Below are 121896 nucleotides of genomic sequence, written 5' to 3'. Positions count from 1 at the left end.
CTGAGAGAGTCGGGGCTGTTGAACCTGGAGAAGAGAAGGCTCCGGGGAGACCTTCCAGCAGCCTTCCAGTACCCAAAGGGGCTACAAGAAAGCTGGAGAGGGGCTTTGGACAAGGACCAGGTTGCCCAGAGAAGTTGTGGCTGCCCCATCCCTGGAGGTGTTCAAGGCCACGTTGGATGAGGCTTTGAGCAACCTCAGGTATAGTGGAAGGTGTCCCTGCCCATGGCAGGGGGGTTGGAACTGGATGATCTTTGAGGTCCCTTTCAACCCAAACCATTCTGTGATTTCTGTGGGGCTGGTTTTTGTGTTACCCCATATCCAATCCCATTGTGCACATGACACCATAAGTCCCTTCCCTCCTTTCTTTTGGCAGGACTGAGCTGAGCACAAGCCCCTTCTTGACTGCGTGGTGCTGCTGTGCTGCAAGCAGGATTGCAGGTGAGACCGTGGTGGCCTGGCGCTGAGCCACAGCGAGGAAGGGAGCAGCGATGGGGGAGGAAACTCTTTACTCCGCAGCACCAAGAGCCTGCCAGTTGCCTGTATCGTGGTTTTTGTTGATGTTTTTTCTGATCTGGAGCCAGCACTGCCAGCTATACCCGTCGCAGCTGTGCCTGTCGTTAGGTGGCTGGTTTATCAGCGAGTGTCTCTTTGTACAGATGCCGCACGACATGGTGAGCAGCCGGGCTGCCAGCTTGTGCCCAACACGAGGGCATGAACCTCCCAAATTGACCAAGGCTGTACCTCCCCTCGAGCTGCATCCCCTGCCCCTGCTACACAACCATGGTCAGCTGCTGTGAGTGACGCCCTCCTGGCAGGTGCCGGGGCTGGTGTGCTCGTCTGGCAGCGTACAGCCAGGCTGGCTGAACGTGTTGGCTTGGGATGGGCAGGAGCCTCACTGGAGTGGAGCAAACCTCAGCCCAAGTGAATGCCTTGGGGATTCAGCCAGCAGGTTTTGTGAGCTGTGCTGGTCGCATGTGGTTCTACTTCATCACCCGCTCGTCCCCCAGATGCTTGTGTTCATCCTAAGTCGGTGTCTGTGCTCTCTTGCAATGAGTTCTGCTATAGCTGCTCCAAAGAAGGAGGGTATGGATACAGTGCACAGGGGCCTGACCGTTCATGAATACTGGGCAGTGCTGGGAGGTCAGGAATAGGCCAGAACTGAACTGTAGCTCTTTCTCTGATAGTTTTATCATCTGCTAATTGCAAGTGATGGAGGTGGCCAGCTACAGAGCCCGTGCAAAGTCCAGGAGTGATGCTTGCAGGGATGCCCCACTGGGCAGGAAAGTGCTTGTCTGATCCAGCAAACGAAGAGAAAATCGGGCAGTACTCTGAGAGGAGGAGGACTTGAGCGCTCGTGTGTTGGGCAGCAGGATGGCTGGTTTTCTTCATGGCTGGGGACTTGGGTGAGTTGCTCCATCTCATTTCTCCTCTTGACGTTTGCCTCCTCTGACGTTTCTCCTCTCTGTCTCTCTGTGGGGCATCTTGCTGCCTATCATCACTTAACACAATCATGAGCACAGCAAAAGGAAAAGAAAATGACTAATCGTTCAAAATGCTGAATAGATATCGTCAGAGTGCTCCTGCTATCCCGCTTCCCAGAGCAGTGCTGGCTGGGCTCCTCCGTTCTCCCTCTGCGCAGCAAGAGCCACGTGCTGTGACCCAGCCCACAGCTCTCAAGCTGGACCTGCCAAGGGAATGTTGTCCTCCTGGCACAAAGTTTGGAGTCCCCCACCCCTGTTCAGGTGCAGCCAGGTCCTGGTGCTGAAGGGTGGGTGTGCAACTCTGGAGGGAAAGCTGTTTGCAGAGTGAGGGGCTTTGCAGCTTGGCCCTTTCCTGGGTGCTGTGTCCCAACACCCGAGGCACCGCTTGGGGAACGGACAGTTTTGGGCTGTGCAATGAGCGGTGAAGCAGCAGGGCAGGCTGCTGTAACGCCGGAAGGTACCTGGGCACTCACCCAGGGCTAGGACTTGCTGCTGTGCATTTAATTAGAGTCCAAGGAAATTAACTTATTTTTAAAAATTGTGTGCAACGCGTGGGCTGTTCCTGTTTGGAAGCCCTCTGCTGATGCCAAGGAACAGCTTGGCAGGGATGCATTTGCACGCCCTGCCTGCATCCCTGCCGGCTTTGCCTGGAGATGTGTGGATAAGGGCAGCTTGGCTCCGGTTCAGATCCGGTCCTGCATCTGACCAGGAAACGCCTGTGTCGTGTAGGAGCTGCGAGTGTCACCAGCTCAGGTCTCCAACAATGGCTGAAGAGCAAGTCAAGAGGAGAGAAAAAAGGCAAGGTAAGCATGAAATGTCCTCCATGGTGAAGGACTTGTGTCCCAGTCTACCCATCCCATTCCCATGCACCCACCTACATCCGTCCTTGAGGACTGGCCTCCTCCCTATGGAGACCTTTCCTTTCTATCACCTGTCTCTAATGCATCGTGGTGAGATGTCTGACGTGTCCGCCACATGTCTTTAGTGATCTTCCTGCCAACCCCTGTTTAGGGTCAGTTTCTCAGCCTTTTGCTACAAGCTGTGTCCTTCATCAGGCTCACACAGACATGCCTCCCTGGCCATACCTGTCCCAGTCTGAGATCCATTGGCCCTTGGAGATACCTGTTTCTCTGCATGCATTTTGGAGTCTTGGCTGTCCAGCTTATGGTTCAAACATGGGTTCACACATCTATAGCTTCAGGGGAAGCCACCCTGCTGCCTGAGACTCCCAAAGCACTTCAAAAATGCTGCCCCATGTCCTTTTACAGAGATGGCTTCCTCCAGACAGAGGAAGAGTCCAATCCTTCAGGTTTCCTGGGCCCTTTCACACCACCCATGCCAAATGTGCCGACATCTGCATCCCACCGGCAGCAGGAGCTGAACAGGAACGGGGCTGGAGTGACGGCTGCACGCCACGGCATCTCGGCCTCGGCACGGTGCAGGGGGGAACGACAGAAGGGTTTAATGAGGGTTTGAAAGAAACATCTTGTAAACTTTGGAGCAAAGAAGCTGCAGTTTGATTTGAACATGTTTGCTTGGCAGGGGCTGCCTGGGCCCCTGCTGCTGCTTTTACTGGCGCTAATTAGGCAGATTTCCATCCTGCCAGTCGCAGGCACTTCTCCTGGAGACAGCTCCACCGGTGAGCCCCGGCTGGGCCAGCATCCCACTGTGGGGAGTGGAAGGGGTCACTGTGTCCCCCCCACCAGTCCTGGCTGGAGATGCCTCCTAGGATGGTGACATGGCCCCAGGCCAGCACAGGGACCGTGTGTCCTGGCTGGATGCCCATCTTAGAGCAACGCACTGACGATGCTGATGGAAGATGCTCCCAAATCCCTGGGACCCTTTGCTGGCCCCAATGGCTGGGCAGACACCAGCACCTGGCTTTGCACAGAGCACCCAGATTAGTACGGAGCACCCTGGGATGTTGGCAGTGATGTGGTGGCCTGGAGCAGGGAGCACTTAAAAACCTTTACAAGATCGGGACTAATCCTGCTCCCACTGGCATCCTCCTGCGTGCGCTTTCCCTTCCATTGCAACCATCTGTTTCTTTTGAAGCTTGATAAATATTTCCTTTCCCCCGCTGTCTCTCCCCTTCGCTCCTCCTCCCAGGCGATATCTTGCAATAACTAAAACATCTGCAAAAACATCTCCTCCCACCCCAAAAGCACTTTCTGTTTTCTTTTTATTTTCTGGCGTGGCTTCACTTCCGCGGTGGCTGTTTGGAGAGGAGAAGGGGCAGTGAAGGAAGCCTGTGCTGACCTGCCTGTGCCACATCTGTGCCGAAGCTGCTGCAGATGTTTTCCCGGTGTCTCCGCGCACAAGCTGTGCACGGGAGATCAACTCGCTCCGGTCGCCAGGGTAATCCATCTCCTTTGCTTAATGTTTGCTGGGAGACAGGTCCCTCTTAATGTATTATGGTGTCATTAAAAGGGAAAATGTTTGTTCCATAGGGCCTCAAATGGCCTTTTTAAACTACAGTAAAAATGTAATTATCCTTATTAAGGAGTTTAACCCTTTCTTGATGCTAGCATGCACAGCTTTGCTGCCATGAAAATGGCACAGAACTATAGAGATGGGCCTGATTCAGAAACTGAGTAGGAATAAGTAAAATTTAAATGCTGGGTAGGTCTTCCGATGTCTCTATGACTGTTAGAGCTGTGCTACTGCTGTGATGGAGCAGGTGAGTGTTTTACAAGGTGCTTTGGGATTTGCAAGTGAAAATCATAGAATCACAGAATGGTTTGGGTTGGAAGGGACCTCAAAGATCATCTAGTTCCAACCCCCTTGCCATGGGCAGGGACACCTTCCTCTACACCAGGTCGCTCAAAGCCTCATCCAACCTGGCCTTGGACACTTCCAGGGACAGGGCAGCCACAACGTCTCTGGCCAACCTAGTCCGGTGTTTCAGCACCCTCATTGCAAAAAATTTCTTCCTTATATCTCATCAGAATCTCCCCTCTTCCAGCTTAAAGTCATTGCCCCTTGTCCTATTACTCCATGCCCTTGTCCAAAGCCCCTCTCCAGCTTTCTTGTCGTCCCTTTAGGTACTGGAAGGCTGCTAGAAGGTCTCCCTGGAGCCTTCTCTTCTCCAGGCTGAACATCCCCCGCTCTCTCAGCCTGTCTCCAGAGCAGAGGTGCTCCAGCCCTCGTGTCATCTCTGTGGTCTCCTCTGGACCCACTCCAACAGCTCCATGTCCTTCTTACGTTGGGGACCCCAGAGCTGAACGCAGCACTGCAGGGGGGGTCTCACGAGAGCAGAGCAGAGGGGCAGAATCCCCTCCCTCGCCCTGCTGCCCATGCTGCTTTGGATGCAGCCCAGGACACGGTTGGCGTTTAAGACAACGATCATCTTGTCTAAACCTTAGAGATGTTGTGGCTTCCTGAATTTGGATTCCACTCCCTTTGAGATGCTTAAGCTTTCCAGGTATCATCCAGACTGGAAATCATCTCCCGTTGTGTCAGCCCTGTGTGGAAGTGCTCAGCCCACATTAGCAGATGGGATTTGGAGACGGCCTCCATCCAAGCAGCCCTTATACCTCGCGGGTGCCAGCAGCTCCTGCCATATGGAGCCTCCCAGAGCTATATGGGTGCATGGAGACAGGCCTGAGGATGCATCAGTCTTACCCAGCCCAGGGATCCCCGGGGCACTGTTGTCACTGCCATTGTGCTTCCATTTGTCACCATGGTATGGGGTGGGCAACAGTAGGGCCAGCTCAGGGGAGTGTTTATTCCCATGGGTACGTCAAACATGCTCCAAAAACAGAGGCAGCATAAGGACATCATCCAAGTAATTCTCTATTTTCACATCAACTAATGCTTCTAAAGGCAGATTGCTCTGCTGTGGTTGTTTTCTTGTCTATTCAGAGTATGAACTCTGCAGAACAAGGGCTGCATCTTCCTCTGTGTTCATCCAGTGGGTGCCATGAAGGGTGCACCACCTCCCTGGGGTCCTGCCATAGAAAGAATGGCCCAAACTTCAGAGTTGAGCAGGCTTAGCTCGCCATGGCGATGCGAAAAAGGGCAGAAGAAACACACTGAACTGGTAAAAGCCAATTATTTTTATTAGGGGAGCAAAAAACCCCACCAAACCCCTTTATTCATTCTGCGCGTGTGCTTTAAATTGTAGCAGTCGCACCAGTCAGTGGAACTTAATTATCTTACTGGGAAGCCGGGATTACTTAGTGCGTCTCACAAAGGGAAGCACTTCACACCGTGGGCTGAATACGGCCGGGGTGAGCGCGTTTCCATTAAAACCAGCATGACCTCATCTGCCTGCAGCTGTCTCGGGGAGCAGCCCGGCCAACCAGGGCAATTGGTGCCCGGCTTCAATAGCGGCTCTGCAGCCTGGAGAAAGGCTTCTGCCTCTGATGCTTTTAAAGGAGTTTTCATGTTCCTTGTCAATGAGTTTTTCACCCTTTGTTAAGGTAGCAGGGAAGAGGCTCTCAAAGTGCTGCCTTAAAAAAGCCTTGAAGGAGAGGAGATGCTTGAAGGTCCCGGTGGCCCAGCCATGTGGAGGAGAGGTCGATTTGCTTGCTTATAGGTGAAGCGTCTTGGTGATGCCCTAGCTCTGGTGAGGAGCTTAAACCTTTGTGTAATTTTAAATTTAATGAATTTCATTAAAGAATCTTCCCATGGGAGAATTTACCCAGAGGAAAAGTTTGGCCCCTGGACCCAAATCCTCAATGGTGGGTGCAGGTGCCTTCATCCTCCTTGCGACTTTGGGCTTGCTGGGCACCTCGGAGGAGTCTGGTGTGAGCAGAGAAAGCTTGAACTCTTCATCCCAGCTGGGCCTTGGCAAATGTCCCCAGCCCAAGACAGGGTGACCTGGAACGGGGGGCTTCAGGCATGCTTGTCCTGGTTGAAGCAAACTCTTGTCCCTCTCAAGTTATGACTTGCTGCTCTGCTTTCAGAGCAGATGAGAAACCGTTATCAGTCAACTGAATCAAACTGGTTGGTTTGCAACTCTTTTTTCTTTGTTTTTTTTTCCTCTGCGTGGCCCAGCGCAATTAAAAATCATCTTCACAGCAATGGCTCAGGCCTGCCTGAACGCAGGCTGGGATGTTTGAGACCCTGCTCTATGTCCTGGCAACGAGCTGAAGGATCCGGTTTTGGGTGTCATTTTGACCACTTTATGATGAAGTGTTGAAGAGAGCCTAGTTTTGTAGCATGGACCAAAGCCTCAAAGGACCAGCACATGTGCAGAAGCCAGAAGCTGCTCTTGAAGTGGGGACGGGGGGTTGTGGGTCCTAAGGACACTGCTCTTCCCTGCTTCGCCCCGAGCCATCCCTCCATAGGATGCCTTTAGCTTTCAGAGTTAGATGCGTGGGATCATCTTATGTTGTCTCAGGCTTCTTCCAAGAATTTCTAGCTTGCGTTTGCATCCATGAAGCAGAAAGATATCGTTTAATGATGGGTAACTTCTTGCTCTCACCATTGCTCGCAGGAGCACGGGAGGCTCAGGCAGGGTCCCGGGTTTGGCTGTGCCTTTCAGAGCCACTTTGCAGTTAAATCAATGGCAATCACCCAGGGAAAGCAAACCCTTCTCTGTTTTTCTGCCAGCCCCATGAGATGGTCCATGGTGACGTTTGGAGTCCTGTGACATTGGAGAAGCTGATGGTCTCCCCGCAGAGAAGCAGCAGCACCGAGGAGGAGAGGAGGAAGGTACGCTACTACCTTTGCCATTTCTTGGGCTTCTCCATGATGTTTGTTTCTTCAGGGTTTGTTTCCTTGCCTGTACTTCTGGCTCTTTGTCCAGTGCAATTGAGATGTCCTCTTTAACCTGTGCTAAACGTTTCCGCCGTTGTTGCTGTGAGTCAGCCCAGAGGTGGTTGTGTTTCATGGATGGGAGAAGCGCTTTGTGCACAGATGGCCTTTTGCAGGTGACTTTGGCCCACCCTTCCCTCTTTCTGCCTTGGGGGTGGAGGGGAAGGGCTGTGTCTGGGTGGTATGGGAAACACCATGGCAGAGACCTTCTCCCCTCCTGCGCATGGTCAGGTAGTCATAAGAGTTGCTGTAGGAGCAACCAGGAGGTTGCAAGAAGTGGAGAAATGGCCCCTACAACCCTCCTTGGTTTGGCCCAGCTCAGAAAATGTTGGTGCAGAAATGGTGAGAGGGTCTGGAGGGACAGCAGAATGAAGGTCTGTGCCCAGCTGATAACTGATGCCTGCAAGAACACGGGCCTGTGTCCTCCTCCCACTCCTTTGGCAACTGCTTCCTTCAGCTTCTGAAGGAGCAGGAGAGGGCTGGAATTCCCTCCTGCTTTCAGCTATGGTGTTTGTGCTACGCAGTTCCTTATGGCAAGAGATGTGCCAGGGAAACCTGTTTTAGCCCTGTCTGCTCCTGGAGTTTGCTCTGACCTGGGACTGAAGCAGGGGAAAGCATCCTGAATGCCCCCGCACCCTGGGACTGCTGAGACCATCCCCTTCGCTCCTCCTTCCCACACAAGATTGTTTTTCTTCACTTCAGAGAAGCTAAAAACTTCTCTCTCCATCCCAAGGGAAAGCAGGAGAGACAGTTTGGATTTATGCTAAACAGCCAATTAACCGTCACCAAGGTTTGAGCAAAAATAGCGCAGTAGTTGTGCCTGGTTGAGGCTCCAAAGATAATTTGGGTGGGTGAGGAGTGGCACCACTGTGCTCAGAAGGACTAGCCTGGCTCCTGTCATGGCCCAAAGCGGCTTGGCCAGCACCTTCCTGCTGCACAGATGCTGCAATGTCACGTTGCACGTGCTCAGCATCCCTTCAGCTGGCTCTCGTTCGATGGGAAACGGGGAGAACATGTTGGGACAGGGACTATATTAGGCATGGTGGGTCCTTCCTGTCCCACCTTGCCAAAGCTATGGGGATTTTTGTGCTGCTGGAAATATTGTTCTTCTCAGCTCTCCCTCCATCGTCCAGGGTTGTCTTCACTCCTTAGCCATTTACTTGATCTAGTTCTGGGTGTGAAGGTCTGGTTGAATGAAGCATTCCCTGGTAACATCTATACAGGCAGTGTAATCCATCCCAAAGACCCCAAAATGCCTTGGTGCAGGTTGTGCACCTCTAGTTTTGATTTTAGACTGGAATTACACAGCTGGAGGTCTGGCCTTCCTGGAACAACTGGCCAACATCCAAGTCTGGAGTCCTGGGTCAGCAGCATTGGCTGCGTGAACACAACCAGGCACAAAATCTGTAGTAATCCATGATTTCATCACGTCATGTTAATGCAAAAGTCCTTCCTAAAGCAAAAGTCCTTCCCACGTAAGGTATTCCGACAGTCGGGCTCTGTCCACTGCGAGCTTGGAGGATGGCTGTGCTCAGGCTGGTCTTGAAGAGGGTCAGCTGGGGCATGTCCCACGCCACCGTTGCCGTCGCTCCAGCTGCAGATCCAGCTTTAGCACATCGCTTTGCTCCGGTTCTTGCCAGCTGACAGTCGTTCTGGCTCCACCTATTGTTACACAGTCGGATGTGGTTGGAATTCCTGTAAAACTGCAAGTGGATATCTGTGAAACTTCTTGCATATCTAACCAGGAACGCTCCATAAATCCATAGTCATCAGCCTTTCCCGATAACCTGGGGAAGATCAACGCTGCTGGAGAGTGACTGCTGACTTTTCGGGAAAGCTTTTGTTCTCCAGGCCGAACTCTCATTTGCAGCCAGTGGTTTTCCAGTCCCACCAGTCTATTCCTCTCCTAGATCCTGGTTGTGCCTGCTCAGCTGTCACAGGTGGCTTGGTCTCCTGCCATTGTGTTTTGGGGACAGTGCTCTTAGTCGAGCTACAAGCTTCTCCCCAGACCCTTGCTGTCCCCTGCCCTAGCCCAGTCCTTGCTAAGCTCCTTCAGAAACCTCTCCCTGCCTTCTACAGCAGGAATGATGTCCCCCATGGGCAAACCAAAGACCTGAGCCTGTCCTGCCTCGAGGGCTGGCTCCCGTGCGGTTTGCGGGAGCCCCGAATCCCTGGTGCAGAGTTGGGGGTGCGTTTCCCACACCCCCTCCCCATCTCATCACCTTCCCAGAGGGCAGACACGCGGCGCAGGCAGGCAGCTCTGCCTGTCAGCTAGCTACATCCCATAAGCATCTCGCTCCCCACTGAGAGCATTTAATTACCTTTAATTACCCCTGACTTGTTTTTAATTGTTCTCCAATAACACATCCTGATTAGGGGAGGAGGAGCGTATTCTGTTACAGCTGTGATGCCCTGAACTTTTCTCCCTCGAGTTCAGAAGAGATTAATTTTTCATGCAAAATTATGTGGGTTTCTGTCTATCCTACCCAGCTGGCGGTTGCTGGGAGCATCTCTGGAATAACTGGTTGTTATCCAGTTCATGGGCAAAACACAACCTGGGGAAAAGATAGAGCTGGACTATCTGACATGCTACACCAGTTTTGGGGCAATACTGGAATTATAATAGGATCTGTCACCCTTTAGCCCCATCCTGCCCAGATCCTTCTGGATCCTCGCTCTAGGTCCTTCTTCCCTGTCAGGCACTCTTCTCTACAGTTGTGATTTTTCTCATTTCTTTCCATAGCTTGACATAACAGGATGAAATTAAACTACATCAAATTTCAGCTGTCAGGAAGGAGAAAAAAAAAAAAATAATAGCAAAGGCTGTTAGACCATGGAATAATCTTGCAGGGGAAATGGTGGGAGCTTTATTACTTCAGTCATTTACATCTGGGCTGGACAGAAATTCTAGGAAAAAGAAATACTGGGAGAAACACTGTAAATACGAGAGCACCTGGGGCATGTGGGGGCTCTTGCACTGGGAGATGTCTGACCTTGACTCGCTTCTTCTATACCCTGAGATATAAGGGCACGCTTACAAGTGGGAAATCACTTCCAACGAGGGTCTATTCTGCAACAAGGAGGTAACAGCTCTTAGATGTTCACATACCACGGTGTTTAAAGCAAACCAAGCTGATTGGGTCTGTCAGGTTGCCTGCAAGTTAACTAGGCTTGGTAGGATTCAGCCTTTATTTTTATTGAAAATCAACGGTTGGAAATTGAAGCCTGTTCTCAGTGGCTGACGTTTATTGCTGGTGTAATGTATAGAGGCTCTCAGCCTCTCTTCTCTCCAAGCCATGCCAGCACGGCTTTTGCATTGCTGCCTACGGAGCCTGTCCTTTGGAAGGCAGAGGTGGATTTAGCAGAGGCTGGAGGAATGCCAGCCTGGTACAGGGTGCATCCCACTTCAACCTCCTCTGTTTTCCCTGACGTGCTTTTTCCTGAGTGTCCCTGTGCATGATGTGACTAGTGAGACCAACCCGAGGACACAGCTCCTCTATGGAGGGGGAAGAGTGTGTTGTGTGTCAGCCTGGGGTCCGCAGTCTGACCCCAGGAACTGAGCTGGAGCCACTCCAGTGAGCTGAACATCACTGCCTTTGCTCTCCTTTCTCAACAGGTTGTCTTCTCTTTGAAGGTGCATGGTGGTATGTGGATGAAGGTCTCTTGCCCGGCTTGTGCCTCTCTGCAGTCGTTGAGTTTTGTATCTCCTGGGAAGGGAACTCGTGGGGTGTCCCTCTACGGCATGCTGGTGTGCTCCTATCTCCTCATGCCTTACAGCCAGAATCTTGGAGGTGTCAGGAGCATTGCAACCAGGCTAGTGAGATGTTCTGCAAAGCCTAGGTAGCTACTTCTGCTTAGGACACTGCTCTCCACAGTGTAGATATGCTCAGAAAGACCTAGACTCATACCTGTGTGTACGTGGACACTGCATGCTACTCTTACACCAGGTATTACTCTTCTACTGTATTTTTTTTTTCTCTTTGTGACAATTTGGTGACTCTAAGTCCGTTGCTAACAAGAGAGAAATGGCTTCCCAAGCTTTGGACCAGCTGCGTCCCAGCCACGCTGGACCCATTTCTGGGCTGGGTGCTTGACCCCATGGAATGTGGCTGTGAGCTGAAAGTGGAGGCTCATTTCTGGTGCAGCACCTTGTAGTTAAGGATTTTCATGTGAAAAAGGCCAGAAGCAGGCCACGTGTAGGCTCACATCTTGTATGGGAGAAACATTTGGTATGTAAAGGAGTGTCCTGCTTGGCTCTGAGACAGCTGCTAGCAAGGAAATGGGTGCTGTGCAGAGAGGGGGTTTCCTCCTCGCTGAGACCAGGCACAGAGTCCACACAGGCAGGAGGGATCCTCCAAGGGGTGGAAGTGTTTGTGGCTTTTGAAGAAAAGCAAAGTCCACTCCTTTGGGCTATAGATGCCCAGTAAAGAGTGGGAAGAGGATGCTCACGTGCACAGGGTAGAAAAGGGCTTGTGCACAGGCAAACTCCCTGGTTGCAGCAGCTCTTGTTTCAATCCATGCTGGGCACGCTTCAGACCCAACCAAACACGTTGTGGAACAGGCTGACAAATTGTGCTACAGTTAAGCTCCCTACTGCACTAATAATCCTATTATTTTCCTAGGTTTAGTGTTTTGCATCTGGGTATTTATCAGGATTTAATGGCTATTGACTCGTTAATATTTAAACATCAGCACATGTTGCCATTCTGGCAGTGTGCTCTCTCGAATGGAGATGTCCTGGGACTTGCTGTTGTTTTGACCTTAAAATACCAGAGTGGTTCCTGACACATCCAAGCAGCCAGACATAGGGGTCTGTGCATAGCTGTTGGGTGTAATCCTGGCTCTGATCCCTGGGATAGAGATGGATATGGGGGTCTCCATGTTCATTCTGCCCCTCTAAGCACCTCCACAGCTGTTCTTGGCCTGCCCCCAGCCCAGGCCATGGCATTTGGAAGAAGACCCCCTTTGATCTCCAGGTTTCCTATTGCTCTCCCTCTCTCCTCCAGACACATCTCCTCGGTGCCGCTGTCGCTGTCGCAGGGCTGCAGAGCAGAGGATTTCAGGCTTCAGTGCCTGTCGAGCTGGGATGCTCCAGGGATGAGAAAGCAGGAAGAAATCCCTTCTTGCAAGATCGTGCTGTTTCCGGATCCAAGAAAGTTAGAGCAAAGCAAACTCTGGGTGTTTATCGGAGGCGCAGGACTCGCTCTCCTCCCCTGCACCTCCATCTCCTGCCGTGCAGCGTTACTCCCGGTTTACACCAGCGCTGAGCCGATGCTCGGACCTACAGCACTTCCAGCATCGATCCTCAACGCAAAGCTGCTCAAACCCACAGACACACACACACACTGATGGGAGAGACCCCCCCACCCCCTCCCAGCCCGCAGCGGGTCAGCGCGGAGGAGGGGAACGGGGAATTCAGCAGAAGCAGCGTGAAATCCACTCGCAGGAAGAGCGATCGGAGTTAATGGCACCCGAAATCGATCGGTGCACCAGCAGCTCCATTTTTAACGAGCTTCCCAGAGGAGGTGAATGCAACGCCCTGAGATTAATAAAGCAGGTAAGGGTGCTCTTCAGAGAGGGGACAGTGGAAGCTGCATTAACAAAAAAGCCGGTACAAGGCAAATTTGGGCAGGGGAGAGGGCTTCACAGCTGAAAAAAGGTGGTCAAGCAGAGGTCAACAAACTTTCCAGAGATACTTAGGCTTAGGATTGGAAAAACCCCATCAATATTCTTAGGTAAAAGCTTGTGGGCACTTGAGAGCTGTGAGAAATGTCTAAAACTTTTAGCAACTTAAAGGTGATGGGAATTATGAGAGTATGTCTTATACCAGGGGTGAGTAATGCGGCTTTGTTCGGCTGGAGGATGGATGCTGGGACATCTGCTGATGCCTGTCCAGCAAGAACATCATCTGATATGTGTCAGTGTCCCCAAGGCAGGCACCTCATCCCTAGATTTTAGGATGTTTTGGAGCTACATCATTGCAACCAGACTCCTGCTCCTCTGGACCAGCCTGACAGCGAAGGATCTCAGTGTGTGGGAGATGATGTAGATGAAGGCAGAACATGGAGACAAAAGCCAGGAGGCTCAAACCTCTCTGAATAAATGGCTCTTGATTGGAGAGATTTGAAGACAGCAAGGAAATTCTGCTGTCAGCTCCATGCCCTTGGGAGCCCTCTGTTATATCCCTGGGTTGTGTGTTGGTGTCATCAGGCTTGTAGGAGAGACAGAGCTGATTTGATTAAGAGGCAGCTCATATCTTCGCCTGCTCTTGGCAGGCTTTGAACAAATCATGAGCTCAAATCAGGTTTATCTGGCAGCGCGGGCACAGAAAATGTTCTCCATCGTAGGAGACTTCATTTGGTCTTCTTGCTTTTCCTCTTCCTTTCTCCTATTTCTTTTCCTCTTTTAGTACTGAGTAACTTTTCTTGGGACTGATTTTTAACGTATCACTTACCCCCACCAAGAGAGAGGCAATTTTCCTTCCAACTCCATTAAAAATCTTGTAATAAAAACTAAAAAGGATGGACAATAAAACTAGTTAGTAGCACACAAATTAACTAGATATGGGAAGATGAGTCTAGGGGGATTCTTAATGCGGTTCAATTTTATGGATTGTTGTTGGCGGGCTCTTCTGATCGATCAGAAGAGATGTCCTTCAAGGTGTGCTCCAGAGGGACTGACGCACTGGTCAGTGCACCACACTGAAGACGGGATGCTCATGATGGGTGGTGTTTTCTGGCACTGCCTAATAAATACATGAAGGAGCAAAGCTAGTGGATCTATGAATGTTAAACAATTTCATTACATCTCCTGTTGTGTCTGAAGATGGTGAGTGATTAAAATGAAATTCCTGGTACTGGAGACCAAAACAGATATATTTGTGAGTGTGAGAGCCAGGCTTGGGAGAAAGCAAGACAGCAGAAGAGAGGAGGTAGCAAATCGTAGCATCTTACACGGACCCTAAACCCATGAGTAAGATGATAATATGTCCTGGAAAGCTCCCAGGAATTAGTTAAGCAAAAGAACAGCACAAAGAAGACGTGGCTTCAAGAGAGCTTCGCCTGATCTTTCCTCAGCTGAGAGTGTGATCCAGCAGTGCTGCCAGCACTACAGCCGTTTCCACGGAGTGTGGGTGGATCCGGCCCGGCGACACCCGCTGCGTGGGCCAGTGGCTTTGGTGGCTGCTTGAGCAACAGTCCATCTTCCTGGGAAAAAGCCAACCTGCTGCATTGCATGTAATCAGAAATCCTTGGATGTGGATAATAAGGACAAAATTGCTTCTAGGCAGGTTCTACTGCTCTGACATTGAGCAGTGCCTCACTCCTCCAGTCGCTCCACGTGCTGCTTCTGATCCATGCACTGAGGGAATCTGATGCCCGTTTCCAGGACCTTCTGGGCACCTTCCCTTGAGCTGATCCACTCCCCACTCCCAGAGACCTGTTGCAGGCAACAGCAATGGACAGAGAGGCGAGGCAGAGCAGCTGTGCCCCAGTGCCAAGGCAGGAACTGGGATACCTGTCCTTTTCTTGGATAGAGACAGAACCTTTTGTTCTGCGCCGTTGTTACGGGAGATCAGAGAAGCTGGGAGACAAGCTCTTGTGCTGACTCCTGTGTTCAGAATAACTCCAGAGCTGGCTGCTTTCATCTTGCAGAAAACACCCAGCTGAGGTCTCTTTCCATCCCCCTGTGGCAGCACACAGGGACTCCTCCTACCCGTGAATATTTTGTAATGGTTCGAGGTGTATTTGCAGAGGAAGGCACAGACTCTGGCATACAAAACCTTTAGCAGCCCATATGTAAAACCTTTCTCTCCATTTTATTGATTTGAGATAGTCAAAGGATGGATTCAGACCACTTGAGAAATCTCGTTTTGGGCCCTGGTGGAGATGATATTATATTGTAAAAAACCTGTTCACTGGGAAGCTTTTCTCAGCAGCTTTGATGTAATGGCCAAGGGAGGACAAACATCCTCAGGCTTTCAAATGGTCCCTCTAGGTCAAGGCAGAACCATGTTTGAGTTCAGAGCTCTTGTCATTCCTCTCTCTGTCTGGTTGCTCTATTATTGAGGTTTCAGGCTTTCTTGTTTGGCAGCTTTAACCAAATTTGCTCAGAAAATTAGAAAATTGCTATGCATATATCCAACCCACTCCTCTTGTCAATTCTTATTTAGTGCCGGAGATCAGAGGGGTGTGCAGGTAAGAGCATCTGGTAATTATCCTCCGAGACATCTGGGTGCCAAAGGCAACCCTTAAAGGAGCTGCTTTTTGCTGTGGGGAAGGGGGGTCAGCAGCAAATGCTATGGCACAGGTGTCAGAGCGAACACTTGGGAAAGGCAAAGTGGAGAAAGGAGCCAGTGCCGCTTTGGCGTAAGCTGCACAAGCCAGAGGAGCTGCTGCACGTTGCAAACTGCACGCCCGTTTTCTGCAGGTAGGTTGTAAAACTGGTGGGTGCTTGTTTTAAGAGTATCTCAGTGTCAATCATAGAACCATAGGATGGTTTGGGTTGGAAGGGACCCAAAGATCATCTAGTTCCAACCCCCCTGCCATGGGCAGGGACACCTTCCACTATACCAGGTTGCTCAAAGCCCCATCTAACCCGGCCTTGAACACTTCCAGGGATGGGGCAGCCACAGCTTCTCTGGGCAACCTGGTCCAGTGCCTCAGCACCCTCAGAGGGAAGAATTTCTTCCTTAGATCTCATCGAAATCTCCCCTCTTTCAGTTTAAAGCCATTGCCCCATGTCCTGTCACTACATGCCCTTGCAAAAAGCTCCTCTCCAGCTTTCTTGTAGATCCTTCTTAGGTACTGGAAGGCTGCTAGAAGGTCTCCCAGAGCCTTCTCAAGGTCAAGGTACCGTATATTTCTGAGACAACCACTTCTGATAGTCAACAGCTCTTGGACAAAATGTTTAGATGTTGTCTGATGCCTTTTTGGGGTCTTCTGCAAATCTGAACCCCAAAACTGAGGACTGAAGTCTCCTGATTGCGCACACTTCATGCACGTGCCACGGGAACTCCACCTGCTCCTGCCCAAACCTCTTTGGCATAACCTGGCAGGGAAGGGAGGAACAGGTTGCTGCAGGGGCATCTCATCAGCTTTATTATTTTATATTCAGAGCACCTGAGAATTATAAATGTCTAAAGCCAGCAGGGGTCCTGAGCTCACCCAGCCACTGATGCCCGTCGTTCTCTGGCAGTTGGGCAGATGGGGGAGGTCAGTGCACCAGGACAGAACTGTCCCCAAAACAGCAACTGCTCACACCTGCACGCGTGACTTCTGTAGGAGTTTTGTATGGATGAGACTGCAGGGACACATGGCTTCTGCTCACGGGAATAAAGGCAGCCACAGCAGTTTGGCCCAGGGTAACAAAAGCTTCTTCAAATCCTTCTTTTTGCCTTTTTTGGGTGGTCCTGTGTAGGGCAGCCCCAAGAAGTCCCACATTTTCCCCACGACACCGCTGGCCAGATGCACTGTGTGGTGTACAGGGACTGGGACTGACTCCTTTTGGCTGCTCCCAGGAGCAGCTGGAAAGGCAAACGCTGCTCTTAAGTGGAGGAAACCGGAGAAAATAATTTGAAATATCCTTGTGCCATACATGCTTTATTTTGAGGAGCTGGCAATAACCCTGCATCCCCAAATGAAATATTGGATTTTAAGGGAGATGCAAACAAGTACAAATGAAAAATGTCTCTGATCATAAAGAAAGCATTTGCTAAAATTAAAATGGAATGCATTACTGTCCAGGCTGGAGACAGAAATGTCAGCAGAGCTATGAAAGGGGAGGCTGACTACTTAGGTGACCAGATACATTTATTGTTTTCTTTCCATTAATGCCAGTGGCAGTATTAGAGAAAAAAAAAATCAAATTGCCTGACAACACTTTGGAAGTGAATTGAGTCCAGTCCTTGCAGAGATCTCCTTAGCTTCTGTCTCAGCAGGAACGGAGACTTTCAACAGACCCACATCCAGAGGGACAGGGGTGGGGAAAGAGAGGTTAATTTTGCTGAGCTGAAATAATATAGATAATGTCATAATAATCATTAAAAGGACAAGTGAGATTAGTCTGGCCCTTGAAGCAATCAATATGGCCCATTGTCCAGTTGAATTGGCGTTTGATGGGAATGGCTCATTATTGCATTGGATGTGCCTGGATTGCATTAGGATCACCTAATTCGGAGCCAGAGGTGTGCTACTATCAGGCCCCGTGGCGTTTGCAGGGAGTTTGTGGCAGGTTTGTGTTTAGGAAAGTGTTAATGTGGCTGGTCCGACCACGCCTCTGCTGGAGCATTCTCGAGGATTCATTTGAATGCCTCCGCACCAGTGGAGACTGACCAAACCGACCCCATCCAGAGCCTGTTGAAGTTAATGAAAAGCATCTGATGGCTCTAATGGGCTTTGGGCCAGGGCTGATGCGTAGACAAACATGCTACTCGTGACATAAGCACCATCTGTAGGTATGTAAATGCTCGATGTGCTGTTTTGGATGGGGCAGATGCTCTTGTGAAAGTTCAGGCCTGGCCAGACTGCAGAAAACTTGTTCGGGGGGAATTGCCAGTCTTGTTTTACACCTCCACGGTACTCAGGGAGTGGGGAAGAGCGTGGAGAAGGCTCTAAAAATGTGGTGTTTCCTGCACGGATCGTTAGGGCACAGGTCCTGCAGCTCTCCATCGTACTGTATCTGTGAGGTTGGAAAAGTGACGCCAATATGCATTAGTTTTTGTACAAGCTCCATGATAGGTTTCTAGGTTGCAGCATCTAGGGCTGGGACTGTAAACTCTGAAACACCTACCTCCCACGTGGCTCACCTGGATAAGGACTTGCATCCTTTTGCAGAGTCGCCATGTCTTCTCTCTTCCAATGGGATACTCCAGCCAGAGCTGCAGAAGGACTTGGGATGCTGAACTAGATGCTGAAACAACTGCCCTCACTGGTGTGGTTCCCTTGTGAAAGCACCTCATGTCTTGGTGCACATCTCCCGTCTGCGGGATGCGGTAACTCTGCTGTCCCCCCTCACCGTGGTGGAGAGCTGAAATTTGCTGTAATGAGCACTGAAGGACCTCAGCCCCAGCAACGATGGCAGCTGAGATTGCCGCCCTGTTTAGAGGCACCAAACTTGCACATCTGGATTTCCAATGCCGTCTTGTTTGGAGGTAGGCTGCAGATCGCGCTTTGCCATGGTCAGATGTGCTGTTGTGAAGGTGGCTGTAGGAAACCATCACCTCCCCCTGCTCTTTCTGCTGCTTGGGTGGAGGGTCCTGCCCTGGCAGAGGAGCTGGTGGCACAGCTGGAGGTCAGTGGGTTTGTGGTGGAGTCCTGGAGGACTCGGTGCCGGTGCGGATGGAGGAGTGCTCATGAGGTTGGAGCAGCCAAGCTGGCAGCATAGCCTCGGTCAGAAATGCGGGAATGAAGAGCTCAGACAGGACTTTCTCAGCCTCTCGAGGAGCTGGATTTGCAATAGAGCCCTGACCGTTGTCACAGCATGGTGCTCTTCTGTCGGTCACGAGACAGTTAATTTCCATTTCTCTCCAAGCAGGAGAAAGCACAGAGGTAAAAAAGATCTCGGTGATTTCAGTCAATTAAACTAAAACCTACTGGGTCTGTTGCTTTTGGCTTTTTTTTTTTTTTATTATTTATTTTATTTTATATTTTTGTAAATGAGTCTTCCAGGGTCTTCGAGCACTTGCCGTGGGGAGTGACAATCACAATCCGCTGCCTCGCCTCTCCCCATGCTGCCTCTCCACAGGAGCTCAAGAAATCTTAACATCCCATCAAAAGCTAATTACATTCTGACACACCAATTGGAGACATCGAGAGATGGGGGGGAGAGAGCAGCTTACATAATGGTTTTCAAATTACACGGAGCCTGCTGAATACGCGGTGCTATGAAGTGCCAAAAGTTCAGAGCAGCAGAGGGAGAAGGGAAGGAGTTGCAATGGGATTTGTACTTGAAACCCATTCCAGGTTGTAGATGCAAGACCTGACCCTGCACCTCTTATTGGCTTTCAGTCACTGGAGCCTTTTTTGAAGGAAAAGATGTCCCCAACCTTCCCCCTCTTGAGTGTCTTTCCACCCATGGGATCAAAGCACCCCTAGAGCAGAGGGAGTGGTTGTCATCTCCTTGTCCTCTGGGAACCCCCTCCAGGTCCCAATAAGAAGAGTCAACCCCTGTCGTGTCTGGAGTCCCAAAAGGAGTGAAGGGACAGCTGTGGACAAGGTGGCAAGAGGAGTCCGAGAGCAACTGGGCAGAAGGATCTGTCCAGGGCTGTTCACTGCAAAGCTGCAAATGGGTAAGGGCTGGAAGAGACTTTTTTGGGCAATACTCCTATGTAGTCATCCCCTTCTTGTGTCATAGAATCATAGACTCATAGAGTAGTTCAGGTTGGAAGGAACCTTCAAGATGACCCAGTTCCAACCCCCCTGCCATGGGCAGGGACACCCTCCACTACACCAGGTTGCTCAAAGCCTCATCCAACCTGGCCTTGAACACTTCCAGGGATGGGGCAGCCACAGCTTCTCTGGGCAACCTGGTCCAGTACCTCACCACCCTCACTGTAAAAAATTTCTACAAAGCTGCAAGTGGGTAATTGTCCTTCCCAAGGCATTTGCTGTTGGTCGCTCCTGAGGGCAGCATGCTGGTTGAGATGAAATGGGTGCACTTGAGCCTGGAGCTGCAGGTTATGGTGGTGAGATGAAGGAAGGTTGAATTGCCTTGGATTTTTCTGGCCTTTTTCTGGTCTGCAGCACTATGACCTCGGCTTATTTCAGCCCTAAAACCTGCTGAGAGGTGACAGACCCCCACCGGCTGGAGACTTTGCATGTCAGCAGCTCCCTAGAGCCTCTGGGAAAGTTAGACTTACCAAGCAAACCTCTGAAAAGAAATCTTTGGCTCCTTGTCCTCAAACTAGTGCAGAATCCTCACTTTTGGCTCTCGAGGACATGCATCGCAGCCATGGACGCCCTTTGTGCCATGGGAGAGTAGCGGTGCATGACCCAGCAGAGAGGGCAGCATCCAACCCACCTTCTCTGAATCAAGTCGACCAGCTGCCCTACTACCAATGTAATTCTTTCTTAATGTTGTTGGCTGGGCTCAGGAGCGTGGCAGGAGGGCTGTGGCTGACCAGGCAGCAAATTAACTGGAATTTCATTATCTAATAATTTATATGATCCCTGTGTATTTTGGCAAGACACCTTCATTAACAGAAGATGCCCTCTGTCCACCGACTATTTACATTACTGGTTTCCCAGGGACCCCACGTGATGCTTCCCGCTTTAGTGACCTTCATAAAAGAGAGAAAAATGCTCCTCTTTTCCCTTGATTTTTATAATGAATTTTGTTCCCTTCTTGCTTTGCAAGGATTTATTTCTCTGGATTTGAAACACTACAGGCTCAAATTTCCCTCTATACTGGTGTAACTCAGGATTCACCCCCCCCAGCTGTGACTTCTGTTACAAAAGCTGCTGGGCAGCCAAGAAAGGTGCTAGTGTGGCCCTGTCTCTTGGGTTTGGTGGCCCGAGACTGCCAGACCAGAGCATGGCGTTGGTGGGTTAGTGCCAGCACACATGTATGGACACCAACCAGGAGCAATGGTCAATGTCTCAGCTTCTTGTGTAGAAGCCTTCAGAGATGCTGTTGGGTCCCCTGACTGCAGGCATGGTGCCACCACCACTTTGCCATCTCTCCCTCGTTCCAGCACGTGGCTTTGATCAGGGCAGTGCAAGGCATAGCAGGATGTCACCTGCCATGTCCTGCGAGGAGGTGGCATGTGGCAGGCTCTAGTGAGGATAAAGGCGTCCCTGTGTTCCTCAGGAGTTGGTACTGGGGTTGGTGGAGAGAGACTTTTTACAAGGACATGTAGTGATAAGACAAGGGGTAATGGCTTTAAACTGAAAGAGGGGGAGATTTTGATTAGATCTAAGGAAGAAATTCTTCCCTTTGAGGGTGGTGCCTCAAGAAGTGGCTGCCCCATCCCTGGAAGTGTTCAAGGCCAGGCTGGATGAGGCTTTGAGCTACCTGGTGCAGTGGAGGGTGTCCCTGCCCATGGCAGGGGGGTTAAAACTGGGTCATCTTGAAGGTCCCTTCCAACCCAAACCATCCTATGATTCTATGATTGTGTGACTTCGGCATGCTGTCCCCCAGATCTCTGATGCTCTGCTTTTGCTGTCAGCCAGTCTGCTGGACTCTTTTGCAGTTGTATCTTGTCCTTCTGTGGGGACAGTGGCAGAAGCAGAGAGACCCGCTGGCTCCTCAGGATGCTTGAGACTAAGCTTCTTTGAGGTTTTTCTTAGCTGAAGAAAACAAAGGCTCATTAAATCCATCTCCGAGCTCTGGTGACGCGTAGAGGTGACATCAGGGATGTGACTCACAAAATGCCAGCAGAAAAGCAGCATCCAGGAGGACAGGTTGGTACTTTGCACTGCCGAGAGGGCAGAGGAGGGAGGGGGCACCCGGCAGCTCTGTGTGGGTGTCTGGAGCAGGGGCTGTGCCAGGTGTGCAGATGCCCGCCCCCTCCTCCTTGGTGCCCTTCTCCCACCTGAGCAGCTGGGGGAAAAGCTCCACTGTAGGTGCAGGAGGTGGTGAGGGTTCACCTGGAGCCTCCTGCCATGGGACTGGGAGCCCATCTTACCACCATCTGTTCATTGCACTGTGACCACAGCAGTCTTGGGTCCATCTCCAGGTGCCAAAACTTCCCAGGTCTGCTTCCATCCCTCCTCTTGGGTGCAGCAGGGATGGCACCACCAGCTCTGGACATTGGCGTTGGTGATGGCTCTTTCTCTTAGCCAAGGGAAATGGTCAGTCCAGCCTGGAGAGAGCTTCCTGGCAAAGAAAGTTTGCAGATTTACAACCCCTGTGGCACGGATCACACCTTTGGCACCCATGGACAGTGTGATCCAAGCTCTCTGTGCCCTGGGGACCTCCATGCTGCCTGGTGGCTGTTGCCTCCATGGTGGGTCACCTGTATGCAGGGGCTAAACTTCTTGGTGGTTTCCCTGTTGTGCATCAGACAGGGGCACCCAATTTTGCCCAGCCTCGGTAGGGAATTAATCAGCTGTCATTAGTGAAGGACAAAGCCTCCATGGAGAGACAGGCAGGGACAAGCTGTTCCCTTTCCCACCCTCCCCCTCTGATTGATTTGCAGAACGGTATCAGTGAGTCAAGTATCTCCATTTCCTGGTGCTTGAGGGCTGCAATGAGAGCCTCTCCTAGAGAGATAAGGATGCTCCAAAGCTCCACAGCATCGACTGTGCCAACTGGCGCAGGACATGGTAACCAGGGCTGGAGAGCTGCTGGAGCATGCCACGGCTTCGCCTCGCTGCTGAGGCTCTTCTCACCCCACCAGAAGGACTCTCTTGCTCCCAGGAGGACCATGTCCTTGAGGGATGAGGTGTCTCAGCCCCGTTGCACCACAGGATGCATCTCCCTGCTTCAAGCACGTACTTTTTTTCCTTTTAATTAAAGCTGAGAGGAGTGAGGGTGTAAGGTGGAGGGGGGGGAAGCAGCAAAGTTTGACTCATGGTCTTTGTTCCAGAGGACAGTGGGGGGGAGTCAGGGCTGGGGAGGTTATAGTCCAGTCCTGTCTGATCTCCCTTGCTGTTTTAGCTTCTTTGAAGCACTCTATCCTGTAGAGCTTGAATTAGAAGCTGCAGCAATGACTGATGGTGTTACCTGGGCACTGCCTGTGCCAGTGTTGCTACTGCAGCCCAGGGAAATGCCCAGACTGAGATGTTCTGCCCCGTGCCCCAGGGGAGCCCAGTGCTGGTGCCTGGCTGGTATTTGTTGGGTAAATAAAATGTAAATTATGGCTCAGCCTGGCCTTTTGGAGTAGTACAACTGCATCCAGTAAAAGGAGGACGGGGACTTTGTCTGGGGTCAGTAGTACTTAGGATCTGTATTTATTAGTCTCACGTGCTTGCTGGGTCAGTGGCTCTGTTCTAGAGCACGTTTGGCTTATCTGCAGCACCAGTCACTTTTAATTATCTAGCACCAGCAAAAGGAGAGGAGAAAACTGAAGCTGAAACCCAGCAACATGTAAACCTACAGTTTCCTCGAGCAGCACGAGAACCCTTTGCTGTCTCTGAAAGGGCTGTTATGGGCATCTAACCGTCCCATGTCCCACCCTGAGTCCCCCCTAATAAAGCCCTCTCTGCCCCCACCATTCCCTGCCACACAGTGGGAGCTAGTGGGTGCTTCTTCCCAGGCACAGGGTGGGCCAGTTTGTTTGGTCCTGCTCTCACAGGGTGCTTGTCTGCGTCCTTCTCCATCCCCTAGTAGATAGAGGGACTCCTGCAGGGTGGATGAGAAGACAAATGCTGACTTTCTGATCTTAAACAAGCAGAGACAAACTAAAAGGGGCTTCTATCTGAAAGAAATGGTCACAAGAGCATATCAGGGGAAGGATGAATGGGTGGGTGGTTGGGGTTTGGTGGTAGGAGCAATGACCAGTACTGCATGGGGATGGATGGGGAGGAGATGGTGGTGGTACCAGGACACTGGTTTTGGTGCTGGGGAATGATTCGATATTAGGAAGAATTTCTTTACTGAAAGAATGGTCAAACATTGGAACAGGCTGCCCAGGGAAGTGGTGGAGTCACCGTGCCTGGAAGTGTTCGAAAAACGTGTAGATGTAGCACTTCAGGACATGGTTTAGTGGGCATGGTGGTATTGGGTTGACAGTTGGACTTGATGACCTTAGAGGTCCTTTCCAACCTTAATTATTCTGTGATTCCTCCCTGGTCCCTGATCTGGGTGCATCTAGGGCCCGGGGATTTTAATGGAGGGAGCTAGCGCAGGAGCTGACTGGTCTCTCTTGCTGGTAGGTTGCTGCTCGTGCTGCCCCACGAGCCTGCCCGCGAGCCCACCACTGGCAACCTTGGGTGCCAATTGGCCTTTTCATCCACTGAGAGTGATTCCAGAAATGTGTGACACTTTTTCCTGGGCTCTGCAGGAGAGGCCTGGGCAAACGAGATGCTCATTTACATTTTCCAGTTAATTAAAAGAACCGAGGCCTCTTTGTAGTGTGCAAAGCTGTGGAACGACTCCATGGTCCCTGGTTGTGATCTGGGACACAACGCTGGTGCAGGCTGGTTGTGGACAGGGACGACAGGACTCTGCAAGAGCAGAGCTGGGCTGGTGCCTGCAGCAGAACACAGACCATGCAAACAACCACCTTCCTGCTCTACCTCTGAGCAAGATTCATTCCTCTGGCTGTGGCAGAGACTCTCCCTACCTGTCTCCTCTCTCCTTGCGCCTGTGTGCCTTGAATATTGACGGAGACCATCTCTATCTCTCCCTGCTGTAGGATGCCTGGAGCCAGCTGACACCGGGAAGATTTGCAAAGACATGGAGCAAAGCCAGGAGGCACATGGGTATCTCCTGCCCCAAGCCAGGAAGGTTTGTCCTCTGGGACCCAGCACAGAGGGTGAGAGATGTGTTTTTCCTGCTTTCCTGTAGCAGAAGAGCTTTATGTCAGACGTGCGGCTCAGGTGGGGACGTTGCCTGCGGATGGTGCCGGTGCTGGATGTGCAGAGGTCAGGGATTGGGCAGGGATGTGCGTGCCTGGGGGCTGCTCCGGGTTCGGCTCCTGGTGTCACCGTGAGCTGTGATTTAGGGTCTGTCTGCACTGTGTGCTTCAACCTTGTGCTGAGGCACGAGCTTTCGGCAGCCGGGTGACCACGCTGACACGGTGCTGTGGCCGGGTAAAGGAGCCCCGTGTCTCTAACAAGCCCACAGAACCTGCCAGTGATGGTGGTGGCTTCTCTTTCTGGCTCTGGTGACTGCTCAGAGCACCACAATGTAGGTCCTGCTGGTTTGAAAGGGCTTTATTCATCCTCGATGGCAGCAGGGGATATATGTAAGAAAAGATCTGGGCTTTTTCTTTTTGCCCCTAAGCTTTCCTGCCTGCATCCCACCCTCACCTCAGCATTCACATCACCTGCCCCAAATGAGAAAACTGAGGCATCAGGTACAATGAATTATTTTTACTGAATAAGAAACCCCAGCACCCCACAAAGCCAAACAGAAAACCAACCATGGATAATAACCTTTGCATCAGCCAACTGCATTTTTCCAGGCAGCAGTTTGATCACAGATGATGCCCCGGTTCTGCATCTTCTGGCATTTGGGGGTGGCCTGTGCTAATGAGAGAAGAGCACTACTGTGCTGTCTAGGACTAAACGTGGTGGCTTGGGTTTTATTTCTTTCTCTCTTTCTGTCTTTGAGGTTTGTATTTGATTGACTTACGCATAAAAGAGAAGACAGTGTTTGACTGTCAATGATATGGCCGGGGACTTGAACTTGAGATTTTACAAGACACTGGGGTGAGAGGATGGTGGGCAGGAAAAGCTGTCCCCTACCAGAAATGAGTCATTCTGAAGCACAGGGATACATCAGGAGAAGGACTTGGGGGTGTTGGGTGATGAGAAGCTCAACATGAACTGGCACCGTGCGCTGGCAGCCCAGAAAGCCAACCATGTCCTGGGCTGCATCCAAAGCAGCGTGAGCAGCAGGTCGAGGGAGGGGATTCTGCCCCTCTGCTCTGCTCTCCTGAGACCCCCCTGCAGTTCTGTGTTCAGCTCTGGGGTCCCCAACATCAGAAGGACATGGAGCTGTTGGAGCGGGTTCAGAGGAGGCCACAGAGATGATGCGAGGGCTGGAGCATCTCTGCTATGGAGACAGGCTGAGAGAGTTGGGACTGTTGAGCCTGGAGAAGAGAAGGCTCCAGGAAGACTTTCCAGAAGCCTTCCAGTAGCTAAAGGGCTCCAAGAAAGCTGGAGAGGGGCTTTGGACAAGGGAGTGTAGTGATAGGACACAGGGCAATGGCTTTAAACTGAAAAAATGGGGAGATTTTGATTAGATATAAGGGAGAGATTCTTCCCTCTGAGGGTGCTGAGGCACTGGAGCAGGTTGCCCAGAGAAGTTGTGGCTGGCCCCATCCCTGGAAGTGTTCAAGGCCAGGTTGGATGAGGCTTTGAGCAACCTGGTGTAGAGGAAGGTGTCCCTGCCCATGGCAAGGGGGTTGGAACTAGGTCTTCTTGAAGGTCCCTTCCAAGCCAAACCATTCTGTGATTCTATGATCTTTTAAAAAGAGGGAGATTGAAACCCCTGGATGAGTGGATTGAAACCCCTGGATTGATATAAACTCCTGGATGTATCCTGATCCTTTGCTAAAATACAGGATGATCAGATTTATGTGTGGGCTGCAGGGTCTATGTGTGGGCTTCTGCTGATGGAGCTGGAAGCATAGCATCCCTGGGGGATGTTCACTCCTGGGATGGAAGCATACAAGGAACTCTTGCATCTAAGGGAACAGGTCACAAATTGCCAGTAACGTTCATGTAGCCCTGCTGCAAGGCGGTGGAGTGGGTAGAAATGAAGCACTAAAGGAGAGATTTAAAAGGAAAGTGTCTAAAGATTCCAGCTGTACAGGAAGCTCTTTCCAGCTCACTTGAAGACTTATCTGAGACTCGGCAGAAGTAAAGCTTGCTGGTCTGTGATTGTTTCCTTGGTGTGAAATTCTGCTCTCTGCAGTGGGAGAACTTTTAACTAAAGGGTTTTCACTGCAAGAAAAGATCCCAATTTTTGCAGAAATCAGGTCTGCATTTATGAACTGTTGCCACTTGTGGGAAATTATTTTGTTAACTGTATAAACACATAGGTCTGGGATGGAGACAGGAATTAAGCTACATCCAAATGCAGGGATGTGATGTGGGGAAAGCAGCTGCTGAATCAGAGAAATGACCAAAGAAGTTAATATCCTCACCAAGGTAGAACTGGAAATAGGGATACAACATTTATGCTTTGCAACTGACCTAAAATATTTCAAAGAACAGAGAGTCAGATCCCCAGATTTGTAGGTTTTTTAGGGCCATAATGGTCTGGTTGGCCTGCCCAACATGGGCTGATTTTCATGAGAAGATGAAGGGGAGAACTGCAAGCAATTCTCTCCCTCCAAGTTACGTGTTGCAAATTACTGACAATCAGCACAGAAAGTTTTGCAGCAGAATTGATGATGTTGTGAGGCTCAGAACTGGAACCCTACCAGTGACTTGGCGAGAGCTGGAAATTGCTTATGATCTCATGGTGTCAGGTGTCTCATTTGCAATAAATAAATACAGAAAATACACCCCAGACAATTGCTGTCAGATAGTGGGAGTCATCAGCCAGAGAGCTCCCTCGGAATTTGGTATTTTAGGTCAGCTGGCTTTAACTTATTGGAAACTGCAGGCAGATAAATATCAAGGACTTTCTGAGTCAGAGCTGCGGTGTACTGAAGACATTCAGTCGTTCATATGGGGTTTGGGTCAGTCTGTAAATGAATAAATGAAGTGCAGAACCGAGCAAAAGCCACTTTCAAAATTTCCCAGGAAATTAAAAAGCAAACCTTCAGTTGTTTTCTTGCACTTCCCATGAATATCAAAGGCAGTGAGCTGTGCTGGCGAGCCTGGCGGTGGGTTCGGAGAGCCCGTATGGCACTGTGCAGAGCGTTCCTGGAAAGGGCAGGGCTCATTTGCAGCAGTTGAAATAGAAATGTAGAAATCCCATTTTGTTCCCCTTTGTCCCGCAGGGCTGGAGATGAAACCCGCTGGCAGAAGGGCTGCTGGAAGTGCCAATGCCATCTATCATCGCATCTCAGCCGTTTCAACCCCTGTTAATTTGTAAACAGAAGTGTTCACCGTGGAAAAACCGGATTTGCAGAACTCTGCTCATCAAATGGGAGAGAAAACGGGACCGTCCAGCCTCTCTGCTCTGCCACAGCTAATCAGCATGGCTCAAATTCTAGAGACCAAATCCTCGTGATGAAAGGCTTGTGGACAGCCCGTCGCCTCTGAACCAAAGCTCCTGCTGGCGCTAATTCCACTGACGTCAGCGCCCACGTCCCCAGCAGAGAATTTACTCCCCAGAATTATTCCGAGCAATTGTTTAGTGAATAATTCTGGATAATGAAAACGCAGAGGGTCGGAATTGGAAAGTTGTTCGCTGTCGATTCACAAAAGAGGAGAAATGGAGGAATTTATCATGTCAATGGTTTGCCTATGAATTATTCACTCACTTCAAAAAAAAAAAAAAATCCCCTTCCCCCCCACCAAAACCCCCACCCCATCCAAGACGAGGTTCACTGGCTTTGTCGAGATGTGGGTTTGATGTGCTGGTTGCTGGTAACGCTCCCCACCAGCTCCCGCGTGTGGAATTACACATGGCGCACATGGCACGTGAGTCCTGCTGCTGGAGGGGAGCTCGTCCCCGGAGCAGCGAGGGGAAGTAGAACAGCAGTGCTACATCCAGGAACGATGCCAGGGAAGCTATAAACAAGTGGAAAGGCTATTAACAGCGTATAACCTGATGCTGCTATACCAATAATGGGAGGAGACTATGCCTCAGCAAGGGACATTAGAGTGATGTTTTACTGTCTCCATGCTCCTAAGCATCCATTTGGCAGCAGGAAGGGAAACGCCGTGGAGAAGGGGTTGACAGAGGGAGGTCGAAGAAATACGCTGTGGTGGAAGATGGAAGGTGAAGGAGGGTGGAATGGGAAAGCGTAAAGGGTTGGTTTTGACTGCTGTCTTCGTGGTGTGCATGCTCAGGTGGAGAACCTTAATCAGAGACCGGGCAGAGATGAGTTGAGGTTATGGCCCAACCTCTTTGGGAGGGGGAAAGGGCAGCACCAACCCCGGTGCACATCAGGGTTGAACCTGCAGTTATCTCCGTGCGTCTGAGCCTGGTTGGGGATGGGTGAGCTGAGAGCCTGGAGCACTTTGCTCCCAAATTGGGACTGGGAAAGCAATGTAGGGAGTGGATAAATGGTCAGGAGGAGCGTGTGTTTATTTTTCCTATGCTGCTATTTAAACCTGCATTGATTTAGCTAAAGATGCTATTTAACACTCCATTTAAGTCGCCGTAGTAAGAAATGTCCACAGAAGGGCTTTGAGGGTGTTCACTGAATTGGTTTGAAACCTCAACTAGAGAGTTGTATAATTTACTGAAAGAGGCAAGATCTTACTCTCATTTTCATAAAATAACAGTGCTAAAATTGAGCCAATTTCTTAAGAAGCTAAGCTTATAATGCTAAGCTGAGTTTTCGCTAAAGACAGACACACATTTTAGACTAAGAAATGAGACTAGAAAGAAAACCCAACAGAAGGAGATCATCATCTATCACCTGCATTTATTTGTACTCTCCCACCTTCCTTAAGATCTTCTCAGGACCGGTCCCTGTCCGAACACGGAGTGAGATGTTGCTCCTGCCTCACAATAGAGGAAAATCGGACAAGTGCAAAGGGACAGGGCCAAGAAATGCCTCTGACAATGTTTTTACATCGATTCGCATTCTTTTTCTCAAGCCCAGGCTGAGGAGGAGATGCTTCCCTGCCTGAAGAGCAGAGGTGGCTCCAGCGCTGGGATTCCTCCTGCTGAGTAAGTAGAGAGAAACACCGTCGCTCCCATGGCTAATGCAGAGAGCAGGGGAGTGCTGCGTGTTTTTGTAAATACAGGAGACTCTCCTACATGGCAACAAATTGTGGGAGAGGTGGTGTGTTTCTCCTCAGTGACTCTGGCCACTGCTGGATGGATAAGTCGGTTCACGGTGTGGGGAAGATGTTCCCAGGGAAGTGTTGCTTGTAGCAGCTATTGATCTTAAGAGATGCTGCAGAAAACGTGTGTCTGAGGTATCACATTCGTTTCTGATTTCTCTTTTGATGTTGCCCTGCGTGCCCCATGGTTCACTGGAAGAATCTTGTGCTTGTGGGAAATAAATATTGGGAAATAAGATTTCATTAGGGTTCTCATCCTTGGAGAGATGATGAGGAGGATCAGTTTGGTGGTCTCTGGGCTGGAAAAGTTTATCCTTTCTAGTTAAGAGCTGAGGTGAAAGGATTCATTCAAGATGAGCGTGTGGGAGCAGGGCCAGGACAGGAGGATGCTGACAGGCAGGTCCATGGCCAGTTTTACACTCAAAACCTGGGGTTAAGTGGGCTGAAATCAGCTTTCCAGGCCCTGCCCAGGCAAGAGGAAAGGCTGTTTGTTGATGCCCCCATTGGCTCTGGCCTATTGAGCAGTGCCCAGGTATGAACACCTACAATTACTGATCTGAAAGTAAAAACACCAAGTACCTGGTTTCCAAAAAGATTTTGATGTGTTACTTTAGTCAATGGTTTGGCCTCAGGGTTGGATGGGACCTGCTGGAGTCAAGTCTGGGAGGTTTGTCTTGTTATCCAGCGCTGTAGCTCAGGGCAGGAATGGCAGAAACGTGTTCATAGAGTCACAGAATGGTTTGGGTTGGAAGGGACCTTCAAGATCATCCAGTTCCAACTGCCCTGCCATGGGCAGGGACACCTTCCTCTACATCAGGTTGCTCAAAGCCTCATCCAACCTGGCCTTGAACATTTCCAGGGATGGGACAGCCACAGCTTCTCTGGGCAACCTGTTCCACTGCCTCACCACCCTCAGAGGGAAGAATTTCTCCCTTATATCTCATCAAAATCTCCCCTCTTTCAGTTTAAAGCCATTGCTCTGTGTCCTGTCACTCCACGCCCGTGTCCAAAGCCCAACTCCAGTTTTCCTGTAGTCCCTTTAGGTACTAGAAGGCTGCTGGAAGGTCTCCCTGGAGCCTTCTTTTCTCCAGGCTCAACAACCCCAACTCTCTCAGCCTGTCTCCATAGCAGAGGTGCTCCAGCCCTCGGATCATCTTTGTGGCATCCTCTGGACCCACTCCAACAGCTCCATGTCCTTCTGATGTTGGGGACCCCAGAGCTGAATGCAGCACTGCAGGGGGGTCTCAGGAGAGCAGAGCAGAGGGGCAGAATCCCCTCCCTTGACCTGCTGCCCACGCTGCTTTGGATGCAGCCCAGGATATGGTTGTCTTTCTGGGCCATCTGGTTCCCATCTCCAAAGGAAGAAGCTGGACCCTTAAAACGAGGGCTGCCCTTGATGGGAACTGAACAGGGACAAAGCACAGAAACTGAGCCAGCGCTGCCCTGTACTACACTTTCATGGTACGTCTTCTCTCTGCAGGTGAGGAAAGGTCACTGCTCTTCAATTATATCTGCCTTCTGAAGACAGCACGCTTTCCTCCCATTCCTCTTGACTCAGCTTTGACACCACAACAGAAAATGAGGAATAACAGCAGGTTCTGCTCAGTCTGCTTGACACAGGTCTGGTGCTCTGCTCTTTGTGGGAACTTAGACCTGTCCAAGAGCAGTAGGTGTCAAACTGATCCTCTCCTGGGTGTTAACCCACTCTGTCTTCACAGCTAAGGGCCACCTTCTGCTCCCAGGATCAACAGGTACTATGTCCTTGGCCAGGGGAATGTCTCTGAGTTTACTCTAGAAAAAAACAGGAGATAAACAACAAGGGTCACTACTGTGCACTGAAATTTCCCCGTCCCTGGGAAGCCTGTGGGAATTTTGTTCCTGGCACAGGATTTCAGGACGTATCTTCATATAAGGCTGTTCTGTCTTTCGTGAAGATGCTATAGTATTCAAGAGAAACCTTTCTTTCCCTGACAGTAAGGAGGGGGCTGTGGAAAGAAAGCAACTTTTTTCTTTTTTTTTTTCTTTTTTTTTTTCCCCCCCTAAAATGAAGCTGTCCAGTTGGAAGGTTGGGCCAAGAGGAGGCTGGAGGAGATGGCACAGCGTGCAAGTGGCAGCAGAAAGCTGTGTGTGGAGCTGCCTTCAAACCCCCATCCATTAGACAGACCTTTGAGGGGGTGTCACTGCTGTGTATTGTAGACCTGCGTCTCCACGCAGCTGTGTGCGATGTTGGGGTGTTTGGGATTTGTAGGAAAGAGGGAGTTTGAGCTCTGCAGGGGAAAGGTGCATGGAGATGGTGTGCTTTGGTTCCTCTGCGCTGGGAGGAGCTGGGCTGAGGAGGCTGGGCTTTGTGCAGGCAGGCGTGTTAAAAGGTGGGTGAATTCTGTGGTGTAAAGATAAAAATAACCAAGTGTATGGGGTGGTTGTGTGTGCGCACGTGTGTGCACGCCTGGAGAGACCCTACAAGGTGAGAAATAACACCACGTGTCATTAATTTGGGAATATGTTGGATATTTAGGGGGAATGTGTATTGCAGTCAGTGTGTTTGGATCACACAGGGGAGGGGTGTTATGCCCCGGGGTTGAACAAAGGGTTAAATGGTGAGAAGTGCACGATCAGGGATAAAAGTCTGAAGGATGGGCTGATATTCCTGGGAGTCCTCATCCTTTCCCACTGTTCCGCTGTGGCAGCCTGCGCCGTTAAAGCCAGTTGTCTGTGCAGGGCTTGATTTCAGAAGAGCACAAAGTTAATTCATTTCCAAAATGAAAGACCCCATATACATCAAACAGTCTCCATCCCTCTCCCCTCCACCCCCCTGGATAGGTGAGCCTGAGTATTTCATGCCGTTCCCGTACAGCTCTGGAAGCCCTTACCGAGATTACAGGGAGGATGGAGACTCTACTTCTCCTGCATGTAGATTCAAGGATAAAACGACAGATGTCTTTCATTAAACATCTCCGGAACGAGCTGTTCAGGAGGCAATATGTATTCAGACGCCATCAATATTTCATAAAGCCGTAATAGATGTTATCATAGATCCTCCATCCAATATTTATGGCCCCATAATCACTGATACATCGCACCAGGGCTCTCCATCCACCCTCCCCTGCCGGTCCCCCCATAAGACACGCACCCAGGTACGCAGGATTTAAATGAAGTGCAAACCTAGTGCCACAATAAATTTGAAGGAGTTTGAAGTTGTTTGTTACTTCAGGCACTTCCAGGCCCAACGATAATGAAACAAATCTGTTTGCAGAAGGCGTTTTTATGGAAGGGTTTCAAAGCGAGTTGGCTCAGTGTAAATCTCTGGGTTGAGGCCATTAGAAAGCATTTAAGCTGCAGCGAGGCAGCGGGCTGTGTCTCCAAGTCTGTGGGTGTTGGAAAGTAAAGGCCTAAAAGTAGCAGCGTGGAAAATACAAATCCTTTCGGGAGTCTGCTTGCGAGGTCAACACAGGTAGGAGAGACCTGAGTATGTCTGGAGCCGGACTCTTCCCTCCCTGACCCCACCAGCATCCTACGGAGCTTTCTGAGCAACCGCAGTGCTTCCAGGGGTGCTGTGTAGGGAAAGGATTGGGCCAGAAAGATTTATAGTTGGGATTTTAAAAGGAGCCTAATGGAAGAAATTTTATAGCTGGTGTTGCTCAGGAGGTCAGACCTCTGGTCACGATAATCCTTTCTGTCCTCAAAGCCCATCAGTCTAAGGGGGGCCAGCTGTCACCCTCTACACTTATTGTTAAGTTGGTCAAACTTCTCAAAAGCATTTGGCTTCATATCACAGGACGTCCTAATGGATAAAGTGGAGCCATCCAAGATCAACGTGGTGCATGTTAAACAAACAGGTTTTGTAATTGATTTGGTTTCCAAATGAGGTCCTAAATGGAAATTCCACATCAAACAGATTTGTTTCTCGTGGAGACCCTAAATGGCTGGTCTTGACCCTATCCCATTTAATGATCCCTGTATTGAGCCAGGGCAAAAAAAGAGAAGAATCTGTTAAATCCTCATTGATAAATGTTGAAAGTGACACAAAGACTGGGGAAGAAAAGCAGCCCTCACAGAGCCCCAGTTAATGGTACAGAGCCTTGGGTTTGCTTGGCAGCCCTGGGTCAAGCAAACATGGTATCTTGGTATGGTCAAATGTCAGACCATTCATCTCACTTAACTGAGGACATCTAAATGTTAGGTGTGTGGGGTCCACTTCTAGTCCTAGGAAGGGTGCAGGCACCTCCAGAGCACAAGTCATTTGTTGTACCTTAGATATCCCCTACAGTGGGATGAAACACCTCTGGACATCGCCCATTCCTCTCTATGACAGTGAAGGCAACTTAGATGAGTGGCTAACTTCAAACATGTAAATCCTAGATGGGGAAGAAACCCAGCTGTGGAGCGAGGGAATGCAGAGAATAGTTGCAGGGTGGAGTGACTGATGACTCAGGAAAGCCCTGGGGAGACAGTAGGTCACTGACGAGCAACTCGTGACCCTCTGGCCAGTTTTGCATGGGAAGGTTATGTTACCCCTGTACTTGGCAGAGTATCCGATTCGAAAAGGGAGCAGAACTATTGGAGGAGATTCAAAGAAGAGCCAGAAAAAGACTAATGAATAGGAAATCACACCTTTCAGAGCAAATCAAGGAGTGTGATCTGCTTAATTTAGCAGAGAGGGGGGTAATAGCTGGCTGATGGCACGATTACACCCGCAGGGAAGAGAAATGATGGTGTGGGAGGGGTCCACAACGTGGCAGGGAGAAGCTGCACAAGCATCAGTGGCTGGATGGCTTTGCCAAGACAGACCAGCCCAGGAGCAGGGTGGTGTTTTTTAACAGCAAAGGAAATGATTTGGTGATATTGCTGGATTTCTCTTCACTGGATATTTGAAAGCAATTAACTCAAAACCATCCTTTTTCAAGGTTATATGATGCATCCTACTGTGTTTCTCACAAGGCCTTAAACAGGGTCACCAACTGTAGAAAATGCCTAAAAAACACCTACTTTACTGTGATTTTATCGTCTTTTGAGGCCCACAGGGCCCTGAGGGGAAGCAGAACATAAAGTATGTGTGCAGGGGGAGGGATGAATGTTTTTAGGATGTGTGAAAAATATTAGCCTAAAGGCTCACAGCCGTCTTGAAATTTGGAGCATAAGTGAGATAAGAGCCTTTCCCTCAAAATAAGATGCCCATGAAGAAGACACGGGGTGCTGAATGGGTTAGGGGACCTGGGAGAGGCTGGAGGTGCTGGAGAAGAGGAGGTCTGGGGTTTGGGTGGGACGGGCATCCCAGGCAAGGTGGGACTGAGAAGCACTCATTTCCACGTCTCGCTCCATCGCATCCCTATAAAATAACACCCTAAAGCCAAGCACGACGTCTGTAAACAAATGGGATTTTAGCTTTGATTCTCCATAAATCACTGGAGCCGTTTTCGCTTTGGAGAGCGGTGTGAGGGCTGGAGTGTAATGAGCTGGTTCATGGGGCAGGCGGGGAATGTTTTTATTTGACTCTTTCAGGCCCTACAAGCCCCCAGGTTTGACTTTGAGTTTCTGTGAAACAGAAAACATTTGCTGATGTAAGGGAGCCTGAAATAACCGGGAAAGCTTGGGGGCTGCTGACACTTGAATAAATCCAAATGTCCTGGTATTTGGTTAAACTTGAATCTGAATATTTGTGTATGTTTTTTACAACATTTACTTGCCTCAGGGAGCAATTTGTAGAGCTGAAATAATCCAAGAGCTTTTTTTTTTCTTTCTTTCTTTTTTTTCCCCCTGCCTGGTATTTCCACCCTCCAGGAAGTGAAAAGCCTTGAGAAGATTGGGTCATGCATTATTTTTTACCCTTGCAAATAGTTCCCAGATGCACGGAGCTCAAGCTGTGAAAAATGCACAACATGAGCCCTCAGCGCACACCGGCTCTTGAAACTGGGGAGCTGAGACCGGACCATTCATCTCACGGATAAAACCTCGATGGGGCCCCAGCTGGGACCACGTCACCTCGAGGTGTCTTGGCAGAAAAAATGACCCCACTTTTCCCAAACATCACCCTCCCTGCATTGCTCGAGTGGGAAGATGCGCGTACCTTGGTTCCCTCGAGTCAAATTTCAAATTTCTGAGGAAACCTGGCTTCCTGACAACTTGGCTTCATCTGCTGATTCCATGTAACACATAACCTCTTAATATTACACATGGCATGTTTAACTGCTTAATTTACTTTGGGAAATATTGCCAAGTACAGCTATTCTGTTGACATATCATTTGCATGATAAACTAGTATATTTTAAGCCACAAATAGGATGCTTCTGTGAGCTATCTGTCTACACTTTTACAAGCTACCAGCAGTATAGTATCTTCACTCTTTGAGTTAGAAAATGTAGCCTCACATCATGCCCGGGGAGGGAATGAATGATCCTTTCTTTGGAGATATCCCTGTTCCTTGCAGGGGGGTTGGACTAGATGACCTTTGAAGGTCCCTTCCAGCCCTAACGATTCTATGATTCTATGATTCTTCCAGGGGGAGAGCAGAGACTCGCGGCTTGTCTATATCAGGGAATGAGGTTGCATAGCTCTTCTGAAATTCTTGGATAGACATTCTCTTTGGACTAAAACTGATGTTTTTTTCCCCCCTCAGAATAACTATTCTTGTTTAGATAACATTGGAAATGATGCTTTGTCCCTGGACAAAGATGTTTCCCCTGCTATATGACCAAGCCCCCAAAGAGACTCACTGCAAGGAACCTACAGCTGGTGGCTCCGACTTGGGCAGATCTTCCCATGTTCAAGGGCATTGTTGCACAGGAGCAGACCCAACCTGCCTCTCCTGGATCCCAAATCCACTCTTTGACCCCCTCAGACTCTTTCTTCTGGTGTCATGTGTCTACACATCTGTCTATACCCTCTCTCCTACCTTTTTGGAGGTGGCAGATGCTGTTCTGGAGTTTGTGAGCCACTAACAAACACGTATTGCTCCCTCTGCGCCCTGCTCCATGGGACAGTGTCACCTTCCAGCTCTTGGTCCCATTAGGTTTGCAGCTGTGCAGTGCCCCGTAAAGCTTCGAGGCCTTTGAAAACCGAAGGCTGACGTCTTGAAGTCTAATTTGACACGTTTCCAACAGGGGAGGCATTTATTACATTAGACAAGTTGATGCAGCTCTCCAGTTGGGAATTGCACTTATTTGCCATAATAATGGTATAAAGTCCTCTTCCTTTTATTGTGTTATCTCTCTTTAATCATGCAGAGACGCTCCCCAGTAATTTTAATCAAAGGCTCAAGCATCACTTATCTGAAGACTAATGATTCAACTCAATGAGAGGAGAAACTTTGAAGAGCTTGCAGTTGAGCTGGGAGGAGCGAGAAAAAAAGAGAGTTTATTTGAAACTTCTTTCTTTACGTGTGTCATTTTTTTCACCTGATTTTAGCTGGAGAACCTTTGTGTGTCTGGCGAGTGGGGACGAGCTGCCGCTTTTCCTGAACGTGCTGTGTTTGGGAACATGGCTGAGAGAACGAGGCATACTTTCACAAGAAATATTCCCACTGGAAAAAGATGGTATGGTCAAAACTGTTCTTTTCTATGGAGAAAAATACCAGATTGCCTGAATCTTTTTCCTTGTTCGATGAGGACGTTTGATAGATATTTGTCTTGGAAAGAACGCTTTTACCTTCAAATGCCATTTCTAACAAGAAAAGAAAGGTTCTTTTTTGGCTTAAACCAGAAATTCTTATGGAAGCCTCAAAAACTCATAAAAAAAAAAAACTTGAAGAGGATATAAAAGGAATTCATGTGAGGTTTGTAAATATAAGTTTTCTGGGGCTGATTTCTGCTATTTTCACTGAAGCAGCTCATTGTCTATGTCAGAACTGAACTCTTCTGCTTTAGGTTTCTTCATGGGCAAATCCCGTGGAGCTCCTGATGCAGAGACCATCTCTTCCCGTCTGGCACAAAGGCTCTGCTTGGGATTTGCTGTGGTATAGATCTCTGCAGGTAAAGACTATCAAAAGTAGGTGCCCAGCTTGCCATGAAGTGTCTCTCCAGCTGCCAGGGGCTGGGAGTTTTCCAGCAATCCAGCCTTTTTAGGTTGTCTTGGCTACAGCGAGTAGAAGTGAATCTTCCAAAATTGCAAGTGCTGTTTGAATGACTCGCCTGGGTAGAGCAGAGGGCTTCCTAATGGCAGGTAAACAGCATTGTCCCTGCTTTCTAGCTAGGGAAATTAGTGCGTGAAATCAGTGTGTTGTTTGAGGATCTTAATGTTGGAAGGAAATTGGAGATTTGCAAGGCTCCACACAGGCTGATACGGAGATCCTGAGCCTTCTAGGGGGCTGGTTTTGCTGTCACATTGTCTGTCCCTGCAGGACCTCCTGCCTGAGGAGCCCAAATCTGCCCATGAATTTTTTTCTGCAAGTCATTTTCACGCAGCTGTGCACAGCCACGGCAAGAACAGAAATGCTGAATTCTCCTCCAGGGGTGTTCAGGGGTTGATGAGAAGCAGGAGCGAACATTAATCTTTTGACATACTGTTCCCAAGAACCGTGTTTTTCAGACTTGCTCTGTTGGGAGCAAAAGAAAGACTCCTGAGAAAGACCTGGATTGAAATCCTGCCCACAGCATGGTGGTCAAGATCAAAACTCCCTGGCCAGGATGTTACTGCTGCAGATTCAGTGGCTTCTTCCAACAATTTCTTTCTGTGGGTTTCCTTTGATGGGAGGACACGGACTCACCGTTCTTCTTTCAAGACCTTCAAGCTCTTGCTTTGGTCACAGGGGTGAAGAAAAAAAGGGAGACACCAAACAAGATCCAGTTTTTCAGTGGTTTTAGCCATTTCCACCAGGCACTTGTCACGCTCATGCGTGTGCACTCCTAGCCAGCCACACTTGTGGCCAATTCAGCACGTGCATGTTCTGTGCATGTGGATCCCTTGCAGGGATCCAGGATTTGTTGTCAAACCTGCACCCCCTGCCCCGGCTGGTGCTGGTTGGGGAAGGAATGAACCCCCCTTGCCCTGCCCTTCTTTTTGCAGTGAGACTCATAAAATGATGGGGGGACCTGTACAGAGGTGAGTGACATGTCCACATTATGGGATGTTTTAGAGGCATTAAATACAGCGTCGATAACAGCACCTGGAGATGAGCTGTGCTGCCGTGTGAGAGCCTCGTTGGCGCAGTAGCTACCGGACCAGGAAAAGTGGGATTCCTTACAAAGCCAAACCCACGCAAGGGCTACTTTTAAAAGCAAATGAAACTAAACCAATAACTGCTCTGAAAGTGGCCATGCTTTTCCACTGATGTACCTCTCCTTATTTCACTGTGGTTGTGCAGATTCCCCTCTCCAGGCCTCTTTCCACGCTGCGGGAAGAAGCTCTTGTGCTTAAAGTCTTGATGCTCCCAACTTTTGCCTGCGGGTTCCCGCCTTCCTCTCCAGGAGCGGCTGCAGTTTAGAGGTGATTTACGGCTGCTGGCGAGTCAGAAGCAGTGGGAGCTCCCGGGATGGAGACGGCTGCCTGATTTGCCATGCTGATAAGTACGAGCCAAACGCACCCAGCGATGCCAGATGGTTGTAGCGTTACCCGTCGCCGTGGATCTCTGAGCAGATGGATGCTATATAAACATTTCACGACTGCGGTATTATTATTGATGCAATTACTATTAATACTATTTGTAAGTATTGTATTGACACAAACATAGACTGTAATAATGAACACAAAGCATACTTAGGATGATTGTTGGTCTAATAAGGATGTCTATCTGCTATTACAGCTAATGATGCAATGGCAACACATCTTGATTTCCAAAGGAAAAAGGGTTTGGAAACAGGTTAGTGTGATGAGTCAGAGCCCAGGGAAAGCTGTGGGAGTTGGAGAGGATGCCCAGCTTCAGAGAAAATTGTCATGGGAAACTGAAAACCGGGGACGTTAATGAATCGCGGTTCTTGGGAGAAGCCGTTTGGGGCTGTAGCTGTTTCCAGGCATTGTGGCTCTGTACCAGCTATCTCCAACAGGCTTTGTGGCTTTCTGGGATCTGAATTCAAGGTGGCCAGAGCATCTGGGCTAGAGCCATTTGAAGTGTATGGTTTGTGCCTTAGTGCCAAAGGAAAAGCATTAATTGAGGGATCTCAGACCTGCTACTTGCCCGCGCTCTCATTTCAACTCTGCTTGCGACCTGCTGTGCGACTTTCCGTAAATCCGTGCCTCCATCTGTCTTGTCTATTTTTATTGCAGTCTTTTTTTTTGGGCCAGGACTTGGCTCCGTGTCTGTGTGCAGCTCCTAGCACAACAGGGCTCTGAGTCTAATCAGGACCTCTGGATCCCGTAGCAAGGCTGGTAATGAGATGGTTGGAAATCCAGGTTGGAGTTCCGGGCTTGATGGTGGTCCGGGGGCAGGATTTGCCTGGCCTGACCTGAAACACTGATACGTGTTCAAGTCTGGGCTAGTTTCCACAGCCCGGTGTTTACCTTAGAGCTGACTGCAGTATGAGATAATTTGTTGGGTTTGTTTTTTTTTCTCCCTAAGAGAGGGAGTTGAAGGTTTATAACTTTAAATGCTTAATTTTCCGGTGCTCAATTTAGGGTGAATGAAACTCATCCAAAGTCTCTGGGTTTGAGAGAAGGGCCCATTTTCCTCTTAAGATGTAAATAAATGCAATGAGTTTAGAAGAGAGTAATTTTTCTGACACACAGAGAAAAAAAAGGGAGCAGGTCTTTTAAGTACCGTCTTGCCCAGCGTGTCATGCAGCAGCATGTCCTCTGGTGTGTCGAGCCCCAGGAGATGGAGGAGACTAAGCACAAGGTCTCAGTGGGGGAATGGGCATCCTTGGAATGCCATCACATGTGATGAGGTCCTATCAAGGCCACTTCCCCGCAGGGTTGTGCAGCCCTGGGACAGGTTCCTGAGAGAGGTGGTGGAGCTGCCATCCCTGGAGATACTCAGAAGTTGACTGGACAATGTCCTGAGCTAACATGGAAGCTAGCTGAAGTCCTCTGAGAAGGAGGTCAGGCTAGAGACCTCCAGAGGTCCCTTCAACCCAAAATTCTCTGACATATATAAAAATCTCTTTTTGTGTGCATCTGAATCTTAAGGCATTTATATACCTTAAAATAGACTTTTTGACTTCAACAGACCTCTTTGAAAAAGCCAGGCCAGCCTATGAATGGCTGTAGAAAATATTTTCCATCTATTTATGTCGAACACAGTAAGGGAGCTGCCTGATACAACAACATGGGAAAGATTCATGGTATGTGCTTTACCCCCCCATGAACTTCTTGGCTTCCCAGCGCTTTGTTAATGTGCATTGATTATGTTCTGAGGAGTTTACTGCACCGTTAGAAAGTCATTTAGGGATTTATCGGGCTGGATTTAAATACTGAAAGTGAGTCATTAGCCTGACCCACGTGTGATGTGCCAGAGCCTAATGCCCAAGTTCAGGAGAGGGAGACTACAGTCCCAGGGTGAAAGGAAACTTTATTTTGAGGGTAACAAATGGGTTAAACAGAGCTTGTTCAGGCACATCACTGCAAGCCTAAGGGTACACAGGAATCGACTAATTTCCTCTTCCACCCTGCTTAATCAGAGATAATAATAGGATAGCAATAGGAATTCAAACGTGATGATGATGAGTGCTGCAGAACGAAACAGGCTGTGCAGGCAAAGCCCGGCTCCTCGCACGGGTGACAAGGGATGAGGGATTTTTCATTGAAGGATTTTCATTGAAGATCAATGGGACTTGGCTGTCTGCCTCCCGTCATAAATTTGAATGTCTCTCCTTAGATTCAGGCGATTATTGGTGAGACGTGTTGGCAGTTTCCCTTCAAACAGAAGGGGGATGCCGGAGATTTTCTTAGAATTTAGAATTTGGCTCAACCCGAATCATGGGATGGGCCATTAGCCAAGAAAAATGTAAACCCTTTCTGGAAGTACCATTCATATTTTTGTAGTTTTCTTATTTGTGGTTTTGGTTTTGTGTGTGTGTTGTTTTTTTTTTTTTAACTGTGCATTGCTGTAGTTTTCTAGCTGATACAGTCAAAGTAGTAGTAGTGATGATGATGATGATGATGATGATGATGATGATAATAATAATAATAATAATAATAATGGTAAGACACTGATAATAATAATAATAATAATAATAATAATAATAATAATAATAATAATAATAATAATAATAATAATGGTAAGACACTGAGGTGTGCCCTGGCAGTTTGGTTCCTCCCAGCACACAGGCCAAGCTGTGCAGTTTGACTTCCAGTCCCCGATCCGGGGAGCTAAGCTCTGTGGTTGTGCTCAGAGCACAAATCAACCCTGGCATTTCCATTTGCTTTTGCATTCAGAATTTGAATATTTTTGCTTTTTTTTTTTTTTTCCTGTATTTGGAGCATGTAGAGTCCCCATTTCCTACTGGTGTACCTCTCCACGAAGATGTGCAACGAAATCATGCAAACCTGGGAAGACTGAGCCAGGTTCAGGTGAGTCCAACACTGTCGGAGATAATTTGTATGGCTCCTCGTTCCCATGCCAGTGCTGTTTTGGTGGCAGGTCTGCTGTAATCAGGCCAGCTTAGGGTCTGCTCTAATTTACATCACTTGGCTACAGCCCTCTTTATCCACACAGTGAGCTTGGAAGGGCTTTTGCTTTGTCAGTCCAAAGTGCACTTTTATGCCAAGTAAAAACATCTCTACAAAGGAGGTGATAACGTCCTACAAGCACCGTTGCTCTCTGATGTAGGGATTTCCTTTAATGCAGATACCTCTGCAGCTGGGGAGGTGAGTCCCCCTTCCCTCCACCTCATGGAGACCTGGGCTGCATCCAGCAATGAGGTGAACCAAAACAGACTTGAGAGAAAGGACAAGATGAGTCTAATCTGGCTTTTCTGATGTGAAGGAGAACAATTTTAGCTGTAGAAAAAGAAAAAAAGCATTCTAATCCTCAATAAGGAGCTAAAATAAGTCAAGTAACGCCAGCAGTGTGAGAGGAAGCCCTGAGCTGAGCCCCCCAAAATTTGAGAGCTCTGGGTCCCTTAGGTCTCATCACCATAAGGTTCTGCTGGAGAGGAGCACGTCTCGCCACAGTGCAGGCTGGGTTCTGGGTATCGTTGGAGCAGGTCTGACCCACTGAGGTTGGAGGGCAATGGCCAGTCTCGCCATCTCAGAAGAATTCAAGGAGAAAAAAGGAGTTTATTGCTCTGGAGGAGTGAGTTCAGGATGGCCCTCCTGGAAAGGGGTGTTGGTGGCAATAAATAGTCTCTCAGCCTTTTCGTAGGGGGGATGTGCTGCGGTGCCGGGAGATGGTCCTCCCTGCTGCAGAAGCTGTAGTTGGCACAGATGTTTACATCTCTCTTTCCAACCTCTCTCGGAGACAGAAAGGGACATATGGAGGGGACAGCACAAGATTTACCCAGGGCCAGTGCTCAGCGTGCTGAGGAGCAGGAGAAGGGCTCGGGGCCAGGCTCTCAGCTGCTGTAAATTAACATCATTCCATCAATGTCAGGAAACACATGGTGGATTATACCAGCCCTTTGGTTCCAGCTCCGGAGGCCCCGTTCGGGTACCGGCAGCTGAATGCTGCCTCCAGATTTCTGGAGCTGGGGAGTCTGCAAATCATTTTGTGAATTCACCTCGGTGCCTGCGTTTGGAAATGCTGGTCCAACACTTTAAAACAGATACCTCAGTCTGGGGAGGGCAAGGTTTAGGTAAGGTCATGGGATACATTGAATTTGACAGAGATTTTTCCATGAAAACAGCCTTGTTCTATGGGGTTTCTGTAAAAATTGAGATGTCTGCAAAACATCTCCCCCTGTAAGTGCCATTTTTGTTGGAAGTGTTCATTTCTTTTCTTCAGGAAAGGAAGAATAAAATACTTCCCTCCAGGCTGATGTTAAACTATTTTGTCTGAGTTGCCACAAGTGGAGCTTTCTGGGTAAAAATTGTCACCTGGAACGTTTCTGACAGAAAAATCAAAATGGATTTAGTCAAAGTATTTTGCAAATTCATGTTGGATTGTGACAACGAACAAAGAAACCTCTGCACAACACCCGGCGTTCTGCCTTTCAACATTTTTAAAAAGAAATGAGCCCTAATTCAGAAGGACTCTTTTTTTTTTTTTTGGCACTCAATTCCTTTTCACTAAAACACACACATGCATATGTAAAAAAAGGGAATCTTTTCAGTCTAAAGAATAGTTTTTATTCCTATCAAAACAGTTTTCTCCTCATTATTTGTATTGTTTACAGCCAAGTGAGAACTCAGGTATTTACGTGCCCCAAGATCACGACTTCCTCCTTGGCTAAAGGACCACAAGGGACTATTTTTCCTCTTTGGCTCAGGCTCCCGAGGTGCCAACCCAGCCTCGGTGTCTGTCCCACAGCTTTCCCGGGCTGAGTGGCAGCGTGGGCAGAGGCAGGTTGATGTCTTGCTGTGCCAAAATGAGCTGTTTTGACACATCCGAATAGAAATCGCACGGGATTCCAGTTCTGCCATTATTTTCCGGCATGTTTTGAATTTTCTGTCCTCATTTGGGACAAGCGAATGTCAAAACATCAGTTCTGGATTTTTATCGCCTCTTGTCTCCGAGTGGCTCTGACGATGCACCGATTTGCTCCCTCGTATCACCCAGGCGCGACGGATCCGGTGCGCTTTGTGCAGCAGCGAGACAGACAGCATCTCTCCTGGCTCCTGACTGCTCCCAGGAGGACTTTTTCCACACCAGCCTGGAAATCTCCTGCTCTTTACCCATTTATTGGAGGCAGATGCTCGACAGTCTTCCTCCCTGCCCAGGTCTGCCTCCCTGCTGGGGATGAGGATCCCTGGATGGGATGAGGAGCTGAGCAGGTCTTTCTTGGGTGGCTCTGGCTTGAATTGGTCCATCCCCATGGCAGCTGGGCAGGAAAACCCAAGGGTAATTAACCCATTTATTCCAAAGAAACTTTTTACAGCATTTACCTCTGTCCTCCAACTTGAAAAGTCCACGCCACGGCATCAAATTCCCCAAATTCGTTTATTTTCAAGCTGGGCGGAGGTAGCTGCAGGCAGAGAACTGCCTGACCTGGATTTCCACTCTCCCTTGGCCGGGGAGTTTTGCTCTTTTGATGCCTAATTACATCCAGGCAAATGTTATTCGTGGAGCTGGGCTCCAATCTCGGCTTCTAAATAAAGCTGTTTGCGTGGTGTGGAGGAAGAGGAATGAACGGCCGCAGGACCATTAACGCTGGCATGGGAGTTAATGAGTCCTAAAGAAATCCTGCATTTCACTGGCTGCTTGGCGGAGTGGACCTGCTTCTAACAGTGGTCTATCGAACCACGTCCTTTCCCTTCTCTTTTTAAAGTTACTTAATATTTTATGAGCATCTGTAGGGCAAGGCATTAGCTTCCTTCTCCACATCAGCCCTTGATAACTTACTTGCCATTTTTATTGCACGTTAAATGCTTTATGGGAGTGATTGTGAAACTTTTAGAGGTGCTTCCAGTGGGCTATTCCTTGCCGTCCCCTCTGTACGGCGACAGCCAGGAGTGGGACGTGTTGCTCAGTGGTGTACCTCTCCCTTCACATTGCAGATGGCATCTGGATGGCTGCCCCATCCCTGGAAGTGTTCAAGGCCAGGTTGGATGAGGTTTTGAGCAACCTGGTGTAGTGGAAGGTGTCCCTGCCCATGGCAGGAGGGTTGGAACTGGATGATCTTGAAGGTCCCTTCCAACCCAAACCATTCTGTGATTCTATGATTCTGTCTAAAAGTCTCCGATGGGGACCCCATTCTGCAGCCCCTGTGCCAATGCTGGGATTGCCTGGGTTGGATCTAGCACTGCGGTGGGGAGGCAGGGACAGGTGGGAGATGACGTGGTGTTTGCAGATGTGAGCAGCTCTTGTTGCTCAGGAAAGGTTTGCCATCGGAGGGGCAGCATTAACAGGGATGACGGATGTGCACAACAGCGCGTCCTGACACATCTGAAACTGCCGTAGCCAGGGGAGAGCTGTGCTGGGGTACCCACTGTGTCTCTGCTTCCTCCTCAACACATCCTAAATTGGCAGTGATGTAAAAGGGAGGGAGATGGGGATTTCTGGTTGTGACCCCTGTGTCTGTGGGGCTATTCCGGCACTCCGCAGGGAGCCCCGGTTTTGCTGCTGCGTCATCTTTGAGGTGTTTATGATCCACTGAGCTCTGCTCTGAAATTACAGGTGGGGGAATGGGGTTGTGATGGAGGAATGGAGCAGGACAAATGCAAATGCCATCTTCTGCCTTTAATGCTGGAAGATAACTTGATTGCTCATGTCTCTTTGACTTCATTTTCCAGCTGCAGGGATGCATGGCAGGCAGGAGCAGCAAGGGAAAGAGAAGTTCCAAGAGAATACTAAGAGAACACAGAAGAGCAGAGAATGGCTTTTAAAATATACAGGTATTCACACTGGAAATGTCATCCTAAGAGTTACTGTGGATCTGTTTAATACTGGGAGTGACGTGTACCAAAACTCATGTCCCGTTGCTTCCCCGTTATCACCTGCCAGACTTTGCTGGGAAAGGGGAGTCACAAAGGGACCTGAGCCTGCAAGGATGGGTCCCAGTAACCAGCTTCTGGGCTTTGCCTTCTTCTGGATGCCATATCCCAATTTTGGCACTGAGAATTCAGCACTATGGGGTATGTGAGCAGAGCTGGGGTCCTGTGAAAAGCCAATTTGCTGAGAGGGGCCCCGGCTGCTTATTGTATCTGGCAAAACCTTCCGCAGCACCTCAGGGGAGACACAAGCTTGAAATCTTAATTAAAAAGCAGAAACCATGGTTTCATGCTAGGCTGATATTGTGACTCTCTTCGCTTTATGGACAATTCTTATGCAAGCTCCTACTGTGTCTGTGGAATTGCTAATTTAAAGGAAGCTACAGATTTGTGAAGTGCAGGGCCTGTGTCAGCAGTGTTTAACATCAGGAGAATGGAGGTGTGTGCTGATCCCTTTCGTTGTTAAGAACTTTCTTTTTATTTCTCCCCATCCTTCCTTTCTTGTCATCTACTTCAGAAACCACCCGAAGGAATGTTGTCACTGCCTGGGGTGTGTGGAGAGAGCACCGATAAAACAAAGTATCACCATTCACTACTATATTTAACATGTTTATGGCCAAATGGTGATAGGGTCTGTATCAGCAAAAGATATCAAATGTAGGCTTCCCGGTGCTGGTCTCCTTGGGAAATTCGCAGACGGAAGGGGACAGGGTTGTTTGGACAAATGCACAAGCATCCCTGACTGAGAAGGCTGAGAATGACATTTGAGAGACCTGTGATTTATTTCTTTTTGCTTTGATGCAAGCCTGGTGGAAGCCTTGAAAAGCCGGGCTGACATTGTCAAATCTGGCCCAGTCTATAACCAGCCTGATGTGACAGAGCTGTCCCATCTCCAGCTGAAAATGGATTGAGGATATCAGCCCCTAGAAAGAGTTGGCTCTTTTCATGTCTTATTAGGGATGTACAAGCTCCTCTTTTGATGCATGACTTTGAAAAACGTAACTTCATTGCTTTAGTTTCTCCATCTCTGGAAGAAAATACAATCTTCTGTCCCATTAGATCAGTGGATGGAAAGAGATTTAGAAGGAACCTGGTAGTGATGGGAAAGCTTAACAGCAGTTCGTGGGGATGATCCTCATAGGAACACACCCAGAATTAGGGAGATTTTAGGGATGGGCTGCACTTTATGACCATAGATGGCCCTGGGGAGACCAATAGCTCCTTCGTGGATCCCTTGGGCACCCAGACCCTGCCACAGATCAGCTTTTGGCTGGGCATGACTTGCACTTTCTTGCAGAGATTCAAGAAAGATTTGAGTTCAGATTGATGCCAGCAACAGATGAAATTCAAGATAAAACTTTATCTCTCCCCATATGGAGGAAGGACTTTTTCAGACAATGCCTAATTCAATTGCAAAACTCACTGCCAGGGCAGAAATGGGTTTGAGAAGTCATTAGACAAATATGTACAGAAAAGGGCCATCAAGGGCTTTTAAATACAGGTTACTTACAGATGCATCTTCTGTCTCAGGAAGGCCCCGAGCTGCAGATTGTCAGAATCGGGAAGGGTTTACGGCCGCACGCCTGTCCTCTTCCTCTGCTGGCTGTGCAGGAGGCTGGCCTGGGTCTGATCCAGGAAGCTCTTCTTACACTCTTACCCAAAATGGGGATAGAGATCAATCAAAAAGGGAGCTGGAAGGAAATTCAGATTGAATCTGGCTTTGTTGTGAGTTCCTTGCAGGGCTTGTTTAGCCTCAGGTTTGGACACAAGTCGGGTTTTTCCCCTTGTCCCAGAGATGCTCAAACTCCATCGCCGTGATCCGACTGTAAGGATACAGCCAGCGTGTTTGCAAAAGCTGCAGATCAGTCCGTGGAAGTGAAACTCTTTCCTTTTAGCACAGCCATGGGGCACGTGGGCACAGTGCTGCGTGGATTTTCTCTGGGGATGGTCGGTCACAGGGGCCCAGGAATACTCGAGCATCTCCAGGCTGCACAGAGAGTGAGAAGACAGGCGGAGGCTGCTGTTGGGTGCCTGTGCTCAGTAACGCCGTTTCCAGACAGAACAGGCCAGCGGTGAAGCAGGTTGATGGATTAGTCTATCATCTCTGCGAAGCAAGGTTTGTGTCTGCCTAAGGGCACGGCTGTAAATGAGCCCCTAATGGATTCTGCTCCTAAAACTTCCCTGTAATACAGAAATAGCTGCATCCCTTAGCAGTGGGAAAGGCGGGGGGCGGAGATAGGCTTTGAGTTACACTGGAGGGAATAGACGATGGAGTCCTGAAGTGGTTAGGATGGCAAGGAAAGCTCTGCTGGAGCAGCCTGGGTCAGCCTGGGTGGTGCTGAGAATGGTCAGAGACTGTTAAATGGGAGATGTGGCCATCCCCCCTCCCTCACTCCCAAACTCTGCTCGCTAGTATTGCTGCTGCCTCAGTAAAACCCACTAAGTTATTAGTCCCTCTCAAATCTCACCCCAAAGGAACACCACACTTGGGATGAGGAATGAACCTTCTCCCAACCCCGCTATTCTCCCTTCCTTCCTACATCCCTGCACCTCAGGACCCTCAGTTTGGCTCAGATACAGGGACCAGGTTGTGGCCTTGGCACATGGCGACCACATCCTTTGCCAGCCAGGATGCCGCTCTCACTCCTGCGCAGCCACCTCGGCATCGCCTCCCCATTAAAGCAACCCGTGCTCTCCCGCTGGGTTAAATGGAGGGAGACATGGCACTGCTATTTCCCTGCACGCTCAGCATGGCTGAGGACTTGAAGATGCTAATAGCATGGCATCACGGCATCGTTTCTCAGCATCAGCAAACAAACAAATAAATGAATAAACGGTGCCTGCCCCGTGATGACTTTGGCTCCTCACAGTTTTTATTGGTTTTGCAGCTTCTGGATGGACAGAGATGACCCTGACTATGCAAGGGGACCCAGCCTTGGAAACACCACCCGACATGGAGGAGGCTGCCAGGTCCTTAACTGGAGAAGCAGGTACGAGGAGCCAGATGCAGCTGTGGGAGAGGTGTCTGTGCTGGGGAAGGTTTGCATTGGGTCTTGTCTTGTGATTTGTGTTAGCCTTCCAAAATGGATTTGGTATACAGGTGGGTCTTTCTTACAGTCTGTTTTTCCGAGAATCTCAAAATACGTCTTCAGGAAAGTGCAAAAGACTCCATTGTGAGGGTAGAGAGAGGCTCAGACCCACCCAGGGCAGAGCAGGGACCAAACCTCTCAGTCTTGCCCATCTCTCTGGTGAAGCTCAGAGTTTCTTGCCTGCCCATGTGAAGCAGCTAATGCCCATCCCCGGCAAAGCCCAAACGTGCTGAACTGCCCCTGGGTCCGCCCTCTGAGCCATTCTGTCCACCCTGGGCTGAGGGGTGGTGTGGGTGCCCCAGAGCATCGCAGGAAAGGTCATAGATCCCTATCCAACACTCCTCATCTCAGCTTTTCTCAGCTCACAGCCTCCGTCCCTCAAGCCCTAACAGACCTGTAAAAAGGAATGGCAAGCCCTGGCGAGGTGCTGGCTGGGATTCAGGGTAGAGGCACATTAATTAAAGGAATTCCAATAAAAGGCTGCCTGGGTGACACTTTCCATAATAACCCATGCGTTCAGTGACTGCCCTGGTGCCACGCTGCACGCCCAGCACACCCCATACCGCAGGGCACTCCGCAGCGATGCCACCCGAGTCTCCTCCAGAAGCTGGGAGCTGCCAAGAGGTGTCAAGCCCCTGCCTACGGTCTTGTTCCGACTGCCAAATAACCGGAGAACGTGTTGAACAAGTGGAATGCCACCGAGCCAGGCAGCACCCTCTCGCCTCGATGCATGTGTGATCTGTGCTGTTACTGAGGTGCTGTTTGCTCCCACTCGTGCTCGGTCTGTCCTGCCTGAAATGAGAGCAGGACAGCAGGAAAATTTGGGCTTTATCCCAGCAGCTCCAGAGCTCTGGTTAAGATGAGCACGCGTCAGAGCGTGTGTTAATGTTGGAGATGGGGAGAGGTGGGAGGGGGTCCATGCCAAGCTGATGGGGTTTTTCAGGGCCACAGACTGGATCTGTCTCCGAGATACAGGTGGGGTGGGGAGAAAGACTTAGCAACTGCCACCTCCACCTTGCAGAGGGACTAACAGCAGCAGGGACACGCAGGGCCTTGCGCAGAGCCATCGCAGCAATGCCCTCTCGTGGGGACTGCTTCAGGTGTGGAGCTCCATCCCCTCCTTCAACAAGCTGGAGCTTTAGGATGCTCCAACTAAGGTAAACTTCATTTGTGTAGGGCTGATTTCTTTCTATTTTTTTTCCCCTTTCACCAACACTTCTGTCAGTCAAGGTTGTGATTTTGTTTTCTCCCCACAGTCCTTTTAGACTTACCAACGCCAGCAATATTTTTCCAGGCCAGAATAAAATCTCCCAAAACATCTGGGATTCTCCAGCCTGATGGGACTTGAATATAGATCATCTGAGTCCCTCATCTACTGCCCTAAATGCAGAACTTCACTTTCCCTGCACAGCTGAGCAGCAATGCCAGAACCCCACCACGCAGTGACACTGGTGCAGAGATGCAGAGATGAGCTGAGCTGGTTCTCGTCTCTTTGCTTTTCAGCTGAGGTCCCACTGGCCTGACAAATATAAGAAAAATCAGGCTGTAGCTTGAGGCAAGGGGTAGTTCATTTGATCATAGAATCACAGAATGGTTTGGGTTGGAAGGAACCTCAAAGACCATCCAGTTCCAACCCCCCACCCCCCCCGCCATGGGCAGGGACACCTTCCACTACACCAGGTTGCTCAAAGCCTCATCCAGCCTGGCCTTGAACACTTCCAGGGATGGGGCAACCACAGCTTCTCTGGGCTACCTGGTCCAGTGCCTCAGCACCCTCAGAGGGAAGAATTTCTTCCTTAGATCTAAGGAAGATCTCTTATAAGATATTTTATATCTTCCTGGAGCTTATTAGTGGAGAAAACAAGGGCAGCTTCAGGAGTGCAAGTGGTGCCCCCCTTATCCCAGAAATGCTGTGGGGGAAAAAAAAAACAAAAGTGGTTCAAGTCAAGCTGGAGAGAAGTCACGGGACTGACTGCAAACGTGGTACAGGCAAGAGGATGGGAAGTGAGAGGTCCTGCAGCCCCTCGGCAGCCCTAGAGCTGCTTCCCAGACCTGCTTCACTTTTTGCAGCCCTGCACGTTTGCTGTCACTGAAATTTGTCTTTCGAATGGGCAACCTCCTGCAGCTGCAGAAGTTGGCCTTTGGTTGCTCAGCCGGTGCCAGGCTCGATCCTGGCACTCACTATGACCGCACCATCCTCTCTCGAGCCAAAAATGTAGTTCAATTCAAAAAAATACTTCTTCTCTTACTGTTTGTAGGTCACAGGGATGATCTTGGGTCTTGTACAAAGTCTGGCAGACGTTACCTTGCAAGGAATCTTTTTAATCTGCCAGATGATTTCCTTCCATCATTTTTATGGCCTCGCAACCGCGCGCAGGTCTCGCTGCGTCTCAGCGGGAGGTGGGACATCCAGCTCGCGCCTCGCAGTACGCGCCTGATTCATCGCTGTTAATTCCTTTTGCCATTTGCCATAATAACAATAATCAAAATGAATTAATTTGGCGTTAGTGGAGGAAGAACATTGAAACTGCATGGGAATGGTGCTGCAATCAAATAAGGTGCGTGTCAGTTTAAAGTAAGATCTCTTTATTGCTTTAATAGCTATCTGCCTACCTATGACTACTTTTTATTCTCAAGGACGGACTATCATATTAATACGACTTACAGTTATTCTAAAATGTTTTCCATCTTTCACAGCTTGTTCTAAATATTTTAGTAAACATAAAGTGGGTTTCTTCCTTTCATCCTGCCTTAGAATGAGGCGGAAGATGATAAAAACTGTAGTTTTCCCCGCAACGAATGTACCTTTTTATAGCTTATTGGGAATCGAGCAAAATATATCAATTAGATGATCGTGTGGAGCAGCTTCTTCTTTATGGAGTGATAACTCTAGGTAGATAGAAGCAAACTCTCTGGGTATATGGCCACAGTGCTGATTAGCCAAAGATGTATTTATATGAGGCTAATAGGAAACACTGTCGATTTATTATTAGTGCTGGATGATCTTTGAGGTGCCTTCCAACCCTAACCATTCTATGATTCTATAAAGGTCAGAGCTAATAAAGGACTTACACGTTTAAAACGGGACTTGGCTCTCAGATTTAGGGTCTTATGTAAAACAGATGCTCAGTGTCCCTCCAGAGGCTTCCCTGGCTGGATGGTGTCTTGTTGAGGTAGACCACTGCTGGCAAGCCTGGGCTGGGGGAAGGAGGGTGGGCAGCAAGCATGGGGTGCAGGGACTGTCACCTCAGCTGAGATGGGACCCGGACCCTGAGCAATAAAAGGGGGACAGGAATGAGGATGTTGGATCTGTCCTGGGCATGCTGCTGCCCTGAGGCCATTCATGCTCTGGTGGCTTTTTCATGATGGTCCAGGGTGGTTTTGACTAAGTCAGCTGCTGGCACTGCCAATCTCCTTCCTGCTCTGTGGGACACCTTCAGTCCTGTCTCAGGAGGACAGTGACCTCCTGGTGATGCCAACTGCCCAGCAGAGATTTCTCATTACGCAGAGGAGATGTGAAGCTGTCCCTTGAGTGAAGGGCTTTATTTTCTTCCTTATGCTTTGCAGGGAGGACATACTGAATGGGAAGAAGTGCTCTGACCATGGGGAGATCTCAGAGAAATGCAACGCACGTGAGGACCAGCTGAGCCAGCAGCCTTCCTTCGGGGATGAGAAAGCTGCTCCATGGTAGGTGATAGACCTATCTGGGCTTCTGGTTTGTACCGGACCCCTGGTATGAGGTTTGCATTAGGTCCTCATGAACTGGCCTGGAGTGTCTCCCCTTTTATGAAAGCTTCCTATTCCCAGACAATGAAGCAACCAGCAGAAAATCGTCCCGCGGTGCTACGTATAGCCCCAAGCCACGCCAGGCTCTCGTCTCTATTTTCTTCCTGTCATTCAGAGTTGAACTTCTTGGGGAAATATGAAAGAAACAAATTAGAATTGCCTTGCTGGTGTGACAGCAAGGAGAGCTCCGAGTTGGAGAAGCTGAATGGAATGATAAATCCCATCACTTAAACCGCGTAATGAATTTTCCTGGAGATTTGTCTCAGTGTAAAGAGAGAGAAAGGGGGGGAAAAGTATGAAATTCTCCTCCGATTTTGCAGGAGGGTTGCAGGCAGCTCTGACTGAAAAGTGTAAATCTGAAGAGTTTGTGCCTGCAGCGCATCCAAATAAGTTCCTCTTCCTTAATAGTCCTGGGTGCAATTTTCAATGAAATGTCAAATCGTCTTTGCCTCCATCGGCATTCGGTCTAATAACATTATTTTGTCCAAGGAGCCTGGAGAACTAACGTGTTGCAGGAGTAATTCTGCAGCTAAATATAGAAAAGAGGGTTTTTTTGCATTACAAGAAAATATTTTTGTGCTGTAAAGTGACTTCTGTGGGGGTTGGAAAATCCTTTGCCTTTGATTTGTTGGGTGACCTTGGATAAACCACTGTCCCTTTCAGTGCTTGTTTCTCCTTCCCCCTCTGAACATCTCATGTATTTAGGTTTCAAGGTCTTTGGGGCAGTGACCAGGTTTTGCTGTGCCCTTCACATTTAGACCAATCGGTGGACTTGGGAAGACATTATTTTTTTTTTTTAATTGCATATAACATAGCTATATAAGGCCAGCTGCAATGTAGGGGCCATGAATTAGATCCCAGCTGCTGATCCAGTGTTAGGATTTCCAAAAGAGCCCGTAGCATTGAAATGCACATGTTAACGCAGCTCCTCAGCCCAGAAAGGATGGACACCATGACACAGAGGCTCTTCAGAGCCTTTTTTTGAAGGGATCTGCAGTAAGACAAGCAAGAAACATGAAAGAGTCAGACTTTTCCTCAAAAGCTGACCTCAGAGTCCCACAGACCAAGCTGATTGCAACCTCCCTTCCCAGCAAACTCCAGAAACACGTTTAATGAATGACAATCCAAAATATTTATACTGTTTTCTCTAAAATATGTACTCCGAGACATGAGTAATCCTGTCTACCTATAGATATATTTTGATGACTGCAAACAAGAAAATTCAGCTTATTTCCATGAAGTCTGCAGGAAGCTGGGAAGTGAACCCAAGACCTCACCAACCCTGTGGAGCTCCTGGCAGGATGAAGACCTCAGCCCGCAACTTTCAAACCCAGAAAACCCAGAGTGTGTGTATATTCTGGGCTGTTCCATTACTGTCAGCAGCTCTCACCTTCCTTTCCACACCTGAATATCAAGCTACATCATATCTTCTTTTTTTTTTTTTTTTTTGAGAGGCCCAAAGAAAAAACCCTGCAAGCTGCCTCCTGTGGGAATGGAGCTCAGGGCATGAGCAAGCCTACAAATATGTACTAGGGAAAATCCATTTAAAAAATGATATTCCCTCAGGTAAACTATGAATGTTCCTCTGTGTTCAGGCCACCTCGTCTCACTTCGCTGCTGTTTTTATACAGAAATGGGGGGTTGGCTGTCCTGGCCACACCCAACCAGTGGTTCTGTGCAGAGAGACAGCAGATTTAATGGACTTCTGAGGATTCTCTGCAAAAAGTACATTTTAATCTTTAAAAAAAAAAAAAAAAAGACTGATTCATTGAAATGAACCTCTCAGGCCACTGATACAACATCACCTGGCCATGTCTTGCCAAAGAAAGGAAAGGTTTTCAAGCAATCTTCTGAGCTTCAGGAGAATCGTCGCTTCCAGCTCCCACCAGCAGTCATCTCCCTCTGCCCCTGTTCTCAACAAACACTCCAAGCCCATCCATCTGGTTGGACGACGGACAATTACGGATTTGTTGCACGAGGTGCATTAGTTACATTGATTTGGCTTCGCAGCACCAGCCGAGCCACCTTTAGCTTCACGCAGTACATTAATGGGAGCAATAGGCGTGACAGCTCTTACACACAAAGGCACGGGGCTACTTACAGCTGGTAAATGAACCTTGGAACTTACATAAAGCAGAAGGTAATGAAGAGTAATAGAAGTTTTAAGCCATTCATTTTTTTTCCTTCTCTCTCACTCTCCTTCCCACCGTCTCTTTTTCCCTTTCCCTTCACCCCTTTCCTTTAAGGGCTAAGGTGGGTGGTCGTGTCTTGCTCAATGAGGGGTCCTAAGGGGACAACGTCCTCATCGTCATTGCTGTTACTACAGCCAGGGCTGGGGCGAGGGATCAGTGTCATATGAAGGGGAAGGAACTGAGCAGTCACCCCGCTCCTCCCAGCTCTGTTGTATAAAGATTTACACCCTAAAAATGCTTCAGAATATTGGAAAAAGAAGAGGGTGGGAAGTGCTTATTTTAGTGTAGACAATGTTATACATGTTCTGGAATTCATAAAGTTGAGAATTATCACAAAATCAATTTTTGCCCCCCCTCCTTTTTTTTTTTTTTTCAGTGTGTTTTGCCCTGGCTGGGAAATAGGAATGAGTCTCGGTTGGATATTTCTGCAACTAACAGAGTACTAACCTCATCTCCACTTCTTAGCCTCAGATCTTGGCTTAAGCATAGTAGGACCTTCTCATGGGGTGTATTAAAAATCATTGCCCTCATTAGCCTTTTAGGCTATGCCCCTGTGTATGTATGCATGCAAGTATCTACCTATGTGGTCCATCACAAAAACATTTCTGTTGCTTGGTTTTTGACTCGTCAACATGGAAGTGGGGTTTTAAGGATGAAGCTCAGCAGTTCAGTGGAGATCTTGTCTAAGAAGCAGACCCAAGCTCAGCAGAGATGTGTTTTTGGGGACTGAATGTCCCTGGAAGACAGTTACCTGAATTTCAGAAGGACGTTTTAAATCTACTTAGTGGGATAGTGCAAGATTTTGGGTGGGCCAGGTCTCTGAAACGTAGATGGCTTTTGAGATCTAGGTGCTAGTAATGGCTTACAGCTGTCTAATGGGAAAGGCAGCTACTCTGGTCGCCAGCTTCAGTGACATTTAATGCAGCCTAATGCAACACTTCTCTTAGCTTTGCCGATGCACTGATGAGCTGAGAGTGGTGGTACGCCTCCTACCCCTGAAACCTTTCCCAGAGGGAAAGAAAAGCTGTGTCTGCAGTGAAATGTCCCAGCTGAGTGGAAATGGGAAGGCTGAAAGCCAAAGGAATAATTTAGAAAATGACCAAAAAAAAGCCAGTTTAATTCTTTTCTATCTCCTGAACTATTTACAGCCCTGGAAACCTCCAGACGTGGTGGAAAGCAAGTGTTCTGAAAATATTTCATTGCACAGATAAATTCGAGGTCTTTAATTTTTATTCTTGATTTGGAGAGAGAATGTAGACAATAAGAAAATTCCTGTGGACTCTTCCTTGCTGAAGGGTTTCACTTGCTCTCACTTGAATGCTACGGTAATGGTCACGGTTGGCAAAAGCATCTTGGTGCTCGTAACCCACCTGCTGGCAGCATCTCCGGGCCACGGTCGGGTGGGTTAAACACTAGACACACTAGACTGGAGCACTAAAACCCCAGCTCTGCTCTCAACCACCCATTGGGTGATCGTGAGCAGAGTGTGTCTTCCCATTTCCTTCTGGAAAGTGGAAACCATTGTTTTTATGCAAATTGAGCTGTGAAACACGAGGGTGGTTTGTTGTGAATACAGCTGAAATTTGCTTTTCTACCCAGGAAACAGGCAGCATGGCACGAAATATTGCAGTGCAAATTACACTTTCCTTTATTTGGGCTTTAGATTATGGAACTAAAATTAAATTTAAACTCTTTGCGGAAAGGTAATTTTTCCTAATCACTCACACTGCTGCACAGATCTCTACAACTTGATTACATTCTAATTAGATTAATTGGATGGAGAATAATTTCTTTCTCCAAGAAGATCAACTACAAAAGACAAGCAATTCTATAGACTCTGCAGGGGAAAAAAAAAAACACAACAAAAAACCAACTCTCAATCAAAGCTTTAAAATCAAAGCACAAAATGCCCAGTAATTAAATTGTTAAAGAATTTATGAGCATATCTGGATCAACTAGGTTTGGTTTTTTTTGTCCCCTTTTCCCCTCTTTCATCATTTTCCCTTGTGCTCTCCCTCTTTTTCTCCTGACCATAAAATGAGATGTGGAATTCCAATTCCTTCATTGATTTTTGAGATAAAAATTTAAGAAAGTCGAGTAACAAAAGGTTGCACTCCCGCGTTCTGCATGCGAAATGGATTGCCTTTGTTACAGGGGCAGAAAATATTGAACTGTATAATGCTGTGAGGTCTTTGGCCTGAATACTAATAGTCACTGCTTACCAGAAATGAACACAAGCCAAGGAGGTTCAGCATCTCCTGATTGGCTTTAGCATCCCAACAAAGGCAGTGAGTGAGGGACTCAGGACTCGAAAAGAGGGTCCAGGGCTCAATTTCTCTGCCTGGCTCAATATCACAAAGCTGAGCTGCCCGTGAGTTGATGCCACGCAGCATTTTCGCTGGATGCATCTGGTTGGTAGCACACGTGGTCGTTTCAAAACAGGCTGCAATGTGCTATTAGGAGGTTACGTTCCTGATGTCCTCACTGGATTCTTTCATTTGTCCTTTCTTCCAGCAGTGCTCACTTTTGCTGGGCACAAGTTCAAGCCAAGGTGGGAGAATTCATCGCTGTAAACTTCATCCTTCCCCAGGGGGCACGGTCATTGATAGCGTGGCTCTTCTCTGTATGGATGGTAGATACTGGGCTGCAAACGCAGCCCACGACTGGCTGGGGACCCAGGAGGACTATGGGGATATGCCCACTGGAAACTCATCCTTGGAGCTCTGACGTCTCTCAGCACCAGGTTGAGAGGCATCAGGGCCCATTAACTTCTGGGAAGGACAAGGAGGCTTCTCAGTTGCTTTCCATTGTCTCTTAAAAATCCATCCAGGATTAGAACAAGAAGGAAACTTCGCCACTTGACCTTCATTCAATATGCCCGAGCAGATCAATCATAAGGGCGCAAATGGGACCAAATTTGTTCTGATGACTCTCGGGTCAACGCTACTTTTTTCCAAACTGCCCTACAAGGCTGCTGAGAAAACATGTCTTCCCGCTACTGAATGAACAAGCAAACTGTACCTGTGTTGGAGAACATCGCTGCTAAATGATACAGTAAGGAACCCTCTTCCTCTTCACTTGCAGACATTTGTTTCGCTGCGAGACGGGTGGCAGATTTATGCCTCACTAGTTCAGCGGCTCTGCAAAGTGTTTGGCTGGTTTGTGCTGAATGCTAAATGTGCTCTGGAGTTAGAAATATGAAAAGTATTTGGATAAAGCAGATAGGCCACCTTGAAGACATAATCCACAGGAATAATGACAGGGCCTGGCAAAGCCAAAGCAAGTACTGAAATTAATAGCGAGAGATCTATTAGAGGGATTAGCCACATGTTGTAACACTTACAATGCTTTATCTCTCAGTGGTTGTGGCAGGAACTATATATTTCCCCAAAACAAATGGCTAGGGAATGATTTATAGATTAGAGAGGGTGGAGAGAAATTTAGCACACTTGGATTTCCAAACCTCTGAGCTTTGGCTGGGGGTGAGAAACGGTGAGTTTGCCCTCGTGGGACATCTCTGTTAGTGTCTTAGTTGGGATCAAGATGTGGTTGCCCCATCCCTGGAAGTGTTCAAGGCCAGGTTGGATGAGGCTTTGAGCAACCTGGTGTAGTGGAAGGTGTCCCTGACCATGGCAGAGAGGTTGGAACTGGATGATCTTGAAGGTCCCTTCCAACCCAAACCATTCCATGAGTCTATGATTCTGTGTGCCTGTGAAGGGATCCTCCTGGCTGACCCCATCAGCTGTGTTTTGATTCACACTCTGGAGCCATCCTGGAGAGCATGAACTGGCGCCTGTCCAACACCTGGTTAGGAAGATGTTCTCTGGGAGCATCCCGGTCATGTCCGGAGCATGGGATAGGGCTGGGGCCAGTCCAAAGCACCCCCTCTAAACTCATATAACAGTCATTAATGTAGACCTAGCCAAGCACACAAATATTGTCCTTATTTTCAAAGGGCAGCTGTGGTTTTGAGGACCCTTCATTCCTGGCGAGAAGCTTTTGTGGGAAGCCAGTAGGGCTTGCTGCTTTCTGCACCTGCAGCACATCTGCGTTGTGTCTCCAGTTTGTCCGCTCAGGCAGCCGGAACACCGTGAGTCACTTCGGAAAAGGTAAGGCCCTGACATTTTGTCAGTGCTAAGTGGACAGCTTAAGTGTATATATGCGCATATATCTCTAGATCTACAAATATTAAAATGGCAGATTTGAGCTGTCAAAGGTCTGAGTGCTGGACTTTACAGCCTCAGCCTTTTTGGATGTAATTCTGCATGTGCCATTTGTAAGATTAAATGAAAAATAAAGTAGAAGATGGAAAACCCATCTCCAGGACCACACAGCAGGAGTGGAGCACGCTTCTGGATCTCCAGGTCGGTAATGTTTAACTTGATTCCTCCCCAAACCTGGCTTAGGGTGATAATGGCAAAGCTCTCCTGGACTGCTGTGCGAGGAAAAGTCATCTTCTAACCTTTAATGTCTCATTGGCACATAATAAATTCTGGGATGTTCACAGGCTCTTGAACCTTTTGGTTCACGGTGCACCCTAAGCAGGTCCTTTTATGTTTCCTGACACTCGTTAACTAGTTTTAAGAGAATGGAAAGAATGGAAAAATCAGATTTAGTCATTTCTTTTACAATATGCCCCTAAAAGGAGCCTCATAAAATATGAATCCCTTTGAATGTGCTTGTTTCTAAATTCAGAACATGTGTCCAAGTGAATTTGTAGCTCAGGAAATGAAGGACAAACTGCCTGGGACAGGAGATCCGCAGACAGGCAGCTGCCCTCTCCCTGCCCTGCCATGCCTGCCGGCCCCTCCAGCCTGCCCGGGCATTTTTGCTGGCAGTTCCCTAAATATATTGCACCCAAGGCACCTCACCCTTGCACAACACTCCTGCCTCGTCCAGCCGGGCAGTCCCACCCTCAGCTCCTAATCCTTAATTTGCAATATCAATATCAGATGTGCCGGAGGGAACGTGCTGATGCCTCATCCCTGGCACTTTCTTTGGGGGACTTGCTCCCCGACCTGCTGAGACCCCCCTTCCAGTTCGAAGTAACGAGCCTGAAACTTGAACTGGATGAAGAAAAATTTTCCTGCCCTGCCAAGCATTTTGAGTGGAGCAAACCTCCTCTGCCAACCACGCTGGGGTGGAAAGAGGAGCTCTCAAATACCGTTTGCAATATGAAAGCTTGGCAGAGTAAATTGCTTTTGATCTGTGCAAATAATTCCCGTGGCGGTTTTGGGGAGGTTTTTGTTTCCATTTCTGCCGTGTTAACTTTCTGTTTGTAATAATTAATTTCACGATAATCAGCTCAACATTGTGAAACGCAGAATCATTTCAAACCAGAAATTTCTTTTATTTTGCAAATATCAAGGCTGAAACACGAACAAAGACGAAAATGTCCCGGAGGCAGGCAGGAAGGAAGGGGCTCGATATAGTCTGCTCTATGCAAAAGTTCAGTTTCACCAAATAGACATTTTCTGAAGTCCCATCTTCCTCCTTGTGCTGAGGACTTAATTGGCCTCCAGGTCAATATTTTTCTCCTTCTCCTTTCATTTTCTCGTTTTTTTAAGGTGTGATATAGTCTCGCTGGAACATTTTCCAGGGCAGCAGCAATCGTCACTGGCTGAACTCATTTCTCTTCAGTGGGGGAATAACGTACCAGGGAGGGAAGAGTGCTGCCAGAGCAATAGGGAACATTTACAATCGTGTGTTGTGAGCCGTCATAAATTACCCGGCACGACGTGAGAGAGAGAGGGGATGGAAGCAGGGTGTTTAATCAGACCCACATCAAGAGGTTGCAGAACCAAATCTTCCCTCCTTCATGGGAAAATTGCCCAGTGGTGGGCTGCTTTTAACCAGCGATTTATAAGCCGGTGCCATCCAAATGGATATGATCCACTGATGCTAGGGGAGCTACAGGGGGTTTTTAGATGCCTACAAGAAAGCTGGAGAGGGACTTTTTACAAGAGTGTATAGTGACAGGACACGGGGCAATGGCTGTAAACTGAAAGAGGGGAGATTTTGATGAGATCTGAGGAAGAAATTCTTCCCTCTGAGGGTGGTGAGGCACTGGACCAGGTTGCCCAGAGAAGCTGTGGCTGCCCCATCCCTGGAAGTGGTCAAGGCCAGGTTGGTTGAGGCTTTGAGCAACCTGGTGTAGTGGAAGGTGTCCCTGCCCATGGCAGGGGGGTTGGAACTGGATGATCTTGAAGGTCCCTTCCAACCCAAACTATTCTGTGATTCTATGATCTTGTGGGCTGGGGTCCCTTGTGCACCCTCGGCTGCAGGCATGCTGCTCTTGGCTTGCTGGTGATGATTAACATGGTCTTTAATTGAGGGGAGCACCTGGGTATTTGCTAGCTTTCAGGCTCTGCTTCTCTCCATTAAAACAATGGGGAAAACAAGGAACGATGCAAGTAATTTTATGGGTAATGAAAAGGGTCTAATGCATTTGCTCTTTGATGAGAGAAGCTGTAGTAAATCCTTAACTGGGAGCTGGATGGAGCAGGGTTTCTGAGCACAGACAGGCAGAGAAAAAAATTAGGAGTCGAGATGGGCTGATAGGTCAGTCTGGGAGGATAGATAGATGGATAGATTAAATAAAGATCTACTTAGCCATCCATCTATCTATCCTCAGTCTTCATCTAGGAAGAGAGCTCGCTCCCTATGATGGGAAATGTATCAGGACTTAAGAAGCGAGATGGATAGGTGGAGGAACAGATGGATGGTTGGGTAGCTTTCTACCAATCCATCTCCATCCGTCCTTACACCTAAATCTTTATCTAATCTAGTCGATGCAAGCAGATAAATAGCTGGAAAACTAAGTGGAGAGATAGACAGAGAAAGAATTTAGGATAGTGTAGAGAGAGAGGTAGGTTATATTCACCCCCAAAAGATGGATGTGGAGGATGAAAAGGAGAGAGGACACAGTGTTTTTGCAGCAGCCATGCCTGTCCTGCCCTTGTTCCCTGTGAGGCCGCAGCTCTGCCCTGGCCGTGCCCGGGGCTGATGATAACCTTGCTGTTCCTCCCTGCTCGCTCAGGCTCTGCTTTTGGAGGTAACACGTGTTAGAGGAGGGGAAAAAAAAAACAACAGTAAAATTAAAAATATCTTTTTTTGCCTTGCCAGCTGCTAATGTCCCCTTTCCTCGGGCCTGAATGCAGGATCATTCAACAGAAAGTTATTGGCAAAGTCACCACATTGGCTTTTTCTATCCAAATAACACCGTATTTCAGAGCCTCTGAAATTGCACCATGAATCAAACCGGACAGCTGGAGCCTGTGTATCCCGGTCCTGCTGCAGGCACAGACACCAGGCCCTGCTCTGCCACCGAGACATCTGCGGCCACCCAAAGGTGACGGCTCCAGGAGCTGACCCCAAAGATGTCTCTCATCTGTGAGAGCAACAGCTTGTTGACCGGCCTTTGGAAAGTAGGTAGTAGCCTCGCTCTGTCTCGGGAGTGGTGATCCAGGAGATTTTAAACAGCAAGTTTCCAAATTTTTTAGGGAGAAGAATGTGAATGCAGCGATGTTTAGAAGCCAAGCGCCACACCATGCATCTCCAGCAGGCATCCCACTTGAGACACCCCTCTAACTCTTGGTCCTCTCCTCTTCCAGACCTCTTCTCAAAACCATGCGATGGAGCTTAGTCCAAAATTATGATGCTTTACTCCCACAGCGCTGCCGTGCCACCCTGCGGCACCCCGAGCCTTTCATTCCAGTAAGTGTTATGGCTCCCTGTCCATCAATACTGAGCGCTGCAGTGGAGCTGTTATTTTAACTCAGATTTGAATCCCCGCTTTGTGTGCCAAAATCGATAACGGAATCGTGAGTGATATTTCAATAATAACGATCATGATAATAAATACAGCGATGCGCTGGGTGCCACGCTCATATGCAGGGGCACAGTCCTTCCCTTCTATTAAAAGATCCTGACCCCAAATGGTTGGATACCAGGAAATCTGTTTATTGATTTAGTGACCTTTGGCTGAAGTCATGAGCAAAGAAAAGAGACAGACAGGAAGAGGCAGACGGGGTGGAGGCAAAGTATCAAAGGGATGTGTCCGAGGGCTGGAGCACCTCTGCTATGCAGACAGGCTGAGAGAGTTGGGATTGTTGAGCCTGGAGAAGAGAAGGCTCTGGGGAGACCTTCCAGCACCTAAAGGGGCGACAAGAAAGCTGGAGAGGGGCTTTGGACAAGGGCATGGAGTGACAGGACACAGAGCAATGGCTTTACACTGAAAGAGGGGAGATTTCGATGAGATCTAAGGAAGAAATTCTTCCCTCTGAGGGTGGTGAGGCACTGGACCAGGCTGGCCAGAGAAGTTGTGGCTGCCCCATCCCTGGAAGTGTTCAAGACCAGGTTGGATGAGGCTTTGAGCAACCTGGTGTGGTGGAAGGTGTCCCTGCCCATGGCAGGGGGTTTGGAACTGGATGATCTTGAAGGTCCCTTCCAACCCAAACCATTCTATGATTCTATGATCATGTTTGTCTGAATTTATCTTATTCCACCTTTTTAGCTTTTTTCTTACCTTGTCCCAGTGCCGAGCTTCTCAGTCCCTAGGAATAAGGATGCCTTTGTGGTCCCTTAGTCATCTCCCACTGGAAATTTTGTGCCCTGGAGCATGTAAATTGGCACAGCCCCATGCAGTCTGATGGACCCAGCTCGGGCAGGGTGTAGAGTGGGTGCTGCAGTAGGATCCTTGGGTATGGGAGGGGTGGGGGGGTGGGTGCTGCAACAAGGGTTCTTGAGTGTCATCCTGCAGCTGCAGGTGATTTTTCCCAGCTTTAGGGAAATGATGGGTATTTCAGCTCACCCGAAGGTGCTGGCCTCTGATGTGCAGCTGCTGGGATGGCTGGGGCTGGTGTGCTGCATCCCTTCGGACGCTTGAACAGTGTGTTGCTGAAAACCTCTCTCCTGGTGAGACATAACCCCGTGATAAGCCAGTTGCTTAGCACGGATGAAAGTCAACGGGGAGCTGAGCGGGTGGAGGATTTTAATACCTATCCCTCTCTAACTGCTACGGAAAGGGAAAGTTCATTGGTTGTCGATATTACCCTGCTGTGATAAAAGCTTAAGAAGCTGCTTTGCAGATGCCCACTGCGAGGAGCATGCTATAAATGTTTCCAGAGTGAAGTGATACATCACAGCTCATGGTTGTTCCCACTGAGAAAGATCCTGGCTATGGCTCCTTCCAGGGACACCCTTATGAAATGCAATCTACCGGCACTGGCACAATCAAACACATATTGTTCCCAGGTACAAAATTGGCCACTGGTGAGTTAATACTGAATGCCTTGCTCTTAGGTCGCTCTTCCATATGTCAGTCTCAAAATAAGTTAAAAAAAAAAAAAAGGGGTTAGCATCACCATCCCTACCCTGCCAGGAGGGAAACTGAGGCAGGGGCACTGCCATTTGCTGCTGGTGCACCTGTCAGTTGACGACCGACACGGTCTTCCTGGTGAGATCCTACACGCAGATGTGACTTTGTGCATAGGAAAACTTTCTGCAGATGTTTAGCCCATTTTCCTAAGGAAATTAAGCTCAAAAGAAACTACACGCCGTTTGCACGTGTTTGCATATTTGTATTTTCTGCCACCTCCGTAACTTTTGAACGTGTTAGCTATTTTCAAGCAAGTTTGACAGGAACAGACGTTCGTGGTGTTTCTGCCATCTCCTGTCAACAGCAGCTGAGCAGAGGAGAAAGTCCCCACAAATGACCTGAGTGAAGCTGGTGGCATCATCGCGTCCTCGATTTGATGTCAGAGCCACAGCCTGGGCTGGTGGGGAGGGAGACACAGGAGACTTAATGACACAAAAAGTCTCCACCAGACCCATGAGACACAGCTCTGCTGGAAACCAGCCAACGTGGAGTCTGATATTCATGTAACTTTTTTTTTCCCTCCCGATTTTCCTGAATATTTTTATCTACGTACATCAGGACGTGGGGGTGAACCTCCAATGCACTGTGCAAAACCCACACGGGGAGGCTGAGCAGAGGGTGGGAGGGGGGAACTGAGGCACCAGGCACATCAGGCAAAATACCCAAATTTACACAGAGTAGCTGAGATGAGACAGGAACCGTTTCCTCCCCGTTGCCAGCCTGTAACCGTGCCCCTGTGTCTGTCCTGACATTGTGTCACGTGTAATTACATCAGTTTTCTCTACGGAAACATGGCTTTCATTTAACCATCCGAGTATACAACTGCTTAGACGTTCTGGAGCTGCATACCAAAGCTCCAGAAAGTTATTTATTTCAGCCCATTTGCAGTGATTTCGCTAATGTATTCTGCAGAGTGGGTTTAGCATGTGAGCTCTTTAGTAAAATCATTACTGTATTAATGAGACCTAACCTAAAGCCACTAAAGATGACTTTAAAGGAATATCTCAGGGCTGCTATTGACATGGATGGGAGCAGGCACGAAGTGTTTGTAAAGTTATACTTAGTCAAATCAAACTGGAACTCATTAAATACAGCAAAATAATTCGCTGAATAATTCACTCCAGTTGAATACGAAAGATTTGGAGAACCTTGGGTTGTTTGATTGAAAACCAGCTTATTTTCATGCTCCCGTCGATGTGACAAAGCAAAAATACGAGTTGCAGGTGGAGAGTTCTGTCACCTTGGTGTCAAGGGCCTTCCATGGAGGAAGGTTCATTAAAGCTGAAGTTTGACAAAGTCTGCCTGGAAAGGAGGCACGCACTCTTTGTTGGGGAGGGTGATTAACAGCAGCCCGACTGACTTGAGGACCTGGAGGGGTTTGTCATCTTTCATGCTGTGACAGTTTGATGGGGGGGGGGTGTTCTGGTGGCAGGAGAGGGGATTTGCTCCCTGTGCCACCAGATCTGAGTCCCATCTCCCTCGGGGGGTTGCGCCAAATCGGCGCCTCTGCGAATTGCCCTATTTAAGTTGGGACAAAGGGGCGGGAAAGGGGCTTTTTGCCCAGGGGCGAGGAGAGGGGCGGGGGGCGCTGCCCTCGCTCCCAGCTCCCGGCCGGCGCCACGTGCTCAGGATGGCGCCGGGGGAGCCGCACGGGGGGCTCGGGAAGCGCTTCGCTGCCGGGGTGCCGCCGGGCCGAGCTCCCCCAGAGAGGGTTAAGAGCTGAGGGAAAACAGCCACAGCGACCCGGTCAGTCAGGATGGAGCAGGAGGAGCTGTGCTGGGGCTGAGGTTTCCCTCGCAATCGGTGTGAAGATGGCGGGCGGCCCCCTGCAGCCAGGTTGTGCTCGGCGGGGCAGAGACCCACTCGCGGCCCGTGGAGAAACCCACGTCGGGGAAGAGATGCCCGAGCCCAGGAGAGGCCGTGGAGCAGGGGATGCGCGACCAGGTACTGTTGATAATGGGCAGGGGATGCACGACGAGGTCGTGGGGGCATCTGGAGTCCGTGGGACGCCCCACGCCGACGCGAGTGGCAGCAGCTCCCTGAGGGGCCGAGACTGGTAAAGCCCGAACTGGTGCGATCCATGGGGAAGGATGGCAATCCTGCGGGCAGGACTTATGCTGGAAAAGTTTGGGGATTTTTTCCTCGTGAGTAGGGGATCCACCGAAGGAAGGGGAAAATGGTGTAAGGACTCCTCCTTTGAGAAAGGAGCGGCAGGAACATCATGGATGAACTGACCTGCACCCCCCATTCCCTGTCCCCCTGCGCCGCCGGGAACGAAAGGAAATAGGGGTGGGGAGGTTGTTGTGTTTAAGATCTGGCCTTGTTTTCTCTTTCTCCTCTCAAGTAACTGGTTTTGTTCCCTTTTGTCTCTTGTTAAGTAACTGTTAATAAATTGTTTTGTTTCAAGAAGAAAGCCTGAGTCATGTTTTGCCCGGGACCATGGTTGGTGGGTGCTCCCTCTCGGTTCTTGTCTCGACCCTCAGTCCAGAAACCACGACACATGCTAGAGTGGGACGCGTCTTCCACAGGAGCTCCAGTGAAGCTCTGAGGTTGGTGCAGAAAGTGTTGGCTGAGGGTCTTGGGTCATCTTGGACCCACGACTTGTATGGGTGGGAGTGAGTTGCATCAAGTCAGGCTTTGAGAGTGGTAGGAGAGTAGTAACCACCCATCTCATTATTTTACTTGCCCTCTAACTCGTGCCTGTCCCCAGCCATCTATAGCTATGACGAGGGGCTGCACCAGCCCCGCGCAGAGCTGTGTGCGTAGCACGGCTGGCATGGAACATATGGGTCTGTGTTGTGTCTTTTCTCCTTGCAAAGGCAGAAAGCATCTCCGAGTGCAGCTGAGGTTTACAAGGGGATACGGGCTCGCGGAGATGATGGCTGGCTCTAGCAATCCGCGTGCCAAGAGTGCTGTGCCCGCACGGTTCGCCTTCCCCAAGCAGGGAGAACAGTCTGCACTTAAAGTGAGGAAAAAGCTATTACCCTTCTGTGCAAGTTTGTAGGCCAAATCTCAGATCTGGTCCTAACTGCTAAGATATCCCTGCATGATCGTCCTTGTTTTACACATGAGAAAACTCCCACAGAGATAAGGTGGGTTTCAGGCATGCCTCTTCCGTCTGTGCCCCTCTCCTCCTTTAACCCCCTTCATGCCACCAGCCAGGTGCCTCCACAATCTTCTCAGGAATCTCCAGCAAAAGAAAAAGCTTTAAACAAAATACAATTTTACAGTTCATTTCAGTTAATCACAGAGTCTATGTTCCGAAATGATCTTCTCAGCATCGCCTATGGAGAGAAGCAATGGCTGATTGGCATTCCATTACTAAACAGCTAAGCCATTCATAATGCAAAAAACCAGACTTGATGGAAAGATTTGATTCAGTTTTCAAGCTAGACTAATTCAAAACCCAGTGCTCTATAAATCAGAGCAAATGTTCTTTATAAAAAAAATATAGCCAGAGTCCATGTGCAGTATCAGATCTATGATTTATGCCTGTATCCCATTAAACTGAAGGACAAGTGAGGGGAGCGTGGGGCTGCCACTGAATACTAGATTCCCGTCTGCCCTATAATAAACATGTTTAGCGACTGCAGAAATAGCCTTGATGTCCGAGGGACACCTGGGGACATTACGTTTTCCTTCAGGGAGGGGGCACAGCTAAGCTCTGCCCTCCTATCGCTGCCTACAGGGACAGCAAAGCCTGCAGAAGGGCAGAGAAGGAGGATGGAGCAGAGATGACATGCCTTGTAGCACCACGGCCGTGCAAACGAGCTCCCAGCCGCAGCTGTTTCCGAGGCAGGCACCGCTCACCTACGGATACAACACCCCGTGCACAGCCCAGACGAGCAATCCCCTGTGCACTGGTGTGTGCACACACTGGGGACGCTGCACACCCACACACTCTTTTGGTCTTTGGAGACTATCACAGGGGTATGTTCTTCATCCTCAGTACAAGTTATTAACTCGCTTCAGCTCTGCTGAAACCCTTAGTTTTTCCTTCTTGGCTGCACGACCTTATGTCCTGAAGGCGTTCAAGGCCAAGTTGGATGAGGCTTTGAGCAACCTGATGTCGTGGAGGGTGTCCCTGCCCATGGCAGGGGGGTTGGAACTAGATGGTCTTTGAGGTCCCTTCCAACCCAAACCATTCTGTGATTCTGTGATTCTAAGAGTGTCCTGCTTGCAAAAAGCAGAGGAAAGCAACATTTCTCAACACGCTGACACTGTGTCAGCATCTTAGAGAAGGGCCGGTTGGTGGCATATCTCCTCTGAACAGCTCTTGGCTCATGGCATGTCTCGACAGACACGCAGACGTTGGCGTGCTGACCAAGGACAGGCTGCATGGGAAGCAATGGGATCCTGCACCAGTTCTCAACTCCAGCTGCACAAGTGAAAGCATGAGCTCCTCTGACCATGGGGATGTGTAACCTGCCCTGCTCCATTCTTCTTCTCCGTTGAATGCTGCTGGGAGTTGTGCTGGGAGTTTTGTGCTGGAAACCACACCTGTCCAAAGCTGAGCAGTGAAGGTTTGATAAGAAATCTGTGTCCTGAAGAGCTGATTAAGGAATGAAAGACAGCAGTAATTTTGGTGGAAAAATGCAGGAGAATAAGTCCAAAATTGACAGGATGGAGCATCCCTTTCTGCAGAGCGTGCGTGCTGTCTGATCTCCAAAACCTTCATCCCCCAGAGCAGGAGCTGGACCATAGAGATGCCCAAACCCAGGTGAGGTCTATTGTAGAGAGAGGATTTGACACAGGAGTGCTCATCCTCAAGCTGCAGCAGAACAAAGCAGCCCAGAAAATGCCCTGAATTTATTTTCTTCTCTCTAAACTTCCCTGTCTGATGGCAGCTTCATCAGCCTTTGAAAGCCCAACATCTTTTCCAACCTTGGCACAACGAATGGTGTTGCGGGCTGCACCGAATCCATGGGTTTGGGTTGGGTTTTTTTTTTGCTGCTCCCAGGAATGAATTTACAAGCAGACCTTGCTGCCTGGATCCTGATATTGTTCACTTTCTCTATAGTTCATAAAGTATCGGGTGGAGCCAGGGGCTGTTAACATCTGTCTACAGTCTAGAGCTCGTAGGGAAAAGGATGCCATCTTTCAGGAACCATCACTGACATTTTAAAAGCCATGTCTGAAATCCCCAAACAATTAAGAGGCATCTTTTTTACATTCCCTCCCTATCCGAGGCGTTACGCAGTCGAGGCACCAGCTGAGAAGTGCATGTTGATCTTGACAGGAAAAGCTACGATTAATGAATAATGGAGCACCAGCAATATATAACTTTCAGGCGGAGCCATCATAATTCAATCCAAACAGTAATATCAGGGTCTTTTCTTGGAGGAGTCTAAGCAGCAGTTAAATATTAAATAAAAAAGATGACATTTTATTTTATTTTCCTTTGGCAATTCTGCATCTCCTGGTTCAAAGAAGCATAAGGTAGAAAGTGCCACCTTGGAGGGGGAAGGAACGTTTAAATGCAAATTCATCTGCCCCCAGCCTGGGCTATAAAAGTGGTTAATGGGGGAAGAGGAGAACAGGTCTGTGGCACTCTGCTGCACTTTCTGGACTGATTTACCACCTGAATTTGTGCCCTTTTTCTTTCCATCATCATTCAAATCCCTGAGGTTGTTCCAGGAAAAAGCTTCGAACTTTTCTCGCTGGTTTTGTGCGCATGCGAAGATGCGATCTTTTTAAAACCCCAATAATACACAACCTGCACAGAAGCTGTGGTCGGTCATCCCGAGTTGAAGCAGATTGAATAACTGAATGCAACGGGTCCTGCTTGCTCTAAATATGACCTTTTTTTCTTTTCTTCTACTTCTCTGAAGTTCTGGTTCTGTGCAATGCCCCGGAGGCATCTCCTTGCTGCCCCACGGCCCCCAAGGTCAGGCTGTATTTCAGTTCTTTTTCAGGCCATTGCCTTTCAAATCACCCCCTGCACCCCCTGGGCTGTGGCTGGGTCCTGCCCCCCCTCTCCCACCCCACGTTCTTGCTACTAGAGCAGAAACCTTCCGCAGCGGCCTCTCCGCGCATCTCCACTTCATTGACTCCTCATTTCTTTCTCAATCTCACATAATCCCTTCCCGGGCACTATCCCTCTTCCCTTCTTCCCAGCGTTAGGGCTGAACGCTTTCATTAATTCCCCTAAGTGCTGCCCACTTCACTGCTTTCACTAATGACTCCATCAAGCATCTACTGACATCTGGTATTTAGCTCTCCTGACCGTATTCATGGGCACTTTGCACGTAAGCGGTGCTGACCCGATCGTGGCAGCGCCGCCTGGGTCAGCTCTCAAGGTGAAATCGCACCGCAGCAGTCGCCTTCCTTGCGTTAGTATTTATTAAATAACTCGGGATGACTCCTCTGTCCCGGCCGCAATCCGCCGCTGTGCTAAGTGTTGTATAAAAATGCCCAGAAATGATGCTCCCTGCAAGGAGTTGTGAGGACATGGAGACCAAATGGGGAAGATGAGGACTTAGGGTGAAACGATGGGTACCTGATGGGCTGTGGGTGCAGGATATTCCTAGTCAGCCCATCTCTGTAAGTCTTGTCCTGCAAATGTTTGGGAAATGCATGGGATTAACTCTTGGTTGTTTGTTTCAGCTGGAAGAGCAAAACCTCTTATTCTGGCCCTGGTAGTGCCAGTCTCTGCTGTCAGCCAGAAGGATTTTTCTAAGAGAAGCGTGGACGGGTGGTGGGGGTGCTCAGCAGAGCTGCTGAGAGCATTCCTGGTGTGGAAAACAAAGCCTCCATTCATGCTAAATCTGTTTTGCTGTAAGCTGAGACCAAGCCTGCTCCCAAGGCTTCAAGGAGGTGCCCAGTGACCCATGAACATCAGCCCACCCTTGATCTGGGAGGACATCACAGTCTGGCAGGAAAGGAGCTGTCTGGGGGACGCACCAACACCCAGCATCTCCCCAGGCATCTCTGACATGGTCCTCACGGTGCTGCTGCAGGGATGGGCTTAGAGGGATGCTCTGCAGCACCTTGTTGGCACTGCCTGAGTCCCCACAGAATCACAGACTGGTTTGGGTTGGAACGGACCTTCAAGATCATCCAGTTCCAACCCCCCTGCCATGGGCAGGGACACCTTCCACTACACCAGGTTGCTCAAAGCCTCATCCAACCTGCCCTTGAACACTTCCAGGGATGGGGCAGCCACAACTTCTCTGGCCAGCCTGGTCCAGTGCCTCACCACCCTCAGAGGGAAGAATTTCTTCCTCAGATCTCATTGAAATCTCTCCTCTTTCAGTGTAAAGCCATTGCCCTGTGTCCTGTCACTCCACGCCCTTGTCCAAAGCCCCTCTCCAGCTTTCTTGTAGCCCCTTTAGGTACTGGGAGGCTGTCCCCAGACCAATTCCCATTGCTGTGCCCTCATTACAGCTGCCTCACATCACGATGACCATCCTCGTGCTGTGCTCCCACCACGTGAGATGGTGCAAGTGGTAAGTGACAGTCTGAGCGCTGGATTTCCCAACTAGAGAGTCAAAAGACGGTGTGGGAAAAGAAATGGAGAAAGGTGAAGGGACGTGCTGAGATCACACGGCAGGTTAGGGCTGGAGTGAGGAGCAGAGACGTCCTTTACCCTCTGCAAATCAAACGCTTTCAGGCCGCGTTCATGAGCCCCCGGTGAGAATAAGTGAGCAACGCCTGCAGAAATCTGTGCCGCTCTCTCCAGCAACAGAGAGGGTTGTGAAGTCCCAAACAATAACAGAGCTGATCCATCAGATAAGGGAGACAAACAGGAAAGGGAAGAGGTACATCTCCTAAATTCCGCTTCGATGCCGCTCTTTATCCGTGAGACAACACTGCCTCCGCAGCGACGCCGACTGCGCTAAAGCCACGCAGCAAAAAAAAAACCAACCCACTCGATGAAAAGTCACCAAACAGACGCATTTAAGTGGAAGGACTTGGAGAAACAACAGCACAGCTCAGCAGAAAGCGCCGTGCATTTAGGCGAGACAATGCCGAACGCAAAACAAACAGAGTTAATCTGCAGTTCAGCCCATTTTTCAAAGACTTTCCAGCAGACCTGACCCATGAGCAGCTTTTGTTTCCTTCCACGTTCCTTTGCCAGCCGCTTGTGGAAGGCTCGTTAACTTTCCAACCCCTCCTTCACAGAAGGACAATATTTTAGCAATCGGCTTTTCTTGGGAACAACTTCTGCTTTCAAAATCAAAGGTGTTTTGGTTTTCGGTTGTTTTTTTTTTTTTCTTTTCCCTAATGATTTAAAGCCTGCAGTGTTTTTGGAGGAGGTGGAGAGGAGTGGCTAGCAGTGGAAAAACACATTGTAAGGCCTTTAATTCCGTCCAGATAAGAGAACTGCACTAAATCATTTCCAAAAAGAGAGCAAAGGTTAAGATAAGGCTCTGCGCTGTTCCAAAGTATCTCAGTAATTCCATTAAAGACAGAACTGGTAAAAAGCAAGCAGCTGAAGATAGAGCAAAATAGATTTTCCTGGGAGTTTAACATAATTTTTGTCTCGATGGAATTAGGAGGAACTCTCTTAACGAGCAGGCTTTTCTTCCCCGAGGTAAAAAAAAGACGTGACCAGTCAGCCTGAAGACGTACGACTTACAACCTCTTGCATCTTGGAGATGGGACTGTAGTCAGGAGGTTTCCCTACCAAGGCTGGAATTTGTCAAGCTTTCAACAGGGTGTTTTTGGTTTTTATATTTTTTTTTTTCCATGAGCTCTTCCTGCTGCAAATTTCAATATTTCATTGGGAAAACAAAAAAATCCTTGGCTTCCAGTTGACATTTTATTTGTTTTCAAGCAGGATGTTGTGCCAAAATGTTGACATGTTTCCAATGAAAATGAAAGCTGCTCTTGCTTAAGTTGTCTGCAGATCACTGTTCCCTGCCTTTTACCAGTTCAGGCTACTTCCAGCCTAAACCTGATTTCCTCAGACCAATAAAGGAAATAACTGCTGTGCCCAAGGCTATTTAAAACTCACTCCATGACGCACAAGTCACAAAATCTGCAGACAGCACACGCAATTTAGCTGCCTGGCTCTCCTTGCCCTGCTGAGAGTAGGACGCAGGAGGTCTCTCCCATTGCTTCCCCTTCCCTGGATCAGCTTCCCAGCTGTGTATCCTGCTGAGTCCTGCTCCGGCTGCTGTGCTGCCTTGTCACAGTGGCTGGATACCTGAGGAGCACAAATCCTATTGATTTGCAAGCGACTTAAATGGATGCCTCCTGTGAATAATGTGTCAACAAGAGTTTGCAGCAATACTTTGTAATTTTTCTTTTCTTTCTTTTTTTAGGTTTTCCAAGGTGTTACCCCAGTGAAGGGAAGCCTCATAACTTTTTTTCCTTGAGCCACGGAAAGGCCAAAGTGAAGGAAAGCAGGAAGGAAGGAGTTGAGTCTGCAGGTGCAGGGCTACGTTCAAAACCAGCATCATCTCAAGCCTTCGCTCGAGAAGCAGCAGCACCTTAATCCACCATCACTTTAATCCACCGGCGCTTTAATCCAGCAGCACTCTTGGTAAAATGGTGAGGATGGGCACACATGGAGGTAGGAGGGGGTGTTGAAGCAAAGCAGCCCATTTTCCCAGCAGGCTGTGGAAAAGATGGGAGGTTGCCTTATGCTTTTGGGGGACAGTATGAAAGTGTGGCCCCCAAATTGTCTCAAGGCAGAGTTTACCATCAGCATTAGTGGTATCTCAGCATAACACAGCAGCAGAGGGGCTCTGTGCTGGGATAATGCCTGTTGTACTGAGAGAAATCTCATTTCTAACCCCCACCCGTAAGGCTCTGGATGTCAGAATTGTAATGCAGATGAGGTTGAACTTTTAAAACACATTTCAAGCACCTGAAAGCGCTTTGCAAACAAACATGAAGGTGTTAAGCTTCACAGCAACTAGGTGAAGAAGATGAATATTTGTCTTCTAATTAGAGATTCGGAGAAGTGGAAGCATAAGAAATAGGACTGACTCAGCATGGCATAAAAGGAATGTTTAACCCAAACCTAATTTTTGGAGTTGGATGGATTTGATGGGGCATAGGAACATGCGTAAACATTCTGAGTTATCACCCTTTCCACTGTCACAGGTAACAAGGAGGCGAAAGCAAGCAGTCGCCCTGCAGCGCTTTCCAGCAGTGCTGATGTCTCCATTGCTGAAGGTGACATCAGACATGTCACCTCTGGGATGGCCAGAGGAGCACCTCAGTGGACAGGTAGGACCTGGGCAGCTGTTTCACCTCAGTGGTTGCCCAGGCAAGAGGGGCACAGTTATCTCTTTGCTTGAATAGGGGACAAGGAGATGAGATGCAATGACAAACGGGGAGCGTGGACTGATGAGGTGACTTAACTGAGTTCAGTGTCCCCCTTGGACAAAGCATGGGGAAGAGTTGGAGACTGTCCCTTGCAGTCAGAGCCCCATCTCCCTACTCATTGAAGACTCCGTGGTGCTGATCCCAGTATTTTGGGTGTGAAACTCTGCCCATTCCAGCCTTGTTACTGTAGGGCTTCATGTTCCCTGATCCCAGATTTCTCCAGTGTCACCCTGACTGGGAGCAGCCGTGACGGCTGGTCTGGGCTGTGAGCAGATGTTTGGGTTTTTGCTGTGACAGGAATGTGTGACATGATGCTCTTATGGACCTGGGGCTTTAGAGCACTTTTGTGATGGTAGTGGAAAAACAGATCAATCTGGCTGGGTGTAAATGTTTCAGAAACACAGGTATTTAATCAAAAAATGTCCTTTTGTTCCCATCTGTTTCTTCCCTTCGTGATCTGTCCTTGGACACTGGGCTGACCTTACCAGCAGCCTCTATTATGTCCCTCTGTAAGACAGGAGCAGACAGCCTTGGAGAGGGGCTGATCTGGAAAAAACTCTCCATGTCATATACAGAATATGCTCTTCCTCTGCACAGGTGCTTAAGAGCACCCTTCCCTATCCCCAGGGTGAGAAATTACTTTAAAATGGCTTAGCACAGAGCTCAGAAAGTTGGAGCAGGACTTCACAGAATCACAGAATGGTTTGGGTTGGAAGGGACCTTCAAGATCATCCAGTTCCAACCCCCCTGTCATGGGCACAGACACCTTCCACTACACCAGGTTGCTCAAAGCCTCATCCAATGTGGCCTTGAACACTTCCAGGGATGGGGCAGCCACAGCTTCTCTGGGCAACCTGATCCAGTGCGTCACCACCCTCAATGTAAAAAATTTCTTCCTTAGATCTAATCTAAATCTTCCCTCTTTCAATTTACAGCCACTGCCCCTTGTCCTGTCACTACACACCCGTGTCAAAAGTCTCTTAAAATGTAGGGGAAGCATTGAGTGCTGTGGCAGCATCTGTCCTCCCCTTTTCTCTAGCACTCCTGGTCCTCAGAAACCCTTTGGGTTGGAAAAACATCCAAAACTCAATCACGAGGACAGAGCTTTGGTGGGAAGCTCTGGCTGAAATTCAGCCAAGCGCAGCTTTTGGGCTGGGCTCCAGCCCGTCTGGGTCAGGCTTTGTCAGAGCTCAGTCCCTCACGTCCTTTGTCGCTTCTGCAAAGCCCTTGCTCAGAGACACCACCGCACAAAACCATCCAGAACATGCTCTCACATCCTTGCTTGCTGTCCCAGAGCAGGCAGATTTCAACTTTCTCCCTTCTCGAGGGAAAATAGAGGAGGCAGGGAGAGAGGGAAGAGGAGTCAGGGCTGATCTCTCGGCATCTCTGCTTTGGAGTGCTCCTGGGAAAGCAAGATAGCCAGGACCCTGGGGACCTGAGCCAAACCAAACGGGTGCCTCACCAAAACAACATAATTCATCTCTGCAGCATTCCCGGGGAATCAGGTGTTAATGGGGTGTCACGTTCGTCTTGCCGACAGCTGGCATCACCGATAAGAATTAATCAGCTATAAATAAATAAATAATAACGATAAAACCCCTCCAATATCTACTAACAAGGCTATTTGTGCACTTATTTTATTTTATTTTATTTTATTTTATTTTTTTAGTGTTCCTCTTATCTTACACAGAGGAGGGGAGAAAAAAACAGCAAGGAAGATAAAAACGTCGGGTAAATCCAGCATGGCTGGATTATGCTATTGGACCTGAGTATTTCAGTGCTATGGAGCAGACATCTGCTTCATGCTCCGGGCTGATAGCAAGCACAGGCAGCTTTATCACCAGTTTGGTTTCCCAGTAAATATTTCTCAAGTGCAAGCAGGGTCTTTCAAAGCCTGGCGCACGCACATGCACATACAACACGCACATAATCCGTTTCTGGAAGATTTGTGCTGGAGTTGGGCTGGACTGAAGGGACGGAGGTCTCCTAAGAATAGTTGTTAGCAAGCTGCAAAATAATCAATAGTCTTGATGAAGTCGCAGCGGGTTTCTGTAGTCTGGAGTTTATGATTTTGTCATAAATAGAAATAATTGATCGTCCATTAGCTAACATGGTCGTAAAGGTTATTGTAGACACTCTGTGGGCATTTGTTCTTCTAAGCAAATAATTTTGCCTATAAACCCAAGCTAGAGCCACATCAGGGATCCATCACACCTGCTCTGGTCGAAGAAGGAGGTGATGCTGGGTCTGGTGATGGTGACTGTGGTCCCACCGGGCAACCACCTCACGCTCTGCTAATGTGCCGTGGGGACATGGAAGCAGCTGAGTTTGGGGGTGGACATGCAGCGCAGACCCTCTCCTCTGAGTGACATCTCTCCAGCCCGGGGTGGGTGGCAGTGGTGGCCCTGGTCTGCACCCACCATCGCCCCTGCCGTCCTGTGCTGGGGGCAGACTCTCTGCTGTCCACTAACGGGACAAGGTTGGCAGTGGGCTTTGTTTCTCTTCCCTCATTCTCTTCTGGCAGGGCATGTTTTCACAATTTTATCCTCTTTTTAGGGTGGCAAAATCCCCTTTGCACATCAGAGGAGAAAGTTACTATAAGAGCGCATGACAGTGGCAAATGGTTTTTAAAAACTGAAAAAAGAATCCAAGATTAAACCAAAAGTATGGTGAGACCTTGGCCAGGATGACCAAATCACAGCTGATGTCTGGGAAATTTTATATGAGGGCTTATGTGACCTCCATTTAAAGCTCATTGCTCTCTGGAGTGTGGCAGTAAGTCCCGTGCTCACTGATTCATGGGGACAAAGACTCCCTCTGACCCATCAAAACTCCCTGGATCGATCCCTGTCTGCTTTGATGACCCTCTGTTCAGACCCTGGGCCACCCTGGGAGGATGCAGCTCTTGGTAGGATCCTTTGGCCACCTTCAGCTTTAGTAGTTTTCCTAAACAAAGCCACATTTCTGAACGTTCAGTGCCGCTTACTGTATTTCACATAAATATCAATGGGATCTTGTCTGTTAAAATCCCATCTATTTGAGCATATAATTTTCCCAGAGTCAGAATCTATTAGTGAAATCTCAGCCCGCGCGACAAGATAACAGAATCCTCAAATTAAATAGGTTTTCCACAATTACAGCTTCCCCCTTTCTTTCCCGGCATTAACACCATAAACGCTGCTGTCAGACGAGATAAGATCTGAATTCTATCCTGACAAGGCAAATGTTATCAGAGATCAGTTAATTACACACTGGATTTCAACAGAGGCAAATAAACCCCCTGCGAGTTAGTGTGAAAACTGCTGTCTCTTCCCACCAGCTCTTCCCTGGGCCACCAGGCACACTTGCCTCATCCATCCCTCTCTCTCCACCACGCTAAGGGAATGGCATCCACATTTTCCACCTGGTTTGAGACCTTTCCCCAGGTTGAAAGGGATGCCCCACAGCAGGTTGCTGGCACTGAAGAGATGGAGGATGTGTCAAGTGTTACCTGCAGGAAGGGACTTGCAAAGCAGAAGAGAAAACTTGTTGGTTTTGTTGGAAAAGAGGTCTCGTGGGTCTGCAAAGAGCACCAGGGAGAAAGAGGAGCTCAGAGAGCAGAAAGACTTTTGTGAGAGCTGGGCACTGATGCTCAGCGGAGATCTCATCCCAGGGTGGAAGGAAGCTCCTCGGTTGACTTTGCTCACTGCCTTAGCCAGGCTCCTGGAGGCTGTAAGACCTGAAGCAAACACTCATGGAAATCGTTCATCACATTTAATTTTTTCCATCTAAATTGCACGTGATTGTCTAAAACCACCATCTGGACTCGTGCAATGGTGAACAGAGGGAGAGGTCTCTCTAGAGGGTTATTTCACCCCATCCTGAATCGGTGGATGATTTGCTCTTTGAAGGTGTCTCTCTTGTCCTTGACACTGGTGGGATGGATCCTGCTGTCGCTACTTCAGGTGGTGTTTGGGTGCAAACCAATTAAGCAATGCTTATTATTCAGCCCTGTGTACAAGTGCAATGTCTTTTCAGCACTCACTCCAGTTTACCGAGGTGTGCTCCAGTAGCTACAACAGGTGTAAATTTTAGGATGAAGTAACTGCCTTCTCTTCTCCTAAACTCAGTAGGATTTCCACCGCTTTTTCTGAATCTTCTTTCTCTTCAGAACGGCTCACTCTGAATTTTCTTCCTCAAACTCAGGATATATCTCAGTGTGCTTTCAGAAAGGAAGACCAATTATTGTTTCTTTTTTTAATTTTTTTTTTTTATTTTTTATTGTTTCCTTACAGGAATTGGCAGAATGGACTCATACCTTCTCTTATCCTGTAGCTGCCTCTCTCCAACTGTGATTTTTTTTCTTCCTCTTCTTTGTACTTGTAAATAAGGTGTTTATACCTTCTTTTGAATGACAGCCTGTGTTGGATGGGGGATGTTTCTCAGGTTGGTATGAGGTAGCACGGTGTCATATTCAGATCATCCATGCAGCACTGCAGGTGGGTGGGACACTTGCCACTAGTGCAGTCCAGGAGACTGATGGGGACATTAGAAACCTACTACTGAGAGCTGTCAACCACAGCTTGTTCTACAGCCCATAGCAAGAAACAAGGGCCAAATTTGGAAAATTGTACAGAAAATGAGAGGCTGTAGATATCCCTGCTGCCTTAAGTATCATGTTCAGTCCTGCACAGTAACTAGGCTGAATTACTTATTTTTTGCTTAAACAGAGATACCACTGATGGTGATGTGAATGCAGCCCATCACAGGGATTACACCAGTTAAGGATACGGCCCAAATCATCTTGTCTTGCTGGAGAATGGCTTTGTTGCATCTCTTCTTATCGCCAATGTCACACCTGTCTCTACCAGCTCTGTCTTTTTTCCTCTTCTGTTGCTTTCTGTCCTGCAAACGTACGCAGGGTGCTCCCGCGAATGGCAGGGTTTACTCAACCGCTGATAACTCCAATCTGGTCTAACAAAGAAGTAAATGCACAATGACATCTCTTGCGCAAAGAGCTGTCATAAAGTGCGGCTGGCAATCCAAGTGGTATAAATGCTCTTTCGATTAAGTGCCTCATTGAGGTAAGTTGATGATGTTCCATTAGGCTGAAGTGATAGACTTCTAGTTCTCGACACAATCGGTGGGGAGAGGGATGCGGTGCTGGAGCAGGCAGCGCGACGCTCTTGCTTTCTCTACTCTCCTGCAATTCTCTTCGCTCTAGGCTGATCTGTTCCAGCTTTCTCACTTCTTGCACAGGGGAAGGCTCTTTATGACCCATCACCCTGTGTCGGGCTTCGGGCTGGACACTCAGCACCCTGGCTGGGCTCCCTGGGGACCAGAAACACCTTGGGCAATCCCCACTGTGGGCTGTAGCATGGGAATATCTCAGCAACGTGACGGGACTGGTAGGGGCACAGCACTTGGGCTTCTTGACTCATTCCTTCCTCCCTTTCTCCCTCCACCTCCAGATCTGCCATCTGCTTTCTTGCAGCATGTCCTCCCCTGGACCAGGCTTTTTGGAGGACAGTGTTCTTGATGCAGCTTTTGGAGTGCCAGGGATTTGTGTCCGATCTGGTCTGTATTTTTCATACTGCAATAAAAGAAGCTCTAACCCCCACCTAGGTATAATAAATAATACCCACATTTTGGGCTTGTTGCTGCAGCTTTTATTTAATTCAGGAGGAAAAAAAAAAAAGAAAAAGAAAGAAAGAAAAAGGACACAGATAATTTATGGATTCAGGATGCAGTGAGGGTCCTGGCTGTGGCAACAGTGATCTCCTAGGAGTGGAACCCAAATTTCCACTTGAGGAATCAATGTCCCTGTGGTTAAGCTTTGCCTGAGGAGGTTCACCAGCTCTGCTCTAGAATTATCTTAAGTACAATCAAGCCCAGCCCAAGTCAAGCAAGGAATTAAGATTCGCGTTATTTAAACAGGAGCCAGCTGCATGAGAGTGAAAGATGGTGGTAGCTGCACTATTAATTACTTTGATTTTACTTGTGATTGGTGACAGTTGCTGTTGTGCCTGCTGGGACACGGGAGGAGCTCCATCCATCACAGACCTGTTAGTGGTGCACACTGGGAAAGGCACCATTGCTGCCTGTTTTCTCTTCTCCATTCCACACACTTTTTCTCCCTTATTAAACAGAGGAAAAGGGAAGAACAAATTGCAATATGTAAAATGCTTGTTACTTGCATTTTCCACCCAGCTGGCATTCCCTGAGAGGCTATTTGCGGGGTGTCCATTATTGCTATTCACCAAGATAGCTATTATTATTTTCGTTACTTCGTTATGGAACACGAAGGTATCAACTTTCCTTCTCACCTTGACAAAACAGGATGCGATTGCTTTCATGATTAACAAGTCCCAAGCAAGTGCCATATTGGCTCGACCGGTGTGACAGCTTCTTGGCTAGTCAGTGACTCGGAGAGATCCGTGTAAAAACATCGCTTCTGCGTTAGAATGATATATTTTACATCGAGGTACTAGACGCAGCCATAAAAAAAAGCAGCACTTAATTGCAAAGAAAAACACAGGGATGGGAATGTAAAAACAAATTCAGGTTTTATTTACTTGCAGAAAGCAGGAGAGGTGGGTCACTGTCAGTAATTGACTGTGGAGTAACTTGAAGATCCATTCCCTGAGAAGCCTGCCCAGAATTTACACCAAACCCTCTAAGTCTGTACTCAAACAGCACTTCCATCACGTCAAACTTGTCAAAAGCGGGTAATGCAGATGAAACACTTTAAAAGAATCTCATTTTCAGGACAAGCTGATCACTCTTTCCTTGAAAATAAAGCCCTTGTAAAAGATCTTAATTTAAGCAGTCAAAGATTAAGCTGCCCAGAAGGATTGCCTGCTTTTGCTGGTGAATTTAGTGGCATTTAGCAAGTAGCACCAGGCTGCTAACGGTGTGTCACCGTGCTTCTGAGACCCATTGGGCTGAAAAATACCAACTGAGGGACAAAAGGAGACCACAGGGCAGGCTGTGGTGAAGACTGTGAATCCCAAAGTTAGATTCTTGTGAAAAAGAAAGGCATATCCCAGTTTTACTGAGGCCAAGAGTGCGGTGCTGTTGTTGTTCCTTGGTCTGGATGCTGACACTGGTTGGATGAGAATCACCTTTTTTTTTTTTTTGTAGAAACCACATTTGAGGTGATCATTATACAACTAAAGGAAATAAGACTTGAGGATGGGTAGAGGGGTCATCTGCTCTCAGGGTGGACTTAATGGCCCTATGAATTGATCTTCACCTGTAGAGGAGGACCTTGGTCCTTAGAGGTAACAGAGTCCTGCATGAGTTTGGCATAGCCTATCACATCTTTGTCCTGCTCCCTGACATTTAATGCTTCCAGTCTGGGAGGCAAATTGAAGATACCGTCTCCTCAACAGTCATTTAGCAGAAACTTGAGCAATAGCCAGTTCAATGCTGGTCCAACTCTTGAGGGGTCATTTTTTTCAGAAGGGTAGAATAATGTCACTGCAGACTGAAAGCTCGGGAAGAAGCTGGTGTAAAAGGGGAATCCAGAGGGATAAAAGGAGTAGTCAGAGGAAGAAATCAAGTGAACAAAGCACATTTCCTAAAGGTATTTGAGGTCCTGGTCAACTCCAGTATCGGCAAGCAGCAGGAAGCCTTATTTATATATTATTTATTTTTGGCTTAAAAAGAAATGTTGCCTTGTTTGACAGCTTCTGCCTGGATTTTTATGCCATTTTCTTTTCTTTTCCCTGTATTTATTTAATTATTTGAGAGGGAGGGGGAGAGTATCTTAACAGAGCCACTCTGCCTCCATTTGCTTTTGTAGACACGACTTCAAGGCACGACCTCGGTGGTAAGGCTTGTCAATTGGGAGCTCAGATGGCCTCGGGCTGGGAGCAGGCTCTGCCTTACCCCTGCTTCCCCTCCTCACCCCGGCTCTGATCTGCCCGGCGCTTTGTATCACAGCCTCGACTCGAGGAATACTTTGTGCTGCTCATGTGTAAGAGGTAGAGTCAAGCATGTTGCCAGCTGTCCCTGGAGGATAACTTTTCATTATTGATGTGGAAAGTGGAAAATAAAATAGACTATTACACTTTTTATCTTCAGGGAACGTTTTTTTTTTTTTCTCCCCATCCCCTCCCTTCAGATATGAAAGCATTTCAATTCAGAGAATCATTCTGAGCACAATGAAGAGAAGTCAATTCTGAGAGCAGCAGGCACATTTATTTACAGCGCAGGTGACTTGCAACATGTCTCTACCATGTATGCTTTTATTATTCCCTGACAATCCCTGAGACAGGACGTCTTGTACCTGGAGTGCCACAGCTGTGCTGCTCTTTGCAGTCATTAAACCTGGCTTTGAAGTCATAAGAAAAACCCCATTCCTCAAGTTCAAATAGGCCTGCAGAAATGGCACATGAAGGAAGTTAAACAACATTCCTTGGACTGAACCACAAGCCAGAGAAAGATCAAAGGACAATGGTTGAAGAAAATTTTTTAAAAAAACTTCCTTTAAGGGTATCAGAAGTGCTCTCAGCCTGTCCAACACCCGCTCCAACTGCTGTGCCATGCGAGGAGAAAGCATCATCCCACGCTTTGCAGATGGCAAAGCCCATGGACATCTGTGCACAGCTGGCATGCAGCGGTGCTCGCATTTGCCAGCTAGCCGGCCAAGTGGAAAATGGGTATTTGTAGGTACAAGCCCTTTGATTTTCCACTGGGAAAAGCATACAGTCAGAGATGGGAACGTAAATCAGAGCTTGCTGATACGGATCCAAGAAAGCTTCCAGATCAATATTTAAAGGAGAGAGCGAGTAAAGGAAACCCACACTCCCTCTCTACCCATCAGCTCTGCACGCGGCTGCTTATCTCATCTATCTGTTATCTCCTCCCAGGCTTCTCTCTTTCCAAATCTGCAGCACCATCTCACCCTCTAATCATTTTTCTGTGTTCCAGTCTCACTTCTACAAGGGAAGAATCAGGGCATTTGGCACCCAACATCAACTCTTTCCACTATTTACTCATGTATAGGAGGCTTGGGAATGAAATCAGAATAAGAGATGCTGACATCATATTTTATCCTCCACAGCTGGTGGAGTTTATTGCAATCCACCGGGAAAGACTTGGCACCCTGTTAGCTCCAGGTAAGAAACTGCTGTCATTTTCCTGATTGATTTTGGATTGCTGAAGTCAGGAGGAGAAACATTTGGGTGCTGTTGAGAGGGTCACTGCATCGTTAAATGTCAGCGTTGGCTGGAACACCTACAGCTGTTTTAGCCTTTTGGAAGAATCACTCTCGGTGTCGCGGCTGCTGTCCCTTCTCTACAGTGGGGTGTTGCTACCTGTAGTGATACTACAGCAGAAAAAAAGTCTGAAAACTGACTCAGAAATGGAGGGTTGCATGAACCTAGCAGGCGGCTTTCATTTTACACAGCTTGCCTCTGCCCACTGGGCCAGGGATTTGTAGCTGAAATGCCATCTGTACTTTGTAGGCACTTATCTCTCTGGTGTGCTGAGATAGCACCCGATTACCATGGTATCGGAGCATCTAGCTCTCTGTGATGTATTCATCCTCGTGGCAAGCCTGGGGATAGGTAAGTGCTATTATCTTCCTTGTACGGATGGGGAACACTTCACTACGGCCCAGATCCCCGCTTCGAGGTGTAGTGATGCAGAGGGCAATATTTATTTATGAAAAACCTAGTAGTTTTTAGTGGGATGGGCATGAAATTCATCTTGCTTCATCAGAAGTCCACCGTAAAGCTGTCTCCACAGGAGATGGCCATCAGAGTCCTTTTGTACTTGGGGAAAAAGCAGCACTTCCAAGGTGTGGATCATCTCAGCGAGTCGAGGTTACCTAAAACAGCCCACATGAATCCTGTGTATCCACTGACTATCAAGGTAGGACTATCATCTACCTTAAAAATATCTAAAGCTGGGTATGATTAAAGCCTTTGGTATTAATTGGAATAAGACTTAGAGGTATTCCGTGCATATTTTAGGTTTAAAAGTGATTTACTCAAAGTGACCTTTGGGCAGTTTGGGATTGAGCAGATTATTGAACACTGATGACTCCTTGCAGACAGGAGATGCCTCATCACCATAGGCTGCCCTTTGTGATGACAGCATCTGCTCAGATGGCATGAATTGCCTGTTGGAAAGATGTTATGCTATTGCCTGTTGAGGCATGGCTTAACTTAAGGCCTAACTTTAAGGTGAGAACTCTACTTTAATTAGGTAGGAAGTTCAACAGATGCACACACTTCTTTTTCTACAGGTCCCTCATCATGCTCTGATGTTCCCAGTATCATCTTCTTACCAGTGCTTTTGGGCACTATTTCAAAACAAGACTAGTGAAGGACAGGTATGTGAGTGTGGGTGGGAGTTTCATTTGTGTATATGTGTGTGTCACGTATTGATACAGGAACTTTGATGTCGTTCAGGCAAGTTTGCCCAGGCAGCAAACTTCATATTTATGTGCAAATGAGGAGACAGTCATACTGCACTGGAGGGAGAGGATGCTAATGAATGTTCTTCTAGGCTTTAAGGAAAAGATATTGCCCAATGCTGTGGAAAATTAAAATTTGTTTCTAATATGTATGGTAAATTTAAAGCTGAACACCAAAGATAAATGGGAAGAGAGTTTAATCCGAGCTGACCCTATTTTTGCTGGAATGTCATTTGCTATGGTTTTTGCTCCCTCTCAGAAAGCAAGAGACACACTAATTAGTTCTTGCATTCTGCACATAAATTAGTGCTCCCAAACATTTAAAGGAGAAAGTAAGAGATGCTGGGAAATGCACTAGGAGAACTGTCCTGTATCCACAGTGGGTTTGCATATGATCATAAATTGAAGGACTGATGCTGTAGTGTCACTAGTGATTGTCAGGAGGAAGTCTCTTGGACTCTGAGTGCTTCCCCCCTTGCTGAGGTCACTACTACGACATGTGGTGGCAACAGGATGAATGGGATTAAATTCACTTTGGGATGAAAAGATCTCCTAGACTAAAGAGAATCTGGAGTGTACAGGGCTTGACTGGTCTTAGGGTTCCTTGAGATGGACCCAACTTTCAGCCTTTTCAAAACTTAACATACTGTCCCCACTATGTACACATATACAAAGATCCTCTTTTGTGTTAAACCCTGTCATCACATAAACTGATCCAGCTATCTGAGAAGCTGACCTGCAAAAAAATCTCTTGCCAAGCAAAAGATGAAACCAGAGGACCCCTTCTAGCCTTCATTCATCGAGGAAAAGATTCAGAAATAGATGATTTATGGAAATTCCCTAGAAAAAGATCAGTGTTTGAGCTTTATGTTCCTTAAATAGTTCCCCGTGAAGCTGAAGAAAGCTTTTCTGACACGCCGGGTTTTCAGAGCCCTGGGACAGGTTCACCCCAAGGCTCTGAACTTGCACAGCTCAGTAAAATGCAAAAGGTGGCTAAAACTGAACTTCGAATAGCATCCATAACACGGAGGCACCGCATCCGAAATAGCGTGCCCGGCACCGACCCACCGCGTCTGTCGCACCGACGTCGCACCGACCTTCGCCCATCAGTGCACTTGTCAACAGCCCCGTTCTCCCGGCCGGGGCCGCGCTGGCGGATGGAAATGAGCCTGTCTTCAGCTGACGGGAGCTCAGCAGAAACTCATCAGCAGATGATCAAAGTTTAGAGTTCAGATGAAAGGCCTTAAAACTCGTCTCAGGGAGGTTCGGGGCCCTTTGTGCCCTGTCGATGGAATTTCATTAGCTTGTAACTATGACAGGTTATAATCAACCTGTCCAATTTTAATCTCATCCATAGCTGTGCTGCAGGTTTTTAATTTTTTTTTTTTTTCAATCATTTGCTTTATTTGAATTGCGGCTGTGCCCTGCTAAAAGAAAAGACTCCCTAACCTGTTTCCTCCAGAAAACTGGAAAGGTTCCTCATGCAGCCAGCCAGCAATTGATGTGTTTAAATGTCAGTGCCCAAGAGACAGGTGTTGAGGGAAAGTGGTTCATCAGAAAGGGTTAATTACTCTTTGTTGGATTGCCTAAGAGGAAACAGCATTAAATAGCCAGGCTAATTACCTATGTTGCAGTGCTCTCATTTGTAAGTTTGGTTTGGCCTCTGATGGAGAACTTACCACTTTAGGACCTATAAAAGGGTCAGTTGTGCTCGGTAAGAAGGACTGTGTCCCTTCAGCTGGAGCACAAAGCCCTCCAGTGAAAGAAGGAGCTCCACTCAACCAGGAGGTGTGCTCCAAACACTTCATTGGGGTCGCTGGGCAGAGGTAAGTCTTCTGTCTGGAAATGAGATGCATAAAATGAAGGTGTCACTCTGCTTGTTAGCTCCTTTTCTTCCCCCTGGTTGCATGGCAAAAGGGATAGGAAAGCCTGAACGCTCCAAAATCATAAGTGAGGCATCTTATTTTGGTTAAAAATAGTTTTAGGACTAATTATAATTGCTTCCGTATGACTGTTTGGGAAGGAGGATGCTTAGACCATGCTTGTGGGCTTTCCTCCACGATCATCACACATATTTTTAAGTACTCACATGAGTCTAGGTCTGACTGTTGCATGTATTTTCTCTCCTTGAAGAGAAAGACCAGTTGAATTTAGTGATTTGGTGCAAGTTTTCTCCATTTGAACAGAGACCCCGTGCCCCGCTGAGGTGCAAACGCAGTAGGGAGGGCTGAGGGATGAAGGGAGCAACCAAACTCCAGCTGCCCATGAGTCAGTGTCTTGTTTGCTTTGTGCCAATTGCTCGGAAAAGCTCTTGGTGTCCCGGTGAGAAGTGCCAACTCTCTGGGACGCGGCTTCGCAGGCGATGATCTGGAACTGTCTGTCATCATTAGAGCACTTTGCTTTCAAAAACCAGCCTGACAGAAGCATTTTGTTCGAGCTGGGGGGTGAGGAGATGATCTAGGAGGACATCTCCCTGGGCCACCTCGGGGGCTCAGCGCATCCTCGCCCGTTCCTGGCATGGTGCGGTAGGATCGCGCTCTACGCCAATGGAAGTTAATAATTCAGCGTTTTCCCCTTTCGGGGTGGAAGATGCTTGTGGCTGTGGGAGGTGTGTGGGGTGGGCAGAGGCACGCTGGGTATGTCAGGACACCACTTCGAACCACGGAGAGAGCGGAGGAAACCAGCGTGACCCTACAGAGCTTTTATGCCCGTATAATTACCTCTTCTGGGCATGTGGGATATTTTTATCCTGCTTGCCTGAGGAAATTAAGCTCATATGATCATGTAATGAATGCGTGTGCATTTCTGCATGTGTATTCTGACCTTAATAATTCTTGAACCCGTTGGCGGCTTCAAGCGGATTTGATGGGGGAGGAAAGCAGTCTCAAGTACAATTAAGTTTTTCTACATACTGTGAGAACAGTGGTCAGGTAGAGGAGAGAAAGCCTGCAAAGGCTCCCAATCAGCATTTCTTTTCTGAATGACAGGCCATAAGCGTGGGCATCCACCTTATCAGACATCAAAGACTCCACACCGGGGGGGGAAAGAGTTTAAAAAACCCCATGTGAACGGCAGGAAAAGATTTGATCGGAGCTCGAAATCAAGCATGAAATGCAGATCTTCAGGAAACAGGGCTTTGCTATTCCTGGTGCTGATGGGACTGCATATTAACTGGCTCTTAGTTGCACCCGCACAAAGGCAAGCACGGATTTCGTTGGGAGGTGTAGAGTCGATTCCAGTAACACAGCTTGTTCCTCTTCCCCACGGAAGTGTGTTTATGTCACTGAGGCTGTCTTCTGCACTCAGGGAGTTAATGCTTCTTTCACTTTGGGGCATAAACAGGGCTTAAAAGCCCTGAGTATTTCACATGGAGATTTCTGCGCTGGGGTAAACTAAACCAGCTGTCAGATTTGGTTCTCTGCTGTACTTAAAGTGACACAGATTAGGACTAGGGAAGGGAGTTCTCCTGGCAAATCCTCGGCTTTGCCCTTCCTCAGAGGCTGCGGTAGAGCTGCGCTGCTTTCGGCATCGTGGGGAACGGACCAGGGGTGCTCAGCTCCTGCGGGCTTTGGAGAGAGACCTCATTAGTCCAGACCTAAACCCTGGGCATAGCCCACTGTATAGAGCTATCCTGCTTTTCTTCTTCTCTTACAGCTTTTCAAGGCGGGAAAACCACCTCCTTTTTGCCCAGAGGACTCCCACATTTTGTAATGAGCAGCGGGCGTCTGCATCCCCCCAGACTCCTGGCTTCTTCTCCCCCCAGGTTTAGTCTGCAGAGAGATACCCACAATTAGCGTGTTCTTCAAAAACACATGGGAGCATTCTTAAAATTAGTGTAATCTTAATTCCATTTAGCATAACTCACGTTGGGATTTAATGCAGTTTAGCAAATCCACTGGAAATTCAGGCTTTTGCTTAATTCAGATTAATTTTCTGGAAAGTCCCTGCGTGGACAAGCCTTCTGAGAAGCCTGGCAGCAGCCAAGATTTGGCATGCGTGGCTCCCAGGGCCAAACTGGTTGGAATTGGCCAAGATGTGTTTTGTTTACCCTCCTTCCTGCCGTGGTACACACTCCCAGCTAAGTGATGGGCAAGCAACCGTACAGCTGCATGCGATCCCTTCCAGCCTCCCCATCCTCACATCCAGCCCCGATTAAAGCACCAGCCATCGCTTGAGACAACTGGGTTACACAGCTGCTCAAAAGCCCCAAAGCAGCTGGAGTACTGGAGATGATGCTGTGCTCTCGGTGAAGCAGGCTAATCTGCCAGGCAAAGGCACCAGGGCTCAAAGGTGAAAAATCTGCCATAAAATCCAGTGCCAGAAGAGATTTCACAGGGAGACGCTCCAGATCCCAGCCTGGAAACAACAGCATCTCCAAAGAAACAAGCCCCACTGCAGGGCAGGGTTACTTTTCCCACGGCTCACCTCCCTCCTGTCTGCAAGATGACTGGTGCTGTATTTACAGAGTGCCTTTAATTAATAACTTGCCCTGCAAGTTTGTGTTAGCACAGCACCGTGCACCCCAGGAAAATAGCCGGAGATCCCATAAACACATCTCTTCTCATCATCTTGCCAGCTTAGAGCAGCTGGAATTAAACTGATGCCAACACAGCGACTCCGAGATCATTAAAGCTTTCCCGGACAAAAGGACTGTATCTCAAGGGTCTATTTGCCATAAACAAGCTGGGTGAAAACAACAGGAAATATTGAGGAATAATATCCTTGTGAAGAAAACCCTCTTCTGCTGAAAAGTGCCGGAGGGAATTAGGGCAGATGGCTGCGTTCATCCTCTACGGGGCTTTTAAACTAACACAGCCTGAGCTGGGGCTTGGGGCTGCGATGTGCAGAGATGGGCTGTTCAACCAGTTTCCTGGCTTTTGGAAAAAAAAAAAACAGCTTCTCCAGGTGCACAGGACTCTGGAAACACCACAGCATCCTGACTTAGCTGGTGCTCATAACTAGGCAATAGTGGTTGTCCCACACCAAACAAGAAGTCATCATGAGTGGGAGCAGGAGCCCAGGGATGTTGTCCATCTTATAGGACCTGCCAGAGCTACTAGATGTTCAGAGGGAGGCACAGGACATCATGGATGCGATATGCATTAGCAGCATTGCTATCCAAGGTGAAATCACAAGAGCATTTCAGCCTGTTGGGTTCTTGGAGGGGCTGGGATAGGACCAACATGCTCAGAAGTTAAGTTGCTTTGAATCCAACTGGAAAAGATAGTAAAAAAAAGGGAGAGGAAGTCCCAGATTTTGACATTGTATCCAACATGTAGTTATTTGTCCTTCCAAGAGAAGAGTTTTGCTCCTGTTGGGGTTATTAATCCTTTTTGAAATGTTGTTTTCTTTATTTTCCTCAAGAAGGTCAAACTCTAAATGAGAAATGCCATTGCAAAATGTAATGTGAAAAATTCATTTTGAAAATATAAAACAAATGTGATTTTTGGAACTTGGCCAGCATCTTCATCTGCCAAAGCAGTTGAATCCATCCTGGTCTGAATTCATTGAAGAGTTTACATCCCTAATGCCTGGTTTTGGGAGAGGCTTTTGGTAGGTACGTTGCAGATTGTTGTCTGCTGCATCTACCATGCCCTGCTTAAGAACTCAATGCAAACGCTCCTGAAATTGGGAAAGATCTTCTTAGTTAAATCTCAACCAATGAAGGTCTTGGTCAGCTTTTATGGTGTCTTTAAGTTAGATGTGCAATTCCTGCTGGTGATTTAGGTCCATCTATGTCATCCCTTCCTACGCCCCAGCTTAAACATCTATTTTAGGATGGGAGAAATCCTCTCTCTGAAGGTGCTGATCTCTGCTGAGCCAGAGCACCCCAGTAGCTGTCTATATCACAGACTAGCCCAGCTCTTCGGATGCCCTGAACCATCTGGATACGCAGCAGCTCCCTACTGAGAATCCAATTGCCGTTGCACTACGCCCAACCACCACCACGCTGCAGAGGGTCAAGGCATTCCTTAACAGCTCGGCTAATCCACTGGTGCCCACTGCACGAAGGACCTGCCTGCTTCCTTCCACGGCTCCGAAGAGTAAATTAAACGATACGATGAAACATATTACATTTGCATCTGGCTCAAAGGGAACATAACAGCATTAGGCAGCCCTGGTGCTCATTAAACGCCTCTGACTAGAAGGATGTAATGAACCAGTTTTATTACAATAGTAATTTCTTCCTATCACATTTGGTGGTTATATATTCATGGGGGATGCGGGGAAGGGAGGAAGATCAGTACAGACTGGTGCATTAAGATATATTGCTCTGGAAAGGGTGACAGCAGAGTGTGCAGCTGACGGATAGGAGAGAGACAAGGCAGAGAGCAGAATATCCCCAAGTCCATTACAACGCCGTCACACTGACCTTTTAAAAAAATACATACGAACGATAAAAAGGGGACCCTCTGTTCTTGGCTTCTGAAGCACCAGCAGCTCCAAAGTTGGTTTAATGACTGGTGATCATTAGGAGCCTGCCAGGGCTGCAGCTGAGCTGTCATTTACCTCAGCTGTCCCAGGCCAAGTGGGGATGTCACTTTGTGTCCATGCCGTGGGGTGGCCGTGTACGCCAGAAAGCTCTGGGCAGCTGCTGGGACCTCGTGGGCAGAGCTGGCAGTGCCCACCTGGAGCCGTGTGTGCTTCGTGCTTGCTATGGCGTGGCCCAAAAGAGGATAGAAAGAGGGAAATCTAAGAAGATAAAGCCTGAAAGGGAGCCTGGCTCTCTCCCCAAAGTTTTAACACAGGACTTCTCCACCTTCCAGTCTGATTGTAACTAAGGCAGTTTTCTAAATTTGTACAAAGAGATAATCCGTGATTAATAGCCATTTTAATAAATGGCTAATCAATTTATATGGGCTGCTATAGAGTCCAATAAATCAAAACCAGTTTGATTATAACCATGGCTTATAGCCATCTCATAATACCTTCCACTGATGTGCTTATAATAATCTGTAACATCCGCTCCTGCTGTCGGTAACTCATTTAAAACACCAGTTAGTATTTTTTTTAACCTGCTAAAAGCACAGGATGAGTAAATATTCCTCTATACTTGTAAGTCACGTGACCTCTCCTCGTTGCAAATTTGGGGCCAAATCAATGTCCATCAACAGCAAGGAAGGACTCCCATGGCTCGAAAAAAGAAGCTGGAAGAGCGGTATCATTATAAGAAAGGTAATAGTGAGAGAGACTCGAGCCCTGCGCTGTCTGAGCGAGGCCAGGGAAGGATGCCCGGGAGGAAGGGGATAGGAAAGCGGGCAGCCAGATCCCCCTCCTCCCTGGTGTATCTGTCCACCTCGCAGCAATTACAGTGCCCAGGGTTTGCAGCCAGCCGATGGTTGTTCTGGGATCCCCGTGTTCAGTAGCCCCGGGTGGATTCATCCTCATGACCATCTCCTGCCCCTCCTTTCACAGAATCGCAGAGAGGTTGAGGCTGGACGGGGTGTCCAGAGGTCATCTGTTCCCACCCCCTGCTCAAGCGGGGCCACTTCATTTTAGGTGATTAAAGGGTCACCCTTTAAGCTATTTTTCCTCTGACCCTGCAGCAATACATTCCACTCTGTAATCAGAGCATGTGAAAAACACAATTAAGCTAACGTTTATATGATTAGCCACACACTGATATACGGGAAACGTCTTTCTGAAGATCCAAACTTTGGCTACAAATGCCCAGGAGTGGTTCAGGTGCCATTTAGCAGCCTGGGGGTCCCAGCTGGCATCCAGCTACCCCCCAGAAGAACATCCCTGCTGCACCTGGGGCTGCCAGCCTGCGAGGACAGCTATTTTCCAAAGGAGAAATGGGATTTTAGCACTTCAATTGATCCCTTAGAGAACCCACACCAGAATTTCTGCTGTTTTCCAGCACCTCTGTTTTCAAAGCCATCGTGACAACACAGAATACCGATAAATTAAAAAAGGGAGGCAAACTGCGAGCAAATCCCACGGCCAGTAGGTTTTGCTTTTTTGATATTCCAACTTTTTTTTTCTTTCTGACTTGATTCACACAACTCTTTGGAAGAAGTGCCATTTGCTAAATATAGACTGAAACCTGTAGCTGCCTGGAAAGAGAAGTGTGGTGATTTCTGAAAAACTCAAGCCTATAAAAGCTGACACACAGCCCCTCGCACTCTGTAAAAACCATCTCCTGGTGGATTTATTAGTCTTAAGCAACAGCAGTTGGTCTGAAAAGAAAATGTATTTAACCTTTCTTTTTAATCGTCGCACTGTTAACCTGTCAGTTCTACATGGGGCTGTTAATAATTTCACTTTAAACGTCTCAAAAGGAACTTTCATGTTTAAATATTAAACATTAAAACTTGGGTACAGTTAGAAAAGAATTGATGCAGCACTTTCAGTAGTAAATGAGGCTCAATCCAAAGTCTGTCGGAGTGTCTGGGAATTGTCACACTGAATTAAACAAGCCCAGACACAAATCTTGATCCTGGGGTCAGACCCTTGGAGCTTTAACCAGGGAGAATAATAGGGGTTTAGCCTTGGAAAGGACCTTTAGAGCAGGCCTTTAGCAGCACCTTAAGGTAAGATGCACGTTGATGGGGAGAGTTAATTAATTTGGCTCAGCTAACTACCTTTTAGCTACTGCAAAATAGAAGTGAACACAAAACAACTGGGTTTTAAAGGAGGTTTTAGCTTGGAATCAGCCCCAAGTTTCTTTGCAGACATGTGTCCTGCGCTAAAAGCCATATTGTTTTTGCTCTCACTGCAAATTTTAGTCTAAGCCTGTTGCATCTCCGTTCTGCAAATATACCTTGAGATTTACCTTAACTCATCCCAGCTTGTTTCCATGTGAGTCAGCCCCTGGAGCAGGTAACTCCAGCCTGGGCAGGAGGGGACAGGAACCTTCTCACCACATTTTGGGGTGGGTGATGGAGCAGCCGTATGGAAATCCACCAAACGTCACTGAGATTGCCACCAGCTGTGGGCACAGCTGCACTGCCCTGCTGCCCTGCGACACCCCGGAGTGCCCTACAACACCGCACGAAATCCACATTTGAACAGAAATCCCTCCGTAGCTTGCAGACGGCAGCATGAGGGGGCCCTTCGGCCCCTGCTGGGTCACTGCCTGAGCTGGTTCAGGGCTGACACAGAGCTGTGGCTTCCTAGATGTCCTCGTGGACAGTGCCCTCTCCAAAGGAGAGGTTAAGTACTAACTGGGCTGGAGAGATGGAGCGTGTAACTTGGGCACTCGGGTGGGAAAACAGGGTTACAGACCCTTAAACTAGAGGGTGTCACATGCCATTTGTTCTTTTCTCTTTTTTCTTTTTTTTTCAGGCAGACGTGGAAAGGTTAATTAGCTTGCCCAAGGTCGTGAGGAGCTCTGTCGGCAAGGGCAAAGCATCAAAAAGCCTGGGGTGAGTGTTCCAGCACAGGGTGACCCACCTCAGCCCCTCTCATCTCCTGTCCAGTGGGACAAGAGCCTCCAGGAACTAAAGTCTCAACCACGGCTCATCCCTGATATCTCTGCTGCATAGCTCAAGCCTAGCTATAGTAATAATTCCAGGATAAAATAATAATTTTTATTAATAAAATAATAATAATAGTTCTCCCAGGATAATAATAATCATTTCTAGGATTGAGAAGCTCACTGGGACTGTTGCATGGGCAGGATCAGAGCTTTTACGTTGCTAGAGAGGAGCATGGCAGAAAACGCAGCTGCACTGCGAAGCCAGATCTGTAACACTGCTGCTGCACTGCAGAAGCGTGACACACTGGGGTATCCTTAATTAACAACCATTTCCACCCTGACATACCGTGAGCCAGGTACAACATAGAGTGCAGTGCGTGGTGTGGCTGCACCACAAAGGATTGTAGCAACGTGTTAAAAATCATGGAATCATAGGATGGTTTGGGTTGGAAGGGACCTTCAAGATCATCTAGTTCCAACCCCCCTGCCATGGGCAAGGACACCTTCCACTACACCAGGTTGCTCAAAGCCTCATCCAACCTGGCCTTGAACACTTCCAGGGATGGGGCAGCCACAACTTCTCTGGGCAACCTGTGCCAGTGCCTCAGCACCCTCAGAGGGAGGAATTTCTTCCTCAGATCTCATCAAAATCTCCCCTCTTTCAGTTTAAAGCCATTGCCCCTTGTCCTGTCACTCCACATCCTTGTCCAAAGCCCCTCTCCAGCTTTCTTGTAGCCCCTTTAGGTACTGGAAGGCTGCTGGAAGGTCTCCCCAGAGCCTTCTCTTCTCCAGGCTGAACAGCCCCAACTCTCAACCTGTCTCCATAGCAGAGATGCTCCAGCCCTCGCATCATCTCTGTGGCCTCCTCTGGACCCGCTCCAACAGCTCCATGTCCTTCTGATGTTGGGGACCCCAGAGCTGAACGCAACACTGCAGGGGGGGTCTCAGGAGCGCAGAGCAGAGGGGCAGAATCCCCTCCCTCACCTGCTGGCCTTCTCTTTCCCGCCATTGTCTGCACTGGTTCAAGAAGCACATTCAACACGCCTCCCCATTTCAATTCCCACCATAATGCTGCTGGCACTTACACACATTTATGCTGAGACTTTGTCTCATTTCCCAGCCTTCCACAGGATTTCCCTGCTTGCTCTAACCACCTTCCGAGCGTTGCATTGCTTGTCACCGGAGAGACAGGCACCCGTGGGTCACAGCAGAGCTGCGTCGCGGCCTCGGTCACTGGAGCTGCTGGTCTGGTTTGTGCTTTGCTGGTGCAAGCAGGGAGTGCAAAGCTCAGATAACTGGTGGGTTTTGTCGAGCAGAGACCCATGCAAAGGCACCCATGCACTCCGGAGTTAGTAGTGCCTGCCTGGCACTGCTCACGCCATGTGCTGGAGGCTTTCTTCCCCAGCAGAAAGATGTCCCAGACCGGTTCACACACCCAGCAGCTCTCTCTCCCCTTTTCTATAAGGATATTTGTGAAGCCCCTGGCAGCTGTGTGATGCTGCTGCCCTGGTGACATCTCCATGCTTCCCTTGGCAGGAGCCCTGTGACAACCCAACAGACAGCAGCCTCCGTGGGCTCTGCTCTACTACCAAACCCAGGGACAAACTCCCAGAGACTTTATGAGTGAGTCTGGCCAGGACATCATGGACTATCCATATGGGTCAGAATAGCAGGAGAAGGGTGATAACCACATCCACATCACGTCTCGGTTCTTTCCGTCACGATGCTCGCAGCAACCTGGGATGCCACAGGGCAAATCCAGCGGTGCTGTCTAAGGCGGCGTGATTTAGAGGTTTGCTGAGGCTCTCTGGGCACTTCTTACACCCTGTCTGCTGATGCACAAAGCAATTTAAATGAGTGTAATTTATGCACCAAAGAAAAGGTGCAAGTTAAAATAACTCCCAGCCTAAAATAGCCTCTAAGTGGGGAGAGAGACTAAGGGGAGTCTTATCTTTATGTCACAGAGCATCATCTCTGAATTCGGCCCTGAGCCTCACAGCTTTTAAAAATACAGGGTAAATTTGGTTTGGAGGTCATACACGGCCCTGTGCACCTCTCCAGGACTTTGTTAGAGAGTCCTGGCCCAAGTGAGGCAAGCACGAGCGAGCTCAGGGGTGAAGCTGACTGGGAGGCAGCGCTCGGTGCCGATGCTGAGCAGTTGGATTTTCCTCTGCCTGTTCCCACCCTGCCTGTTCCCACCTCTGCAAAGCAGAGAGAAATTCCGCTCCGTAACCACCGTGCACGAATGCGCACGCCGAGCGGTGAAGCAGCAGACCCTTCGCACCTCCGTTGTTAAGCACATCCTGGCTGACTGTCTTCTTCTCACTTGGATGCTCCCTTTAGGCACAGGACAAGTTGTTTTCCAACCAGGTGGTTCCTGCTCTATCAGGAACACGTGGATTTGTCACTATCAATAGTTTGTAGTGACCCGAATGCTTCCAAAACTTGTGTCACCCTGCCCAACGCACACTTAGTGCTTAATTGTCACCAAAGGCACTGCTAATATTGATAGTCCGTGACCTGTCTGCAACCCCCACCAGTCAATACCGCTGTGACGAGGGCGGCGACGGGATGTGCCATGGCTGATGCTGGGCTGATAACATTATGCGCCTGTGACATGTGCATCAACCTCGGGGTAAGTGAGCTGATTTAGATTATAATGAATAAATATCCTCGGGTTTGAAGAGGGGATGCTGTCAAAGGCTTTCTAAAAATAGTGGGTAATTGGCTTTGTATTAGGCTTATTATTGCCTGTGACGGTCTCTTAGAAGTTTTGATACCACAGCTTCCTCTCCGGGCGCGTTCCTGCGCTCCAGAGCCGTGCTCTCATGGCACAGGCAATGCATCTCCCAGCTGCAAATGCCCAGCAGAGAATTATCTTCAGCACTGGGCAATGCCCTACTCCACGCGGGATGAAAAAAAACCTCCTTAAATACTTTTCTGGAAGCTCTGTCCCCTGGGGTTTAGGGCACTTGTTTGGTTGGGGACAGCTCTGAAGGGTCCAGACCTGGAATCAAAATGCCAGGAGAGTTTAGCGACCCCATTATTGATCACCATGAGTTGGCTGCACTGGCTCCCACCATGAACTCCTCGACTCCAGAACTTTCCTGATCAGCAGCTTCGTTCTGGAAAAAAAATCATGTTTTCTGGCTGAAGTGGTTGTGCCAAGAAACGAATCTGGTCTCCTGTGCACAGAACGGCTTTCACTGAAGGAGCAGCACTGCCCCGTTCTCTCCAGGGCTGGTTCTCTGGCTCTTGCACCTTTGGGAGAGGAGCTGGTCCACACACTCCTTAGAGATACTGGGCATCTGCTAGTGCTACATGGTCCTTTCAAGAACATGCTCTCAAGAGGCCACTAGCCATAATATAAGGCATTATTAATAAGTCTCCAAGGCCATCTGGCTGCACAAATCTGCTCCATAGTGCTTATTTACTGATACAGTGAAGGGAAGAGAGGACAACATCCCCTTCCACCACCATGGCCATCCTGCTCCCTGCTGTATCTGTGCTGGGCCCTGCGCTGCAAACGAGCTTCTGTGCTCACAGCGCAATGGGGTTAACGGTCTGTCCTCATCTGGTACCCTCTCGTCGTTGACAACCCCTGGCAGGCTGAAGGCACCAACAGTTGATGTTCCCTGGGCAGGTTTCAGTTGTTGTCCCATCCTGCTCAGTGCAGACCCCTTGGTGGACGGGACTCGGTGAGATTTCCACGCTGGGGGCTGCAGATAGCGATCGCTCCCCACGGCCCAAGTGGGGCTGCTGGGAGGATGCTGCTGGGCAGTCACTCTCTGATATTCTTATAGCCCCATGCAAAGAGCAGCTCCTCCTCTAAGCTGTCATGGGGAAGCCGCGTTTCTTCTCTCTCAGATTCCTTGTCATCTTATTGTCGTGGGTTAGGTCGATCTGGCAACTAAACCCCACGCAGCTCTCCCACTCCAGTAAAATGGAGAGGAGAAAAATGTAATAAAAGAGCTGAGGATCGAGACAGGAACAGAGGAGCACCCACCAACCATGGTCCTGGGCAAAAGAGGCTTTTTTTCTTAAAGCAAAACTATTTATTAACAGCTACCTAGAAAGAGAAAAGCAAACAAAAACGGTTACTTAAGAGGATAACAAGAAAACAAGGCCAGGTCTTAAAAACAACAACACTCCCCCCCTTTGCCTCTTCTTCCCGGCTCTACCTCCTCCCCCCAGCGGCGCAGGGGGCAGGGAATGGGGGGGTGCAGGTCAGTTCATTCCAAGTTGTTACTGCCGCTTCCCTTAAAGGAGCAGGAGTCCTTACACCATTGTCCCTTGCTCCAGTGTGTCCCCTACTCACGGCGAAAGCGTGAATCCTGCCCGCTGGGAGGCAAATCCTTACCCCATCGGATTTGCCCAAGTGCGGGCTTTACCAGTCCTGGACCTTTAAGGAGCTGTAGCCACTCGCCCTGCCGTGGGCCATCACACAGACTGTAAATGCCTCCGGCGTGGGGCGGCACAGCGACCTGAAACGGCTCCGCACGGACTGAGATGCGCAAATGGCCTCGCCCCGTGCCCGGGAGTCACAGCAGGCTCCGGCTCGGGCATCTCCTTTAACGAAACCCCTCCCCATCGGCGGGGGCATCCCACGGACTCTAGATGCGAACCATGCTCAGGCTCTGGCATCTCTGCTCGACGTGGGTCCTCCACGGGCTGCGAGCGGGTCTCTGCTTGCCCCACCGAGGACCGTTTGCAAAGGGGCTGCTCGCAATGGGGACTCAGCCGCGGCACACGTTGTTCCGTCCCATCTTCACTGACCTCTTATCCGTGTGGCCGTTTCTCTCAGATCTCGGTCCTTTCTGGGTGAACTCGGCCCGGTGGGCGCCCCGGCAGCGGGGCTCTCCCCGAGTTCCCCACGCGGCTCCGCCGCCGCCATCCTCGACGGGGCGGGCACTGGCCCGGCCGGGCGCCGGGAGCGGGGGCCGTGCCCCCCTCCCTTCTCCTCGCTCCTGGGCACAGGCACACACCTTTCCGGTTCCTTTGTCCGACGTCAATAGGGCAATTCGCAGAGGCGTCGATTGGCTCAAGCCCCGAGGGGGATGGGAGTCCGGTCTGATGGGCAGCTTCTACCACCCGGACCTCCCCCCCCACTTCAAACCATGACACTTATCCAGAAGGGATCCATCTTATCTCTGCCCCGTGCAGAGCAAAAAAGGGACTGTGTAATCTTTTGGTGCAGAGAAACAGCGTGAGGAGGGATGGGAGGACCTTCAGCGAGGATCCTGAAACAGCACGCCCCGAGCTGGGGAAAACTCCTGCTGCGAAGTTTTCGGCCAGTTCCAGACTCCATCGATCATCCCCTGTGTGTTCACTCTCCATGTTGCAAAGCGGCTCTAAAGGACCCTTTAAGTGGCCTGAGCCCTTCAGTTATCCACAGACAGTGTCTGATAAAGGCTTAAAATACATCAGCAATCACACCATCGAAGCCTAATGGGTTTTTCAACCAACAGAGTGAAATCTGTGGAAGAGGCCTGATGGGGCCTCTCGTGACGGTGTAAAAGTGGATGAGCTCAGGCTGCTCCTGACCAATTAATGCCACTCTTCCGTCGAAACCTCGGGGCCCACCTCGGCTCACTGCACCAGATTTAATCACATCTGTTTGATTTCATACCACAGGAGACAAAGGCTGAAGTGATGGGTACAGACTGCAGCAACCTCTCCGACAGTGCTGGTCGCACCAGCATCGCTGGCTGGTTTGTGAACAATTCACTAGCAGAAGTGAATTTTGGAGGAGAAGCTCCCATCTGCAAACTAGCTTGGACCTTCCAGATGTCCCAGCCTGGGCAGATGTTTCGAGCTTGGCCCAAAACATGAGGATAAAGATGTCCCTTCCTTTTCCCACCTGAAGCCACTTGACTGTCTTCTGCCCTGCGATCAAACTCGTGTTACCTTTGATAGGATTTAGATGAGGTGTTTCTTCCGCAGGCTCTTGCACTCAAGTTCATGCGTATCTTTAAGCACACGTGGAGGAAAGCCTTGAGCACTGCAATTCACCCAGATAATCATGACTCCTTTTATTTTTACATTAAATGTTTTTCTTTATGAAAGGAATAAAAAGAACTATAACAACCACAATGAAATAAGAAAGCGAATGCCTAGAGGTAACTACAATATAAAAATCATATTCATCACATCATAATATTTTACATTTGCTCGTTGTTTTATGTGGATTAAAAACCACTCAACACACAATCTAACAACAGAAAGAAAAGCTGCAGAAGAGGAAGGGGAAAAGCAACACGCAGCCCACGGAACTGGGACAGCAAGAAGTGATCTCTGGCAAGCCAGCCAGAATTGCATCTTCCTGTGGCTCCCCGGCCAGCCCCAGCACCATCCTCCTGCCAGGCTGGTGGTTGCCAGGACTGGCTGGCTATTAAATTAAAGGAGAGAAAGTGGAACAAATGACTTGGGGAAGCAAGGCATTCTTCATGTCCTGAAAGACTTCAGACCAAGATTAAATGCCTTCCTGGAAGCTGTCTTGTAATAACGTGTGCTGGGTGAGGTGCGGTAGTGGAGAGCCCGGATTCCATTAACTAACCTCTTATAAAGGGGCCGGCCCAGATGCTTAAATGGCCTGAACATCTCCGGATGCAGGAGCATTTTCAGTGAGAAATAGTGTTTGCTCACTTCCATGCAGCTCCTAAGGTAGCTTCTCCCGAAAGGACTGCTAAAACACTAACTTCTGCGTGGGATTTGTTTGTGAGCAACAAGGGCTTTTTGTTCCTTTTTTTCTTCTGGGAAGGAAGGGAATAAATAAAGCAGATCTTGGTCCTCAGTGTCCTGAGTTGTGACAGAGCCCGTGGAGGCAGGTTGGATATCTGGAAGACAGTGCAGTCACTTTGAGTTCAAGAAAGCATGTTACACCGGTTGCAGGTTGCATGTCTTCTCCTGCATAAAATCCAACGTGACATTTACTGCCCTTCTTACAGTGCTTTTAAATGTATTTCCAGATGCTTCCAAAGAACACTTTAAATTATCCATATGCCATTTTTCATATGTGGCATAAAGGCAGTGCACTATTCTTATTTTCCGTAGGGCAAGTCAGAACAATGCTTTGTGGGTTTTGTTTGTCTGAAATGAGTCTGCTTGGCAAAAAATCTGCTGCACGTTGATACCATTGTGTAACCTCTATAGCTAGAGCTTTTGCCATGACAGTTTGCAAACACGGTGCGAGCATTAATTAGTGATTAGAGCCTTCCTGCTGCAAGCACGCATATAAAACCACAACATGAGCTGCAACTTGGAATGGGTTAAATGATCTTCCAGTCCCCCCTAGTGAGATCTCAGCAGAATTAAACACCCACAGCTGAACTTGCAGTATGTGGTGGGCTGTTCTTTTCCCCATCCCACAAACTCATACTTGTCAGTGAGAATGAACACACTTCCTTTTTTTTTCATTTTGTCCCTTCCCTTCCCTTCCCTTCCCTTCCCTTCCCTTCCCTTCCCTTCCCTTCCCTTCCCTTCCCTTCCCTTCCCTTCCCTTCCCTTCCCTTCCCTTCCCTTCCCTTCCCTTCCCTTCCCTTCCCTTCCCTTCCCTTCCCTTCCCTTCCCTTCCCTTCCCTTCCCTTCCCTTCCCTTCCCTTCCCTTCCCTTCCCTTCCCTTCTTTCTCAAGTAATTAACATAAGACACTTCCAGCTACAGCATAACGACACACTTTGCTGTAATCTCCTTCCACGTTCCCTGCTCTCCGTCTGAGACTCTGCCAGTCCTGAGATTCCTAAGGAAGCCACACAGCACCCTCTTCCATCATCCTTGCATCACGAAATTCAGATATCTCCACCTGTTTGCTTTGTTTAGCTCCACATCACTCTACAAAATGAGACCAATATTTCACCAAGACCTCATACTCCTGATCAAACTACTGCAGACTCGGACCTCATGTTGGTGTCCTGCTCACCGTTTATTGCGCAGAGGCTTGGTTGCCGTGAGCCTCCAGGGAGGGCATATTTAGCACAGCTCTGTTTCTTTTTCATCACACAACTATGAAGATAAGGTTTCGTTACCTGCATGTTCAAAATGCAATGAAACATTTACCTAAAACAACCAGGATGCTCAGAGGGAACGGCACTGACAAAAAGCATAAATGAGCTCCGCTCACCGGTACCTCGTAGCAGAGACCTACCTTGCACTTTCTTAGGATAATTAATACAACAATTATACTGTTCTTAAGGACTGAAAGAAAATGACGTGTTGTGGAAGAAAGGGGGGACATTTGGATTTCATATCTGGCTCAAGCTCCACGCTCCAGACCAGTGAAAGCATTTCCATGAGCGTCCCTCTGTGAGCACGCTGATGGAGGTCTTGTTCTCGGAGGATTTCGGCTTCTTCCCTGCCTTGCAAACTTGTGGCAGGATTTCATGAAGTTATTTTAAACATGTTAATTGCTTCTGGTGCTCTTCAGCCTGTGAAAACAAGTGTGCTTAAGCTGCTGAGCCTCCCAGGTCATGCCCATATCTCATAAACGCTGGAGACAGTTGGAGAACAGAGTTTTTCACCCATCCTACCCTGGCATATCCTGGCTGACCGCTCTGCCCTGACTTCCAGCTGCCCTTGTCTCCCTGCCCAGCTTGGACCTCGCTGAACCACTTTGGGGCAATTCGGGAAAAACAACGCAGTGTCTCTGTGCAGGTTCGCAGCACTCAAAGTCGGGGTGATTTAGCAGAAGGACGCAGGGTCCTTGTTCCGGGCAAATCAGGGAACATCAGATTTTATTTGTGTCCCCGTCTGCCTGGTGCACGACAGAGAACTTGCAGAGCTGAGATTTGTGGCTATTTCTTGGTCTCCAAGGCCATAAATGTTGCTTTACCCAGATCCTCCCCTTGCCCTCAGGTCCCTGGGGCATCTTTTTTTATTCATATTTTGTACCTCGTGCCTCACGTAGGGCCCCGGATGGGACTGCCAAGGCTCGTGCCTCATGGCTCAAAAGAAAAACCCATGCAGAGCAATGCTGCTTCCCATATTTGAGTTGGGAGTGGGGAAAAATCACTCTTCCTGGCTTCAGTCTGCTTTTTTACATGCAAATGAACTCAGTGCCCACACTCTTCTTGAAGCAAATCGAACAAGACAGATGTACATGCGATCCCCTTATTCTTCTCCGAGATGGTCCTCGGGAGCTGCCAGCCCGTCACCGGCCGATGGCATCGCAGGTCGGATCGCTGCTCTCCAAAGTCAGCGCCCCTGACAGCGTATGGGACTTAGTTCCTTTATCTTTCCAGGTGCAGCCCAGATTTTATCACTCCTCTCCTGCTCCACGGAAGGCCTAAGTGGGTCAGGAATTGGCAATCCACTGGACATTTGAATCAAATAGTGATTGGCCTGCCTGCCACTCGTGTGTCGGAGTGTGGGCACAGGCATCGGAGGAGAGCAACAAGGAGCGAACAAAGGAGACGAAATGATATGCAGTAATTAAGTTATTCTTCATCTTCGAGATTGCTGCTGAGGACAAGATTGTACAATGAGCCCGAGGCGCTTCTCCCTTCACTCCTCTCCATCTCAATGTCTGTGACACGGAAGATGAATATGCAGCATTTTCTATTTGTGCTACTAAAACGCCCATTAAATGCCAGCAGGGAAAAACAATACATAAATACCAGATTCCTGCTATCTCTGTGCCTGGGAGGGAGCGAGCGAGCTCCCCTCCCTCGTCTGCAGAGTGAGCTGCTTTCGGCTGGGGAAGGGGCTGGCGATGGGCAGAGCTCCCACGCCTGCCCGGCACCCACCGCGCTATGCCAAAAGACAAGGAGGTGCCAGTTCTATTTTATCTCTGCAAACCTGGTGACTTACTCAGTTACTGCATGACTCCAGGCAGGAGATGCTATAAAGGATTTACCTTTATGTTTCATTCCCTCCTGCATGACGAGAAGCGTTACAGGTGTCCCAACAGCCTGAGCCCCAGCAGCCTTTAGCTGGTGGGCAGCAAACCAGGGGGTCTGCCCTCTGATGTGGACATCTCCGTTTACATCACTGCAAAAGGCTCCCCGTGATGGGACGGGATCATCTGGGATGTCACAGTACCCCAAGAGGGACAGGCACAGTGAACATGACCTCTTGTGGCCATCGAGGGGGTCCTGCCCTTGAAGCAGGACCATCGCAACACTGCTCCAGTGCCAGAATCCCAGGTGAGATTTGAGGAAAAGAAAACAACCAACCAAAAAAATCCAACCTCTCAGTCCTTTGAAGTGGGTCCAGGACAAGTGGCTCTCTCCTAGAGTACATGAAGAAAGCTACAAGAAAGCTGGGGAGGGGCTTTGGACAAGGACACGGAGTGACAGGACAAGGGGCAATGGCTTTAAACTGAAAGAGGGGGGATTTCAATGAGATCTAAGGAAGAAATCTTTTACATTGAGGGTGGTGAGACACTGGCACAGGTTGCCCAGAGAAGTTGTAGATGCTCCATCCCTGGAAGTGTTCAAGGCCAGGTTGGATGAGGCTTTGAGCAACCTGGTGCAGTGGAGGGTGTCCCTGCCCATGGCAGGGGGTTGGAACTGGATGGTCTTTGAGGTCCCTTCCAACCCAAACCATTCTGTTGTTCTATGATTCTATGAGACAGATTCTCTTGCAGGGTCAGCCAGTGGTGGGACACAATCTCACCCAGCAACACTTTCTTTGGAGATACAGTCTTGGCTGTCCCCTCCTTGACCCCCTCCTCCTTATAATCCCATTGACACCATCTGCATTTTGCAGATGGTGGGAGCTCGTCTCCAGCACCAGCACCAGGGCTGACTATCTCCAGCCTCACACCTTGCCGTCAACACCGGTTGCCAGCAGACAGTCATTTCCACCCGCAGTAATCTTGGCAATATCTAAATAAAGAGAGCTGCTGGTGAGAGCTCCTGAGGAAGCCGTGGGAGAGCAGATAAGCAGGACTCTGTTGCCGATGCGTAATGCCAGGTTTCAGGCAAGGGGGGAAGATTAGGATCATCGTGTTATCTGCTGTTATCTAATTCAAGGAAATAACCATGTGCACGGCACATATTATCAAATGCACAGAACTCCTCCGAAGATGATATTAAGCCAGGAACTTCACGGTTCCAGCTGCCACTTCATCTTTAATTCACTTCCCCACCCCCACGCGCTCCTGGATTGCTGAAATCTCGGAGCAGTGGGTGGCCGGGCTGCCATATGTGCTTCATAAAGCTAGGTGAGTTACGGGGAGGGGATATGAGCCTTTAATTCTGCAGTTCCAGGCTTTTCCCCGTTTGAGCAATAAGCAATGTTATTTTAACAACATCTTTTTTTTTTTTTTCCCCACTTTGTGGGTTTTGGAGTTTTTTATTTGCAGTGCCCATGGAGAGGGGAGGGAGGCCAGGCATGGCTGTACAATGCGGGTTTTGCAATACACTGGTGTCACTGGTCTCACTTTGGGGATTGGCATGGAGCAGGTGCTCTGCACCACACGGTTACGGTCCCTGCTCTGGCACGTTTATAATTTCAATAAATGGGGAAAAAAAATAGACCCTGGGAGTAGACCCAAAATGAGGTGCTTGTAGCGATGCGGCAGGTGGGTGGCAGCAGCAGGGTGGGCACCCAGGTGTGCTGGCTCCCAGCGCCCGGTTGCTGCGTTTCCCCGTCTTGCCCCCCAGTTTGATGCACGGCCTTTCCCAATTTTAATCTCCCACTTGTGATCCAGCAAGGAAGGACTTATTTTAATAGCAAGGGAATGGATGTGGTGTTTAAGCATCATCTCTAGTGACTTTTCAACCTGACATGGCAAAGATTTAACGCTGCAGCTAGACCACCTCTGTGGGAACCTATAAAAATGCCTGCGCGGCACAGTTTCTCATCGGAAAAAAAATGATGAAATTTTTAATGGGGGAGATGTTTCTGCTCATTGTCACTAGAGACTGAAGCCTTAGTCTTGGAAGCTGCTGTTTAACTAGAGATGTAAATTTAAGGTTTATATCCAGCATGCTGAGGAATAGATGCCTCCTTATGGGAATTGACTGCTAAAGGCATGGCATCGCACCACTGAACAATGGAGCTTACTGTTATGTTTATTCAAGGCTCATTTTGTTTAGATTGAGGTGCTGGAATAATAATACCTTGAAATCACCAATAAAAGACCCGATGGAAGGGGGGACACCAGTTCCCAGTACACAGCTCAGGTGCATCCCGTTGCTGGCCTCAGACTGTTCTTTACAATGGTCCTGAAGGGTCAGGCAGCAGTAGGGTGCGTTTGGGACTGGTGCTAACGAAGCACAGCAGTAGACAGTTCTTATCCCACAGCACTTACACCATGACCAATACAACCTACCTGCTTCCCTGGACATATCATGAAGTTCAACCAGGCCAAGTGCAAGGTCCTGCACATGGGTCAGGGCAATCCCAAGCACAGGTACAGGCTGGGTGGAGAATGGATGGAGAGCAGCCCTGAGGAGAAGGGCTTGGGGGTGTTGGGTGATGAGAAGCTCAACATGAACTGGCAATGTGCACTGGCAGCCCAGAATGTGTGGGCAGCAGGTCGAGGGAGGGGATTCTGCCCCTCTGCTCTGCTCTCCTGAAACTCCCCTGCAGTGCTGCATTCAGCTCTGGGGTCCCCAACATCAGAAGGACATGGAGCTGTTGGAGCGGGTTCAGAGGAGGCCACGGAGATGATGCAAGGGCTGGAGCACCTCTGCTCTGGAGACAGGCTGAGAGAGTTGGGGCTGTTGAGTCTGGAGGAGAGAAGGCTCTGGGGAGACCTTCCAGCAGCCTTCCAGTAGCTAAAGGGCTACAAGAAAGCTGGAGAGGGGCTTTGGACAAGGGAGTGTAGTGATAGGACACGGGGCAATGGCTTTAAACTGAAAAAATGGGGAGATTTTGATTAGATCTAAGGAAGAAATCTTTTACATTGGGAGTGGTGAGGCACTGGCACAGGTTGCCCAGAGAAGCTGTGGCTGCCCCATCCCTGGCAGTGTTCAAGGCCAGGTTGGATGAGGCTTTGAGCAACCTGGTGTAGTGGAGGGTGTCCCAGCCTGTGCCTATGCCAGGTAACCCTTCTCCATCATGAGCATGAAGTGAGGCACAAACCTCTGCACAAGACTGGCACACAGGGTGCTCACGGGTCGTGCCACCATGATCAGCCAGGTGACCTCAGCCAAATCACCTGTCTGAGCCTTATGGCCGCGATGTGCCATGTTGTGCAAACGCTGCCCTGCACAAAGGCAGCGGAAGGACCTGGTGACGAACAGCACCAGGGTCCTTCTCTCATCGCTTGACTCCACCAACCTGGGACAGCCAGATCCATGGCTCAGGCTTCAGCTCTAAGCCACAGGAGCAGCACTCAGGCAGCGTTTTCGGGATCTCTTTTGTGATCTTTCTCCAGAGATGGCCGACACGGAAATTTCCAATTATTCAGCTGGTGCACAAACTGCCTCTGCTGCAGCAGCTGCGTGCTTGTCCTCGCCTGAGGCTGCTGCAAGGACATCAGATCTGGGCTCAGATTCCCCCGCTGAATTTTGGGCAGTTGCTTGTGCCAGTTTAAGGTCACGGTCCTCATTTCTGATGCAGTTCATGGCTCAAACTCCAGCTTACATCAAAGAGCGGATTTTGATCTGCGAACAGCCATGACAGCCATGCTCCTTCGTGACAAGGCGGCTCGCAAAGCCAAGGAGGGAAGGTGACACAGCTGGGGACAGAGAGCTCTCTGTTGAGGGGGCCTGGAAACCTTCCCAAAGTGGTGAGGTGATCCAAACGGAAAACTGCAAAGCTTCTCTCTTGGAAAAACGTGACAGCAGGACTCAGGACCAGCTATTCCTCACTTCAGCTGATACGTCCAAGGTATTCAACCCTCCCATCCCAAAATATTCACAACTGTGCATCTGAAGGAGGCAAAAATCACCCATTTCTCCAGGGAGTCTCCTAGGGACATGGAGTATTTGCACTGTCTCTGGTTAGAGATGGAGCTTTGCCAGCTAGATCAGCTCTCCTGGATCTACACAGATTGTTGATGCAGAGAGAGGCACCATCAATAGAGAAATCAGAAAATGAAACCAGTAAAACCCCCTCCCTCCCAGCTGGGTCAGCGCGGAGAGCCCGTATCACTGCATGAGAGGCAGCTCTTTTGATGTCGGCCATCCTGTTTTCTTTCTCTTTTCTAGCTAAACATCTAAATGGAAATTAATGTTGACCCTCAGAGGGAATATTTTCACTTCAAAAAGGTCCTAAAGGATTAATTTCAAACGTTTCCGCGTTTCCCTGTTTTTGAAGGAGATCAACTCTTTGCTGTGAACCGTTCTGATGTCGAAAACCCGGCGATTTCCGCAGGGAGGAGAGGGAAGGCTCAACCACAAACTCTCTGCTTGGTTTCTCCCAAGTCTGCTCCGTGTCCAACCCCTACTCCCAGCTGCTCCAGCCTGGGGTAAGGCGTACGGCAGCGAGGCAAAGCCGGCGTCCAGCAGCAGAGACCAGGCGGCGGCCGTTGTTCATCACCAAAGCACAAAGGGAGAATAATCGGATGCGCATTTCCGTGGAAATGATAGAGTGGCCAAACAGGGGGATGGATCTGGCACACCTGGGGCATGGCAAAGCAATGAAACCAGGGAGCATAATTAAAGCTAAATTACCCAAGGTTTTATTTATTATTCGTGGACTGCAACAGACACAAAAAATAAAAAATGCAGCCTTTCAGCCAAAGTGCTTTCTGACCAGAATAATGGCTTTTTTTTTTTTTTTTCCCCCCCTTGGACTATTTACAAGTGACAAATAAAATGCAGGAGGCCCAGCTTGCAGCGTGACACAGAGCAGCTCAGGGAGAGAAGCAGCAGCCTGAATCTCCATCTTGCAGCACTGAATTTCACCGATTTAGCAAGAAAAGTCCATATTTTTTTCCCAACTTCTTTCTTCTCTCTTCCTCACCAAACACAAACAAGCTACATGCATCTATTTTGGGTCATCTGGTGTTGATCCACATATTTAGTCACTCAGCAGCACTGTAAACTTTCAGAGTCTAACACATGGGTCAGAAGTATTCAGATTTGCTACCAACTACCTACTTTGCTTTTCAAATATGGACCCAGCAAATGATGCAAAAACAACCATTAATGCCTAATTCCTACCAGGATGCGTAATAATAGAGAAAAGAACGGATTTTTTTTTTTTTTTTAAAAAAAAGGAAGTCAGAGCTATTGAAAACTAGGCTTTACCTATTAACTCTTGAAAATTGTCCAAACCATGACAAAGAGAAGATAGAAGAGAGTGGGTGTTTGTTCTTGCTAAGTAATCATCGCTACATTATGCTGGTTTTTATGATTAATTGCAAGATGACGCTTCTGTATGTAATTTTTTCCTAGTCTGTGTTCAAATATGGATTTTTGGATATGAGGAGAAGAAATCAAGCTTCCTTCCTTTCCCTGCCTTGAAGAAGCCACAATTATGAGGGTTTTTTGCTGCCTGGAGGAAGAAACATAAAACAATTGCAGCAAAACAGTGCTGGGTGAGGAGAGGTTTGTGCTGGTTGCAACAGGCAGCTGCTCCTGACTGCTGGATTAACACATAATTGCTTTGGCCATTTTGTTTCGCCATGCTGTTTTGGGATATATTCCCTTGTTATCATTTCACCCCATCTGGGGTGAGCCTGGAAATAACCCTGGAGCTGGAGAGCATGACTGCATCCTCTTCCTCACCTAGGTCTCAAAGACACCAGCAAGCTCGGTTTCTCTCCATGCCTTTCGCCCAACTTTGTCATGGTCCTTTGAAGTCTTCTGCAATGGAATAATTGATTTCCTCCTGCTGAAGCACATCACTAGGTGAAGGAGAGATGAAATCCTTGCCAGAAGCTGCCATTTAGTTGTCACCTTGCCCTGCCCTAATCCTCATATTGGTAGATGTTTTGTAGATGGGAAACTAGAGGATGGACCATAGCTGACCGAAAACGTCACGCCTAAAGCTGCAAAATCAAAGATGTGGCAGTGCTGTTACGTGTTCAGTGTGGCTGGAGGTTGGCCCAGAGGTGACTGCAGTCCCAAGGGACTCCATCCTACTGGGCATTTGCAGGGAAATAAACAAACCCAGGACTAGAATCCTCCAGGAGTGTTTCCTATTTAGTGGTTTCCTAAGCCCAGGGAGTGAGAAGATCCTTTGGGATTTGATCTCAAAGAGATCATGCCCAATTTTGCTGCAAGAAAAAATATTGCCGTTTTTCCATGAGGGTTTTTAAAATTCAAGCCTGAGTCTGCGATTTTGACAGAATCTCAACACTCTTTCTAATTTTCTTGCTGGTTTCTAGCTTTCTTGGTTGAAGACAAAAGATTTAAAAATGATCTATTTGCATTCGGTTTCTAAGGTGTATGTACCTCCACCTCAATGCAGAATCTTAAATGCAGTCTCCAGACTTCATCTGAACTACACCACCCTGCTGGATTCGTTATATTTTGGGTTGTTAATGTGTTGGTTTGCACTCTGACACCTTGAATGGTGCCTTTTCTTGGGGGAGAAAACAAACCAGCCATTCCTAGGGCGAAACTGTCAGCAGGAAAGGCACGGCTGGAGTGAGGGTGGTTTGAAACATAAAACTGTGGGGCTAAAAGGTGAGAAAAGGGAATGAAAGTAACAGAAAACCAGACGTACAAGGGGAAGGAGCAACATGGCCATCCTGAATGGATATGGCCCTGTTAACCCTTATCAATAATTTATGTCTGTGAACATGAATTTTCTATTATTCTGATGAGACCAGCTCTGTTGCAAATACGTTGTTTAGCACCTAAAATTAATCAAGCATTAAAAATTTACCAACACTTTTTTTTTTTCTCCTCTTAGAGACTATCCCTCTGCATTTTTCCCTCTCCTCATACTATCGAAGCATCTCAGAGGGAGCTTAATTTTCTGGTAATTGTGCATGGGAGAACCCAGAGAAAGCCACGAGTGCTCCTTGTAGGGTGAGGGCTCCTCTCCAGCTGCTCTAGGACTGTCCCCCTTGGAAATATCCATTTAAAAAGAAAAGGTCTCCATTTCTGTTCAGAGGAACTCGATTTGGTGCAAAGAGGCAGCAAAGCTCTTGCCTGCAGGTTCCTGCAGCACCTGGAGATCCTCAGCAGCTTCAACGGGGACACCGTTGCCCAGCTCTGTCCCAACTTGCCCAGCCATTTGCCTGTAGAAAATGTTTTATCTCACACGCAGGACCAGCGCAGTTTATGGCTGTCCCTCACCTGGATGTGCTCCGAACACACAATGAGCGACCAGCACAGAGGGTGGGCAGCTACCCTGGACTCTTCTCCTCCAGGAGCTCACAAGGTTTGCCTCATCTTGCCTTGCAGATCTACCTCCCCCTGCCCCAGATCGCACACCTTTCTCCATCTCTCCTCCTCCTTTTTTTTCCCTCCTCCTTCAGCTGGAAGAGTAAAGGAATATGGGAAACTGAAGACAGCCAGCCTGCCAGTGGGAAGGGAACTGTAAGGGCTGATGCAGTCCTCAACATGGTCTCCAGCGTGGCACTGATGTACAAAGATAATAAGCATTGTTCGATTTAGAGAAAAGGATGAGGTGAGATGGTATGAGTTATCTCCTAATCCACAACACCCACCTGCCAGGCAAAAGCAAGCTGGAAAACAGGCAGACACGCTAGATCATGTCAAGAGGTTGTTTGATGCCAGTTTGCATAAATAGCTTGGCAAATCATTTTCACAGGGAAAAAAGAGGGTTCTTGTGCCAGAGGGTGAATGAAATAGTAGAAACCTTGTGTCAGGGCTACAATGCAAGGGAGAGTGGAGAAAAAGTCACGTTCCCTGTCCCTTCTGTGTTGGTCCTACTGAAGCACTTGCCTGGCACAGCCAGCTGGCCACCAAAACAATGGCTTCAAACCAATACTGTGCTTGCCTGGTCACTGCAGCACTGAATGCTGATGGAGAAATGGCTCCAGTTGGCTGATGGTCATCCATAAAATACCTAAGGAAGGAGAATACCAAAGATCCTATCAGCAAAAAATGCATTGCACCCCATTAGCAGGGCCTGAAACGACAAACTTCAGCTCCAACATGAAGTAGCACAACTGCTCCATCGCAAGGGCACACGTGTGACCGATGAGCACCAAACCTCCCACCTTGTGGACCACCAATCTGGAGGAGACCTACAACTAGGACGTGATGCTGCTACTCAGCACTGGTAGCCGCAATGGCTGCAGAGGTGGGACCGGCTCCCTTCCACCTGTGACTTGTGCCTAGAAAAGCTGGAGGAGCTGCATCAGCCGACTCGTCCATCCAGAGGGAACGGAGCACCAAAACCTGCAAGGCTACTCTTTAAAATCCCAACCATGCACTCTCTGCATGAAAATAAATCATCACTGAGGTCTCATTGCCAGCTTTGAAAGTCTCATTTTGGTTTGGTTTCCTGTCAAGAGTGTAACCACTTGAATTTATGCAGATTATGCACTCCTGCCAGGTGTTTATTTTATACGCTTTTCTTCCCCCCTGCTACGCTGTGAAAGAAAAATTGGGTAATATTTGCTAATGAGGCAAGTGGGATATTTCTGGGCCCCTTTAACTTACCAGGAATAAAAATATTTTTTAAAAATTGCTGACCCTTTAAACCTCAACAGTTAGTTTATCTCGGGGACGTATTTCTTACTCAGCAAAGGGTCTTTCCTGAAGGAGTTATTTGTAATTCATTAGTAGTGGGGTAATAGCCACACTCCTAAATAATTCCTGTGCTTATAAAATACCATCTGGTATCACACGCTAAGCGCCGTACACTCTGTCGGTGTAAAACAGGAGAGCTTCATTGACTTGAATGGGTTCTGGTGGCTTTACATCCACCTGCCGAGCTGGCCCACGAGCTCCTCTCCAAGGTCTCGTGTACCCTGTTTTACGGGAGCTCTCGCATCGCCTCCTCGAGCGCGGCACTGTCGCCTGCGCTGCCTGGGAAAAATTGCTGCTCTGCGCAGAAACACGCGGCTCGGTCCGGGCTGCGACGGGGCTCACGCAGCTCTTGCGCGCTGTATTTCATAGATTTCATAGATTTCTAGGTTGGAAAAGACCTTAGAGATCGAGTCCAACCATCCCTAATCCCCATTAAACCATATCGCTAAGTAGATCATCCACCCTTTTCTTAAACACATCCAGGGATGGGGACTCAACCACCTCCCTGGGCAGCCTATTCCAGTGGCTGACAACCCTTTCAGAGAAGAAATACTTCCTAACATCCAACCTGAATCTCCCCTGACTAAGCTTATACCCATTTCCTCTTGTTCTATCACCCATCACTAATGTAAAGAGCCCTTCCCCCACCTCCCCACCATCTTTTCTCAAGTATTTATAGGCCGTAATCAGGTCTCCCCTCAGCCTCCTCTTCTCCAGGCTAAACAGCCCCAACTCCCTCTGCCGCTCCCCATAAGTTTTATTTTCCAGCCCCTTGACCAGTTTAGTCGCCCTTCTTTGGACTCGCTCCAGGAGCTCAATATCTCAATATCAAATTTACGGGTATTTGTACGGGTATTTGTATCACAGCAGGCGGTATGTCCTCTGTGCCAATCCATAAAACCCATCAGGAGATTCCGGGGGTAAGGAAAAGGTCCGATTTTGAAGCCACTCTAACTTGAGCTTAAGCATTTTTGCTGAATTAGATGGCAGAGATGGATTTACATATGTTAAAATAGATTTGCTGGGGTTATAGTCCTTTTTTTTTTTCTCCCTTAAAAATATTTTAAAAAGAATGACAGGCATAAGAGAGAGATTTACAGGACACAGCCAATGAGAAAGCTCATCATCAATCTTGCCTACATAATTTGAAACTGCTTTAGAGCCTCTCAGGTTTTTAAAGGACAGATTCAGGCAGCCAAAAAGATGGACCTGGACCAGCCACCAACAGATCTGGATCTGGGACTGGCTCTTTTCATTGCCCTGGGGAACACCAAACCACCCCACAAGATTTCATAGGAATCAAATGCCTCAAATCTCCTTACAGCTCCAGCCTCGGGCTTGCTGTGCCCCAGCTGCTTTTGGGATGGTAAAAAACAGTCCTTATGTTTCTGTTTTTTCTCCATTTCCACCAGAGATTTTGTGGAGTTAGGCTTCAGGGCAAGTGATCGCCTCTCCTTTTAGACAGGGATAGCATTTCGATGAACTGGAATGAGATTTCATTAGGGCTTTTGTCTGTAACAGAAAACCCAATGACAATAACAGCTTGGTGCCCTGGAAACTCAACAAAGATGACAGAGGAGGGACTCAGCATTTTGCAGAATTGGGTCCTTTTCACTTTCCTGTTTTGTTGTGTTTTTTTGCTGGTATCTATCTGATATCCCAAACCCTAATTTGTTTAAACTGCAAAACAACACAAAAGTTTTAGGCAATTTCTCTGAGGTGATCTCATAGCAGCCTTCCAGTACCTGAAGGGGCTACAAGAAAGCTGGAGAGGGGCTTTGGACAAGGGTGTGGAGTGATAGGACAAGGGGCAATGGCTTTAAACTGAAAGAGGGGAGATTTCGATGGGATCTAAGGAAGAAATTCTTCCCTCTGAGGGTGGTGAGGCACTGGAACAAGTTGCCCAGAGAAGCTGTGGCTGCCCCATCCCTGGCAGTGTTCAAGGCCAGGTTGGATGAGGCTTTGAGCAACCTGGTGTGGTGGAAGGTGTCCCCATTCTGTGATTCCATGAATTTGCTTGCTGCAGTAGAGCAGCCACCAGGCCCCTGCCACTCTCACCAAAACACAGCACCACACGTCACATGCATCTCCCCCAGCGAAACAAAAGCTTCAAAATAAATAATTTAATTCAGGATTTCTATTCTGGATCCAGCCCTGGAAAACATAAATCCTCCCTCAGTTGTGTAACTCAGCTCAGGGTCCTCCAAAGGCAGTTTAGTGTTTGCAGCAGCAGCTTTAGAGGCTTCTGTAGCTGTGGATTTTCCTTCCCCTTCCCTTCCCGTGGTCCAGAGACAGCAGCTCTTGGGATCTGAGTTCCTGTTGGGGCTCCTCTCCTCGTCAGTCCCTCGAGGGACAGCTGCTTCATCCGGGAGTGTCCATCACCATCATCGCTCGCTGTCTTACTGCCCCAGTTCACAGCAGCACAAAAAGACTCCTGACGTCATGGCTTTTATACCTATTTTTGTTAAAGCGTTCTCTCCTTCAATCTTTTGACTATTTGAGATTTTTAAGACTCCAAAAACAGACGGGCTGAACTTCAGCCCACGCAGACTGTTTTCTAAAAGCGAGTGCTGAGCTGGCCTGATTCACGACTTGCAGAACTCTTGGTTGCCTCCCGCTGCCCACATCCAGCCCCGTTCCCGGTGTGGGCCTGTGCCGTGACCCCAAGTGAGGGCATCTCCCATGGACAGGCAGAGACAGGCAGCTCGTGGGCTCAGGACAAAGCATCTCGAGGTGGGGCAGGGCCCCGAGAGATGCTGTGGGGAAGGGAGGTGACCATACAGGGGGAAGAAGGAAGGAGCGAACACACAGATGAAATACTCTGAATTTCTGCAGCACCATGCTCAAATTCTGACCCATAACTAAGCCTCCTAATTAATAGTTGTTAATGGTAATAATGAACGAGTAAGAGTGGGAACAGAATAGAAGGAAGGTGAGGAGAAAGCATAACAAGAGAGTCAAAAAGGGGGATAAAAATAAAGCCCCTTTCAGGTGCCGGCGTCGTTCGCAATAAAGTCTTGCGATTTATCTGGGTCTCGCTCTTTCTCCTCTGTCTTTCTCCGCAGTGTTTCAAGATGCTGATATTTGCAGAAGGTGCAGCGTAGCCGCTGGATAAGGGAGAAGAAAGAATCCATCACGGCTTTTCCCCTCCAGCCCCTCGGTGCCTGACAGCTTCAAGTCATAAAACCCGGGGAACGCAGAGCTGTCCCTTCGCGACAGGCAGCCCGGGAACGCGGTCAGTATGGCTCTGTATCCCACTGCCATTGAGACAAGCTTATCAGCAGGGTGCCAGCAGTGCAGAGCACACCAGCTGACAGCAAAATCAAAGTTTCATTCTCTTTGCAATTCATATCTGGGCTACTCTTGCCTCCTGGCTGGACCAGGCTCCCATCCTGACTTTTACACAACACTGTGCGTTCTCTGCCTGGCCAGCTGCCGCTGGGCTTTGGAAGGGTACCTCTCTTAGACTTATCCCTGTCCCACACAAACCCTATCTCTCCACACTTCCACGCAAGATCTGTTTGCATGAAGGTAAAAAGACTGGTTTGCCACCCAGACTGCAAAGCTGAAGGTGCAGGAGAGGCTCTCTGAAAGCAGCAGGTAAAGACTCCAAGGGGTCATTTTGTCTTTGTCATCCAGGATAAAAGCCTGACCAAAGTTACAGCAGCTGAAAAACTGAGTTACATGAAATGTCTCATCTCTTGTGTAGACCCACAAGACTGCTTGTGCTCCAGGCCAGCGGGAGGACCTCCTGGGAGACAGGAAGAGATGGGATCTGAGTTCCATGTCCCAGCTGAGAGCTCCTGGAGAGTCTGCGGGAAAGTATTTCTCACCTTTCTGCTCTGCTCCTTGCTAAGATAACTCATGAGTCAGCAGTGGTACAACCTCTGGAAAGACCAGAGTAGCTTTGCTTTGCCTCTACTTGCTGGGCACCAAACAGTGAGTATCATGTGAAGTGTTTGGGGTTGGCAGCTAAAAGACAACCTTTTTGGGAGAGAAACTTCTTCCTAAGACCTTGTTTGGCCCCCTAGTCCTTGGGGAGGTACATCACCGACCATGCAGCTTCCTGGGGAAGCACAGAGCCAGACAACGCCACGGCAACTGGCACAATGAATTAAGCCAAACCAGCAGAAGAGCAAATTGGAGCAGAGAACACCAGTAGGATCAAAGGACCCATCAGAACTTATGACCACAAAGAAAATGCAAAAAAATCGCATGTTACTGTTCCCTGAACAATAGTGTCAAAGTCTCTGACAGCATCGGACCATCAAACAGCAGAAAGGGGACAGTCACAGAGAGCTCTGGCTGTCCCCACCTCCATCTCTTTTTATTTCAAAGAAGAACTTTTCTATAATAGATTTCAGATTGCTCATAACGTAACTCCCTGCGTACAAATGCAGCTAACAATGCAGCATTCCACCACAAGGCCTCTTACAAGTCTCCTTCCAGTAATTAAGAGGCTTTTACAGTAATAATGTGAATAGAAATAGACATGAGCAAAAATATTCTGGTTTTATACTCAGCCTAGCTTTGTTTTTGGCCTCATATAAACTTCCATGGCTTATTTGAGCATTTCTTTGTTATCCTACAAAACCCCATGTTGGGCTGCAAGGACTGGTGCCCCATGTTGTCCCCCAGAACTGCGTAATTCAGATGTGTCTTCAGCAAAGTTGGTGGAGTTGCAAAGGAATAGAAAAGGCCCAAGTTAGAGGTGTGTCTATTTGCAGGGTTTATTTCTCTAGCTCTCCCGTTTCTTGCTTTTCCCTATTTCATATAAACATTTTGGAATGACAGATGGTCAAAAATAGAAACTGCAAATGGAAGTGTGACGTTTTGAACACAGCTTTTGGGCCATAATGAATCTCACCTGTCTTCCTACCTACTCTTTGCAATATCATTGCTAGAAAGTGCAAAGACCTTAATTTTCCCTGCACACAGCTTAAAATGCCTCAGCTCTTGGTTGAAATGTCAGTGCTCCGTCACGTCCATAATCCAATATAAATCCTGAGGGCAACCACATGCATCTTGCTTGCCCTGTTGTAGAGGGATGGGCCGCAGAGGCAGTCCTCCACTTTGGGAGCTCCATCTCTGCCCTGCCTGAGGGGGAGCAGACCCCCTACATCATCGAGATATGGACCTCACAGCAGCCTGTCCTGGCAGCGCTGCACGGAGCTTGGTTGCCAGAACAAGCAAACACAAGCTCTTTACGTCTTCTTTTGGAGGAACATCACACACTGAGCTTGGAAGAGAGAGAAAAAAAATATATATATAATGCAGTATTTTATAGATGAGATTGCCACAAAGATGTATTATTCATTATGCAATAATTAACCACATTTATGGGCACTGTCTGAGGAAGCCTGAGCGTGCAGAGCCGCGCAGTCCCACCCAGCCAGCATTGCTCAGCCTGGCTGAGACACAAAGTCAGCGTTGGGGTGTGCAAATTGAACCCAGAGGTTGGGGACACCAGGATGAAAGTGGCTGGGTCCTTTGCTTCCCTGTGCTATTGCCATTGATTTTTTTTTTCTTACCAAGCTTGTCTTTGTGCAGCTGGAAGCACCACGGTGCACCAGCACTGGTCCCTCCCTGCTGTCACAGTTTAAATCGGTGGTCAGGGTCTGACCCTCCATGCGCCTACCACATCTCAGCAGTCAATAGCTGGCAGTTTCTAACAGACATGTTCTCTTTCTCAGCTCTTAAAGTGCCTGTTGCTATATATAGACCCAGACTTCTCCCTCCAGGTTCTGCAGTCTTAAGTGCTTCATTAACAAAGGTGGTTTATGCTCCTGAACAATGCCTGGCAGAACCTTGGAGCCCGAGCTCAGGGTGCAGCCCCTACCCATTCCCAGCTTGCTGACCTGAAGGCATCTCCAGAGATGAGGTGAGAGCAACGGGGGCCTCATCACCCCGTTGCACCCCATAGCTGGGGGTCCTGTCCCCTCTGACATGACCCCACAGGAGGGAGCAGCTCACAGCTCCTTGTCCATTCCCAGGTTGGATGCAGGCTCTGCTCACAGGTTGAGGCTGAAGGACTTTCTCCATGCTGGTGCTGCACTGGTTTGGGTCAGGGTCTGGCCAGTTGAGTCTGGGCAGGGGCAGAGTGAACAGATGGCCCTTCTGCTGGAGGAAGAATCTGCTCTCACCCCAGTGAAGGGAACTCATTCAAGCAGGGGCAAAGTGATTGGAGATCACCGTGGCTTCAACAAGAGGTGGGAGAAAGAAAACCCAAAAGAACCCACAACTAAACCAACAAAAAACCACAAAACACCAACCAAATGAATAAGAGCCTTGATCAAGGCTGTCCAGAAGGCCTGAGAAGTCTGGGATCAAGTCCTAGATCTCCAGCAGTCAAAGCTTCTGCTCTGCATGCCCAAGCAGGCTGGATGGACCTTAAGACAGACCTAAGTGAAACTAACTGGAAATTTGAGTGTCAACACTCTGAACTAGTTTTGCTTTTCATGAGTGCAACGTTGAGACACGTAATCTTCCCTAAGAAGGAAAAAGTATCAAAGCAGAAACAGCACCTTTGTTTCCCAAGCTTTGCATTGCATACATACATACATACATACATACATTTTATACAGACACCGTTTTGCACATCAGAGTCTCGCCCCCAGCCTTTTGGGAAATTGCCTTGCTGTTCAGCGACGCGCTGAATCGATGGGGCCATATTTCTGTAATTAGCCTGTTCCAAGTCCTTCGGCAGCGCTTCGGAAAGATGTTGATTATTTACAGTATGTGCAATTCGGATGTCACTGGATTATTAACCTTGGCTGTGTAGTCTTAAATGTCTGGATTAGCGGATTTAAATTTGTTTCCTTCGCTTCAGGCTAGAAAAATTCAGGAAAAAAGGGTGACAAACAGGTTAGAAAAGCCAGTGCTCTACCACCACCTTGCACCCAGAAAGTACCAGGAAGGGAAGGGCAAGCAGAGGAGCTGTGCTACGCCAAAAGGTTGGAAATCAGGAGCTCCAGCCCCAAAACTACCACCGGTGAGAGGTGCTCTGGAAATTCAGCACAGAACAGCACTGAAACAAGACTCTGCTTTCAACAGGGGAAACGCAGAGACTGAAGTTGAAGGCAAAACCCTCCAGCAGCCTCAGAAGACCCTGGGCACCACATACTGATATTTCTCATGCACCTGTAGCACCAGGAGCTGATTTCCAGTCCTGTCCCTCCCTCACGATGGGGTTTTTGGGCCAGCACCCTCTGCTCTCCTATTCTCCATCTCTTTGCAACCAAGAGATGGGAATTGCTTAGACATAATGCTGAAGAGGTGACAGAAATACCTGCTGCTCCATTCTGAAATGGCACCATCAGTCACAAGATCTAAACCAGATCATCCCCCAGCTGCTTTCATTTACACCAAGGACTGAAGCAGGTTCCTCCACACTCCAAACAGCATTAGAGGGGCTAAAGACTGTTCCTTCCACCAGACCTGCACAGAGCTGGCTGGAGTTCCTTCAGGCAGAAGGATTTCATATCCTTCTGCAGTCAGTTGATCCATTGGCTCCTGTGGAAGAGATGCAAGAATGAGCATTGAGAGGTGCCCCAAGCCTTTGGGAGAGAGGAGATACAGGAGCACAACTACTTCCACTACACTTGAGGGCAGTTATTGAAGGATTTCCATAGATCATGAACGCAGACTGGGTCTGTCTCTAACATGGTACTGGGAAAGGGTGGTACAAAGTACTGGCCTGCAAGTCCTGAGGACCACAGATCTATAGGTTTGGTGCGTACAGAAGCAAATAGAAGGACACCAGCAAGTGTGTATCTGTAAGTGTAAATATAAATATTAGACTGACTCAAAAGTATGCAGTTCTCAAAGCACTGGAAATGTCAAAAACCACTCTGTGCCATCTCAGAAATATTTCATTTCAATTTTGATCCTTTTTAGACAGCTGCTTTTGCAACAAAATGGAAGGAAATGTTGAAGTGGAAAGCTGTTTTGCATGAAGCCTCCCCAAGGTTTTCAACTCTGCACGGGCATTTCTGTTTATTTTTGGGTTATTTTGCAGAACTAACCCAAATACACAAGCATGTTCTGTTGATGCTGCTCCATGATTTTCACTGACAGTAATCCATCTTATCCCAGTGAGGAGCAGCAGGAAGAACTCCTGTCACTGCCAAGAAAGAAAGGAAAAAAAAAAATTGTTGAAAATTTCTGTGAGTCTCAGGAAACTCCCATCAGCTCCAAACATAAGAAAGAAAATTCCATCAGTGATTTTCCCCTTGTAATTACGTTCGCAAAGGTCGACTTGCATGGAATTAAAACATGGAAACATTTAAAATATCAGTGAGTTCTGGTACCCTAAGTAATGTGACATTTATACGATAATTTGGCAGTTAAAGATGCAAGCAAGGATGCTTTTTCTTTTCAAGCACGAAGGTATAGTACTTTCACAAAACAGCTTCCAGCGTTTTACAGGTTCACCTTCTGACTTGAGTGGAAAAATACTGTTTGTGTTGTGTGGGCAGGGGACACTGCCACCAGCACGGACTCATACCAACTCAGCAGCATCCCACAACACACCACTACTTGCTGTAGAAAT

General features: G+C 48.5%; 3 long non-coding RNA genes across 4 annotated transcripts; all 3 read left to right on the top strand.

The window, feature by feature from the left end:
• The first annotated feature begins 6690 nt into the window (after positions 1-6690).
• On the top strand, positions 6691-36143 carry LOC147527079 (uncharacterized). 2 transcript variants are annotated; one of them, XR_015222850.1, is made up of 7 exons: positions 6691-7142; positions 10861-10992; positions 12251-12801; positions 24541-24660; positions 27805-29651; positions 31248-31518; positions 35546-36143. It is a non-coding gene; the product is annotated as an uncharacterized LOC147527079 (long non-coding RNA). The 2 variants fall into 2 exon arrangements; XR_015222851.1 differs by lacking the exon at positions 31248-31518.
• A 5941-nt stretch (positions 36144-42084) lies between these two features.
• Positions 42085-52989, top strand: LOC147527078 (uncharacterized). The gene is made up of 4 exons (XR_015222845.1): positions 42085-42202; positions 46022-46123; positions 49108-49209; positions 52876-52989. It is a non-coding gene; the product is annotated as an uncharacterized LOC147527078 (long non-coding RNA).
• Positions 52990-57805: 4816 nt separating this feature from the next.
• LOC147527077 (uncharacterized) lies at positions 57806-63360 on the top strand. Its single transcript, XR_015222846.1, has 4 exons — positions 57806-58340; positions 59242-59395; positions 62412-62713; positions 62789-63360. It is a non-coding gene; the product is annotated as an uncharacterized LOC147527077 (long non-coding RNA).
• The last annotated feature ends 58536 nt before the right edge of the window (positions 63361-121896 follow it).

Source organism: Tauraco erythrolophus, chromosome 24 (genome assembly GCF_009769465.1).
Source record: "Tauraco erythrolophus isolate bTauEry1 chromosome 24, bTauEry1.pri, whole genome shotgun sequence".
NCBI classification, from domain to species: domain Eukaryota; kingdom Metazoa; phylum Chordata; class Aves; order Musophagiformes; family Musophagidae; genus Tauraco; species Tauraco erythrolophus.
The sequence above is the reverse complement of the archived record's forward strand: the minus strand, read 5'-3'. Positions and strand labels throughout refer to the sequence as shown.